General features: G+C 49.5%; 1 protein-coding gene across 4 annotated transcripts; it reads right to left on the bottom strand.

Moving 5' to 3' along the window:
* Nucleotides 1-19,392: 19,392 nt before the first annotated feature.
* Nucleotides 19,393-83,953, bottom strand: LOC119462282 (nuclear hormone receptor E75). 4 transcript variants are annotated; one of them, XM_037723635.2, is made up of 6 exons: nucleotides 83,881-83,953; nucleotides 24,079-24,167; nucleotides 22,746-22,890; nucleotides 21,490-21,728; nucleotides 20,772-21,171; nucleotides 19,393-20,678 (listed from the first exon to the last, which is right to left on the bottom strand). In XM_037723635.2, the coding sequence occupies exons 1-6, from the start codon at nucleotides 83,936-83,938 to the stop codon at nucleotides 19,768-19,770; spliced, it is 1,842 nt and encodes a 613-aa protein (XP_037579563.1). In that variant the 5' UTR covers nucleotides 83,939-83,953; the 3' UTR covers nucleotides 19,393-19,767. The 4 variants fall into 4 exon arrangements, with proteins under 4 accessions (XP_037579563.1, XP_037579555.1, XP_037579569.1 ...); XM_037723627.2 differs by lacking the exon at nucleotides 83,881-83,953 and adding an exon at nucleotides 24,748-25,016; XM_037723641.2 differs by lacking the exons at nucleotides 22,746-22,890; nucleotides 24,079-24,167; nucleotides 83,881-83,953 and adding an exon at nucleotides 22,189-22,368.
* Nucleotides 83,954-144,179: the final 60,226 nt, after the last annotated feature.

The following is a 144,179-nucleotide window of genomic DNA, read 5'->3' on the forward strand; positions in this document are numbered from 1 at the left end:
ACTATATTAAAGCGAAGCTTTCTATGTCTCACTGATTCGTCCGTGAGCGCCGAAAACGCACTGCAGGAAAGCCAACTTACACGATGGAACTATCTGTGCATCTGCGCACACAATAGAACAACGGCTGTGCATCTGGGCACGCAATATAACAACGGCGCACGACATAGGTATCGTAGAACACTACACTTTAAATTCGCAATTGTACTGATAGGAACAATGGGAACTGCAACGCCACGCTACCCAGACGAACTGCATATATCTGCATTGCATGACGCGCGTCACGCAATGCATTCCCGACCGTCACCATTGGTATTGGCCACGGGTGCAGCGCACGGAAAAATTAAGAGACTCCCGTACGTGAACGTAAGCGCGAGCGCGATCGTGCCCGTAAGGCCGATCCCGTGTATCGGCAACGACAGAGCCTCTGACCGTCTACCACATCTATCACAAGGCAATACCGTGCAAGTGTAGAGTCATCCGTGAAAGTGTGAGTGTGCGCGTGTAATCAAGGGCTACATGACTTAAAATAAAGGCTATGCAACTTAACGAAATGTGTCTTCATTCAACTCCAACGTTCAAGAAATACAGTCCTAAACAAGCAATCAAATCACATATGCATCGCATCAGGTCGCTCAGCATTTCCTGGGTTAGTTGCGTGGTCATTGGCTTTGGACTTTGATTCAGTTTGCATGGGCGAAAGCTTCGCGTTCAACCATCTTTCTTTGAGAAAGGAGGTTTGATTTTCTATACAAAAGCACACGAATACAAGAAATTGGGCGATAAAACGAAATCCGCAAATGAAACGGATTTACAAGTGAGGGTAAAGAACGTACAAGTGGGCGAACTGCCACATATTAAAAACACACACACACACACACACACACACACACACACACACACACACACACACACACACACACACACACACACACACACACACACACACACGCACGCACACACACACACACACACACACACACACACACACACACACACACACACACACACACACACACACACACACACACTACAGCATTGGCGTCCGAAATGCACTCATTAGCCACCGCTCTCGAAGTCTGTGTGGGGCTCAACACCTTGTAGGAATTACCAGGCACAAATTTATAGCAATAGAATAGTGTTTAGCACGTCCCTCTCCGAGAAAGAGGGAGAGATAAATGAGGTGTGAAAGGCAGGAATGTTCATCGAAAGAAGATATCCAGTTTGCTATGCCCTGCAGTGGGGAAGGGGTAACGATAGACAGAAAGTTCCGAAGTGCACATTGCAGCCGGGACATGAGTTCAGTGGCAGTGGTAGGCAAAACTTCGTTTGAAAAATCTAAGCGCTTGATCGGTTGCCCATCGCGCGTTTTGCTAGCTTGAGTTGAATATCGGTCGCTAATTTGTGCGTTGAATATTATGCGCAGATGTGGCATATATTTGGGAACTACGGTCGTCATGTCTAAACTGATTGTGAAATGCAGGCATTTTTTTAGTACTCTTCGAGTTGCTTCAACGGTTCTTATATGCGTCCATCGTTACGCACGCAATGAAACGGCATGCTGTGATCGTCGCACTTTACGCCGACAGCAGCAGTTCGGAGTGCAACGTTTCTAAATGTGGCGTGTGGCTTTGCAGCAGCCCTACAGATGTTCCCACTGCCATGTGCACCAAGTTTCCATCGTCTGTCATGGTCTTGGTGATGTCATGGTCTGGGCGACGACGACTTGACGATGGCGTCTACGTCGTCGGCGTAACGGACGAACACACCACATTCAGTTACCAGCTACTGCTTCTCGCAGTAAAAAAAGAAAGAAAAATGGCAGCACGAACATTTGAAAAGCTTCACTAAACCAGTGGAAAAGACACCACATCGCATGTGTGTGTGTGTGTGCGTGCGTGCGTGTGTGTGTGTGTGCGTGTGTGCGTGCGTGTGTGCGTGCGTGCGTGCGTGCGTGCGTGTGTGTGTGTGTGTGTGTGTGTGTGTGTGTGTGTGTGTGTGTGTGTGTGTGTGTGTGTGTGTGTGTGTGTGTGTGTGTGTGTGTGTGTGTGTGTGTGTGTGTGTGTGTGTGTGTGTGTGTGTGTGTGTGTGTGTGTGTGTGTGTGTGTGTGTGTGTGTGTGTGTGTGTGTGTGTGCGCTTCCTGTTTTCTCTGACCTTTTCTTGTATGTTACAATACCCTTGGCGCCGTAAATCTACACTCCGCATTTAGCGTTGTTCTTGTAAAGTTTTTTTGTTGTGCAATTTTTGTTGTGAAACTTTCATTATTATTTGTGCGTCCTCTGCTATATCCAGAAGGGGGAGAAGGCCACTCAAGCGCTTTATACAGCATCTTCCTCTCCTCCCCCATAAAGTTTAGTTCAGTTCAGAGTAGTGGGTCTTCCTAAGTGAACAACCGCTTCCCACTGTATGAGAATTCGGTCGCCACTGTCGGGATCGGCCCATCCGCAACTTCTGCACCCGATGCACATTACAAGGAGAGCTTGGGTGGGATCGTTCGCCGCCGATAAACCGGGGCCGTATTCACGAAGTATTCCTTACGCTTCAGCGCCTCGTTAAAGAAGAGATGACGGCCATTCGCGATAACGGACGTAATGTTACTTGCGACGGCCGGTCAATTTCTGATTGTTCTTGCAAACAAAAATATTGGCAAATTATTCACAAACCTTTTAGTTCGTAAGTGGCGTTTGCTATTGGCCGACCACTTTCGCTAATAATATGTCCGAAATCTCGATTCGCTGTCGTCAGCTCTTACGAATAGCCATTATCGTAAGCACGTTTCTTTTTATACGGGCCCCAATGTCGCTAGGAGCGCGGCGGAAACTGCTGCAGTCCTTCGCCGGATGCTCCACTGACGGCGTTACGACCTGTACGCTGCATTTCCCGCGCGCGCAGATACTGCACGCAAACACGGCGCAGCAAACAGCATGGCTGAGCTTTACACGCAAGCGCTGGAGCTCAAGCAACGTCTCGTTTTCGCAGCAGTACCGGTGTAATGTAACGATTCCTTTCGCTCGATTCTATGCCTTTCTTATCGTCCATCGTTATCGTCCATAACGTGGGCGGAGCGCCGCACGGACCACTGATGAACAAACAGCGACACGACAGTATTGGAATAAAATTGTCATATTATATATCCTGCCCAGATCGAATGTCCGAAATCTGCTAACGTATTAACCCAAGCCTGCGAGAAGCTTTCGACTGTAAATCTGGGGGCACACAAATTACCCGATGCGTCAGACAAAACGCTTGGAACCTGTTTGAAACGTGTTGTAAACTTGTTGGATCCGCTGTTGGAACAACTAGTCGTACGCCGGACGGGTGGTTTTTACCCGAATGTATTTCGTGCTTTACCCTGAAAACACCAATCGTGCGCCGACATCTCTACTCATGCTGGAGACGATGATGGGCAATAAGATACGAACGTTCATGACGCCGTGTCGTGCACCTACTACTCCGAGCACGAAGGGCGGTCAGCTTTATTCATTTCTGTTTTTCTGCCCTGCATTTCTTTCAGCGAAAACGGTTTCGAAGCGAGGAGACGCGTCCCCTCCTGACAATCGGCCGATTAGAAACAAATAAAAACGTTGTATGCGCTCTTATTGGGGCTCCTGGGCGCGTAAAGAGTAAGAACATATACTGAGGAAATCGATATTCATGCACGCAAGGTATAACCTGGTAGTGGTAATCCTCCGAAGGTGGGCCATATTTCAAGCCTCCTCCCCAATCGCAGAAAATTATTTCTGTCCGTATTCGCGGTGCCATTTCGACGGCCTTTCATTTTCTGAATATCCTTTATAGGCAAGTGTTAGGTGCTTTTTGTTCACCGCGTTTGCTGCCACCAAATTCGACTGGGATCACCGCGGGTCTCCTGCGATAAAGTAACCCTCTCCTTCTTTTCTTTTATCTCTCTCTCTGTCTTTCTCTCTCATGTGTGTGAGTGTGTGTGTGTGTGTGGGGGGGGGGGGGGGGGGGTGCGTTTCCGTTGGAGCGACACAGAAGAGGAATTCCGCGGTTTTGCTTTTCTGCTCCGCGCCCTTCCCTTGGGAAGATTGGAACTGGCCTTCCATCCTTCCTCAATGGGACCTCACTTCCCAGGCCACCCTCCTCCAGTCTCGGTCGCTGCTGCTCTTGCGGTCCCTCCAAGCACGGTTCGCACAGAGCCCATCGAGCCACTCGAAGCGGAGAGACCGCTTTGTGCGGCGGGCGGTAATTGGAAAGGCCACAGGGCGATCCCTATTCAGAGCGTCGCCCACTGCAGGGCCTGTCAGAAGCAGTGCACCAGAGATCTCCCTGATAACGCCCCGCCTGCGCAGATTGACCACCGCTCTTTCTTGATGGGCGTCGGGACTCACGCGATCCCGTGTGGCTCGCACAGCCTCGACGCCCGTCCTCTCGCTCTCCAGCGAAAGCGGAAACACAGCCATATTATACATCCGTACTTGAGCAGGTGACAAACGGTACGATTCGGCATCCGATCAGGGACTAGTCGTTGCAACAACCGCATCTAGAGAGTTTTCAATAATCGGCGCCGCCATTTTTCGGACGTAACGCTCGTCGTATCACCGAGCATGTCTTGCGCTAGAGCGGTTTATATAAGAACGGCCGCTGGTCAATCGTGAGTCACATTGGACATTTTATTAGCGAAGGCGGCCGGCCAGTGACAAATAGTGCGTATACGAGTGAAAAAGCCTTGTGAGTCCGGCGCTTGGTTTTCAGCCTAATGTATACGCACACTTATTAGAGCAAATAATCGCTTCCCTATTTTGATATCAAGCCTGATCAATTGTATCTTGCTGAGCACGGGACTGCATCATAACGTGAGATAGAGTAAGGTCGTAACTGCCGTGACGTCTATAAAGGATGGCATCAGCTCCCGTTGGGACAAATGAGAGCCAGTGGTCTGGCATTTATGAAAAAGCAAGTACGTGCACGAGTCTGGTAGCCCAGATGGCACGCGTGTGCGCTTGAAGAATCGAAGGAGAGAGAGAAGAAAAAAAGCATACATCGACACGCTCTTGCAATAATGACGAAATTGGCACTTACGCAAGCACCATCTAACGCAGGGCGGCGATAGTGAGCGCTCGGCAACAGCGATCGATGTCATGTCGCAAGTGTGCCTAAATACTGAAGGCAAAGAGGAAGGTGGAGCGAAGGAGGGCCGTGTTGGGGGGGGGGGGGGGGGGGGGGGGGGGGGGGGGGCAAGAACGCGTGGCAGCCTTTTCTTGAAATGATGCTGTTCCCTTGGCAGCACTGCTTGCACCATAAAGTGCTGTGTGGGTTGCTTTTGCCGATCGTTAGCGGCTAATTGGGTTGATCAAACATCTTCCGGCGTAACCCATAGCGTCAAATATGAAACTCAGCTTTTTGTACTTATATCCATAAAAAAGACGCAGACTGGCACATGCGCGAGTGCACCAGAAATGTTTAGTATGGAACATACATACATACATACATACATACATACATACATACATACATACATACATACATACATACATACATACATACATACATACATACATACATACATACATACATACATACATACATACATACATACATACATACATACATACATACATACATACATTTGACATGCTTTTATACCCATAGGCAACTAGCTGGGCATTTCATATGTTCCTGCCTGGGCGAATAAATGGAAGGTTTCATTCCTTGCCCGGATGGCAATTAAGGAAGGAGGACTTTGGATCCGCCAGTGCGCACGGCATGTCATGTCATAACCGGCATAATCGTCCTGGTTTAGAAGAAAAAAAACTGTCAGCCCTTCCACTGGGGTGGAGATGGAAGACCAGCGAAGCTGTACTATGGTGGGAATTATGTATTTACAATTATGACTATTAAGATGTGATGGTGTAATTGGTTATTTGAACTATTAAAGAATGAGAAATATATACGATCCGGTGGTTTTCATTTATTTAGTGACCACAGGGACCATGGCGTTATGGTCGCTATACGGTACACCGCCATAGGGTGTACAGCAAAGGCACGTCACCAACGCGGCGCGCGCGTTCGGTGCGAACGCGGACAGAACGCCTCCACTATCGACAACAGTTCTGCGCGTTTGTGTGACCGCACACAACAGCTGTCAAAACGCTGGCGTCTGCAAGCGCGCCAGCAGCAGCGGGCGAAGGTTCATGCGGTCTATCGCTTCAACGAAAACTGAGCTGCGAAAGCACAGCGCATACAAAGGGAGGAGCCATGTTGCAGATCGCTTTCAAGATACGGTGCACGCGACCGCCCGGCGCCGCGCAAAGTACAAGTTGCTCGCAGAGCGGAAGCCGCAACCCCTCCCTCCCGCGCTGCCTTCCCGCTGTCCTCGATTCGCGTGGGAGATTGAGTCGCAGTTCCCCGTCGCTCGTTGCGTTGTTCCTCCGAACGAACGGCAAGCGGCCGGGCCGCGTATACGGAAAACATATCCCACGCAGAAGGCGGGCGCAAAGCTGCACGCCCATTGGCTCTCGCCGCAGGCCACTTCCACCAGCATGGCGGCGCCCAGCGCAACGTTGGCTTCCGAGACTCGAGGTTTGTTTACGCGACGCTGGTCCGGCGACGCGCGCTGAGAGCGGCCGCTGTATCAGCTGTAGCAGACGATTAGTCGTCCGGCCGCCGACGATGCGAGCGTCCGCTCTTGCGCAGGCGGATACAAGCGGATACTGCTCTCGTTTGTGTCCCGGTGCCGCAATGGAAGCCGCGGTGCCGGGCGCCGACGCGTAGCGGCAGTCGTTGGGGTGTTGCGGCGCGCAGCGTAGCAACACCCCAAATAAATATATACTGCTCCAGTCAGGTAGAGCTGCTCCCTCCCTGATATTGAGATTAAATTTGGATCATCAAAACAGTGATGAGTTTATTTAGGAATAGCATCGATTCCTTAACAGCAGCCACAATTGTGCCTACAAGTCTGGCAGGTGACAGTGGTCTGCCTTTTCTCGTCCTTTTCGTGCCCTCCTCGCCCACCGCTCGCCTACCACTGGGAAGTCGCGTTTGCTCTCCGCCGTGCGTTCGCTCGCCGTGAAAGCGAGTGTCCCTCGCCCTCGCACGCTTTCACTCGCTCATACAGCATACGACCAATGAGAGTTTTTTTTTTTAATCTGGACGCGACCATCGAAGAGTGAGCTCTTAACAGCTTCGCTTTAAAAGAGCATGTCAGACATGACGACACATAATTGAAAGAACCACACAACGTAGCGCTGAGTAACAACCATGGCGTTTATGCGTTGTGTGCTTCCTTCACTCTGCGCCGTATGCGCGAGTGAAAGCGCGCGGGGGACGCGCGCTATCACGGAGAGCGCGCGCACGGCGGAAAGCAAAGGCGACTTCCGTCGCGCGAAAGTCCGTGGGGGTATGGGAGTGAGGGAATCGGGGCGACGCTGTGCTGCGGCACCAAATGCGCATCTTGCAACCGGGCGCAAGGGGAACTGGCCACTCAATCTCCCACGCAAAGGAGGAAAGCGGGAAGGCAGCGCGGGAGGGAGGGGGGCAGCTTTTACTCTGCCAACAACAGCGCTTGTACTTTGCCCGGCTGCGGCGGTCGCCTGCACCGTCTCTTAAAAGCGATCTCCACATGGCTCTGACATTTGTATGCGCTGTGCATTCGCCGCTCAGTTTCCGTTGAAGCGATAGACCGCACGAACCTTCGCTCGCTGCGGCGGCTGCGCTTGCTGCCAGCTTTTTGACAGTGGTTGTGTGCGGTCATTGAGTGTGATCTATTCATTTTTGCTTGTGCGTGCTCGCACCACGCTTGTTAATTCAGTTAGTAAGCCAATGTGTCCACGTTTATGCAGCCGATAAAACTACTATCCCTACTCCGAATAGCTCTCTACTAAGTTGCTATCGCAACTGATGCTTCGCCTTTCGGGTGAAACTGCGACATTCTTTTTCAAATGAAACGAAGCCACTATAGAGCATGACTTTTTCTTAGCCCAGACGGTGTCTTGTCGCGTCCTTGGAACTACGGGTGCTTGAAAGCTTTCGAGGATGAGAGCAAGAGCACGTCTACCTCTTCTGAGCTTCTTGGATGTGGGGATCCAAGGGGAGTCTGGCTATACATCCCTCGCACCATAAATAATGTATGTCACGAGCGGTGCTCGCAGCTGAAGCTACTATAGCAATTAACTATATACGGGAATCCTGTCGCGAAAATTGGAGAAAATATTGCGGGTGATCGCGTGTTTAGGTACGTCGGTACATCTTGTGTCTACAACGTACTCGGAGATTGTTAAAGGCCGTTTCCCATTATGCGATTTTCATCGCAGCAGAAGTACGATTTCCGTCGCATGCGACGAAAATCGTAGTCGCAGTGCCGACTCTGCGATTATTGGCCGCGACCAACCGGTTGATCGCAGCATCGCAACGTCGCAGCGATCGCTGCGATTTGCTGTCGAAATTGCGCCGAGAGCTATTTGGCGGTCTGTTTTGGAAAATGGCGTCGGTCGCTCAACACAACGTTTATAGATACTTTTTTGTCTATAAATGGTGGCTCAACAAGCCTCGAACAGTGCAAATAATTGAGTGGAGCCGTGGATTGCGCAATCGGTACGTACCATCAGCACCGACACGCGAACAGTGCAGATAAAAACTCGTAGGTCAGATTCGATTCTGTGATTTCTATGCGTTTGTTGACACGCTACTTTGCTAATCACGCGACGCTTTTTTTACGTTGGCGTCGGGTGCTGATACTACGTACTTTTGCGTGCTTTTCCGTGATTGACACGCGCTGCGAGTTGGTAAATACTACGAGGTGTCCCTCACGGGAAGACATGGCCTTCGGATGTAGTCCCAATTTTCTGGTTGTACAAGTACTACAAGCTACTCGCGATAAACGGAAAAACCACAGTTGTAGCGCGGTATGCTTTTACGGACGAAACAATTTAAACAATATGCAACTACGGACAAATGCTACGGTCAAATGGTCACGCTATACGCGCGACAATTTAGTTGCAGTCTGTTGGTTCGGGCTTTCATGCGCATTTTCCCCAATGAATTATCTCAATTCAAGGTTCTGTTACTTGCCCTGCGAGACGCGACTGCTTATCAAGCTTGCAAAGCGAACGTACAAACTATATATCGTAATGAATGTTCTACAATAGCATATTTAACGCTTTGACTGGTAATAAACAGCCTTGTCAATTTGTTTTCGAAGCACTATTTAAACAATATTTTCTCATTTTTCTGATGTATCATTTTTCTCCTGCACAGAAACCAATAAACTTTCAATGTGTTGCAGACTTTGTATCATTACCTGTATTAACCCTCAAATTTAAAGGTAATTGTATATTTAACTTACTACACTGCATCGAATTTCTTTTGTTTATGCTGGTCGTAACATATCCCAGTATTCTAAGAAACTTCTTCGCCATAAACATTCTTGCCTTTCCTTGCTTCCCTGTCTCTACTTCCTGTAAAACACATGCAACAATGCGAAAAGCAGGCAAACACCTTGTTTTTATAAGCAGTAGATAACACATTAAACAAAAGCAGATCAAAATTGTGCAGTCAAGTCAGCCGGCTGCATTCCTTCCGGTGAATGATAGCATCTTTTCAAGTGTGCGTGGTTCTTGCATGTCCACAGCTCATAAAGTGTGCAGACTCATCACGATTGCCCATCAAGATGGAGGCAATGTTGCTAATGAGTCTCCAATTACATGTATTACTGTATAAACTCGTATAACCATATCCCATCATTACTCAGTCGAGCTTGCTCCGAATCATATTCACCAAAATTCTACTCAGCTGAGCTTGCTCCGACTCATATTGATCAAACTTCTACTCAGGCGAGCTTGCACTGAGTCATTTTCACCAAAAATCTATTTAGCCGAGCTTGCTCCGACTCATATTCGCCAAAATTATACTCAGCTGAGCTTGCCTTGACTACCACGTGACAATATTCACCAAAAGTTTACTAAACCGAGCTTGCTCTTACTCGTATTCACTAAAATTGCACTCAGCCAGGCTCACACGAACTCAGACTCGTGGTTAGTTCGAAGTCTTAGTGAGCCGACGTTTGGGTGAGTTCACCGAGCTATGTATACATTATGTGACCTGTGCGGTGCATAAGCAAACATTGCATATGAGTACGTGTTGCATCGGATGAAATAAGGACAACTGCACACATTCCAGTTAGTTTTCGAGAGTTTAACTGACCGTAGCGTGAAAGCTTCGCCTCATGTCGATTCAAGCAAGTGCATTGGATCTGCATCATATCTTTTGCCAATCCTGCTGGCTATCTTGGCCGTTGCTGGATGGCCACATTTAAAAAAATTAAATTATGGGGTTTTACGTGCCAAAATCACGATCTCATTACGAGGCACGTCGTAGTGGGGGACTCCGGAAATTTGGACCACCTGGGGTTCTTTAACGTGCACCTAAATCCAAGTACACGGGTGTTTTCGCATTTCGCCCCCACTGAAATGCGACCGCCGTGGCCCGGATTCGATCCCGCGACCTCGTGCTCCGCAGCCGAACACCATAGCCACTGAGCAACCACGGCGAGTGGCCACATCTTGTACATTTCAATACAAAGTTGAATAAATGACTGTGGTTCAATATATTAAAAAAGATGCTTGCATCAGTGCAAGTACAACAATCAGAACATGATACAAACACATGTACATAAGATGTACACAAATGCCAAATACATAAACAGACGGAATCAGTTGGCCACCACCTATCGAAAAAAAAAAAAGAAAAGAAAAAGAACAGGCCAATGCTGCAATGGGACTACGTATAACGATTCCACTTGCCAGGTACTTACATGGGCGATAGGAGAAACACACGTGGAACCTAGCAGTTACCTCGAGGTAGCAGCTATGGACGCTTTTGCATTCACAGCTGGACACTCAACCACTCAAGTGTGTTCAGTGTGTACTTGTACTTAGGCACACTTTTTATTGTCTGTATCTTAAAATTTAATGTGGTCTCCTCAAAAATTTGAGAATGTTTGGATTCTGAGGCTTGCGAAGGTAAATATTTTTATTCCATTCGCGTTCAAGGTGAAAGCTCATACAAAAGCTTCGAGATATTGTCAGTGCCCCTCACTTTCCCTCAGAACATATGTAGTCTGTTATTGACATTCGAGCAGCTTCTCAACAGCAATAAAGGGAATCAGCTTTCCTTGTTTTCAGCATTAGGTTAACACAGGCAATTCAGGGAGGCATAAATTTAGTTTTGCTAATACAATCGGTTTGGGAATACCAGATTAGATTATACCTTGACGCTTTCCTTGCACTTTCTTATTTTGGTCAAATAATCTAGTTTGAAATTGCTCCAATTAGCATGCTCTAACATTGGTCTAATATAGATTAAGTACATGACTAGCTTAACAGACTGGGATGCTAGCTTTCAATTCCAGGAAAGGAACCATAGCACCCGCTCCAGTTGCATATGTTTTTGGTTATCTGGGGTTTTCATCCTCACATTTAGGATAATGTGCTGAAGCAGGTAGAAGCACACGCATGCTATTAGCGGATAGTTTCGATAGCTTCTTACTTTACACTTGCCACTATGAATACAAAATTTTAGCGTTCGATTTTGTTATTAAACAAAGAAACGTGCTCCGAACAAGGTATTTAATGTTAGCCGTGGGACTACGCGGCTGCGCTACGTACTGCAGCATATTAACTTAAGCTTCTTGATACAGATTCACAGCACACTAACAGCGCGAGAAACAGGACGAGAAAGTAGACGACACCCATGTCTGTCAGAATGATATGATACTACGTACACAAGTGACTGCAGCTCCTAAAAAAAATGTGGCGTCGGCTTTTACGCCTTTCGAAATATTCAGAGAGCACTTGTATGAATAATTACAGCACACGTTCCGCGACGGACGAACCAGGCTGGCGCTAAGATTAACATTCACAACACCAATTTCATTGCACGTTCAGTAATTACACACTGATCATTTGCGGCTTCCTTCAGGAGCAGGCGTGAGCTTTTGGGTTGGTGCTTGCTGCTAAGTTTGGTGCAAGAATATTGCCAGGAGCAGGAACCGCTTATGCGCAATCACGAGCAATATACACACATCCTTTTTTTTTCAGAAGCTGACGTTAAGCACGGGTAGCGCGAGGGTCTCTGCGTTGACATGACGACTTCGCTGCAGCCGAATTCCGAATACTGCATATGCGATGACAACAGCTATAGGGGCTTGTTGATAGGTCCTCTTGTAATTTGTTTAACCGCAGGAAGAACGACACAGGCCTAAAATACACACGAGACAGCACACAGCACACAACGACCAGCTCCGAACAGCTGTTGTTGATGATGATGATGATCCTTTATCATGACTCTCACCCACTGAGGGGGATAGGCCAAGAATCGGGCGGCAGTAGGTAGCTAAAAAAATTCTTTTTGACAATGAGATACACAAAATAAAAGAAGGCAAAAACAAAAAAAAATTTGTATAACTAGAGTAGTGTGCCAACGAGCAGTCAGACTAACTGAAGGGTGAAAAATGAGGCAGCTCATTGAAGGGTGAAAATGAAGGGCGAAAATGAAGGGTGAAAATCAGGTGAACAGCTGTTTACGTCCGCCATGTCTCCTCGTATTGAACTTCATAAACCGCTGTTGCGCACTCCATAACAAATTAAACTTTGAAGCGTTTTTAAAACACAAAACACGCGTATTATTTTCTACTATTAAAGACTTGTCAATAATTTTGTAACGCACAGGTGTTTCCATTACATTTGAAAAATTACTCGAGTTATGCCACAAAGTTTGACAGCAAGCAACCCTGGGGGTCGCATCAGTCGCATTGGTGAAATCGCGATCATGTGAATTGAGCCCTCAAAAATCGCATTGCGACGCATGCGATCGCACCGATTTTTTTCGCTCCAATCGCTGCATGTGCAACAGCCTTAACACGCAGCCATCTGCTCTCTCTGTGTATACAGTATCAGTCTAGCTACGCAGTATCCAGTGTAGTAATTGTTACAGGAAAATGTAGTTCATCACAAGCGCTATTATTCCGGCCACAAATATAACCGTGGAGGAAGGAAATAACTTGTAGTATTGGAGTAACTCCTAATGAGGTTACACACACGTTCGGCTGTGACTGAGAGAACGACGTCACTGACGGTATGCCCGCAGTCCGCCGCTGTCGCTTGCCTTCGATGTTTCCAGTTTGCTCGGCGCCGTGGTTAGCAGCATTCGCCCGCCATTGCCGCTTGCCATTCTTAGAAATTAAATTGCTACAAAATTAAATATGTCCGTTATGTAAGACAATGAATGGCTCATACCCCCGTAAACGCGGCCTCCCCATTACGACGACAGAAGTGAAATTCTAGGCTGGAATGATGAGCGACAGCGCAGCCAGCTGTGGAAGAAGACGACGACGACGACACGAGCGCTTGCCGAGCACGAGCACTAGCGCAACCCAAGGAGCGCCAGCGAGCCAGCTGCGGAAGAAGACACCGACACTTTTTCGTTTCGCCTAGCCATATAAAGCTTCGCTTTAAGATCTCTTCCCAGCAATTCGTACAACGAGAGCTCAGGCATACAGGGGTCTGTCTGAGCTGCATTTCTATAGCCATCTACTCTGCGATGGGGGAAAGGGAAAAGAAAGAAGAAGAAGATAGATGACGACAGAGGGAAGAGGCAAATCATATAGCTGGCAGGTCTACGCAAAGCCTAGAGTCCAGAGCCTTACGTAAAAAGAAAAAGAATGTCAAGTAAGGCCTGGCTGGCCTGAAAAACTGTATTTACAGCTACGCAATTATATGAATTGGTACATTTTACCTTGTCCTTCTGTTTGCAATTAACCTCATCAAAATCGGTTCAGTTAATGCCGAGCAGCACGAGTTTCTCCGTTCTCACTTGTTCAGACAGGAACTGCAACCCACCTACGCGAGCGCGTTAGTCTGTGGCAGACCTCAAGGCAAAGAAAGCTTCGCTTTAAAAACTAGAATAAAAAGAGAAAACTGCAATAAAGTATGCCGTACAGATAGCATACGTTTTGTTTATTTATTATCATTTCTTTAGCTGTTCACATATACTCGGGGGCATCAAGAATTGTGGGGTGCGGTAAAATTGTTATTAGCCAAATTTACAATTTACTTTTAATTACTTCAGGACATATGTCACAACCTTCGGAGAAGTCTGTCGGCTTCTGAATACATGCCCCGCAATACGTGTTCCGTGACCATACAACTATACTTTTTCTTTTATCCGGCCACAAACATTGCGGCGAAACGCGTTGGCATCCCTCTTATTATATGCCCAGAGAAGCCGGTTCTTACGCACTGCGGAACAAATGCATGGGGAACACCAATGTAATTCATGGTAAATTTTCGAGGTAGATATCTGGAAGCTTGTGCTAGTCTCGGGAAAACTATTACGTGAACTTGGGCTGTATACAGAAAGATTTTCGTTTGTATGTACATGCTCTTTGCCATTGTCTTTGCAATTGTCTTGGCTATTATTATGTCCACCATCAGTATTGGTTGAAGTGTGATCTTACGAACAATTCTAGTGTAAGAGCGTTTTGTGAATATCTGGCCCTTGTCTTTAGCAATGACTTGCTTTAGTTCCGAAGTTGCAATAGGCGTCTTCAGGTAAGTGATAAAACAGCTTCACTCAATTAAAAGGTTAATCAGTGAATATCGCGGAATTACAGTTGTCCTCGGCACGAGTAATGTTTTATCGAAAAAATAACTTCTTTACCTCCATTCCCTCTGTTTTGCGTAGTCCTTGCTGAAACACCTGTCTATACTGTTACACTGTAATTATGTAACTACTTTGGCTTTCGTATCTTGACCTTTCAACTTTGCCAATCTCTGTCTCGACACTTCGGCCACGAAAGAACGGTCCAGAGTCCGTATTTGCCCGAAAGGCGCTTATATATAGAACTGTTTGTAAGATCAGGTGCCATTCAGTCGTCACGTTTGACATATTAGCGAAGGTCGGCCAGTGGCAAGCGGCACTTGCGAATGAAAAGCTTTGTGAATTCATCCCGGGTTCTCCGCGACGCGAGACAGTTACTGTTCCCGGGGGCAATTTGCATTCCTACCTTCTCCTTGTTTTCAACAATTACTCCTCCTATACTACTACTAGAGTTGGTGTCAGACCTTCGAGTCAACAAAACACTTTCGTCTAGCTTCTCTGTACTCTCTCCACTCGCGTGCACTGTGCATATCATATGCACTGTGATATGCACTGTGCATATCATATCGTTTTTCATCATACCGATCTGGGGTAACATGCTAGGCATGCCGCCAGGCAAACCTCTCCAGTATTCATTAAATAGACATCTCTCTTTCTCTCTTCTCGTCATGTTGGACACATTACTAGCAAACACAGTCGGCCAATGGCAAGGAGCACTTATAGGAACGACAAGCATTCTGAATACGGGCCCTGATGGTAGTCTTTAGATGCAGCCTTGCTTTACGGGTGTCGTTTGCCTTGGGCGTCATTGCATACATTTCACGGCCCTGCCTTCTACGGTACTAACGAGGGAAGAAAGCTCGAGAATGTCGTGCAACGATCAAGCGAATAACTGCGCGCTGCGTATAGCGTCTGCATACTGCCCTTTATCTGTCGGGGTGAAAGTGACGGTCCTTCTGTTTGCACCCAGCCAAAAAATACGCATAACCGTTGAGGCAAGCTGGTAGCCGTTTTGAATTGGATTGGCTAACCTTTATTGACCAGGCCGCCAGCTCAGGGGCAGCGAACAACCATAATAGACATGCTCGCCTTCTCGCGAGCCTCAAACCAGAATCACGCGGCCAACGTCCTTCGGTTAAAGCGAGCTGCACGTTTTCTTCTGTCTCTTACAGTGGCCACCTAAATACGAAAAGAGCTCCTTGCATCATGCATCACGGAAAAGAGGCTGTCCACTTGGCCGCCGGCCTGCCCCAAGGATTGCCGGCTCTTGAACCATTCCTTCTCGAGGCCTTCGCGCCGTAAGGCGCTGACTATAGTCGCATGCGTCTGACGTTCGCGTCGTGAGGTGCGCACGGAGCCTCGCAAAAGGGCCGGGCACCAAAGGTCGGGGCGCGTACTGTCCGCCGAACTGCCGCACAGATTCGCAGTAACGCGATTCGGTTCCTTTCCGGGTATTGCGGCGTGCGAACTATTGGACGCTCAGAGTTCAGCGTTATTCATGCAACTTTCCTCTGAGTCCCTGCGTTCGCGTCATTCAGAATAGAGGGCAGATTATTGAACTCTTTGGGCAAGGCGAAGCCGCTTGATGAGTTAGCATTTCTGCATGTCAACCCCGTCGTTGGTGCGTTTTCGCTAGTGGTCATCTGAGATTATGTTTTCGTAGTTTGGACATTGGATTCATCGGTAGGTATGGATTACTAAATTATAGGAGCCGCGATACCCGAATTCGTTTCACAATACCACCGACTGTGCGGCCGGTTGTAGAATTACACGATTCTGGGCCCGTACTCGCAAAAAAGCTCTTACGCTACAGAATAGCTCGTAAAAACAAATTCCAGCCAATCCTGATGTTGGAAGTATTCGCGAAAGTTGGTTGGCCTATCACAAATATAGCACTTAAGTTAACAACGAAAAACTTTGCGAATTTAGTCCCTATAGTTATGATGCGTTTATTTACCCAATAACGTACAAAGCTCGGTTGTTGATCGCTATGCTTATCTTTATTAGACTGGACACGTCGTCCGACGCAACTAGTTGCTTCATTATCGCAGTTTCGTCGACGCTGCAGTCCTGAGGTCAACCAAACCTGCGTTAACATTATTCAGCTGTACTTGGGGAGGGTACAAAAATAATAATAATAATAAAAAAAAACACCCGGACCAATTGTCTGCGACCTTGACTTACCCAAGTAATCATGTCTTTTGGGCGATGCCGACCTTCTGTTGCTCCCTCGTCGACTTCTTTGTGCATGTTATGATAACCGTGCAGTTAAACCTTCTTAGATATTCGTTCGCAAATAGACCGAAGCAAGAAAGCTGAAAACTAGGAACGTGAACGAATGGAAGATGCCTTCTCCCGTATTGTAGTACACGATCCCCCCCCCCCCATCTATTGTCAGCATAAATTCAAATGCGCACAAGTATGAAACGACTGCAATAGGTTCGTATGTTTTTCCAGGCTCCCCTTAATCTGCAGTGGTTGTAAAACGCACGCTCCAAAACTTACATTCTTGGCTATACCATGCTTAGAAACTGGCTACAGAGTGGTTGCACGTCGATCTCCTTTATACGTATTAGGTGTCATCATAATTTTTTCCTTACATAAATTAGGCCCTGTTGTTCTAAGCGTACTGTAGAGCAAAATGTTTTCTCCGTTTAAGTCGCGTGAAACGAGCTTGATTGAACGTCTGCAAGAAGTGAGGTTACAGGAAAGTGCCGACACCTTCCAAGTTTTTCCTTGTCTTTTTTCTTTCTTTTTTGCGTTTTAAATATTGTACAGGAATATTTTATTGATTTTAAACTCATTTTAACGTAATAATTTGGGGTGTCACTTATATAACTCAATAGGCATTGCAGTGTTAACGTATTTTAGAACATAAAATGTTCGATGGACTCTTTCCTGGGCTGGTATTGCCATTCTATACCTACATCTACTGATCACAAATGTGTTCATCAATTCTTAGTGGTCGTGTGAGAAGCCCCGGCTAACGCCCTTTTCATCGTACGTGTGAAATAATGCAAGGAAGCATATACGTTCAGTTCACAACGCAACAGTCCCTGTCATCTCATGTTTGATGATACGTCGTTAACATGTCTGCTATTACCGCCGCGAGGGCTACATTATTCTGCTGAGTGCAAGATCGTGGCATCGTATTTCGCCCACGAAAGCAGCATTCACATGACGTCGAATTGCAATTATGTAAATACATTGAATCAGGTGCAGGTAAAGGAAACGCATGTGGTGGAGGACAATCTTGAGTGCTCGCAGCTCGAGAAAGCTTGCTCGACGATTATTCCATCTGCGTCGTTGACCATGCATCTTTACTTCCTAGGCTACAGGCAAGTGCACAGGTTCGTCGCTTAACTCAAGTCGCCCCTAAAAAAAAAAAAAAAAAAAAAAAAAAAAAAAAAAAAAAAACATTTTCCTCTGTGACATCGGAGTAAATTAACTCTGGGTCCCAGCACCTTACGGAGGCCTTTTCGCTCTATTTATTATAAGGTTAGATAACCGTCAGAATGTCGCCTGTAACTGAGCAAGTAACTTAGCACAATAAAAAACACAGACAGAAGAAAGGGAGTCTTGTGTCTGTTTTTTTATTGCGCTAAGTTACTTGCTCAGTTATGGAAGACAAACTAGCTCAACAATTAATTCTTCTAGTCTCCTGTAAAGACTGACAGACGGTCGAAAACTCGGCGGATGCGTATTGCCAACATTTATACGTTTAACCTCAGCGGCCACAACGCTCTTGCAATAATACCACAAGTTTCAAAGGCTAGACCGACTTACAACCATTTGAATGAATAACATTTTGTTCGATACCGCCAGCATCGAAGTTGCGGCAGGACCCCTGCTGCAAACACTCAGGCACTCTTTCTGAGGGAGGTTTGACGCATGAGTTCAACATTTCATGGTTGAACTGGCAGTTTAGGACCGCAAAATTTTGTCATACCGATGGTGATAAGCGTTGCGTTCACAATACGTACAGCCAAAACTTCAGCACCGCGCTTAGTCTTGTGTTATGATAAACATATCAAGTGTTTTTCCGAGCGTGAAAGAAGCCCGCGAATACACGCAAAGTGCCTCGAGCGGCCAGTCGCGCGGCAATTCTGCGAGTATTCGCGGGCTTCTTTCACACTCGGAAAAATACATCTATGTAGCACGTACTGAGCAACAGAAAGCTGTGTAGGGAGTTTTTCATGTTGGTCTACAATTTTCTCATTGACACTTTGACAATTAGGACAGTACTGCTCGAGTTAGATAATTAATTACAATTACCTAATTAAATCTCACTAACAAAGAAATTGCTGGCGGCTACTCCACTGTACTGGAAACAATACGGACTAAGTTTGCTTCGCGTAACGCCGTTCCTCTCTTTTTTAATTGTGCTGCGTGATAGCTGGGACACCCTGTATATATGGCCCACTTGCAGTCATCAACTACCTGGCACTAGCACAGCTGTGCTAGTGCCAAGTGTTCCAGAAGCTCTCTCAAGAACCCACCACTACAATGCACTGCAGCGATAACTTTTGACAGCATCATCCCACATGGTGTCGCCGTGCATAAAGCGAACAGGGAATAGCCAACGCAGGTCGCGGTGCGAGGCGATACGCACGGCGACGGGCGTCAGCTCTCCAGCCGCCAAAAACAAAAGCAATAATCTTAGTTGGAGCAGCAGGGGTTACGGTGGGCCGAGGTCAGAGGCCCACTGTTACCCAGAGCTTTAACTACGCATTTTCACAAGGCTCCAGAACTGACGAATAAGAGACAATGCAACAGCGTCAGGCTGTACCGTTCCTTTTTTTATTCTTGAAGAAATGGCTTGAAAGGAGCCTTTGTACAGAATGATGAAACGGGAGAGTACCGACAACACTCTAAAGACAGCATCACCGGACATGCACACACACATGCACGCGCACATACATACGTTCGATAATTTACAACACCTTGCTAAAGACGAGCTCCATAAATAATGAAAGCACACCAAGACAGACACACAACAGGGAACAAATGATTGCACATAATACTGGCTCCCGCAACAGCAGCAGCGCCATCGTGGATGATGTCCACCATAACTTATATTACCCTTCTGTACAGTCCTCGCGTGATAAGTTATGCGTCCGTGCGCCCTATGTACACTGGTGGGGGGATGGGGCCTACGTCTCTGTCTTGAGCGGCGGCGTGGGGGGCTTCTTGGATAGGTTGAGCGGCTGCGGCCCGTCCTGGGTCGGGACTAGGGGCGGGCTGGGCTGCGGGCTGTATGGACAACGTGGCGGCGAGCCCCAGCCCTGGAAGAAGCCCTGCGGACCCTCGTTGCGCATAATGATGTTGTGAATGAGGTCGGTGCGCTTTAGCTGTTGCTCGTTCAGGAAGCGCGGGGCCTGCTGCAGCCGTCCCACGAGTGTGCTGTGACTCGAGGCCAGGTCTGCCGAGCTCGAGGCGGCCTCCTTGCGCACAGCACGGAGCTTCTTGTGGTGCCTGTACGCCTCCTCCATGAGCTGGTGCGGGCTGACGAGCGGCGGCGCCTGCAACGCACGCTTCAGCACCGGCATGTCCTCGTCGGCACGGTCCGGCTCGTCGGCCGCCTTGTCGTCCAGCGAACGCGGGCTCGAGCACACAGATGCGCTGGGCGTGCAGCAGCCGGGCTCTTTGCCGCTGTCGATGCCGGAGTCCGTGGGCGAGTCGAGCCGGCGCACCTTGGCGAACGGCTTGGCTGGGCTGTCCGGCGAGTAGTCGGTGCTGCTTGAGAACGAGCCCGAGCGCACGGGACTCTTGGCACCATCTAGCGAGTTGGTCGACGAGGCCACTGAGTGTGGGCTGGCCGGGCTCCAGTCTTCGGACGTGCCCCACTGCTCCAGGTATGGGGGCGTCGCCGGCTCCATCTTGTAGGCCAGCAGCTTCTCCGAGTGCAGCGTGTTGAGCGTGCGCAGGTCGGGTACCTTCTTGAGCAGTTCGGCGCAAAGCTGCGGTCGGTCGGGGTGGCCCGCGGCAACGGCCTTTTGCAGCACCTCGCTCAGGCGCCGCTGCATCTTCTGCACCAGGTCAACGTTTCGGAGTCCGGGCCGATCTGTGCAACGACAAGAAGGGGAAGATCGTCACTTGAGGTCGCTCATAAAAGCGCGCTGACAAAGTGAGGTTCTGAGCGTGCGGCAATACTCACCGGGTGCAATGACCACGACGGAGCAGAAAAGCCCCAGCTCGGCGTCCGACAGGCCCAGGGAGTTGAGCCGGTCGGCGAAGTCGAACATGGAGTCAAGCAGGAACCGGGCGTTGCTGGCAGAATGGAGCGACTCGCGAAGTAGCACCTGGCCGTTGAGGCACACCATGGAGCTGCTACGGGTGTCAAACATGCAGGCCAACCGCACCAGGAGTACTTCGAACACGCCAGCCTTGAGCAGCGTCACTTGGTCATCTTGTGCCAGGAGACTGAAGCCAGGAATACGCTTCGCGAACTCCACCACACCGCGGATTGCAGGGGAGAAGCGTTCGGAGAAGTCTTCCATTAGCCGCGGGGCTCCATTGCCTTCGGCTGGTTGCGTAGTAGGGTTCAGCGGACATGCCTGCAGGCAAAGCGGCGAACAGAAATTTAATCTCCGATATCAATTTTATTGTTGTGTTGTGCACACACACAATTTTATAATATCGACAGGTGGCTCGCGCTTGATGAGAGCGCGTGTCACCTGGCGCCACTGCGATTCACTTCATCCATCACAACAACCCATGTGACGATGTCAGGCAGAAAAAAGCTTTCGGGCCTAAATTCCAATCGCGGCATACCATGAACTTGCAGCATGCCCACACTGACCAGACCTCTGTGTGAGCTAGCTAGCGCGTTCGTGGTACACTCACGAATGACCAGAAGAAGCAAATTTACTTACCAGCTGTGGAGGGCACAAGGTGTAGACGGGGTGGGCTCGGGCGCGCTGCAGAAGGGGGGCAACCTTGTCGCTGGTGAAATCGCAGGTCTCCTCGTGTGCACGCACCACAGTGTCAAATAGCCGCATTTCATCTTCCAACTCCACAGCCAACGCCTTTTCTTGCGAGCTGGCGTTCACCTTCTGCATAGCAGCGAGGATCTTCGCCTTCTCACGCTTCGGCACTCGTCCAAACCTCACGGCTGCGTGCGAAAGGAAAGAAAAATGGCTACAATTAGACACGCGCACTCGGAACCCCATCACATTTTCTTTTCTTCCGCTAATGAACTCTGCGGAACCTAAAAACTAGCGAGACAAGATAGACGCACGTCGGCGCGGCAAGCATGTTAATCACACAATACGCTCATACCGTCGCCCGATCGAACGGCGAACCGAAGCGACCACGTACCTCGCATGGCCATCCTATCGCAACGCGCGAGAAACATGCGGCACCGGCACTGTCCCGGCGGCGACTCCGGCGAACGCGCGCGCAACCGACACTTCCGAGGGCACGCACACGCGGAGCACGCCGAACAGCGTCCGCACTGCTCTCCGGCGGCGAACGCGAGACTCGAACGAGCGCGACACCGCGCGGCGCAGTCTCCCCGCTCCCCTACGCTTTTCCGATCAACAGATGGAACAGTCTCATGGACACAGGCTTACGTTTGCCGTCGACATAGTACAGGTAACCCGCGTTCCCCGGCCTAGGATCCGGAGCCATCATCATGGTCGCACCAGGCCCGCGGTCCGAGCTCTTGTGCCTACTGCGTATCGGCGCTACCCATCGATGCTGCCGCCACAAGGAAGAGCGCCAAGCGCCGGTGAAATAACGTCACTCCTTTTCCGCTTTCCCTCTCTAGCTCCTGCCCTTGAACTTGTTTAATAACGCCCGCGCGGCGACCTACTTCTGAGTCGACCTTGACGGCGCGCCATCTACCGCAGGAAACAGTCAGCTTCCGACGTAGCCGACCGCTCTGCCATCTATCGGGGTAGTAGGCAAATACTGTTGTCGATACGCAGCGCCCGCGAAGTTTGCGCTATGGCGGTCTGCCAGGTTGTGCCGCGGCGGATGAAAACAGCTGCCTTACAACACGCTATGGCTGACACAGTAACACTTTTAGGTCAAATGCACCGGTATTATGCGGAGAACATATGACACGAGGCCAACTACAAACACATAGTTTGCCGTTGTCTCGTGTGAACAATCAAAACGCACTTACCATCACGAGACATGCCGACTGCGATGCATTTCTTGAGCCTGCAGTACTGGCACCGGTTCCTGTTGATACGTAGGATTGAGCATTGTTGATTTTTGGTGCAGGGTCGGTACTGAATTTTCTGCTGGATGCTCCTCCGGAAAAAGCCCTGCAAATAAAAACAAACAACGCGTTTTTGTTTAGCTTTCGGAAGGGTGCGATAACTGGACTCGAAGCTTGCAAACGGCATACCCCCGAAACACACTAGTTACGGAGCGCAGTGTACTAAGTGGCATTGGAGCCGTGACAATAGCACTACGAAAGCGACACAAAAGGTCCGGCGTAGCCGTGCTCGCAGAGGCCAAGTGCGGCACCGCTTTCCGGGGCATGTGGAAAGCACCAAAACAAGGGCCGCGCACAGGAAGTGACCGGACGAGCAAAGCTTTCCGCGTCCCAATAGCTTCGTTTTGTTTTTCCGACGCTCCGAGGAGAGGAGGGTTGTTTTGACCGTGACCCCGGCGTCGAAAAAAAATGGCGCGGTTCGATGACCTGAAGGGCGTTCAACCCGGCCTGGCGAAGAGACGGCCAATAACTTTCCATCTCCGCTGACGGCAGCCAATAGGAGCGCGCGGCGGCCAGCCAATGGCGGCACCGGAATATGTGATTTTGGGTCTCGCGGGAGCATTCACCTCCTAGAGTTGAATGAACGCGTCAAGGACACACCTGCTCGTCGCTATGGGAACGGCGAGGGTGACGGGCCGCTCTTTTGGGGAACTGGAGCAGGGGACAAATTCTGGGGGAGCACGAAACTAGTTCACAAAAGGGACACAGAAGGCTTCGAGGCGAACAAAGCTGTTGCGAGCGCTTTGTTCGCTTCCTCGCCCATGGGTGCGCCCGGATGAGAGGAAATTCTTATAAAACTTATGGGTCAGGCCGGGTAGTGCACGGAAAGTGAAATACTGGGATGACGTCACTTGCACTCAAGCTTACTCTTATAGGAGGTACATGTGAGTGGCTTGTGAACAAAACGTCATCTCTCACAAAAATATTTTTACGTTTGTTTCAATGCTGTCACACATACACACAACAGGCATTGCGGAGCTTTTACTTGTCTTAACATAAGAACATATTCGCAGGACGACACTTAACACATGAGCTAGTGCGAGCAAGTGTGCGAAGCAGTTGTTTGCACATACACTTTTGTATATTCCGCTGTGGTCATTGCAGCGACACAAACAACTGCTTCGATGTAAGACATTTTGACGGCTGGCGCCTTTTATCTGCAAGTATCTGCAAAAAAGTGCCTTCCGTCGTAAGATTCTCAAAACGGCTGCCACATTTGCGAGAAAACGCTCACCTTGCATCCTTCGCAGGAGTGAACGCCATAGTGGAAGCCACTGGCCTTGTCCCCACATACTCGGCACAACACGGTGGTCCCGTCGAATTCTGAACAAGGAAGAAAGAAAAAAAAGACGAGCAGGGGTTCAGAGCGGAGCTCACTCGGCGATGTTTTGTGGACGCTCCCCAGCCTGCTCCCCATTCCCCACGCCGGCGTTGCCAAGAGCAACCAAGATGGCGCTCACGCGGCGCTAGCTCACTCGGTCAACGAACTCGCGGGGCGCGCGCTTTCTCCCTCTCCCGAGCCTGCACACTGGGTCAGTGAACTCCTCCGATAAACATTTTTTCGTCTCGTCGCCATGGAAACCCGCGGGTATTCGGGTCAACGACTCTCGGGGAACAAATGTCCCTAGGAGCACGCCGCTCGGAGCCGCACGGCGAAGCCGGGGCTTCGCCGGCGACTTCGGGCGGCACGGAGGCGAGCCGTCGCCGGAGTCCCGCTGCCAGCGGCTGGTCGAGCCGCGGCGGCAGCGTACAACTCCGGCGGCTGCTCGGTTCGCGCGACGACGCAGCAAAACCTTACTGTTTACGGGCGGCACGCAGGAACATCATCACGCCAAGCCACACACAGACGTCGGTGCGTAATCCTGTGCGCCAAAGACGACGACGAGGCCCACGGAACACACACCTATTTTGAGATCAGCGTCCTTTCGCTCGAGCTGCTGCTGCTGGAACGGCAACGTCGCCAGGAGCTGGAGATCCTTCTCGGTGAGAATCATGGCGAGCGAGCGGCGGTCTAGCACATCCGTTCACGAGAGCGCTCCGCCGGAGAACTGCCGCTTCCTTCCGCTCCTCCGAGTGACAGTGAAAGTAGACGGGCGGCAAACCGGTTTTGGCGCGGCCGACGACGCAGCCCGACTTGTCGGCGCGGAGAAAGCAGGCCAAATCGTACAGCTCAAGTTCACCGCTACTAGTTTTGTGCGCGGGGCTCCGCTCCTTCCCTCGCCATGTTGATTGACGTGAGCGCCGGCGAGGGCCAATAGGAGCGCGCCGCGCCGGAAGCTGATTGGCCCGGCGGAACTGCGCCCGCCCCCTTAGGAGTTCGATGACCCAGCCACTACGCCAGTGTGTCGCTAACCTCGCGTTTTATGGATCAATATTTGGTGTCAACGCTCCACGTGAAATACTTTTTTCAAGGGTGCAAACTTCCCGCTGCCACAAAAGCGGCTCGGTCACTGACATGGCAGCCATTGCTGTGGACGGACTTGTCTCCGCCCAGGGGCCTGGGCCCTGGGCTCCCTCGGAGTCGCCTGTGTGTGTGTGTTTTTCGTTTGTTTGTTTGCGGGGTTGTTATCCTCTCCACTCTCTCTCCCCCTCCCGCCTTCGTTTTCTCCGGTTGACGCGGCGCCTCAGGTCAGGCACCCGGAGCTCCGTGTTTTTCCTCGATGCGCGGCTGCATAGCAGAAAGAAGCGTTGCCTTTCCGAGTTGCCCTTTCTTGGTGCGCGGCGCGGCTGAACCCCGTGTGACGCGCCTTAGGCCTAGGGCGCGTTCCACGTCGCACCTGTTTCTCGCGGCGCTTTCGGCGGCCGCTCGGCGTGTTTCGCGCGACATTTGATTTCTCGTCTTCGGCGCGCGCCGCACTGAACCCTTTATTATTCAGCGCAACAGCGGTCGCTGTTATTACTCGTTGCCGTGGTGCATTCAAATGTTTTTATGCTGTTCGGTACATGCCGCCCTTAACGTAAAAGGAAATACGTTATTGATGAAGTGGATATGCAGCTGCCAGTTGACGATGAACATAACTGGTATTTGTATTCCTTTTGACTTCGTACTTGCCACATAATTTCGTTTTCTAGCTCATAAAATATTGGCCCTGCACTTCAACCACGCTTACTTCAACTCACAGCGCAAACTATTTACGCAACGTTTCATTACTATAACTGATATCTAGCAAAAATATTTCATGATTTCAGCACTTATGGAAGCATCGCTGCTATGTTATTGAAGCTTGTAATACCAGAAAACGCACGTTGTTCCGGAAACCGATGACCTGGTGTGTTTGTTCTCGTTGATGGCTTCAGCTAAAAGTCTGATTGCGTGCTCATGTGTTCATTCACCGGCGCTTGGCCGCAACGGGCCCCCTTATCGGTTACTAACGCAGCTTCCCGGCTGATAGCGAAGCGGCTTCGCGACGCTTGTCTTTCCTTTCTTGGACGCATATTTTCGCCCTCGCGTTATGTACCAGCTGAGAGCCTCCCGCGATTACCTGTTGTTTTCCGCAGTACCAGGGCGAGCGCGATCTTAGGTAACCAGCAGGAAAAAGCGCGCGTTGCGCAAGCGTGCGCGGCGTGCCGAGCAAGCTCAGAGTTACTCGAAAGCGCTGACTTGGAGCCGGTGTCCAGAGGTTGGGGGGTCCGACAAAGGCGCCTATTTCGAGGAAGGCGGCCGCATTTTTGCGGGTCCTTTTGTGTGCCGCCTCCGCGCTGGTTTTTGTGAGCGCACCGCCACACCCCTCCGGCTTCCCAGAACTCCGGCTATGGCCCAGTTCCCCTCCTCGTGGGGCTGACCCGCGGGAGAGCCCGTTCAAGGCCGTAGGTCGATGCACTGGCATCGGCTGACCTTGGACGCCGCTCGCCTGCCTCGCTCGGCTGGAAAGCCTTGAAACTCGGTCAGAGAGACCCTTGTTGTGTTTTCGCGCGCGCGCGTCCCCAGGTGCGAACGGAATGCGGCCCTGGCTTACTGGAAAACCCTGGCGCCTTTCGCCGGACAGTCCCGCCCGCGCATTTCTGACGCTCTCCATGCCACCAAGGTTCTATACTAGCGCGCGTCGCGGCACTTAAGTGGCCCGATGGATGCCTGCGATTCCTCCATATGCGTAGCCACTTGGCCAATGACATCGTCTCAAGCGAGCCACACGAAACTCTAAACAAACAGTATGAAGCGCCCATATTTGTTACGTTTGATCACATGATTGGTCAAGTCACCGCAAGAGTAGTGGTGCACTCTGAAAAAAAAATAATAATAAAGAAAGAAAGCTGCCGCTCAAGGAATGAGAACGGCTTCCAATCCAACAAAACTGTAGTTATATTTCTACGCAGCCACGTTCTTTCTTCGTCAATTAACTAGGAAAAAAAAAAGCGTATCGCACAATTCCATGCACTCTTTAGAGACAAAGAAAGGAAATGGATAACAAGGCTCTGACTGACAAAGAAAACCTGAAAGATTATTTTATTGGCAATATCACATGTACACCTCACGCATTTTTATGAATTTAAGAATTTCCATAACGATGCAGTCGCTCTAGTCTTGCACAGCGACAGCACGCTACAATTTTGTAGCGATTCATTTCCTGCCTGCGAATGAAACGGGGGCAGCCAGTGCGTTTCTGATCTCCGCAGCTCACTCAATCAACGCGCCCCTCCGCGAAGCGCGTTCTCGCTATGCCCCCGAGTCTCGGCAATGAAGGCCATCTTGTGCGGGGTTATCGGGGCCGTTCACAGGACGCCCAACTTTGCCTACACGGCGCAAATAGCCTTCGTCTTCGCACGGGGCCTGGGGGAACGGACCAACTGGGTCCTATCTGGTGCCGCCAGCGATACGGCCCTTGGTCTGTCCCAAAAAGTGTGGGAGCAGGGGCCACGGCGGCAGTGGCTGGAGCGCGTGCCGACGACCTTGCGGAAGCAAGCGCCCCGCGCGGTGACCGAGCAGCTCGGTTCGTCGTCCGGAGGAAAGTGAACCCGTCACTAGGACAACGCTCGCGCTTCCGGCCGTTGACCGGCCCCTCTCTCGCCACCACCCCCCTGCGGGCGCCTTTTGTCAGGGCCCGAAGATAATCGCAGGTCGAGGAACTCGATCCCGCCGGCCGCACGAGGAGAAAGTGCGAGAGCCGCGCTCTGAGCACCCCTCCTCGCCACGGGGTTCCGACCCGGGTCTCGACTAGCGGCCTGGCGCGAGCGAGGCCCGCAATTCGCGCAGCTCCGTTTCATGGAATGTTTCAGATGCATACGTACCGCTGCTAGAGAAAATAAGAGTTGACGCCGTCTGTGTTGTTAACTGGTTGCTGCAGCGTATGGGTACCCGTTGCGACCATTATTTGCAGCTTCAGGCTTCCAGCGTACTTGCGGGCGTCTTTTTTGGACTCTGCATATTCGCACCTCCTAGGGCACCAATGACATGTGCGTGCCTTTGCTGACTCCTTGCTGTGTCCGCCGCTCTCTATATTACACGCTCGTCTTCCCGTACAATTTCTCATCCCGCCCCAAGAATCCCAATATAATCCCACATGCGCCCAATAATACGTCTTGGGTGCGGCGAAATAAACGCTACAACAGTTGGCCTAGCAAAAAAACAAACAAGCACGATATCACACCGTCGCTTGCTGTCAAGTCATTGAAAGCATGCGCCCAGCACAAAATGTGTTCGATATCACAGCTACGATCACTATCTGAAGCCGTGAGCTTTCCTCACAGCCCCCCTCCCCATGACCGCGCAATTTTCCGCGGATGCAAGATTAACGCTCGGCGAAATGGGGAGTCAGCCAGAATACAGGGACAGGAAGTAAGAGGACGCGCGGTTCTCGCCCCGCTGTGCGCGGACAGGCTTGGCGGCGCTTGCCGCATTGTCTGCGAGTGCGCAAAGTGGGTGCGCCCCACTCCTCCCGTCCCTTCTTTGCAGGGTGCGAGCGTCTTCCTGGGCGCCTTGGTCGACGACTTCCTCTGACACACGGTCCGAGCCCGGCGGCGCTCGGACTTCCTCCGGCGGTGCCCACCCCGACATCTGCGCGCACCCAAGCTGCACATGCTTCAGCTGTTTCCAGAGCGTTGCACTGGCTGCAAACGGCAGTGAGCACATGTCCGTGTCGGGATGCTGCAGCACCTTCCTCCAGATCGTCAGTCCTTGTTTGATTGTTCTCAATCGCTCCCACCCCCGCTTTTTCTTTTCTCTCTCTCTCTCTCCTCCTGCGACGTTGGCCGCAACGCTATTCTCTCCCCTGGGTTGCTGCCGTTGTTTGGACGCGTCGAGTGGTTCAGTGACCTCAACGCGCCCGTCGTGCTATCGGCACTCGAGTGAGATAGGCGCCTGCCCTCCTTATTTAGACCTGAGGCCGACGGGCTGCTACGGAGTTAACGACTTTCACTGAAAGGGGTTCCTCTATGTGCACGGCATTGTAAAAATTAGGAGGAACAATTGGTAAACGAGAACATGACAGCGGCCGCGTGCAGGTGAGAGCCGGACGAGGTGCCAATACCGGTTCCCCACGTGTTCCATGGTATTTTAATGTAACCGTTGACCGGACAGAAGTGACTAATTAGAAACGACTCAGTCCCCCCCCCCCCTCTTTATTTTATTCAATTATCCCCGGCCTGGCTTAATCCACCAGCGAACGGCTTTCATTTTTACGGCCCAGACGTCATGGCTTTTTAAAGATTGCGTTTCGATGTTCCCCCTAACAGTCCACTAGATTTCTCGTTCGGAGTTGCCAAGCCAGGTGATACTCTCGACGTTATCAGTTACAGCACAGCTGGATTCCAAACGGAAAGCCAACAAGTTCGTTGCAGGAAAGCAAGTGCACGAGAACTAGATAGCGTGTTTCGACTCGAAGCATTCGCTGCTATAGCATCTGTGAAATATTCGTGCTATTTTTGCATAAGTGCACATCGGTATTTTCTTCGCGGGAAATGATCCCCGTATAGCGTTCTTGAGGCAGAAAAGTTATATTTCAATGAGCGCCCAGCCACACCGACCTTTCTGCGAAACTACAAAGCGAGCGGAAGAGCACGGCGAACTGCGCATTGTTCCACCGTTCAATCACGACATAAAAGCTATCGCGAACGAACTTTCCCCGGAGAATTCAACAGCTATCGAACTTTCGAAAAGGGCGATCCTCAAACGAGCGCCACGTTTAAGAAAGTTGCGCTTATGCTAAACTGTTCTTTGGATAGGCAGCGATCAATTGTGAGAGAGAACGAGATTATAGCGGAGCATGCGTTCAATTAAAAAAGCAGTTATTACGAACCAAAAGCTTTTCGACTCGGTAATAAACATGAAGAACGAGCAGATTGTGGAATGACTCGAGGAGCGGGCCCACGCAGGGAACAACACGCCATGACCTCCCCTCCTCCTTTACACACACAAAAGAAAGTATTTTTATTATCAAACTGACTTTCACTCAACACCTGTGCCAAAGAAGACAGCTAACCCCCCTCCTAGCCGTTACCAGTCGCCATTGACAGTAGGTAACTGCTCCGCTTTCGAGCGCGAAGACCTTGTGAGGACCTCCTGTTGCATGCACAAAGCAGTCATTTGCTACGTCAGAAAGACAACTAAGAAAATGTCATAACCCCCTGCCTGGTAAAGTGCATGAAAGTCGCCAATGTCACACCCAAGCGTTCCCCGTGCAGCTGTTGCTCACTGGACTTACGTCCATGTCATTCATGAGGAAAAAAAAAAAAAAGGAACAGGCTCGGAACAATCGGCACGGTCGACGACTCTGCTGCATCCCTTCGCCCTATCGACCCTATTGACTGAGCAACCAGTTGATTAGTCGCGAGAGATGGGATATAGTGCCGCGTGCCTGTATTCTCGCCGCTGTCTGCAGTGCTTTTTGCCGCTCCTGCTGCGGCCCGTGTTTGTTTTTGAACGGGAATAACGACCGCTATCACAGATATGGGCGACACCTGCTTCACGGGCACTCGAGATGCCGGCTTTGCACGCGGCTGAGAAAACAACGTGCCCAGCTACGCGTTCTAAAATAAAAAAGACAAAAAAAAAAAAAGAACCAACAACGATCGCGACTGGTACTTCAAGGGCACTCAATGTGCGCTTATGGACAAAGGGTGCAATGGCCCCCGCTGCCCGGTCACGTCGTCACCCCTGTAACCACTAAACGTGGCTGCGGCAGCCTCTGCTGTCGCCGGTAGGTGCGCTGTCTCGTACGTTTTAGATTATTACAACGCGGAGGAGAGCCGTTGCCTAACACGCTCAACTGTGAGCACGATGGAAGTAGCGCGACGAAACTGCACTCAAGAACGAATGGGGACACACACAGACTGACGGAAGAATTTCTACTCTCGCCGCCGAACTTCGCGCACGGTTATGTCAGGAGCGTCCACTGCACACGTAGACATCTTACGTAACTAAGAACGACTGAATGCATATCGACATAACGAAGCAGTTGGCTGTCGCTGCGTACGAGAAAGAGAAGTACCCGCTTCTGTTTTGACCACAGCGGACTGCAATACGTTTCGCCTGGCGCGATACCCGTTCAGTGTGGGAGTAGGTGCTCACTGTAATTGTGACCTGCCTTCTAGCCGCGGCGGTGACGGCACGCTAAGCCTTAGTTCTATTCTTTATTGTCTCGTCCCGAAGCAGCTAGCCGGAACAGTGAAAGAAAAAGCTACGGGCAGCAGCAGCAGCAAACGATGTCGCCTGCCAAGATAGGCCCCGGAAGCCCTGACCGGACAGCGCGTCTGGCGACACTGCGCCGTGCAGGAAGCGAGGCGGCCGGGTTGTGGCCGCTTCCGTCCACGGCTGCTGCTCCAATTAAGCGGCCACGGACCGCGGCGAGGACCGAGAGCGTTCGATCGATAAGCGGCGCCGCGCGGGTCGCTGACCGCGGCCGTGAAAGTTGCGCGCGCGCGAGTGGAGAAGAGCGCGAGCCCCGGGTTCCGTTGAACCCGGGGCGGCGCGCGGTCCTTAACCTTGCTCTTGGAAGCCTCCCCCCCCCCCCCCCCTTTCGCGGCGCGGGGGAGGGCAGCGGCGTGTTTTGGCAGCGGGCAATGCTCCCGCGCTGGGAGCGCGGTGGGCTCGGCCGGTCGATCGGCCTGTTTGGTCCGCGCGCGGGGGCAACGGTCTCCGGAAGCAGACCGCCGCTGTGAGCGCTTCGCTTCGGGGGCCTCTTCTGGCCTGCTGCTGTTGCGCGACAAATGGCTGCCGCTGCATCAGCTCGCGGTGACCCGACTTTCTCCCGAGATCTCCTTAAAGAGCACGCGCACTTGTGTGCCGAAGCTTCGCGACACGACAACAGTGTGTCAGCGGCGGCCGCTAGATCAACGTGTCGACATGTGTCACGGCGCGGTGTCGCAAAAGTCCAAGGCGGACGTGTGTCACACTGCGACAGCCTGGCCGTCCTTGCATCCTTCCAGACTCATACAGCACGAAGAGTCCTGGAAGAGCGCGACGTGCGGCAGAGCAAGCGAGGAACAATTGTTTGAATTTGAGCGCTGCAACCATTGCTTTGTTATAATGTCACGCCTTTTGTTCATACTGCCTTTTCGCGCCTTCGCATAACCAATGTATTCTCTTATTATGACTCGCTGTGCCCTTCGAACGCACTCGGAACTATCAGTGTTACGCTAAGACGGAGGAGCACGCGTGTTGCGTCACATGCGATATAATATTGGAGATGTCACCGCTCAGCTAGCTATACTACCGAATTCTTACAGTCGAGCATTGCTGAAATCGTAGTACTTCGCGTGGTAATAAAGCATTATTCGAGAGAGAGAGAGAAATGTGCGTCAGAACAAAGTATCCAGGAACAGCAGTTTCACATTCCACGACCCATGTAAACGTCTCAGCGCTGTCGTTCATCGATAGATCGCCGCCAGCGGCTTGTTTGTGTTGAAGCCACTCTTATGATGATTGTGTTCAGTGCAAAATATGATCAATTACGAACTTGTGCAATGTGTCGATCTTTTGTTCTTAGCTAGCGTGACTAATAGCTAAGCTAAGTATTTACCCTTCTTTATCAACCAAAAGCTTTTCGACAACCAAGTGTATAAATACTATTATGTGGGTGCGAGCAAAAATAACACCACTATCACATATGTGCTTTTATTTATTTTTTTTACTTCACAGTGCAGCACATTCGCAATTCGTTTGGAAGCTGAAAGCAAATTAACAGTTTACCATACAGCATTACTACACTTTATCACTATTACCATGCCTGCCAGCTCCCATGCCATCAGGGGTCGAGACAGGTGAAGTAAAACTATAGCAGCCTGCGACTAAGGCAGTCGCACGAAGCGTATTAGTCGTGGCTAGAAATATATGCTTACACCGCTAAGGGGCACCATTGCTGGCTGTGTAATGTAAAACGCCTAAAGGCGCACTGAAGCAAGGCCGTGCAGGGCAACAGGACATTCAGCGCGGCACTTTCGAGGGAAATGGCGCGTTATAATATTGCCGTTCATTACGATCGTCTCACTTTAACATTTCTCGTTCTTCTCGTCGTTTCCTAAAGGTTAGCTGTGACGTGTGCATTCCTCGGCGATTACAGAAAACACTTCGGATTAAAAAAAGAAGAAATGTCATGTCATGGACACTGTTCTGTAACAGTGCTTCTCACTCTGAAAATAAGTATTGCTCCGGGAGCTCTGATGACTCGGTAATGAAAGCAAAAAAAAAAAAAAAAGTCAACTAGATGCCTGAGCGACGCCGGTCACTATCCGCTTAGGCGCTGCTATCCCCATGATTCCGCACTGGGGAGCGTCGCAGATGTGGAAAAAAGACAAAAGAAAAAGTTTACTTCGTTTGAAACTGCAGGCGTCTAGTTTGCCTTAACAACAGACAGAGAGGAAGCACAGCTGTTTTATATCATTCGGGCACGCGGTACAAGTTGCGCACTGCAGTGTGGATACTGTCTGTTCTCTACTTTGTTTCTTTGTATGTATGTATGTATGTATGTATGTATGTATGTATGTATGTATGTATGTATGTATGTATGTATGTATGTACGTACGTACGTACGTACGTATGTATGTATGTATGTATGTATGTATGTATGTATGTATGTATGTATGTATGTACGTACGTACGTACGTACGTACGTACGTACGTACATACATACGTACGTACGTACATACATACATGTATGTATGTATGTATGTATGTATGTATAGATGTATGTATGTATGTATGTATAGATGTATGTATGTATGTATGTATGTATAGATGTGTGTTTGTGTGTGCGTGCGTGCGTGCGTGCCTGAAGCGACGTTTACTTTTCTCTAAACCTCGAGCACAGTAGGACGTGGCCGTCCTCTATCCGAGGCCGAGCGGTTTGCGCCGCGTCTCAGCGCCGGTGACGCGTTTCGCTGGCCATCTTTCTTTCCGGACGACGACGCGTCCCTTCTCGGTCGTCGACGGGAGGAAACCGCGTCTCCCGGGCATCAGCAGCGTGTTTCCACTCACAAGGAAGCAGGAAGAACGGAAGGGCGTCAGGGGCTGGCGGGGAAAACGCGCCGGAGACGAGCGCACTTTCGCAGCGTCAGTGGCGTCCGGCGCGCGCGCGCGTACACACACACGCCCTTAGCGGGTGAGCCGCCGCCATGACCTTGCCTGCCCGGTGTCATCGAACCGAGGAGCCTTTTCCGAAATAGCGCGCCCGTCGCGGGCCGGCCATTCGTTCCGTCACCGGGATTTCTCCGAACGAGGCTATGACAGCGCTAAAAAGGCCACGACCCGGCGGCTATTTTCGACGCCCCTCCGGCGCGCGCCGCGCGCTCCTCCCCTCGCGTTTTTCCATATTCTCGCCTCCGGGCGCGCACTCGGCGCGTGGCTCTCCAAGTAAACTGGCGGGTTCGAATCCACTTTCTACCAGCGGAGTTTACGGCTCCGCGCACGCAACCGGGAGGGGGGGATTCGAACCGTGGACCGGTTTTTAGCGATCGCGTGCAGACTCTTTAGGAAAGTTGGGCACAATCGGGAACGAAATCGGGGCATGATAAGATACGTTCCGCAACGTCCACACAATCGCTTCAAAGGGCGCGCTGTTAGTGTGTGTTGCCCTGGTCGAATCATTCAGACACCATTAACCTCACTTCTCAGCGTGCACGTAGTTATCTTCGCCATCATCAAAAATACAAAACTACAGCATTTGAACGATGCACCTAACAACCGATAGACTTTATCACCTAAGAAACATGTCTGGTTCCATTACTTGCGATCCAGCTAGCTACAGCAACGCACTATCAAAGCAGAGAATGTGTTTGGGTGGAAAGATGAGTGGATGGAGTTTATGAGCATCCCCTTAGGAACGAGGTTGTGGATGGTGCCACCAAGCTCGTCCCTATCGCAGCGTTTATTATCGGTTCGAGCACGAGGTCTGAGCACGAAGTCGCGGGATCGAATCCCGGCCGCGGCGGCCGCATTTCAATGGAGGCGAAATGCAAAAACGCCCGTGTGCTTGCGTTGTAGTGCACGTTAAAGAACCCCAGGCGGTCAAAATTAATCTGGAGCCCTCCATTACGGCGTGCCTCATAATCAGAACTGGTTTTGGCACGTAAAACCCCAGAAAGAAGAAGATTATCGGTTCGTGCTAGCAAACCTCAGAATCTTTACGTTATTTTAGTGCCTTGGAATAGTGACGATCGTTTCAATGTTTCCCGCGCCTTTACGCCACCAATTCCTTAACCATCTTATACGCAGTGTGCCTTGTGCACGTCAGTCGGGCAGTGAGACGTACTCTCCCGACGGCGTATCACGGTACTTGGCGCCATATTACGCCAAGGTGCAAGTGCTCTAGAGCAGTGCCGAGGTCAGCCACTCGCTCATGCATAACGCTTGTCATCGGCCGCCACTGATTTGTGCCGGTGCTGCATGTGTTCATTAGGATCTGCTTCACTGCATTTCTCTGAGTTCGTTTCTCGTCGAGCAGAAAACCAGTAGACTGCCCAAATTATAAACATTCACAAGCGGGAGTAACGACACTAAGACCGATGCCGCGAAAAGAGCTGCGGAACAAAGGACAGGCTCGGTTTATAACAGGTCGCGGCGTTCCGTCACCGCGCATGGACCAAGGGTAAGTACGTAAGAGACAACAAAGCCAAAAACTTTCGTTTGAGGCGCCCCGTGTGTGCCCCACCGCCCTGGTTACCGGAAACCGGCCCGGACCTCGTACAGTGACCCTGAGTGCACCCTGGCGCAAACCACCAGCTCGGCACTCCCGAGGCAGGTTGTTTCTCACGAGGCCAGTGGCTCTCGCCCCTCCATCGTGGACGCAGCGCGCGCAAAAGAGAAAAGAAAGGCCTTCTGCAAGGTTTCCAGGGCGTCGAACTGGGCTTCTGGGGAACCCAAAATCCTCCTTTTCTCCAAGTTTCTCCCGGCAAGACTGGGAACGCTGCAAAAAACATAGAAATGGGGCGGCGAAGGCGAAAGCGTTCCTTTTTCAGGGAAAAAAAGAGCTGGGTGGAGGGGGGAGCTTTTCTTCGGCGCCGGCGCACCCAGGACTCGGCAGAAGCGGTGTCTTGCATCCCAGACCCCCCTCCTCCCCAAAGCCCCCCCGCTGCTTCCGTTTTCTGCGTGCACGGGGGTCGAACAAGCAGCACGTCTCCGATCCCCACTCTTGTTTTCTTTCCCTCGGAGAAAGTGAAGGAGGCGGCGGGGTGAACGAACGCCGACCTTGGCCCCCAAGACGACAGTCTTGGCCGGCTGGCAGTGTGCCAGCGGCCCTGCCGTAGGGCCGCCGCCAATGGCCGGATGGGGCGCGCGCTCTTTCGCGCTGGTCCGAGGAACACGCGCACGCCTTGTGTGCGCGCGCGCCTGTGTTGACAGCGTCTTCCGCTTGCAAGACGGCACCTCCGTGCGTGCATCGGCCGCTGCACGCGTTGCAGAAATCCGCGGCGAACGTGACCAGGGGGCAGAAACAATGTCGCTGACACACCGACTTTTGTGCGCGAAAGCCAGCTACGACTGGAACTGGCCATGCTATATGCGCGCGGCGCTCCGATTTTCGCTCCCGTAGGTGGCTGAGAGGGCGAAATATTCATTTAGGAATGAATCGAGGTGAGTGAAGCAAGACTCAACAGACTTGAGCGATTTCTCCGGCTCTGAGCTAATCTGCCGCGACAACAGCAGTTTATTATAGAGGACACCGCGCCATCTTCTCAAGCACTTGCTCTCTGCGTCGAAGTAAAAGAAAGTGTTGCGCTCGCTGTTATCGCACACACAGGCTTACAGGTTGGAAAGAGCCCATCCTAAGATTTACATGTAAGTTTCTAATAAACTGGGCCATAGCAGTTCACGCGTATAGTACACTAACATAATACGCGCGCCTTTGCTACCGAACGTGCTAGGAATTGAATATCCCTTGCAAGCCCTCTCTCAAGCCAACAGAAGTGTGCATGAAGGTATGCGCATTCCTGATGGTGCAATAAGGACGTCTGAATAGCACAATAAACGGAGCGTACAAAACAAGATATTCGCACGACTATACCAAGACGGCCTTGAGCACCGACTGCGGTCCTTTAACTTGGCCAGTGCCTCTCGAAAGCGCACTTAAACGGCGACGGCCAAAGAATTGCGTCTTTTACACCACGCATGAAGCTGGTGGGAAGAAAACACATTTTTGCGCGCGTCCTTGGCGCCTTTCGTAATCCCCGACGGTCCACAATAATAAAGAGCTCACGGGTACAGAAAAACAACATCTACAGGATGAACGCTTCGAGAATTGACTGCGAGCAGCACTACGTGACACAAGTGGACTTAGATTTGCAGGGAACCCATTCACCAGCGCCTGGTAATTTACCCATGAGCTTATCTGTGTCCAATTTCTCGACAACGAGAAACTCTGCTAATTAACGCGAGACACCACTTGTAGCCCGCTTTGGTCGTTAATGCGCTGACCTCGCATAGCATACGCATGCATGCCTGATACAGCACGCGTTGCGAAGAAAACGTGCCTGTCTCAGCGCCGCAGGGAACAAAAATAATAATAAAAGAACGCGGGAACACACGACGGGCGCGTGCCGTCACACAGGGCCCGAGCGGCTGCCAGAAATCCTGCACCGTTCGCCGAAGCAGCGTCTCGAGGGAAGTAACGTTTTTGGGGGAAACGCCGCTGCTACTTCCTGGCCTGCAGCCATGCAACCGGACACCGGGTCCGCTGTCTGTGCGACAGCATGTGCATGACGGGCAGGAAGTGAAAGGGGAGACCGGGTCCCAAAGGGTTCGGATCGGAAGTGCTTCCCGGAACGCCGCAGCCATGTGCCCTTCGAGAGGACGACGGCCAGTGACCTGCGGAGCGATGGCCACGAGCGTGACCGAGGAAAGTGCGTCTGCTTTGGAACCGGTTCGTTGGCACCGCGTAAGCCTCTGACCCAAATCGGGTTCCGGTCAGCCGCGGGTCGGCGCCGCCCCGGGCAGGAGCCGGCTCCTTGCCGAAGAGCACTGTCGATTTCGCCAGGTTCAACAACCCAGGAGACCCCGCGCCGCGGGAACCAAATAACCTCCGGAGGAGAGGCGCGCACACCCGCCCAAGCGCGCGTCTTATGTAACGGGGGAGCGCCCTCCTTGATCGTCGTCCGCCCAAGTGCCATAGCGCTGGCGTTCTGCGCTCAAGAATTGCGAAAGCCAACGTCAGCCGACGCTGGCGTCTCCGCGAAGTTTATAACTATAGAGCAACCGACAGGCGAATATTCCTCTCGAGCGCCGTTTCTTGCTAATGAAGACTACCCTTCCTCGTCCGACGATAAGTGCACCAAACGCGTCGTTCGACGCCCCCCGAGAACAGCCACTTTCGCGGCACGTCACGCAACTCAGTCGCGTGGCATAACCGCCTTCCTCGTGGAGGGGTTGCGCAAGTGAGCTGGATTTCGAATCGGAAGGAGCATCGACCGGCGGCCAACCGGTTTGGCCTCACTGACCCCTTTCCGCTTCCTCAAACTTTCGCTCTGCCATAACGCCGGGTGACGTAATCAGCGGTTGACCGCTGCCAATTTGCAAGAGGCACTTTCTGATAACGTCTTCGTTTGCCGTGACCAGAACCTAGTGGCATATGGTGGCCTGTCTCCGTTAGCCTCACCACTAGTTTGTTTTTGCAATAAACCCCAGCATGCAGCTTGAACAGAGCTCTGAACGCGGCTCGGGAACGACCGGATAGACGTGAAATAGCAATATAACCCGTAAGTACTTTGTGTTATCTATGAGAAGTACAAACCAATTTATACAAATGACCAGTTAATCTGCAGCGGGTCATGGCAAGTTTGTCCTCGAGAAACTAACGCAAGGTCATATACTGCACTATGTCTGCGGTCAACAAAAGACGTTACGCATTAAAAGCGCGTTCACATGTTCGATTGACGTGTGCAGCGTAACACAAGAGCGACGAATGAACAGGATCGCGTTATTTATTTATTTATTTTTTTTCGCCAAGGCGTGCAAGGTAAAACCAGAGATCAGTGCCTGAGCAAGAGCGTCTGAATGATGCCGCGAGCGCGCAGTGTGAAGGGCGCGCCACCGGCTTCCTCGCGAAGGGGGGGATGCTGGTGCCGGCAAGTGGGTTTCTCATAGCGCAGCTCGACTGGTTGTGAGGGGGCCATTGGACTGCCGAGTCAGGAGCGAAAGTGCGAGCGCGCAGGGAGCGTCGTCCGGCCGGTGGTTGACCCGGCGGAAGGGGGCCCCTTCCGAGGCGACGCCGCCAAGCCTGACCCAGTTCGCCGGGGTCAATGCCTCGCGCGCGCTGACCGCCGCTCGACGACCTCGGACGCCCCCCCCCCCCCCCCCCCTCCCTCCGGAACCCGCCAAGCAGCCGCCGCGGACGCCACTCCCGCCTCGCCGCACACGACTGCCGCAGCTTGACGCGTATTGATAGATCTTGTACGAAATGTCACCCACTGAAGGGGGCCACCGTCAACAGGGACGGAATACACCGCCGATCTAGGGGCGCACAATCATTTGATTTGCATACCGCAAACCAAATGATTGTGCGCGTTTGTATAAGAGGTTAACCTCTTTGCCTTTCACCTCTTATTTTCTTTCCTTCCTTCCTGTACGTCAGACACTTGTGACTCCGCGCTCATTTACTAATACAAGCTCCGTCACGGTGTCCGTTGTCTTCTCTCGAAGGTTCGTCCCTTGATTAAGAAACTTATACAAGCATGCTGGGAGGATATTTCAGAGTGACGTATGTTACTATGACCGCAGAATTAACTCCTTCAACTCAGCGTCAACGCGACTTCTCTTGTAAATGACGGAGGAACTATGTCAGAAAGTGTGTGTGGGTGTGTGGGTGGAGGGGGGCCGGGGGGTTGTACCGCAGTAGTGACGTTGCATAGCTGAGTGTAACGTAACTAAAGCAAACGAGCAGCAGCCTCGGACATTCTTGTTCAGTCTTTCGTTTTGCGTCAAACAATCCCAGAAATGGTGTCCTGCTGACACGAGGTATGTACATAATGCTCCCTACTGAGATAGAGAGGCGCTGAACGTCATTCGCTAAGCGCTTTCGTATAAACAAGTCTCAGGGGTCAAGTATGCGAGCATAAAAACAGTAAGTTGCGCGTCACAACTCTGACGTCACACTCCTTGCAGGAGTGAGTGTCGACACAGCGCTCTGTGGTGATAGAATAGATTAACTCTGAGGTGCCGCTTAGAGGCGCCGCACAGGATTCGGCAATGACGCACTTATAGTTAGGGACCTCATTTGTCTTTCTCGTACCGCGCTTTAATCAAGGCGCCTTGCGAGGAAAAAGGGCATTCGGAAGCTGCTGGAATGCTCGGTGCCGACATTTGCACACACACTGAGAGTCAGCGGCCATGTATACCAAATGACAAAAATGCGTCCTTTTTTTCTTCGATCGACCCGAGCCCCCCCTCCCCGTCGGTGCGTCACTGCCCTGCCGCTGCCGGACCCGCTCCACATTAGAACGTACCATCAGCGCGTATAGAGAATGCGTGAATGCTGCATAATTAATGGCAAAAAAGAAGAAGCAGGGACAAAACACTAATAACAATAAAGAAAGAAAACGCCGACCGACTGCATACAGGCGATAATTGGAAAAGTGGGCGTCTGGCGCCCTTGGAACTGACAGCGGAGATGGACAATGGCGGAAAATTTTCTAACGGCTAGGAAAACCGAGTTGGGCGTATAGAGTGCCGGTCGGGTGACGTGCCGCTGTCTTCGGGACCCCGTGCGTCTTCGCTTTACTGGCCCAACGACGGCGCGAGTTTCCACGCGCCGAGACGTCCTGTCGACCTTCCACTGGGAACGCGAGACACTGGCGGTAAACAAGCGTTACCTTGCTCCTGCGCGTCCGCCCGAACCGCCGAGCCGGATAGTATTCGCTAAGCCCGCGTGATTCTTCGCGGTATATTCAGCGTCAGAGTTCCACTGAACAGGCGGTTCCGTTGAGAAAGCAGCGACCTTACCTTACGTGATCTACACGCACACTGCAATATAGTATGTCTAAAGCATCGGCTTATTCCGAATGTGTATTGCGTCATCGTATGTCGCGTGCAACGCATCGACCTCGGACGGCCCCCCTCGCAAGCAACGCAGCCAGCCGACAGATTTCAGGTGACTTTGATACAAGCCGTATGCCATTCTTTCTAGTTTTAGAGTTTGGTGCTGGGCGAAGCATGACGCCGGCGCCACGTCACAGCGCCATGGGCATGGTACCCGGAAGAGCCGGGTCAAAACAACGCCTCGCGCAAGAGCGGGCGTCTGCTGACCCAGCGGCCACCAAGAACAAATGGGGCGGGACCTTCCCACTGGTTTCCCGCTTCAAGCCCGGTACGGCGCTCCCCTGCCCGACCACCCCCTCGTCCAATGTGGCAGCATGTGACGTCTGGGCGCACGCCGACGCATTGTTTGCACCAGGGGTCGTTGGCCGAGCCACGCGTACGCCCAAGGTTTTCACTTTCGCGGTCGCGGGCGAGTCTTCCGGTCTGCGCGACCTTCCGCCAGATTCTTGGTGGCTTCCACAACGTACGACCCCCCCCCCCCCCCCCCCCCCCCCCCCCACCCGATAGCGATCAACCCGGAAGCGCGCTGCCACGACCGCCAGCTGGTCTTGTTTCGCGGGCGGCGGCAACTTTCACCGAGCCCCGGCGCGTGCACCGCGCGTGCGGAAGTGGCAGCCCCCCGAACACAGGGTTCCCCTCCCGCGTTCAAAGACCCGGGTGCACAAAACCGCGCAGGCTGCTGATTATTTCCGCCTTGGCCCTAACGGGAGCCGGCAGACCGACAGCCCAACGGCAGCTGGCGGCGGGGACCCCAGGAATGCCGTTACGGCTTCTCTGGCCGCTCGTCTCGATGATCGGAGCCGCTGCGCCTTTTGTTGGCCGCCACGCGCTTCAGCAGCAGCTGTTGTTTGGGTTCAAAGTGGTGGGGTTCTCGTGGCGCGAGCCCACCTCTTTTTTTTTTTTTTTTTTGGCGTGTGTGTGATTCGCTTGTCTGCGCCAGTCGGGGAGGGGGATGGGTGGTTAGGGCCGGCGCGTGGCTGGCCGCACGTGCGGTTTGTTTTCGGCATATGGTCAGTGCGGAGGACCGTCGACCGGAGGGCACAAAGAGTCCCTCGCAGACAGACGTCCTAGACTAGGAGGAAGCGAAAGGGACAACAACCACTTCCGCTGTCGCGGAACGCAACTCTATGAGTCAACAACAGCGACAGAATAAAGGGAAGCGAAAAAGAAAAAAGCCGGAGTGCCAGAACTTTCCTCGGTCGTTCGCGCTCGCTTTCCTCAACATCGCCAACAGCCGGTCATTGTGGCCGAGTGCTTTGCTGACACAGAGCTGGCAGCTGGCTGGTAGGCGCGCTTTCTGAGCCATCAGCCTTTTCCGATAGCAAAGGTCCGCACACCTTTACGCTGCAGTGAACACACTGCCAAAGCAGGGAGGTACAGTTAGTACGACTGAAACCTCCTCAACATCCGCTTTCTAACCGAACACAACGTTCCTTGAGTTTCCGCAGAATACGGAAGCTGTACGAGGAGGATAACTGACAAGCTCTGTTTTGTAGCTACTTCATCCCCTTTCTCTCCCCCTCAGTGGGGTTAAAGTGTCCAACATGAGTGAGACAGTTACTGCGTTTTCTCCTCTTCATAGGACTCTCTCTCTCAGACTCACTTCCTCACAGACGAATGTATAGCATTGACCGTCGAGCATTTGAGGTGGCGCGTTTCGAACAAGCCAGGCACCCATCTATACTCGGACTGTTCTGACCGCGAAAGTGGCAAGTTCCAAAGAGCACAGTTCCCCAGGAGCCTGCCAAACGATCGTTACGTGCGTTTGCACAAGAGATGACGCTAATTACGACGCTTGTTCATGGCCGTCCGCGAGTATCTGTAAATCACACTGTGTATATAGGCTAAGAAAACGACATCCGAACTACGTGGGAGATTGCTAACCTTAATAACTTCGGGGAATCTGTACACAATACATTACAGAAGCGAGTTTACACACGAGCAAGTAGTGCCGCATGCAAGTGTTTCGATCAGTGCACGAAAAAGTGTGCGACAAATAGGACATACATCTCGCCCGTGCAGCCTATATATATGCGTCATATAAGATACAGCGCAGCAGTAGAAATAAATGTGGTTGCATAAATTACCCATGCAAAAGGCATCTAAAGGGAAGCAAGCATGCCCGGGCGACGCTTGCTCGCTACGAACAGAAGCGATCGACGCGGTTTGAAATAACACGTCTGGATTATACAGCAGAACGCGGCTATACACTGCTGTCGCAAATGCCGTACTCCCTAAAGGGCAGCACATGAATCTATATCCCCTAAACGAGCTCAAGGGCGGAGGATGTAAATCAAAGAAAAACCAACTTATTCATCTCCGGTAGGAACGCGGTCATAACAATCGACAAGACATTTTACATGTTCTCAGGCGCCAAAGCCGTCGCGTTTCCTTCAATTCTTGCAGAAACATAGGTCCCTATATAATCTTTTTGCTGTCATGTCTTGTGCTGTCAGTGACGCAACTATAATAGCAATTTTTATATATAATTTAACATCTTAAATATGCACAGTGGCTGTTAAGGGACACCGCATGCATCGGAGGTCTCCTGATCAACCATTTATGGTTCTCGAGCGCGCACCCAAATCCCCGGCCACCAGCGTTTTCTTGCATTCAGTCGCCATCGGAAAGGCAACTGAATTCGCGACCTCACGCTCAGCGACAAAATGCCAGAGCCATTTTGCCGCCGTGGCCGGTAATGGCAGATACGTTAAAACAATAGCGTCGAAAATGGGACATAAGCTTTAGTTAATGCCGCAGGCATAAGCTGGTGTCGTCGCGGCCGCTTGGTATTGCGATAAGTTAACCTTCCATCAGAACGGCTTATCTTTAGGTTTCTTCCGTCTCCGCTGTGAAAGTGTGTATACCAATATGGCGTCCATGACGTCACGTGCAAGTTATCGTGCTCCGTCCCACGAACGCTGTGCAGCGCAGTGAAAGTTATACGGATAGCGCGACAGCCGACTGAGAACAAGAAATAGCCCGCACCTAATCATCCCGTGCCAACGACGGTTGGATGGAAATACCACATATGGATTAGCGACGCACAATGGACAGAGCCCCTGTTCCTTCCCTCACACACGCAGTGTTTGCCGATTGGCATGACGCGAAGCCGCTGCCTGACTGCACGCATTTGGTGACACGCAGTCCGGTCTATCTCGTTAACTGCACAGCGACTCTTAGGTAGGGCGGCGGGACAGCAGTCGCCTTGACCTAGCGAGGCCGTCTCGGGCATCTTGTGCATTAAGTAAACGCCCTCGCGGTGGGAACCCTTTGCGCACGGGCGGCTCCTGCAGGAGCGACAGCCGGAAAGCGGCGTCCACGGGGCTTTGGGGGGTGGGATATGGATGACTACGGGCGCATGGAAAGGAAAAGCCAGCAGCGGCCCTTTCCCCGTGCTGCGCCTCTGCTGGCCTTGGTGGGCCTCAAGGCCTCGGAGCAAGCCTTGTTTACAACAGCCCAGCGCGCGAGACACACTTTCGAAACCCAACCTCTCACTGTCTGCGCGCGCCTAGTCCCAGTCGGCGTAGAAAACAGCACATGCCGTTTGCGCAGTAGCGTCGGCGACAGGTCGGTAAATGACCGCTGCTCTGGCCGACACGTAAGCGGTCAGGGACGCGCCGGTGGAAAACAGCTGCCGCAGCAGCGCAGGCCGCTTACGGGGCACTGTTTTCGAGGACACGCCGCGGTGAGACACCTGGTGGCCGTGGGTCGGCTCCTGCACGCGAGGGGCTCTTGGGAGGAGAGGACTGTTCCCTCGGATGATGACGAACAAACGTTCATTAGGGGACAAACAAACGCACAGCAAGCGCCCAAGTTTCCAGTGACGCAAGGCTATACGAACTACGCAGTAACGAACGCGCAGCTTTTGTATGGCGGCGCGCTATCGCGCCACCGTACACCGGGAACGAAAATTCGGCTCGCCATTGCAGTGTATAAGGACACGTACGTCGAACAAAATGTGCATAAAAGTGAAAGCGGTGTGGTCACATATTTATCGCGCTCGTTTATTGTGTCGCCTGGAAGCCGCCATTAAAAGAAACGTTTCACAGTTACGCTCTTCGACGGACACTCGTTTCCATCTCTTCTTGCACAATGGCAGACAGCGCTCTCTGTCAGCCACATAACTATAATCTTGAATTCTGCATTTCCCTGACGCAAGATCATAACGCCCGAGTCCTAGAGATGTTTGCGCATCGAAAAAAAAAAAGAAAAAAGCCAACAAAGAGAAGTTCGAACATTTCACTCGGCAATTATTGAAAATATAAACAAGAGTTGAGTTTAAGATAAACGACCATATAAGTCTGAAATTTCACGGCTGTAGCACCGGGTACAAGCATATGACCTTGTCTTCGTTGTTCCAACCAAGGCGACATTTGCATTTGATTTAAAAGAAATAAAAAAGGGATAAAGAACTTCAAATATTTCACAGTAATGACGCAAAAGGAGGAATATATTACATATATTCATCATCTCGATATGCGAACTTAAGAGGAGCTGTTCTCGGTGACGCACTTCAGAGGAATGGCGCGTAGAATAATTTCGTTGTTCATTATGATTAAAAAAAAACTGTTTTCTTCATTCCGCGCCATGGAAATATACGTCAAAGGAAACCCAGTTCAAGTGTTCCTTCTTATACAAGTTCCACACTGTTCTCTCTTAAGACAAGCTCCGCGAAATCATTGTTATGGCCATTGTTCTGTCATGCTTCACTCTACGTATATTAACGAGCAGTCTTTTACGGTTAATTTCAATTCACTTCGCCAGGCCGCCCTGCCATAACATGACATTTAGTCAAAGCCAACTTCTTGAAGCGTGAAATTTTTTGCGTTGACGCATATGCACCGACAGACTGACTTGACCTTTGCAACGCATACGCCATCTTTCTTTCCTTTTTGAAGTTGCCCGGCGGTTACCTGGAAACAGCGTAACGACAGCAGACGCCAAGCCAGCGCCTAAACGCACCATTATGCGATATACTGCAGGCAGCACAACACACGGATAGCCGAAGGCACAACAGAACCGCGGCCTCGCACTAGAAGTCATGCGCCGTGTCTTTCTAAGTTCTGTCCATCGTTGTCACACATAAGTGTCACAATTTCTCGAAATTCTGAGCCCAGCACACAGCTATAGTTTCTGACACCCGCGGTGACATCCTCAGATAAAGCTCTACCACCGCTGCTGCTCTCGTCCCGTTTATCTTCATTTTATTTTTATTTTCTTGTTTTTACGCCATCTAGAAATCGTCATAACGCGTCAAATCAGTCGTAGCCGAGCACACTTCTCGTTCCAACGCTGGCTTTTGTGAAACTGGTGCGACGTTTATCACGTTCATGGTTTGCTATCGACACTCGTCGCAGTAAGCTGCGCGACAAGTTTATGCTTCTATTATATCTCGCAATTTCTTTGCTTCAATTTCAATCCACAGTCAATACAACGCTGGCAAACATCTGCACGTCTTACATAAAAAAAAAAAAAAAACGGAGAATCACTGGGACTGCCGCTTTTGCACAATGCCACGCTTCTCCCTGTAGAAACCTCTGTATCTCCTGGCGGAAGCTTTCTACCCATCTCTCCGTTTCCTCGTACTGACGCGCGTTGGTAGATGGGGACGGGGCCATGCGAAACACCATTTACAGGGAACCGGGCGTTCTCGCAAATGGCTAGAAAGTTTCTTATAAGTCATTTTGATATCCGAAACTGCTTCAAGACGCAATTTCCGCCTCGCAAATGATTTCCGGAATCTAAACGACAAGAAAAGCTTTCCAATGATTACACTGTTAGAGTTCGCCGACAGAGTGATACATTAAGCAAGGGAGACGCTTCATCGAGTGCTGCGACCCACTAGGTTTTGTTATTGTTATTAATTTTCTTGTGCTTTTCACTGTGATTAGACCTGCGCATTCGTGGGTGCAAATAAATCCTACGAATTTCGCCTCTCCCTTCGACTGCGTCTAGATGCTGCGCGCGGTCTGAAGCATTTTATTTGTCCCAGAGCATTTCCAAACGAATGACAACGCCCTCTGCAACCACTTTCCGCCGTAAGCCGGTAGTACCCTTCGAACGCACGGCTCCCGCGAAGAGCCCGCGTGGAGAGTGCGACCAGGGCCCCCAATGCGTGCTCTCCGAATACGAGCCGTACATTCCGCGGCCACCTTGCTTTGGCGGTCGGCTTAGTTGCTGCCTTTGCGGGAATCGATCCGAGAACGCAGTTGGAGGACAACGACCGCTTGACGCGAAGCGTGAGTGCAGGTGTTCGCCCTCCGAGACCTTTGGTCTGCTTCGGCTAATTTGTCCAACGGATGCGTCACAGTGATCTACGATGTAGCAGATGCAGGCTCGGAGAGAGGAAATTGTGCACGTTGGTAGGACTCTACACTGCTGTGTACCGAGAAACAACAAACTTGTGTGACTTTTTTCTTTTTTTTTTGCTTTTTAAACAGGTGGACCGGGATAAGAGGACGGCTCGGCGCCAGGGCTTCCTCCTGGACGAAGGGTGGCCTCCCACCATAGGACGACTAACAAAAGTTTATTCATCATCTTGCATTCTACTGAACCTCGTTACTCCTAGCCAATACATGTTGCGCGTACCGTTATGGCGCAGCCAATTAGGTACTAGAGTCAGCATTCCTATCGAGATAATCGGGAGAGTATAGGCTCGAAAGCTGTAAACGCGCGGTAATGCTGCCTCGATGTATGTTTGACGGTAAATGTACAAGCGATGCTAGCATTGTCGGAGATATAGTAAATCGAGACCGGAAGGTCAAAAGATACGGTTGGACGAAAGTGATCACGGGGCCATTATGTCCGAGAAGGCACTTTTCAAATGTGAACCGCAGGGTACCTGTAGTTGCGGCTTTCCTGCCCATCATATCTGGTCCCCTGCCAGTTTTTCCCCGAACGAGGCGTTACGCTTTGCGCCGTCACAGAAAGCAAGACAGCGCGCCGCAAGCTTTCCAGAAAAAACAATGCGCGCGAAGTGCCGGTCGCGAGCGCAGGAAACGTGGCAGCGCCGGTTCTGTGCCGCCGGGGGCGGTGTCCCCGCATTATATCTTTTCCTCCCTTCCCGGCTCACGGTTGCGTCACAGTGTTTATATAAATAACCGCGAGCAGCAGGCGGGCGCGCTTGGGCGAGCGCCGGCGAGCGTTGCATAAGCGCCCCCTTCCGAGCGGCCGAACGAGGAATGCAGCGGCGGGGTGAGCGACCCGTCCCGGCGGACGATGCTCCTGGCCCGCCGCCGGAGAAAGTGCTCCCGCCGCTGCCAAGAAATGGGTCATGTGGCCAGGATTCCCGGCGGCGCTCGAGGCTCCGCGCAGGAAGCCCCGGCGCCTAGGGACCGGCCGACACAAACAACGACGCGAACCACACGTACGTTGTAGCAGGCGGGTGTCAGTGCTTGGCCCCTCTTCGCTCGAAATCCTGCTGCTTTTTTTCCCTGGAATGTGCCGCTGCGGGTCTTCGCCCGAGCGTTCCCCGATACTGCCGCTGTTAGCGAGTTGCTGCAACCATAGGCACGTACGCATTTGTTCGCTCGCACGTGTATCTGAAATTGCGTCGGTGCTGAACTACGGGTCTCTGGATAATTGTGATCAGGCAGGTCCACTTGGACAGGTGCACGGAACATCACACAAGCTGTTAGAATGCAGTGCCCAGGAAGTCACAGACTATTACGCCACGTTTCACCCATTAATTCACAGAAGCTAAAAAGGGAACAAGAAAACCGATTCTCGAACTCCGGAGGTATTGCAGGAGCGAAACGCCAGCACGCCTGACGTTACTCTTTGTCTCCACAGCTCAGCCCGAACTCCATCCATAGCAAGGAGGCGGAGAGGATTAGTGGCGAGGAGCGTCAGCCCTCTGACAGGAATGCAGTGGGCTCCTCCGATTGTGTTTTGCCGGCTGGCGAGTAACCGAGGGGGACGGGTCCGCCGATGCCCTCGCTGCCGCAGTGCCCTGAGCCAATCAAGGTCACGGGCGGTTGTTGCACCCACAGCGTCATGGCGGCGAGCCGGACGAAGAGCGGTCGGAAGCCGGTTAGGGAGCCCTAGGGAAGATGAGTCCCTAGGCACGGCTTCGCCGTGGCGGCGTTGGCGGCGCTCTCCCTAGCTTGACCTTGAGACTTCTCCGGAGAACGTTGTGTAATGGTGCGACGTACGCGCTGGCGCCTTTGACCGTGTTTCTTTCCAGCTCATCCTCTCTAGCGCGATTCTCTTTACCCCTTGCGCTTCTCGAAGGCTATCGATGAAAACATTTCTTCTTTTCTTCATTAGTTCGACGGCGACAATTCGCGCGACTGAGTGCGTTTACGTGTCTTGAACCGCACGCGCAAATTCTTTCTTTTCATTATTTCTCAACTACGCGTTATGCCCGAGTCGTGACAGATCGAGCGGCGTAAACTGTGAGAAGTGTGCGTAGTTCGGTACTCCTATGCTTACGTTCGAAGTGCAGTCCTTGTCCGCGTTCGAGCTGTTTTTCTAAAATGACGTCAATCACGGTGCAACGCTTCGTACAATACTTTCTTTAAGACGTGCATTCTCGGCATGCCGCAAGAGCGTACGTCCGTACCTCCCGGCACCATTTGCCACCGGAAAGCTACGGTTGAGCCACCGGGCTTGCGCTGAAATGTATCACGTGTGGCGGCGTAAGCCTGCAACAGCAGTGACACAGCAGCGCCATGTTGTCAGCACCGCGAGGCAACAACACACTCCGGCATGGCCTTGACGCGCCGGGCGCGGATGCAGAGAGGAGGCGAGCGCGCGCGTGAGGGCGCGCGACTGCCGCCCGAGGTCGATACTCCGGCGACCGTCACTGGGGCAATGGGCGAGTGCGTCGCGCCGCCCCGTGGGCAGCTATGCGGCCCCCATGACGTCACGGCGTCTTACGGAGCGACCAGCTCTGTGCGAGTGGGGGCGCACGTGTACTTACTGGTGACCCTGACACCTTGCTGAGAGCCGCTCTTCTCGAAAGTGCGGGTGGGTGGGGGGGGGGGGGGGGGGGGGCTGTTGCCTCTGTCGAAATGGGTTTGTTTGCGCCTGCCCGATGACGCGGCTCGCTATTTTGCTCGCCCCCCATGTTGACGCGCTGGCGAATGGCGTCGGGCCAGACAGAATGTGGAAAAGCACGGGATGTAGCGACTACTGCGCTCTTGGAAGCTATTTCTTCAAGAAGCCCGCCAGTAGTAACACCCCCGTGCTCGAAGCTCTTGTGACGAAAAACATGTTCTTCTGGAGGCCAAGCTACGCCTTCGAAATGTTGCCGACGCAGCGAGCGAACCTTCGAACAACGCCCAGCACATAGCTCATCATTTACTTCCAGTGGCACGGACAACCTGTCACCTATGGACTCTTGGGCGCAGCGCTCCGTAGTTCCCTTCTCAAGTCTACAATGAATGAGCGCGGCGTGTGTCAGTCAGCACTGTCCTCACGGCAGTGGCATAACGCGCTTGCTGAGCCATCGTCATACGTTCGCCCCAGTCATCTACGACACCAAAACCGCCTTGCTTTCTCTCCCGCCGTAAACATTCCTGGAGCGTAAACGTCGCTGACTCTCGCGCCCTGACCGAGCACGCCTCGCATCCGCAAGGATATCCGAAGAGGAAACCTGTTCGCTATGGCGCGTCTGTCAGGACGGGTCGTTCGTTCACCCAGCGACGCCGATCGATACCTTTTTTTTTTTTTTTCCCTACTCTCTCTCTCCGCATATATCTTGCGGGAAGTGCAGCGGCGCCAATTACAGCCGCGCTCCGAGCGCAGTGGCGTTTGGGGTTTCAGCCCTATCGATCCGCTGGGGCCGCGCTCCCCGAGGTCAACGGCCGCGGCAGTCCACCTGGGCAACGCGGAGGCCGAGAGCGCCTTCCGCTGCCGCGGCTCGCCAAAACACGCCCGCTGTCTGCGAATGCAAACCGCCCTGCGGTATAGTTCCTTCAAAGGCCGATAATTTATCTCAATGACGAGTCAGAAAGGTAGCATCACATAAGCAAATTACATAAAGCCCTCGTCCTCAACCCCGTTTCATCACGACCTGACTTTTCGTAACCGCCACAAAGCCCGGAACGGACGTCGCGGCAGCCACTGATTGCCTGCGACACTTGTGGCCGAAACACAGTTTGTTTGTGTGTGTGTGCACGCGCACACTATGGTCCCATTCGGCGGTCAGCCCCTCAACAGAATTCACCACGCGCTTTCGATGTCAGGACTCTGCGTCAATGCTTGTGAGTAGCGTGTACTGTCATCGCATCGACAAAGAAGCCACCTGATTGACTATGAATAACAACTATAGCCACAATCCGTGCTATTAGTCTATGTTATCGCAGCCCGTGCCTGGCATAACACATTTGGTCGCATGACGAATACCATGAGCAGTGCTCATTATCACTTGGAATCATAACATCGCAACCTCCTATAACGGCTACGCTTGTTAGTTTGGCTAACACGTCAAAGCCTCCTAAACATGCTAGTTGTTCCCTCCCGCACTAAGCTGAAGCAAAGCCAGCGTGAAAGACAAAGGAATTCAGCGTTATATATAGCTGTTTCCAGAGGAAGCGCTGAGGCAGTCTAGATTTGATCATGCCATTAAACCGAGAGAGGAGAAATGCGATGACACGCTGATGCAGGGTGAAAAGCGAGAGAGCTGATTTGTGTCATTTAGACGTAAAGGCTAATCATCATTTCCGTTAGTATATTCACCTGTACCGCGCGCGTCCTGTACATTGGAACGTCATCGAAAGGGAGAGGTGCAGGAGAGAAAGAGAAGTGAGTAAAAGCAGGAAATCGCCGATGCGGGGCGGTAATATACATCATAGAAGCGGAATCCTCGCAATCTCATTTTGCCGGCATTACAACAAAGCCCCTTAGCTACAGACTGCGTCAACGCTCCAATTATTGCAAACCGACAACATCAAGCGTTCCGGCGTGCAACGTCGCGTGACACGTTAATCAACTTCCTGCTTTTTTCATCCAGCTGGCGGATTTATCTTCTTTCTCAGTATTAGGGCAAGGGGCCGGAAGACAGACCCGAGCTATAGGTACACGAGCAGCTACAGGAAGTCGACCTTGTGGCCCGCACACCGTCACAACATACCTTTTACATTTCAAGCGTTAGACACGGCAAACAACTTATGCCTCCACAGCTCACACGCGTCGCCTGACAACTGTCAAATATGCATTATAGACGTGCATTATAAATAATTAAGTACAGGTGAAATCTGTGGCCCTTGAATAAAATATCTTCATTCGTTTCGTATTTTTTTTTTTTATTCTCACGCATGCTTCTGCAAGGCATATTGAATAATAATGTTTAAGAGTGATGCCAGATTTCTAATTTAAAAAAAAATGTTACAACACAGCATATGCGCGGTTTCGGATATTCCATCATAGTAGAAACGTCGCGTAGAAATTTACTCGTATCAGCGCGCTGCGTACGTAGTGCTCAGACAATGCACTACGGTCACAACATGCCTGTCGCACGCTGCCAGCCGCGCTCTAAACATATAGCGAGAGAGGGAGAGATAGAACAAGGGTTTCCCACTCCCCTACTGGCCGCACGAATCATTCCCCGCGGGCCGGCGACAATGCCTGCTGCAAGCAGTGCGAGCATCATCATCCGCGGCGCACGTGCGGCGGGCCGGGTGGCGCAGCGGCGCCGGGGCCGACGAACTGCGCGTCGGAGGGCATCGGCCCCCTGCGCTAGAGCACAGCGGCGGCCGCCCTCGCGTTCCACCCGCAACAATAACCTCGCCAGCGGCGCCGGATGGGGCGCGCGTCTACGCCGCCCGGGCTTCGCCAAGGAAGGAGCGGCGCTTCCAATCCGTCCACCTGCGGATGAATGGCTGCCGCCGGCGGCAGAGGCAAACCGGGTTGCGAACCGGGCCCTGGGTGACGGTCTCAGTTGGCGCGCGCTTGTGTGTGATTTATAGAGGCGCAGCACGAGGGGGCAAAACAATTACCGTTCGGACTCCATCGCGCTGCGAGTGCACGCGTTTTTCCTTCTCGTCTGCCCCCAGCGCTCGAAGAAACGGCCTCGCAGGAATGTCGAGTACACGCACAGCCGATGCAGTTCGCACAACGAGACAATATGCGGCCTGCTGAGCGGCAAATATTTTTTGCTGTGTTGAGGCAAGCAGCTTGCTTTGAACGCCAGAAAAAGAACAGTGGAAATGTTCACGAGGCGCCGTTTATTTCAGCTACTTATTCACTGCCGCAGTTCAAACTGTATCAGCAAAATACCGTTCCATTCTGTAAGACTTCAGCGCGCCTGAAACGCATCTTAAGTAATCCTCAGTGAAAAAGCCTCGTGTAAAGAAGGAAACTCAGTTCAGGCCATCGCTTTGTTTTTCGTGGGACGCGGAGACCGCTGGGTTTACAGTGAGAGGCAACGTTGCGACAAAAGCGCCATTTTCAAGGGCGGCTCGTGCCAGCGTGGCGCACACAATGGAGGCACCCATCTGAGCGCCCACGGTGGACGCGGCGCTGCTGCGCGGGGAGCATCGCCCTTGGGGCGCGGCTCAACAAAGCGCCACACGCGCGCGCGCGGAAGACAGCGCTTCCTTCCTTCCTTCCTGCGCAGGAAGCGGAAAGTGAAAGGAAGTGCGGCTCTGGCTGCTTCCTGGTGGAAGCTTGGCTGGCGGCCGCTGCCCTTGGCAGAGGAAGAAAAAGCAGAAGCGGCGCGCGAGGGCAGCGAACGGCGGCGAGAGCGAGGGGGCGCCGACGCCCGAGGGAGGGCCCGACAGGACTTTCTTCTTTTGCCTCCACCGCTGACCCATTCCAGCGGCAGAAGCTAAGAGGAGGCCGTTGCTCCACTGGTCGAGTCAATGACACCGGGGGCCCCCCAAACATGGCCGTCACTCTGCCGCGGCGCCATTCGCGGACGCCAATTACAGCGCCGAGGGGCGCGCGCGCGCTCGCCTTTTCTTCCTCTCCCCATTGCGTCACCTGAAGAGGCCCAACTGACTCGGCATTCACGGGGCGGTGTTGTCGCACTTGGAACAACCTCCCCACTAACTGCACGAGTGCGTTTTCAAATGCTCGAAGCCGGCGAGATCGACGACTACACGCCCCGTGAAATGAAGCGAACCGCGCCCGAAATTATTCGCTCGAACTACACGCCACATTTCCGAGCCGACGCTGTAACACTTCCGTTTCACGCCGAATGGTCTCATAGGGCTGCTCCGTGCCACGCTACCATGCGATTGCCCGTATCGTCGACAGCCGTTCCCTTATTGGAAGCTTTCGCTACGAAAGAACATGGTGTACAGCTTCAGCCTTCGGTGTTAACCCGGAAATTTCACAGGCTTGTCAGTTCATCTTAGCTGATTAATGACCTAATTGTAATGAAATAGCTAATCTTCGCCGCTAATTGAGCGTAAATAGGTAGTAAAAGTCGCTGCTCTGAATGTGTTCTTGAAGAAAACTACGCAATTTCACTGTATTATTGTTTTGTTTTTTACTTGAAGTCGGCATTGTTCAATAATGTTGGAAAGCAGCTCTTAAGTAGTAATAGAACTATCTGTACGCGACAGATACCAAGATATCGCTTTGATGACTCCCCACTTTGTTGAGAGCCGGTGACGTACTGTCAAGTAGTGAAAAAAGCGCTAAATGCACGGATGAGCGAGGAGACGACCTGAGCGCTGAAAGGGTTGGGTCGGTTTTATTTATCGGCGAAGGTTTTATTTTGCACTCGGCAAAATATACGGTGGCACAGAAACTGAAATAATGGAAGGAGGTGTAACACTAGCAAACCACCAAAACTATAGCCTAAGCTAAACCTTCCGTGACTGACGCACATACAAGGAGAAAGTAAGATAACATGCGGTAATGCATTGCGGTACCTGAAGTTAACTGTCTTCCTTAATTATCGTACACACAACGAAACGCATACATACGAGGCGTCCAGTCATTACACGTCATTTTCTTTCGCGAGCCATACGCGTGCCAGCAAAGAGCGTATTCATGAGTACGTTTGCCTTGTGTAAACGGAACCGTGTTTTATTGGGCGCCCACTTCCGCCACATGGGGGGGGGGGGGGGGGGACGGCGCAGCACCCGGGGTCTTCCTGCCGGCGCAAGCCGTCCACACTCGACATGCCGAGCAACCCTGGGCGGCGGGCGCTACTGGCCGCCGGTCGTTGAACCGTACACCGCAGGCCGGCCAGGGAGGGGCCACATATGTCTGTGGCGGAGGCGCGCGAGGTCGACATTGTGCGACCCCGCCAACACCTGCCCTGGTTCCGCGCTGGGTCGACGTCCGCCCGAGCGGCGCCGAGCGAACGCGGAAATCACTTTCTTCGGCCGGTCGCGTGCACAATTACGGGACGGCGAGGAGAAGGGAAGCGAGGGGCTTCCTGCTACCGCCTATGCATAATGAGCAGCCCCAGCGGCCGCTGCCCTTGAAACGCGCGGGCTGCTTCCGACTCCCCTGTCAAGGCTCCCGCTCGGCCTTGGCAGCCTTTTCTTCCGCACCCCGGTCGCGCAGGAATGCCCTTCCCATCTGATCCGAAGGTGCACCTCTGCGCGTCAGCACTACGCGAGATTCCCGCAGATAGCTGTACTACGCAAAAAAAACGGAGACGCGTTCTTGAGTCACTTGCGAAGGTGAGCGAGCCCCCGTTAGATTCAACCCACCGCTCAAGTTCACTCTGTCCTCCGTCGCTAAGCTTGATTAGGCGAGAAAGCCTTCGTACTGTACCACCAAGGCATTGCCTGCACAAGGGATCTGCGTAGTCCGCGACTCTTGAAAGGTCGCTGGCGTCCACCGGTGCCGGCGACCAGCAGCGTTCCCGTCCGGACAGGGGTGGCGCAATCTCTGGGAGTAGTCGGGGGGCACCGGCGCGTAGTGCATGCATCGTGTGCTGGCGCCGCCGGAATGCGTGCCAACGACCCGGTGCGCGCGAGAGAGAGCTGAAGTCGTGCACGGGGGCTGCGCGGGGCAAGGACCGCCGCGAGGAGAAGGACCTCGTCACTGGAGAAGCAGCCCGGGGGCCCCGTCCGAAAGGGGCCCTCCCTGCGACCAGTGCGCGGCGCTTCTTCAGAGCTGGCTTTCCGAACGGGGCTCTGTCGGCTGAGGCCCACCGTTCGGCGCTGGGCGCTGAAACCCCAGTGGGTCTGGCGCCGAACCATTCGTCCATATTGGCAAAAGGTCAACAAACTGTGACGGCCAACGAAAAGCCGGGGAGGAACTGGCTGTCATTTAGTACGATACGCTTCCACTGAACGTTCGCGGACACGCCAAACATTGATAGCGGAAGGTAACGCGGCTGTGGGGTTAGAGAAGACCGTCGTACAGTGATATTTTCTTGATTATTTTACTGTTCCTCTTTATTTTCTGTCTGCGTGTTATGAATGCTTATATTTTAGCTGTGGCGTATGATTGCCAGCAGTGTTACGGCACAGCAGCGCCAGTAAAAGCGGGAAGCCGTGACTTTTGTGGAGCAGACAAAGAAACCACAGCCTATTTGACGAAGTGTAGAATGCCGCCACGTTGCACAGGCTAAACGAATAGCCAAGTGCAGCAGCCCCTCAACTACATAGTTCAAGAAATGCAGGCGAATCAGATGCCGAACTTATTAAAAGAGGTTGAGTGAAGAATACGAACAAGGAAAGGGTAAAACGTATATGGAGTATATAGTAAATGTCACCTCCACGAAGTTACTTCGAAGCTCCCGCAGACGGCTGCACGGGAGCACGATATAGCTGATACAGCTTGAATATCTTTGTTCTTTCTTTCTTGCATCAAATTCCATCGCAGCTGCTTTGAAATACGCCAAAGAGCAGCGCGATCAAGTTCACGGAACAGTGACACCGTACACGCTGCCATTTCGCGCGACGCGCAAATGCGCGCGCCTGCTCCAACAACGAAGAGTGGAGGCTGAGTCGAGCTCCTGCGCATTCTGCACTTTCCGACGGTGACTACTTGGGGAACAGCGGGTTCCAAGTGCGAAACAGGCACAGCGGGGTGGAAAAGTAAACACGACAGATTCGAAAACAAAAGGCTGCCGCCGCGAGAAAGTAAAAAGAAAAAACGTTTCCAGAAATGTCAGTCTCGCTTGCCGGGAGCGATATGAGTCAGCACAAAGCAGGCTATGCGAAAATAAAACGCAAAAATGTGTCCTATGACTAATGCCAAGCGACATTAGTGGCGCGATACAAGTGGAGAATGAGAGCGCAGGATTAGCTTTGCAAGCCGCATGAGCAAAAGTATATTTACATTATTTTGTACGCTCTAGCGCCTTCAGTATAAGCGGACGGAAGATGCGTGACAAGAGCGCATCCATTCTTCCGCATATCAATACCGAACTCCAGCGCAAGAATTCCGGTTATCATTCCCGCATGCTTAAGGGGGGGGGGGGGGGGGGGGGCATGCATGCGCGAACCCCACCAGCAAGTATAGTCAAGGAGGTGTCCATAGTTTAAAAGTACAACAATAAAAGAATCGTTGTTTAGCTTCTAGGAGCATTGTCGTCCGTGTTTATATTCGTGCAGTTCAACACTTCTGCTGTTCATATTTTAGCCATAATGTGTCTGCACTATTTTTTCGTCTGATTTGCTTCGGTATTTAGTACAAAGCGCGTAAAACGCAATATATCGTTCTTGGCAATAAAAAAGAAGAAATGTAGTTGAGCAAATCACTGTACCAATGCTGACAACGACACTGAAGTATAATGCCGGGTTTTCGCTATATTAAGAAAGCGTCTACATGGCGAGAACAGGGCCATAGAATAATGACATCTAAGGCTTGCGGCCGATAGACCGGCGCGTAACCTCTGCTAGTACAGCGTTTTGCGTTCACGTTGACTGTGCTCCCTAAAGCGCGGCAGGAAAGAGCGCATACAGGTGCGCAAGTTAAACTATTTCACCGTAAAACAAAGGCACGAGACCAGGAAGGCACATCAGTGCAGCCTAAGATCATTCTCGTCGTAGAGGCATGAATAACAACTTGACTGAAAACTCTGAAGTACCATATTTCCGATAACTGTTCATTGTTCCGGTTTGGCATATGACAGGTCCGGTTAGAAAAGAAATTTTAAATAACACTTTATGCTGCTCATTTACAGTGTTCTTTGCATTCTTCCTTATGTCACCTGGCATTCGCAGCTTCCATTATTTTTGCTCGTGTCATTTCTAGCAGTATGTAAAAATTAATAATCTTGCGGAAAGACATTGCGGTCCCGCGCACTCGCGTCAGCTCGAGCGGCGAAGTATTGCTTCACGTTTTTAAAGGCACGGGCGACCCCAGATCCCGCACTGTCGAGAAAGTCACGCGCTTCCAAGGTTACAGCCACAGTGCACAAAAAACTGCGAAGTACGGGGGAAAAAAAAAAAAAGTTGCCCGAAACGCAAACCTAAATGACAAAGAGCCGCGTCAACTTCAGGAAAGCAATAATCGCCGAACTGCAATTTCCGCCGAGCGCACACTTATGCGACCCTTTGCCTTTTGAGTCGTACATTCAAAGCAACGAAGCTGCTGAATAATGTTCGTGTGCATAGCAGCGTCAATGGGGAGGGTAAGAAATCAGAACGAAAGACCGTTCTCAAAAACTTTGTGGGTTCATCGTATTCATGGTTTTCTTGAAGGTTAAATGCATTCAGTAGGCGCCGGAGTATGAATGTGAACTGTAACGACGCACCTAACGGTAGACTTTACGCTAATGCTCGTACAAAACAACGCGGTCCGTTCAAGAGCGTACTGCTCAGCCAGCGTGCTTATAACACAACCCCTGTTACAAGTGTCAGGGGCCCAATTCACAAAGTTTTCCATTCGCAAGAACTATTCGTAATTGGTCTGATGCTTCCGCTAATGTTGTGCTCGCTATCACGATTGTCCAGCACCTGTTCATATTGACCGCTTTGTAAACACAGGGAAAGATTCTATAGAAGTTACTGCGCGATTCCCTGAGGCCGTTAAGTTTCTTCCCAGTTGGACGAGACCATGTAGACGACACAAAACGAACACGGTGCACGGCCCGTGATCCCACAGCGTGGCATAATGCATGTTTTCGTTTCTTGCGACATTGCGGGACAATGCTCTCCTACCGCTTCAGCGCATGCACGCGATTATGCTATGCGGATATACATGGCTAAAGAAGCCTCTTTCCTTATTTTTCTCTCCCTCTTTTTCGATGATACTTATTCCTGGACTCCTCTAGCACTTTAACAAACGTGACCTACTATTCGTGGTGCCCATTCGGAGTTCGAGGAAAGGTTGCCGCTCATAAGGCGAGCGTAAAAGCTGTGACGCAAGCGAACGGCTGCGCGAAGTATGCTGCCGGACAGAGAGGCTATACAGTTGGCGCGTAGCCCACTGCCAGGCGCCTCTGAGTGCTGCTATCGGATGGAGGTGTTGCAAGAGAGACCCCCAGTGACCGCTCGCGAAGTGTGGAGCTTTTTTCGCACGAATACGGCCTGTTTCGAAACAGTGCCGCGGAAACCAGTGGGTGGTCGCCGCCGTTCCGTCGGCCCCTTCCTCCCTTTCGTTCTTCGTGAAGTCGCGCACACTCGGAGACTCTCGGCGGTCACTGCAGCGTCTTGCACGAGGGCTGGTCGCCGGGGAAACCGCCGAAGCCGTCGACCCCATCTGCCAAGGCCGGCGGCCCCCGGTCGGCGCCTACTCTCGTTAGTGCCGCTTCGGTTGCCGGTGAAGACGGTACAAGGCACCCGAAACCGCACAGCAGGGCCAAGGAGCCAGCGGAGACGCGTGAAGCGCGCCGGGGCATCACGTGGCCGAAGGCAACGTGCGCAGTGATGCTCGTTCGCCTCGCAAAACCACCGGACGGGCCCAGCGACAGAACGCGGGAACGGGCGGGCCGAACGCTCGATCAAAGGCGCGAAATCGGGTGTATAGATCATCTCAGTTGCGATCGATGGTCGCAGCCATTTGAAAAACGCTCGCAGGTGTCCGCTCGAACTGCTGTCAATCACTTAAAGCGGATAGCTGTCTTTGGCCCTTCTGCCCGTTTTCGTTGTTGGAGGCTGGTGGTATAAAAGCGATACCATGTACCGTGTTTTTGAGTGAGCGTTAAAAAGGCAGATGTGGTCGGGATTAATCTGGAGCTGTCCACTACGGCACCTTCCAGGGCCCTTGCGTTGGCTTAAGGCGTTTATTAATAATCTATCAATTAGTTTGTTAGTAGTTAATAGACTTAATTAAGACCTATTGATATTTTGCCATTAGACTACTAATAGTCGTTAACTGGCTTGCACACGGTTTTCCGGGCAACGGCCACAGCGAGTATCATCCCTTGAGTGCAGTCAGGTTGAGTGGCATCTCGCAAGGGGCGCGAAGACGCAACGGGACAGGAACAACCGGGCTGGCGCCTGTGTGCAGCTTGGAATGCGCGCCTCGAAGACGACCAAAAGCGCACAATGGTCTGCACCGAGTCGACCCTGAAACCACCGCTGCCGCCCGACAGCAGGTTGTCCCCGCAAAAGTGGGCGCACGTATCAGACCGGAGAAAGAGAGGGGGGACACCACTGCCTTGTCCTTGAAAGCGAACGAAGGCGAATGTGCGATAAAGAGATATAGCTAAGACAAGAAAAAAGCTCAAAAATGCACGAGGAGGGCAGGGTTGTGTTCCGTACAACGGTGTTGTCCCCCCTCCCCCTGTTTCTCCAGCAGCCGTGGAAAAGAACAGCCGGTGAAAATATCACTCAGAAAATAACAGATTAGCAGGGCACCTCCCGTATGCCGTAAAAAGAAAGACAGAAAGAAACAGAGAGAGCGGGAAAAAAAAAAAAAAAACGTTCCTCCATCTCCGCTTCTCGCTTTCCCCAACTTATTCTTGTTTTATTTTTGCCAAACTACACTTTCGAATTCTCACAAACAATTGCCGCTGAGATACCGTCTGGATGGATAAGTGCGATACGTCTAGTCGCGCTTTGGAAGCGCACCGCTGGCACTGGCGTCACCTTCTCGCTCACTGTTTTGTTGTTGATGTCGTTTAAACTTTGTTAAAAATCAGCACTGCGGTCGGCCACGTACGCATCCCGGTTTGTTTTGCCGTTCAGACACCCGGCGAAGATAGACGACCTCACACAAGCCAAGCCGGGAGGGCGGCACCAAAATGAAACAAACATGAGCGTTGCGTCTCGAAGAATAATTTCTGAGAAGCTGCGCTGCTTTTCTTCGCCGTGCTTCACGAAGAAAAGAAAGTGTACACAGTCCCCACGGGGAATATTTATTAATCGTCGGCAATGACGCAGAAGGTCTCTTCGAGGCAAAAGACGTACACGCGTTCATTACTACATTCCAACACTCGAACTAAACGGTGGTCTGTAGCTGAATCCGACGCGTTCGACTTAGTCGCTTTTTATTTGCTGTTAATTTTTAGAGAAACCTAAACGATGCACTGACAGCTCTTCTCGACAGTGGAAACTTGCCCCACGAAAGACGCAAATAAGGTGGCAATGACGCACTTGAGTCATTTATTACAGCGGCTTAACGTTCAGCGTTTAAAGTGTAACCTTTTTGCTTCGCGGGTGGTCGAAAAACAAAACACCAAGATCAAAGAGAAAATGACCTCCGCGCGATGAGTGTCGCAAAGCGCGAAAGGTTATCATCAGCGCATCACAGTGCAAACTACGCGTTAATTAAACGCTACGAAATTCGTCTAACTAATTTCCTGACCAGCCAAATAGCCTACTGCTCGTTATTTTAAAGGAACGACTCGATTTGCTGCCTGCAGCCAATGGGTCACGAGTCGCGATATTCAACAATCTCGCTTCTGACGTCTTGTGAGCACATCCGTCGTCGACCGGCGTCTAACACCTATTTTGTCGCTCCGAATGTGTGCGAATAGAATCAGGCAAAACATGTCTGTTAAAATAGATCTAGGCACCTTATGCGCACGCATAAGAGGAGCCACCGCGTTGATACAGAACTTCGGAGCCCACTCTCGGCAGCCGATATTCGTCGCGCTGTTCAGTGGGTCGCAGGCATTAGCGGTTGCGCGGGGCGCAAAAAGCCCCGGTGCTTCATTGATGCCCTTATCGCCGTCGCCACCTCGTAAATTTTGTCCTTATTCATTTGCTTTTCGCGGCGCGAACGGTCGAAAAAAAGCGGCCGCCATCAGCTGAGAGGGAGGAAGGGGCCCATGAAATATCTCGCGAAAACACGTTCCTGGGTCCTGCGTGGCATCCACGGCTCAACGGGTACGACAGACAAAAAAAAAAAAAAAAAAAAAAAAAAGAAAAAAAAAAACAGTGACAGAGAATCAGCAGTGTGGGAGAGACGGGGAAAGGACGACCTTTTGCTGCTGACAGATTTCCCCAGAGCTAGGGTGCATCGGCCCCGCGTTGGACGCACGATAAGGTGGGGGGGGGGGGGGTGACTCCACCCCCCCCTCCTGCAAAGCTATACGCCGCGGCACCACACCAACGGACGCCCAGCGGCGGATCTTCGCGGTCACGGTGGTGTCGCTTGCGAACTGCCAGACGCTCTGTAAGGGAAAGCGCGAGTACGTCCTAACGGGGCCTCCGGCGTTGCGTCATCATCAGGCGCCACGCCGACATGACTTTCGAGCCGATACTCTCGCTTTCTTTCGGGCTCTCAAACGGAGTGTGCCACCACTTGCATCACTACATGTACAAGCAGCTCTATTTACAATTTCCCGTTGAGTCATGCCTTCATCACCAGTTGAGATTCCCCATTACTTCAACTTAGGAAAAGGGATCGGACTAAGCCTATACGAATGAAATCTTTTTTTTCTCTCTCTCTCCCCTCTTCCATAAGCTATTTTTTCTCTCCATTACCAGCACCAGGATGAGGTGGCTCTGCGGAACTAAGGAGGCGCCCCATCGTGAATTACAAGACGTCCGCTGACCGTAGTTCCACAGGTTTCTTACGAGGTACAATGCACACTCGCGACATCCCCTGTTACATTATTGCTTTTAAAACTCACCAGCAATATTTAGCATCTGGCATAGCGTAAATTATGATGATCCACGTCGTTACGCCCCAGATACACTGGTGTCGCGTACGATGTATATATCGCGCACCTGGCCTTCTAAATCGGTAACACCGCAGATCGTACGAACCTGCCGCACGAGGGGCTAGTGAAACCCGCGTATTGTTCAGTGCGGGCGTCCGACGTCCGTTCACCTGCGCGTGGACATGGGAGCTATCGCTGCTATGTAGAGCTGCGCGGTGCAACGCTTGCAAAACTCTCGCGGTTCGCGCACAAGCCTGGAAAAGAGGCGCAAAACAAAAAAGAAGAAAGGCGCAGAGGAGGCAAGCTGAAAGGAAGCTGGTCTAACAGCAAGCAAAAAACAAAGTCAGAAAAAGAGCCGAGGCCCACTCAGACGACGAAAACGCGGGTTGTTGCAGCGGGTCACGATAACGCGCGTTTCCCCCGATAATGCCGCCGCGCTGTCAGTGACTCCGTTTGACCCAGAGAAAAATAAGCGGTGCAAAAATAAATTGGGCTTGTTTACGACGCAGAGCTGCCCTCCGCGGCATCGTCCCCTCGTCGGGTTTTCTTTGTTTTCTTCCGAGGAGGGGAAGGAACGTGGGGGGTACGATAACAATGGGAACAAACATGCTCTGGCTTCACATATATATGTTAAGGGTATAGAAAGTGAACAGCAAAAAAGAAAAAAAAAATGGATGCCCACGGCTTTCAGGGCCTGCGATCGGATATGTACCCGGTGCTGGGCAGTTATATACATATAGGGACGGCAAAGGAAGCTGCGGAGGCGTGCTTCAAATGTCGTTCAATCGTTCACGGCGTTTTAGTGCCGCTGCAATGAAGCCATGCCGCAGCTGCTCATCGCCCGAACAGCGTCGCCGAATTCCTCTCGCGTTGAACTTAAGCAGAAAGATTGAGCAGAAGATGGATTGCACCTCAAACTGTGCGTTTGCCTCAAGGAGCGCCTTGGCGATCTGTTCTAACACGCTCTGACGGGGGCAGTGCTGCTGCGAGCGAAATTTCGCTCGGCGGGAGAATAGCACGCACAATTTGCACTGACTCCCCATCGGCTCGGCAATGCATCTTCAGCGTTTTATTATTCGTTTTATTAAAAAAACCGCCTGACTGATAACCTCCAAATGACGTAAATTGTGTGCGTGCGTTACCGCCACTCGCATGCGTCATCACTGAGATATTTGCGCGTTCTTAAAGTCAAAAAGCACTGGAAATAAATCAAGAGCTGAAGAATAAAAAAATAATCCTTAATCGACATAACAGCACATGTGTGCTTAAACCTCAGTGGATGTTTGTAACCGCTTCTTTACGGAAGACGTCAAACACCCGCATGGAATGGCCACACATATTCGACGATGTCATGCCGAGGCGTGTGCGCAAGAGAATGTATCACGCGCATGCACTTGAACCGCTTAAACAGTGTCCCACTCCGACGAAGTCGGGGGCCTAACATTTCTCACGACACACAACGAGCGCAAAAGAGCGAGGGAAAGTCCGCGACCGTTTTCGACATTCGTTCGAATGCGCAGCCCACGCGAGCTTGGCGAGCATCGTGCATAACGGTGACATTTTGTGGCCCCCCTCAGAAGGCGCGGCAGAAAGGTTGAGACCGAGGACGCCCACAAGTGCGAGCGGGCGCGGTGGTAGCAGAAGACGCATGTTCACAAGGCGCCCACGAGCCGCGCATCTCGGCGGCGGCGGCGCGCGCGCTCACACAATGGCATGCGACGACTAACGGCAAGGGGGTCGACAAGTGGCGGGGGAGGGGGTATTATTGCCATCTTCCTGCATAATCAGCGGCGGACATTCTTGGCCCGTCAGCCGGTTAGCGCGCCTTCTCGCTCCCTGAATATGCACGGAAAGCCTTGCCGCGTGCGCGGTCTGTAGGCAAGGGCATTCGCCCGCGCGCGCCCGAGGTCTTGAGAGAGCCTGGCGCGGGGGAAGCCACTTCGCCGATAAAGGTGAACTACTTTTCGGGGCCGTGCCGCCACTGAGGTCGTGCGCTCCGTCTGGATCCGCTGCCCAGCTGGGTGTGCGCGCGCGCGTGTGTTTAACCTTTCCCAGGAACGCGCGCACCTCCATGCATTTTCAATCCGCTGCCATGGTTAAGGCCGCGGCATTTCCGTTTGCGGCTCGGTGGAAAAGTCCCCGCGCTCCGGCGCACTAGCGCCGGCTGACGACGAGCAGACGCGGCCGGGACCGACGGTGCGACCGTCAACGTCGCGGCCGCAAGGCTGACACACTTGGTATAACACTTGGTTTCGCGCGGCACGCGCCCACGAACTTTTTTTTTTTTTATCCGGCACGCGCGCAGTTAACGGTTCTGTTACGCATCAGATACACGAGGCGGATACATAACAGGAAACTGGAGCCGCTATACTTGCTCTCGGTTCGAAACAGCGTGCACCGACCAAAAACGAGCCTTAGGAACGGCGATGTCAACCGGAATTTATCGTCATTGGTCACGACGTCGCGAGTCCATACGTTTAAGCCTAAATTAAAAGCTTGAACTCACTTTTTTTTTTTTTTTTTGTAGTATAGTCACCTGTAGCTATACAGCTGCAGACTACTATTCTGGCGTTCGCGCTGGCGACATTCCTCTGGGCGAAATTCAGCTCGCACCACGTGGGGGGTGCCCTCTACACCTTGACGAACAGTCTGGTGTCCTTCAGGACCCTTTTTGGAAATAAAGTTTCACCACCACCACCACCACCATTGCATTTGGAGTGTTGTCAGTTAACTTTCATCGTCACAAATCATTTTCATATTACAAATTTGGCGACGTTGAACCTATGCAGGGTGTAGTACCAACATAACTAATGAATTAAGTCATATTCTTAGCTCCACGATTTGACAGAACGTACAAACTCTAACCCATTCCTCTAATGCACTGTCACTGACCTCGGATTCCACACGCGCGCACTGGATTGTGTCAGCGTGGCTCCCTTGAAACTAAACTATACAGGCTAAAGAAATGCCTACAGCGTTTATCTAGCGCCCTCTTCACGCAAACTTGAAAGCCTCGTTAGATACTAAACTGTACAGCGCTGTGCCATCGTTAAGCTCTCTTCATAGTCGCAGAGAAACGAATAAACGACTTCACGAAGGAGTAACCATACAGAATATCATGCTGCGATAACTATAACTGCACACGTCTTCATGTACATTCAAAGGATCTCAAATACTTTTTCAAAGCAAAAAAGTCACAGTATTCTTTCTTTGATTCCCGCAGCAAAAGCCACAAGGCACTCACAATGGGCAAGAAGGCTCGCCAAAGGCCGGCGAAAAAAACAAAAACAAAAAAACCCTAATGAAAAGAGTTGCTTCGGCTAGTTAGTTTGTTAGGTATTTGCACGTTTTTCGTCGTATGCAACGCATTATGGCGCAAGAAGGCGCGTTGATTTAGGGCAGCCTGGAGACGTGTGCAGCTATTTTCCTTTGATTCGTTGTCGCCTGGTGCAGAGAAATTCCTCTGTAGCCAGGAATGGAAGCCAGCGGCTCTAAATCGCAGTCTGCTCCACCAATTGTTAAACAGCGATGCCGTGACCGTAATCGTAAGTTATTGCAAGATATTCTGTCGCAGAAATGGCGACGGCGCATCTATGCAAATGAAAATACTTGACGGCATTCAAGTGAACTTTATATAGAAAAAAAAAAGAACAGGAAGAAAGAAAAATCCGGGAACGCGCAGCGCTACCGTTCGCAGACTTTAGCGAAAACGTAAACGCCGTTTGCAGTGCGCCCCATATTTTTCGGCATGAGTGTCATGAGCGAACGCGATGCAAGCGATACATGATGGCTGCATGCAGTTACGTGTACAGGACAGTCTAGCAAATGTGAGGCATGTTGATTAGAAGAAAGCTCGATTGGCCGACCTCAGTATGTACAGTGTACTTGTCACGTCTTATAGCTCGATCAGTGTTTAAAAGAAAGAAAAAAAAAAAAAAACTTAGAACCGGTAACTTAAGCCTAGAAAACTTGTGGATGTTGAAAAACTATGCAGAAGCGAGAAAATCTTATATAAACAAAAAATGTCTTCTTAGGAGAAACACACACGTTTGCGTAAATCTGCAATTAATACAAAGAGAAGAAGGACGCGCATGGATGGACCAACAACCAAAAGCTACTTTCTTCGAATTCCATTGACTCTGCAATTGTAACTTGCAGGTCGGTATACTTTTCAAAACGGTAGTGTTGACTACCGATGTACTACGATTAATTGCCTGATGAGTTATATGCCCATTTGCTTCAAGTAATGCACATGGAAACCACTTTCTTTCCGTTTACGAAAAAGAAACAGGATAAAGGGTGAAAGGCAGGGAGGGGAACAAGAACGGAAAATCGGGTTTGCTACCCTACAAAAATGACATCATGTACCCAGCTAGCCCAACAGCAAACTCTCCTCATGTTCCTACGTTTTAACGATTCCTTGTACCCTACCATTCTCACACAATACTAGTATATAATGATTCTGTGAGGATTGTGAATAAATAAATAAATAAATAAATAAATAAATAAATAAATAAATAAATTCTAGTATTGGAACGGGCAGCGTGAACCTGGCCTTGCACGCTTTTATTCGCGCGATGAAGTGTATCGTTAATATGCTGCTCTTAATATCTTTCGTTAAGTTGTCCCTTACGACCCCGTCAATGTTAACTGTACGATGCATGGAATGTACAATCGTACCGATGCCGTACATTGAACGCTTACATTAACGCGGTTGTATTCTTTGCGGGCCGAAGAACAATGACTGACTGATCTGGCTTTTCTGTCGTAACCACTTCGTGCCGGAGACGTTCATGAAGCTGGCTTCTTCGTCTGCGATTCGCGCCAGACGCCCGCGTGTCTTGGAAAAAAAAACAGCCGTGGCTAGAAAACAAATAAAGGAACGCAAACGTAAAGAAGAAAGAAAGAAAGAAAGAAAGAAAGAAAGAAAGAAAGAAAGAAAGAAAGAAAGAAAACCGCTGCTGCAGCTGTATCGAAGCATCCTGAAGGTCGTCGTGTGAACCGGGTACCGCCGTCGCAGCTGAAACACGGGGACCTTTTTCCCCCCGCACCAAGCACTTGGGCCGCTTGCACCGGTTCGCGGTATCGCGCATCTTTTGACCCCAGCGCAGTGGATCACTGAGCCAGTGCTGGGAATACGGGGTGGCCTTGCGGACACGTCACGGGAAGGCGCGTGCATTGACAGCGGCCCCTCCGCCTCTTCGTTCACGGCGCCCATTAGTCACGTCCGCAATCGCTCGCTTTAAATAACGCCCGATGGACTCGTCGCACGTAGTCAGCGCGCGCACGAGTACACCGCCGCGCTGTTCGCAATCCTTCGGCGTAGCGTCAGTACCGAGAGCAAGAGAGAGAGAGAAAAAAAAGGGGGGGGGGGGGAAGGGGGTTAAAGCGTGAGACTGCGCGCCTTGCGCCTGGCGTGTCGCCCAATCTAGTACTTCGGCTCTGGAATATGGGGTAATCATTAGCGGGTGCATCCGGTCGTTGCTTACCAGCGCATTTTGAAAAGTGACGGCTTCGTAGGCCGAATTCACGAAATATTTTCGTTAGTAAGTTGCTGTTTGCCCTGGGCCGGCCGTCCTCGCTAATGATGTGTCTAACACCACCATTAGCCTGGTACCTACTCGTGCGAACACTTCTAGCGTCATACCGGTTTTGTGAATCCGTAGACGTCCCAGGCGCCAACTTTCGCATGCCACGCTTTTGCCTCCTTTAGTGAGGCTGATCTGCTTCGCCGACAGTGGCACGCAGGCCCGTCACGATTCATTTGTATGGCTTGCGAACACAAGGTATACAAACGTACTAAGATTCTCTTTATGTGGGTCCTTGCGGCGGGTGATGTGAGACCCGTATTGTGTAATCGACATGTATCAGCCACGATGGAATAACGAATTTCTCAACCAAGTGTGGCGGCTTAAACTTTCGTTTCGAGACACGCCAAAGATACGCCTTGCCCTTCACTTTCTGCGAAATGTCACGAGTTCACGGGCAAACAACCGGCTTCTTAACGCTGAAGCCAATAATCCTGCTCATTCTTCAGCATGAAACGAACATAGAGACGTCACTAAAATAATCACGTAAATGCTCAGACGCGACACATAGTTCGACGATGTTCCATGGCATTCATAACAGAAGAAGAAAAAAAAATGATTAATGCGTGTTTTTCCATTTAGTTGAATAGCATTACTGAAATGTCAGTACGGCAAGTTTTGTCCCTCTAGGCGACAATATGCCGGAGCGCCGACGCAGTCATTACGACGCCTCATTGAACAATGGCGTTTCAACGCGTATCATCGGCCTGGCAATATTGTCCGGATATGCCTTCGCGTACCCTCAGCTAACGTCCGGTCAAGCGTCGTCTTCAGGCTGTTTACGACGGCTCACGTGACGAGCTCGAGAAGAGGCGAAAGCGTTTCCGGCACGGCCGAACGACAGTGTCGCCAGCGTCACGCTCGCACCGCAGCAGTCTGGGGACACGCGAGGGACGTTCGAACCGCCACAATGAACGCGTGGCGCGGCTAAAAATACGGCCCTCTCGATGCAGACAAACAAGCAAGGAGAGCGCATCAAAGGAAACGCCGGTCACCGGGAGAGGGACAAAACAAAGCGAAGCCCCCATCCGGCGGCCGCTCGGATGACGACACGTCCCGTGGAGGAGGAGGAGGGGCTTGGCTTTCCCGGCGCCGCCGCCGCACGCGCGTTTATTGACCGCGGTCGCCATGGAGACGTAACCGGGTCAAGTTCAGCTCTACGACGCCGCTGCCGCCGCGAGCTCTAGTACGCGCCTCGGCCGCCAGGGCAGCGCTACTCTACAGTTCGCCAAAAGAGCCCCCGCGGTGCGACCTTCGCCACAGCGCACCACAACACCGAGGTGCAGCCTACGAACGTGTTGCATCGCGGCCCACGAGTAATGATTGATTCACATCTGCAGCCCCGACTTTGGGCAGTCGAAGCAGTTCGATAAGCGTCAATGTTTCTTTTCGCAGCGCTAGCGTGGAAAACACTCGCATACCTCTTTCTTGCAATGCTGAAAGAAATTTCTATTTCAATGCTGTTTCGAAACGGTTTCAACGACACGAAAACTAAATATTTACCCGTCATAGAGCAACGTTCCAAAATGTGATAAGGTCATGTAGAAATAAACCTGATAAACGGTATAGATGACGACAACAATGATAGTGCACGATAGCATGCGGTGATATATGACAGCAACAGAACAGCGGCAGCGCTTGTGCAAATAAATGAGGCAAAGTGGTATCAAATGTCGCACCGCTCTAATGTCATCACCCGGTCACCCAAGAAACAGCACACACTTGCGGTATCTGTGAACAGCTTTCATGTAGATTGGTTCACCTAAAGCAGCTTCCATTTTCAGCTGCGCACTTTTTTATTTTTTCCTTCTAGCTAAAGCAGAATACTGCACCATCCGGGCCAAAGTAAGCGATTGTACGTCTGACGATGCCACGCGCACAGAAACGCAGTTACCGCACCTCCATTGGGGCACAGCATGTACTTGAAGCGGCGTCACAGCCTTGCATAGCCGAGTAATTCGTCATGCAATACTCTGACTCGGCATTCACGGAATCTGGCCTCAGCATCGGCAAAATTTCCCGAGAGAAATTGCAAGAGAACACCTGCGCCATGTGCACGCTCCACAGATATTAGCGGTACGGGCCGAACTCAAGGCCGCATCCTACGCCGAAAGAGACTTCATGAAATTTTGAACGCGTTCTTGTCTGGACGAGGTGTTTGGCCCATGAGTAGCTACGTCTGCTGCCTTCAAATCCGATATGACGCGCGGCGTACGCACAGTCGCCTGCCATAACGTTTATTGTCTCGTTTTATTACACCCCGCCCGTACGGAATGAAGCAAATAAAATGAATTATGCGATAATAGACAGTTCAACATGATCGAAGCCTCCGATTACCTGCTACGGTGGCGAAAATATCCATGGGTGTTGTAAAAACATGTTTGTTTATCCTCACTTTTATACACCAGATTAAAATATTCAACAAAATAAACTCTATTAATCAGCTCAAGGAAGCAACGGGAGCTTCAAAACGCAGGGTAATGATATCATTTTGCATGTGGAACTGCTCAATAGATCATTACAGTAATCGCCAACCCTTTTATCTGGGTGGGGCTCGAAAAAAGAGCGCATGTGAGAAAGACAAATCTCAAGACGTCAGACATGGTGTTGCAGAACTTCATATTTAAAGTGAAGGTGACAGATTTGATATGAAAAAAAAAACGAAAAAAAACAAAAAAAAACACCTCAGCAACGGGAAAAGTACAACATAAAACACATACCAACATAGGAATTACTCGCATCCGTGCCTTCGTTTACGCGATCGCCGATATGAGGCATAAATAATCAGTTCGAAAAAGTAAACTGATAAGAATTTCTACGCCACAGAAATTGGCAATTTATTTATTTATTCATTATTATTATTTTTTTTTTCAGCGCCGAATTAGTTTTGCTGCTCCACGCGACCAGGCGCTGCAAGTTTATTTCGCCTCCACCAGATGGCGCCACCTCCCGCCGCAGCGCCAATGCTCCCGTCGGTCGGGTCGTTGACCGCGACGCCTCGCGCATGCGCGCTGCTCGCGCAACGGGGTCAAGAAGGTGGCGCGCTTTAGAGCAACCATTACGCAAGCCGTTTTGGTGCTTCCTCTTTCTTTTCGGCGCACAGTTCCGATTACACTTTTCTTCTTCCCGTTCTTTTCCCTTTACGCTGTGGCATAACCAGCATAACGTCGAAGAAAGCATACGTTGTACGCTTCCTTTTCAGCGCTGATACTTTATGACGGCGTCACCGAATCGTAAGCCGTTCATAAAAGATCGTTTCGCTGCAGGAATAAAGTTTCGTTTGGGTGCATGAACGGTTCTGCATCACATCACGTTACCCTCTTGTGCTTGTAAAAATGTGTCGCGTGTCGTGACAACCAATAACTTCAGTACAGCACGGCCGTTTACACATCTCGTCTCTGATTTAGCAGCGCTTATGCAAAGAACCATATCATTCACTGTAGTTCTCGTAGCCGAATCCCGCGCTCTCGAACATGATATCATCAGCTAAGATGAACGCAGAGATGTTCCGTATGTGTGTAAAGGTTAACGAAAGACCTCTCAAACGGAAAACATTTACCCCAGTGACGCACTAAAAAGACGGATGAAATAACGACATGTTTGTTTTCGCTCGCAGTGAGTCTGTTGGCAATTTTCTTGACGAAACTCACACGTTGCTGTCACTTTGTTAGAACGATTAGCTGCTCTCCATGCGGCTGCGGGATAAAGGTTGCAAGTTATGTTTTGACAAACTGTCGTAACGATCGATGGAACGACGATGTTGCCTATACTTAAATGTTATTAGACTAATATCTAATTCGTCGACATCTCCCTTGTCAAGAAGAAAAGTATTTCGCCGCAGCTGGAATCTAACAATGAAACGATATGTGCCCTGCAGCATTTGGCCCAGCGCCTGCAATGCTTTCAGAGGATACGTATGCGCATCAGGTTTGACTCACCAAATACATAACGCTAACTTCCAACGCATGTATTTGTAATGCGGCGCGCACGACGCAGCTTCAGTGAAATCGCGTAATTTGCAAAATTTGAATTCTAGCGCAATTATTGGGACTTCCCACTAATAGATGACTCTATATTAAGCTAATTTAAACGCATAATGCTTGCAACTCCTGTTTGATAGTCTTGAACCAAGATATTTGCTATTTTTGACTCCATCGCTCTCCTTCACTCCTTAACTTGCACACTGCCAACCGGAAGAAAGCGTTCTTCCTTTCCTTATTTCTTTGTTTAAGCTACTAAATCTACTATCAGTTTTCAAGCACTCAGCAAAGTATCGACGCAACGCTTCGCGCACTCTCATGCACAAGGGAAGAATATTTTTCCACAGCGTCTCATCGCAGTCGCCGAGGAGGATGCTCTTTCCTTACCCAGCGCAGTTGAAGCAACGCTGCTCCAAAGATGGCGCCAGCAGCGAGCTGGGCTGCCGACTCGCGGCACGCCGGCAGCGCCAATGTCCCTAGCGGCGCGCCGGCGAAACGCGGGGTCGTCGCCCCCGGCAGATCTGGGTCACCCGGTCCGAAAGTGGAGAGGGCAAGCGGCGGCGGACGCGCGAGGAGGGCGCCAAATCCGCAATTATGTCACAGCCGAAAAAAAGAAGGGCCCCCTTCCTACAACCGATCACGCACGGTTGCTTCGTTGCGCGCAGCTGGCGGTTCCCAGGAAGGGAATCGTACCGGTGCCTTCTCTACACTATTCCGGCCGCGCTCGTACAAGCCTTTCATTTCTCCACGGAACGCAACCGCCACCGCGGACCACGCCTCCGCTCGATTGTTATTATTGTCGAATCTCGGCAAGCGTCACAGTACGATGACTTGGTTTTGATGAGTTGCAGTTCCTGAGTTGTGTTTTAGAAGCTACGATAGAACTATGGATTCCGAATACATTTCTCCACAGCGGCTCCCTGAAGCTCAGCAGAGAACACTACACCACTTTCTACGTTTCCTCCATCCGTGGCGGCTGTCGAACCGCATCACTTGAGCAGCAAACCTCATCGAAGCTTGCGTGACCGCTATAATAGATAACGTTGAGCGAAGCGCTATTTAAAAAATGAAAAGCCAGTTGCGCGCGAATGGAATTTTACAGTTGTCAAATGTCTAGGCAAGAAGGTGACAACAGAAAGCACGGAAATTGTTAACTCTATAGTTGGTGAATCTGTAGCAGTAACGGCTTGAAATTGCATTGGAAGCACTGTGACATTTCATATCGGGGTCTCCTCCCACATGACGAGGTGCACAGTAGCGACACGGTTATTTTGTGTGTATGTGTGTGTTTTAATCAGTGGCGCTAATTCATCAACGTAATACAAATTTTTTACTTGAATGTTAAACGAAAGGGTCGAGGGCTGCTGTCATAAACACGGTATACTTTCTCAAAGTGATGTCATAATATACCGTTACAATGGGATTGTCCACTGTAGACCGAGAGCTTGGGTAAAAACGAACGATAACGTGATGAAAGAGCAATGATGACTGTTTTCTATTATAATCGTGATTATAATCACGCCCTGTGAAATTTAGGTCCTATTGGAATTAATGACAAGAATAAATTGCGACAGAACTTTAGTACTGCTTATGTAATAATGCTTTAATGAACGATTGACTATACATCACCCCGGAGCATTCTTTAGAGCTGAAATTTCACGTAATTTGCACTTCACAATTTTCCTGCGTTATAGTTCTCCAGTTTTATTTTAATGTTTTCTTTTCTTCTTTGTTTCCTAATGAAGTTGCCATAAATACCATTTCCCCCCAATACTTCCACCAAGTGTATGAGTTCGTGGAAAGAAATAACTTGTTTTTCCAAACAAATGCGGCATTATCCTTTATCCTAGAAAGCTTCCCTCGCAATTTCCCGGGGCGATCGAAGAAGGGGGACAGTGGTCGCATGGTAAACACCAGGTACATATAACTCTGCAAGGGTTTTACATTACTGGAGGAAGCCGATCAGCCGCCGGACGCGAAACTGAGTGCTAATTGGCACTATAGCGTGTGACACACACAAGCGCGACACGAAACACTGCCGGATCAAGTTAAGCGTCCAGGACGAACTGGAACACGATGCGCGTTTCATCAGAACGCGGCCCAGTCTCGGAGTCCTACTGGGCCGCGGCGTTGGTCCTAGTTTCTCGGCGGTGACGCGAAGCCCTGTCTGCGGTTACGCCTGCAGCCTCAACACGGTGCGCGAGCGAAAACACGAGCGGCGAGGAAATAGAGCCAAGTGGGAAACAGAACGGCCGAGAAAGAGCACGCGGCATCGGGGCTCTGGGCCGATGGGAGGCCGCCGTCGCCGCATCCGGAAATGCGAAACTTAATCTCAACCCATTTCTCGCTTTCGATTCCGGCGCGAGGGGCCCGCGCGTCCTCGGCGCTCGGCTGTCCCAGTTGCGGCTGCTCCCCCCCGCCACCAACGAGGACGGGTTCGTTGACTCCGCGCGCGTTGCCGGGGCGACGGGTGCCCTTCGCCGACTTTCGGCCCGTCCCTCTCTCGCCTCCGCTCCAGTCCCACTTTCCTTCGCCAAGGATATTCCGGGCCGAGCGAAAGTGGAAGGCCGCCGGGCGCTGCCGCCCGCTCGGCGAGCGAGCGCGAGCGCCCTTCCTCGGCCGCCGCTATACTACCGTCGTGGCGGCTGGCTGCTGCTCGATTGTGTGTGGTGATGGACGACGCGGCGGCGACAGTACTGCTCGCCAACGCTGCTCACGAGGCCAGCAACGATGCTTGCTGCTGCTGCTTGCTCCGCCCACTTCCGTACGGGCGGCACACGCAGGAATGTGAAAATATGTCTTAAGAAGCTAGACCGCTAGTGCGCGCAAATATCGAACAATTTATCAGGGGAAAGCGCCTCTTGCTTAGTGTTGCTAAAAATCGATCCCTGGAAGTCCATGCTGGTGGCAAAGTATTTCTTAAGATGCCGAAGGTTAAATACGACTGTGTACCGACTTTACTGCCCGCACCAAGCACGAGAAAAAGTTACAAGAGCAGGCAATGCGTACTATATATGCATGATGTGATAAACACGGATGCAATAAAGAGACGAACAAATGTAATGATTCTGAGAAAGTGCAGGCATTGAAAAAAGCATCGATTGCGTAATAACGATTGTAGTGTTTCTCCTTGTTATCCTTTGTTCTTTGCTTTAACATAGAAAAAATTTTGGCAAATAGTAATGTTTTTGTTTCATGAAACAGTTGATAAAGCAAGTTGGACGGTCCCTTTCGTAGGTTTTCGTTTGAACTTCCATATAAAAACTAGTAGTTACACGTCTGTGTGTTCGCACCCAGAAGAGGCTGTTCGCGCAGGCTTCATCCTAGCAGCGTCACGGTGATGGCACATCCTCACGGTGTTACAACTACAATATATACAGGGGCTGCTGAACACGTGACGTGTCACGCCGTTTTCAATCACTCGCGTGTAGACTTTGCCCATGTTATACCCACAGTGCGTCCGGCATATATATTAGGGGTATCTCTTTTTAGATTTAATGCGCCAGCCTGGTAGATCAACTGCCACTTTGAAAAAAGAAGTGCGTAAATAAATGCCAAGGTTAAAACGCGCGAGTCCACAACCACTGGCTATCGGCACGCCTGATCACGTTTCTCACATATAACTGCATCTTCCAGTTAAGGGAGCTGTCACTTTGTTCATTGTGCACTATGCCGCTGAATGATAGGCGCGCGCATTCTTTTTCTGCTCTTTTGCACGCAATTGAACGACCGCTCCGGCGCACGGCGCAGTTGGTGGAGGGCGCGCCGTAACACCACTGACCGCTCTGGCGCTGGTTTAGAGCATACAACATAATGGGCAGAGGACGCAGTCTTCTGAAAACCGCAGCAGTGGATCGGCGCCCAGCAAGGTTGTTCCTTGCATCCTATAGGGCATCAATATTAAAGTTGCCGAAGCTTTAAAAAAAAAAAAAAAGAAAGAAAGAAAGAAACAGTAGAGTAGTAACATGACTAAACACACAGTGGTGAAAATTGTGTACTATATCTTCTGACGAGAGTGTGGTGCTCGCCCCCATTTACATCTTGTTGCTATTACTCCAGTCGTACCTTCTTGCCGTTGTCTCAAGTCCGGCAGCTTATTCCGAAACACCATTCGCACACAGCGAAAGCGTTAGCGTTACTTTTTGCAGACGGAGCGCTACGCAGCTGCTTTACGCAGAAAACTACTGAGATGTGCCTGCTTAGTCAGAACATGCAGACTTATCCATATGTCGCTTTACCTTTCATCAAGTTTTACGCCTAAGGCGGATACGATGTTGCTGCACCCCCCCCCCCCCCCCCCCTCATATCTACACTCAGCTCGGAGTAGCTAATATGCCCGCTGCAGGGTATAAGTGGCCCTTCCGCAGATACATAACTAAGGCTTACTAAAACCATTACTATGCGTATAAATAGCGAGCACAAGACGTGCAGAGCTGATGCCATTCTTCTTCTTCTTCTTCTTCTTCTTCTTCTTCTTCTTCTTATTATTATTATTATTATTATTATTATTATTATTATTATTATTATTATTGTTGTTGTGTTATTGTCGTTGTTGTTGTTGTTGTTGTTGTTGTTGTTGTTGTTGTTGCCTTGGGTGGTTTTCTTATCGATGTACATATACGCGTGACTCCGCTTTGACAACAAGAGGTGGGGGTCATATCACAAGCTGAGCGACATGTCCCAAGCTGAGGCTTCCAGCGCGTATACACAGATAGGGATCGCCATTACAAACAGGAGCCAGTGACATGCCGACAAAGCCCGCGGGCGCGACCCCCAGCTTTCGGACGTGGGGCAAAAGGCGCGAGCGACGCGGTCCGCGAACGAGGCAAGGCGGGGGAAGGGATATATCGGCGCGGCCATGGCTGCGCGGGCGAGCAGGCGCCACGAGCGGCTTTTTTTCTAGCACACGGCCGTGACGGCGAGCGTTCACCTGCAGCAGCGCCGCACGCGCTTTTTCATTGGGGACAAGGCCTGACGTAACACACATCTCAGTTCCACGGCGGGGGCAAGGTCTCGCCGAAGCAGCACCATTCCTTCGGCACTGCAACAGGGCTGGCTGCACGCAAGGACTGGCCGAACCACGGCTATATGCTGCAGCACACGCGCTGCCGACGCGCGCGCCGCGACTTAATTTGAGGCGCTAACGGAGCGCGCGTTCCTGGTAGCTCGCCTCAGCTGCTATACCTCACATTTTGACGATGAGAATAGTTATACGTGGCGTTAGAAGAATGCGTATACTTCTGGCTGCGTATCCGCGTTCACAGCCCGACTTGCTTCGCCAATCGGCGAGCGAAGCTCTTTGTTAGCCTAGCACCGAACGTTGGTTCTAGCTAAGAGCGGATAATTAAAATGCGCTATATAGTGAGTCGGAGTTGGTCGCAGTTACCATGAAGGAAACTGTGGCGCAGGCTTCGGATGAACGACACTGCTACTGCGCATGCGCAGTGGAGCCGTATTCGCTCCTAACGCGCACCGCGACGGTATACTCCCGGCTTGCTAGACCACTCATTAGTTTAGACACGCCGTGAAAAGCTTTGCGAAAACTGTCCGACGTATTTCTGGCGAGCGTGTGAAACTCACGCGCCTCAGGTGTTGCGCTTAGCGTGCCCGCAGCAGAAGACGGTCGGAGGTCAGACATTTCTGCTGGGGCGCGCATGGGTCCAGCACTCCGCAAGTGTGGTACGTGAAGATGGGCACGCGTGTGACGAATGTCTTCGTAGCTAAGTGCTACACTAAACGTAAGTGTTAACATAAAAGACGACAGAGCAAATAAATATTAAAAAAGATTTAAAAAATACGGTGCAAGAACAATTATAAGACCTACGGTAGTTCTGTCGGCAGTTGTCTACAACCGAACACCGTAGGTCTTAAAATCGTATCTTGTACCATGCTTTTTTAAGCTTTTTTTTTTTTTTTTCGTTGAACAGCTTGGTTAACGTTAGCTGGGACGCCCTATAAATATGTCTTCCTCAGACTAATGTAAGAAAGAAAAAAATAGGAATTAACACGCAGAAAAAAGAATTCCTTACACTGCACTCTCTGTGTACTAGAGGGCCGCAGTCAGGTATAGATTTTTCCATTGCGTTAAACCATTTATTCAGCAACCCCGCAGTATTTCCACGAAACGGTTAATAACGCGTGCCTTCTGTTATACAACGGAAACCTATAACCCTCTTTTATATCCGTATCTCTGCTCCGAGTGGGGTTGATAATATCGGCGCCCACTTCTCGGTTGCGCTAAACGCGCACGCAAACGCTGAGGACGGCGCTAAGCGGCAACCTTTCCGCCGACAAAAGCGCGAGGTTGTAAAAAGAAACAAAGGAGGCGAGACTCTGGGAGCTGTGACGCACCGTTCAAGGCGAAAAAGAAAAGTGCGCGGAAAGGAGGCTCGGCAAAGAGAAGCAAAACCTGCCGGCCTTTACGCGCTGCCCAGAAACGCAGGTTTGCGAGGGCGAAGAAGGGCGCCCGGCACCACGCTGCTGCATTCGAACTCTCCTCTAAAGATAGAGCAGGCAGCGGGGGTGGGAAGGCGAGGGTGCGCCTACCAGCGCTTTCGCCTACGTCTGCCGCCGCGCGCATTGCACCCTTTCTCGTCTCCACCCTCTGCGCTCACGAGTTTGATTGGTCCGCTGCTGAGATGTAAACGGATGCTTTGTTAGGAACACCTGTTGCTTTTCGCAGCCAGTCGGCTCGCTGCACGCGCTAAAGACATGCACTAGCCTCTTGATTCTGGCTCCTCCTTTCTCGTTCCCGGCTTGCGAAAAAGAGAGCGAAAAAAAAAAAAAAAGCCTTCTTAAAGAACAAAAGAAGAAAATGAAGCTTCGCCGTGGTCACGTGACCAATCAAAGATTGCTATGGGGACAACGGAGACAGTGGCTGAGCGCCCTCTGTCCGTTTCGCACCCCGCGCACGACTTTGCAGGCACATACTCGCTTCATTCAGGAACCCAGCGTCTGCAGGCAGGTCGATGTTCACACTTCGCCAGTTCCATTCGATTCCACTCTCACAAAAGCGGCCGCATGAATCAAGGTGGCGTTACGCACGTCGTCTTCCACATCAATGAATAATTCTGCTATGACTGAGGCTTCGTCTTTTGCAATAAGGTTAGTCAAAAGGAAGGCTGCAGCAAGTTGAAGTTAGTACCCCGGGAAGAAGTAATACTTATTCATTGAAGACAAGAAGGTTTCTTTGACTCAGCATCGAGAACTGAGCCAAATTTATTAAACTATTTGTCACACTTAGTAATTCTGTAAGTTCATTCCATCTCATACAGCAGTAGTACGGAGTTCTGAAGGAACGCCCCCACATTGCGTCTTCACTACAATGTTTACACAGGTTGTAACAAAACCAACTTTGAAGTGTCTCAAGTATGTGTGTGATGAGGCCGCACGAGCGCAAGGCCCTTGGTACATGTAAAACCTCTTATCAATATCCCAACTGACACGCAGAACACGCATACAATAGTAAAAATTAATAAGAAAAGGAAACATGCGGGATCGACAGCAGCTGGTCATCGAAACGCGCACGTTTCTCAACCGTTACAGAGTCGGATTTCAGCTGCGCGCTGCTCAATTTGGCAGCATTGAGGCATCCCAACACGGCGGCCTCCGAACAGGAAGCTACGTGGGGCGCAGGCACGCAGCAGCAGCCGCCGGTTCAGCTGGCTCTAACCCGACGGGGCCCAGCTTTGGGCCGAATGCAGCACGGTGCGCAACACCCCAACGCTTCCGCTGAGCCGCGCGACGGTGACGCAAGGATCGGATGGTGGCGGGAGGGGGGGGGGGGGTCTCACTTTCGTTTCGGGGAGCGCGCGCGCGCGCGCACGCGGCGAAGAAAAGCGCGGTTCTCCCTCGGGATGTCGTCACCAGTGACCTAGAATGGGCCGCGCGGGTCGTTCACCCGCCAACCTAGTCACGCGCCGCTCAGCCCTCCTCCCGCGCGCTAAGGTTGTTCCTCCTCTCTGCCCTCGGCAGCGCGCGCCTCTCCCCACCGCCGTCGTTGATACGGGCATCGATTGGGTCCCAGCGCCGCGTCCGCTGCGCACTCTTTGCCCCGCTGCAACTGCTTTTTTCGGGACTTCCTCTCCCCCTTTTCTTTCTGGTCGTTTGCCGCTCTCTCATTGCAGCAACAGGAACACGGTGCCCTCCTCCTCCTTCCAGTACCCCGAACGCCCCCAATGACAAGCGCATAAGTTGCTACTACTGCCTGCACATCGATCGCTCGGACGTGAGTTATCGATCTGCCCATAGAACGGACTTGGTCGCCTGTGGGGCTGCCGCACCCGAACGTGTTAATGAGAATGATACACGCTTAGAAGAACTGGCTTCGATCTCACGTCACTTCGAAGGCCCGAGCAGAGAGAGACACGCAAGTTAACGGACTCAGCTGCACGCGTGAAGAATAAAGAAATGAACTTGCGTCGATAGTTCCAGTGCTGCCCAGTAATGCTCAAATACTCCTCGAGTGCGAATTGTTTAGTGAGCTGAATGCCTTCACTTGTATCAATGAGTGCTCTTCTTAAGTGTTTATGCTAATTAAACGTGTAGTAAAATATTGATCTGTGCTATTCTAAAGATACCACATTTTGTGTGGTTGTCCTGAATGCAGCGTAATTTACTAAATCGATTTACGAACATGTGACCGATATAAATATGTGCTTACAGACGCAAAATTCCGGTGAAATAGATGGGGTAATGAGATATGCGCAGACACTTTCCTGACTCCAGATTCTCAACATAAACTTTGAGAAAAAGTACATTTTCCCTAATTCATTGTATGGCGCCGAGCACCTCCACCATTTTCGCCCTTACGGTTGCCGTTATATCGATATACCGTTACCACACGGGAAAGACTGATGTGCGTCCGGTACTAAAGGCGCATGTCCACCTGCATGTCGCCTGGCTGGCGCGCAACCGTAAGGCACTCGAGGTCGGTCGAAACGCCCTTTCTCCATTTCCCCGCAACTTTTTTCGCGGAAGCCAACTGCGCGCTGGCGAAACTTCGCGCGCGGCGCCGAAAGAGAGCAGGGCGGCCCATCCACAGGAGACCGCGTCCTGCATGACCGTGTTGCGTTCCTGTTTCGTATGCGTCGCGGAAGTGGCCGATCAAAGTCTGCAAGGGTGCCTCGTAAAGGGCAGCGACAAAAAGGGCAGCGCGCGCGCAGCCAGGAACAAGTCCCTCGGTGTATCCGCGGCGGTGGCCCACTCCGCGCTCGCTTGAGCGGTCGCCGGAGAAGGGGGGCCTACCAAAATAGAGGCCAAGCGACCGCTCACAACCGGCGTTGCGTAAGTGTTAGGCGTAGAGCGAGGAGGCGATACACCTCCTTGCTCCAGACCACAAAGATGGCGCTCAGGCTCTTTTTTTTTTTTTCCCTTGCTTCTTTTCTTTTCCTGGTGAAAGTGAAGCCGCGCGCTCTTCCAGGCGGAACTTCCGCGCGAGGAACTGCTCCGTGCAGGCGGGTGCATTGCGCAACCGCCGTCACACCGCGCGTTGTAAAACAAAGCGAGCCGAGGCCCGAACCGCGGTTTGAAACTCCCAGAGTTTGACGCACGACGGCATGCCTCGACGAGGCTCGTAACACGGACAGAGAAGCGCCGCTTGCAAGACGGTCGTGCACATGCGGAAAACACAAAACTTCCGAGCTCGTCAGCCACGGGCCCCACTCACAGCACACTGGCAGAAATGCAACATGCGGCCGTGCAGCGTTACATGAAACAGTCAAGCAATAGTATCGCGTAAACGTTTCAAGGTGCCAAAAGAAACCATGATTCAAATATGTATACATGTGTTGGGTACACACTCTCACAGGGACCCTTTCCACGATGTTTAAATAGAGCACTCTATGTGGCGTTTCATTAGAGTTCAACACCCACACCACGCAATTCAAGTAGTGTTTCGCAAAAATGCTTAAGTCGTTGATATTCTTTGCATTCAACACATCAATGTATGGCGCATATGATGTTAGCATGCACATCTTTTTGTTTTCTTGCTTATTCGCGCAAGGATATATGCTCATGACTAATGAATGATTAGTTTTTCTCCCGCTCAGTTCTACCTAGAAATCTGCTACCTCAAACCTGTCCCACGCATGTACACTCATAAGCTGCACGTTCTTTTTTGTGATCCTATTGCGAGAAAGAACGAAACACGTATGTCACTGTTCTGCGAAAGCTTACCGTACATTGGCCACATGCGAAATTGCGTAACGCGTAGCTTAATAGTGACATTTCAAAAATTATACATCGCTAAGGTAAACCTAAACGAACCTCGCTTTCTAACCTCTACCGTCCAACAATTATGTGAAATGAGATGCACAGCAAGCCCGCCGAAGCGAATGAAGGAGATACCGAAGCATGCGATATATGTATATGATCAGGAAGGGACGTAACGCAAACGAGATCTTCATTCGAATGAAGCACAGCGACATGAACACAAAGCCCAGCATGCGTTCTATAAATCCATTCAAGTGATTGGGGCAGCACCTGCAAACTCGGCATTCATTCCGAAAAAAAGAAAAAAAAACGCGCTTTATTTATGCAGCATAACATCACGCCTTTTGACTTCGAGCAATCAATTGCGAAAGCAAATGGGTATAGATGCAAGCTAGTGTGGGCTTCTCGTCATTGTCAACACTATAACCGAGCTACCTTGCACACTACGCCTACGAAAGCGAAACTCAAACAAACAAGCAGAGCCATCCTCAGACAAAGTATCGAGCACCGACAAATCCATGCAAACGGCTTCACAACATTCAAGCCAACTGCGCCTTCGGCCGGAGAAGCAGCTCTCCCAAATAGTCAAGAGATGAACGCTGGCGAGCTTTCAGGCGTCAACGCACCCACACGGTCTCGAGTACCGGATACCGCCAGATGCGACGCACAAAACTCCCGCACTCATGTTTTCTTCAAGAAACTGAGAAACGCTTCTCCGGCGTAGGCGCAACGTGAACAACACAGGGCGCCGGGTTCCGAAACCCGGCGAGAGCGCACAGCGCGCACACCACCAGCGCGAGCTCCCGGTACTCGGAAGCGCGCGGCGCGCGGTTGTTGCGCGTGCAGTTACGCTGTCGGCGGAAGGGGTTGCGGGACTCACCAATCGCTCCTTCGTGGGGCGGCTCGGACGGCTTGGCTTGTACGAGTCCCTGCACCATGTTGACTGCAGATCACTTGCGTTGGACCCCGGGCCCGTCTCGGCGGCACATGTGCGCGGAGGGCAGGCAAGGCGATCCAGCGCGGCCGCTAAGAATCCGGTCGCGGAAGTCGGCAGCTGCTCGCGGCCGCTCGGAAGTTGGATTGCGGCGGCGCCTCGACCAACTTCGGCGGCGGCGGCCCACCTAGATTCGCGCAGGCAGCGCGCCGGAGCGAGGGAGAGGGCAGGCCGAGGGGAGGGGAGCCCAGGACGTTGACCCGCTGACGTCGGCCGCGGTGGCGCTGCCAGCCCCATTGACATAGTTTTCCCGGGCTCGAGGAAGCGCCCGCGTTCCGGAGGAGCCCCGGCGCGGGCGAGCAAAGCCGAGGAGGAGGGACGCTGGGCTCGGGTCTCCTCCGCGCGCTCCCCGGGCGCGCAATCGGCGCGCTTTCAGCGCTCGGACCTGAGCAAGTGCCCCACACCGTTCCTCCGATTGGCAGCGCTGCGCGGACCAAATGAGAGGGCTAACTCGGTCTGACAGCACGCTGTATAGGATGCGCGGCGCAGCTAGGTCACACGTGGGGCAGTGCAATGGCTTGATTTGTTTACAGTGGGGTGCAGTAGCCCCCGCGCATTCGCGGCAAGATTTTGCACACTCGTTTTCAAATTTTGATAGAGAAAATTCACTTGCGAGTGTGTGCGACTGGCAAAGTAACAGCCGCGCGCACAAGACCATACAAGTAACATACTTTCCCACCATCGTAAGTTTCACCTTTAAATCAAAAGAAGAAGGTGAACCGAGGGGCTCGATTTTGTTAATCATAACCACATAAAGCCAACAGACAATGATACCAAGGAAAACATCGGGGAAATTAAGTGTAGTTGGTTCGGCTCCCGCCGGCAACAAGTTATCTTTTCGTCCACTTTCATTTCCCTTTTCTTTATTATTTTCTACATTCCACTTTCAACTACACTGAATTTCCCCGATGTTTTCTTTGGTATCATTGTCTGTTGGCTTTATGTGGTTACCTTTAAATCAAGTAAAATATACAATCACAGTCATGATTTCACGGCATTAAAAACAGATAAATACAACTGAAAAAAAATGATAAACCTCAATTTCATCGATATATCTTAGCCTATAGAGTCTATCCAATGGTGCACTTTGGTGTTCGTGCATTCAAACACAGGCTGTTCGTCTATTTTAATGAGCACTCAAAGGGGGCGAGGAAACTCATTGTTTTCCATGACACTTTGTAATGTTTTGGCCTTGCTGGTGCCCCGGAAACCAGTGGCGAATGCTTCAGCGTTATTGAAGTATAGTACAGATCTTGAGGATGCGGATATATATAGGAGTCTTTATGATGGAAGAGAGAGCCTATACGTCTCGCCTATACATAGGACGATGATGATGGTGCGTAAGATATGGCTAGTCATTTTACGAAAACGCAGTCATAATTGTTAACACGATGGAACCAAGCTTTGAACGGTGTGAAATGCACAAAAAGACAGCCTAAATTTATTTAGTTGTGGCTGAGAATAAGAGTCCTCTGAATGGTTGAAAACAACACTCTCCAACGCATTCGAGCATATTACGGAGCACTCGGGGCATCTCTATAGGCTATGATGAATTTGTTTGCTTTCAAGTACCAATTCTACAATGAGCCAGATCTAGGCAGAGGTTGTTTATTCCAGCTGTTATTGCTAAACGGACTGGCTAGACTGCCGGGCTATACAGGCTTTTAAAAATAATCGGCGGCAGACAATTCAGTTCTTCCACTTCAGTTGGATTACATGAAGAGGCGCACAATGCTGGGACATCGAAATGAAATGTGCAATCACAACCATGGAAACTTGACTAAAACTTCGTAAATAATTGCTTACGTCACATGTTGCATTTCTGGAATGAAGCCAATAGATGAAGTACTCAAGACTTGTTTATTTACTAGGAACCCTGCTGTAATAGTGTCACTCTCGAGATATCCGTAACAAAAATTGCGGCTCGTAAACATGACCCATATTCACGGAAAAATTATTATACGTATATGCTAAAGCTGTTCGTCAAAGCAAACAGTAGCCAGTAATGATCTCAGACATATACCTATTATTATCGAAGGCAGCCTGTCAATGGCAAACATCACTTACGAATGAACAGCGTTGCTAGTTTTGCCCCTCAACAGGGAAAGCGTTCATTTTCTTAAGGTAAACGGCGGTCAGTTTTCATAAGGGCGGGTGGTTTTGTATCTTAGCTACGCTGCTCCACGCTGATCAGTGAAGTATTCTGTTAACGAGTAAAATTTGATCATCATTACCTGGTTAATTCTACAACGGCAGCCAATCATCACGTAGATAGTGTAAAGAGTAAAGCGCGGTGGCCTAACACCTGTTTTGTTCAGCAAAGGTTTCTTTGCAAGAGCCGATCCACGTCGCGGGTTTGCGCCAAGGAAGTGTTGTCGAGAGTACGCAGGCTGCCCCAAGTTCGGACTGCACTGACGTTGTCAGCTTTTTCTTGCAAAGAGAGCAAAATAAAAAAAGGCCCGTATTGACAAAAAAACTCTTACGCTAGAACTGTTCGTCAGAGCAAACTCCGGCCAATTAATCCCGATGCTGGACATATTATAGTGCATGCAGCCAGCCAATGAAAAGTATAGCACTTTCGAAAGAACAGCTTTGTGAGTTCGGCCCGAATAGCAGAGTCTCCACATAGAATTTGGCGTTGGTTGTTTAGCTGATTCTCGGCATACTGGTTTGATTGCGTTTACTGAACGATTACGCATTTTTATGTAACATTAAGTGCCTTCTGGCAACTGCGCCTAGCGATTGTGTTGCTTTTTGTGTTTAGATTGTGCTCCAGACTGAATGACACGTTTGGGAGTTTCTTGTATGGCATATTTACAGAACTCGCAGTAGCACATCTTTCTCGAGTATACCTCCTCATGAGGTTCTGTAAATGTAACTCTGAGCAGTGTGGTCGCGCTCTCATTGCAGATACCTATAAGTACTCGATGTGTGTCTGCTAGCACCGTGTTTTTATTTCTTCATTTTTCTTTCCTTCTTCTAACTTGTTTCTTAATTCGTGCAAACTGTCGCTATATTCCCGATCGGTCTTTGGGTAGCCTGTTCCGAAGTAACCTAGTTTATTAAGTTATGTAATCATCATTACACTATAATTATATATAATATAAACGTCAACCATATATTACAGCAAGCAACAATAATAACTACGTTGGACATATCCCCCGTGATATGATTTGTATAGTTTAGGTAACCGTGAATGACGCGATATGCAGGTGTGTTAAGCGCTTGCGATTCTTTTTTTATCTCTACAGATTGCGATGTAGACAAAGCAAGTCACCTACAAGAAATGTAAGCTCATGGACGCACCTACTGGAACATCCATCGCTACATCCACCGCAGCTGTCCACAGCACCACGAATATCGAGAAGAATATGCCAATTCGTATATTTATTTTTGAGGAGTGAAAACACACGTGTATTTGAAGGCACGAAAAGGAATGAATGAACAATACTTTGTATGTCTCGGTGTTTTCTTTTCACAGCGTGAAACATCACAGCCTTGTAGTAAGTTCACGCGGTCGGTGCAGTAACGGATAGTGGTAGATCCAGTCTACGATTCTGCTTTCTTTAGTTATAAGAAAGGCACCTCTTTTCGCTTCCATGTCCGCCTAAATAACCTGCCTGTATACCGAGCAGCCGCCAACACACTAGTTGTCCGAGTTTCGTAAGAATTGATAGCATAGATGGACTTCTTCTATAAACAAGTAATTTAAACGAAATGCAGGGCCAGTATAGGGAAATGCGTGAGCATATTGCCTGTAAGTGGGTCCCTACAGGTACGTTAGTCACGTCCGATGCCACAGTGTAGCTATTAATGATCTCGTGGTTCGGCGTGAGTGGGTTATCTGGAACACAGTGTTCGCGATCACTTTTGCGCACGGGTTATAGAAACAGGCAATATGCGATGCATAAATATGCTCCTGGACTGCATCCAGGAAATAGAGCTACATATTATTATTGAATTGATGCTGTAGGGCACACACTGGCGCCAATAAATAAATAAAAAATATCTATGTCAAAAGAAAAGAAACGTGTTGCGTCGGACTTTTTTTTTTTTTTTAAGAATGACTCAGCAGATGAATGACATCGTGTACTGGAAGAGAGGGAGATACGGAGAGAGCGAAAACGGTTTGCCACCCTGCTCGGGGGTTGGGGAAAATGTTCGAAGAGAGAAAGAGAAAGAACGAACAAACTCGAGGACTGTTATTGACATTAATTGCAATATCGAATCGGCACTGGATAACTATCCCGTATTGTACCTCCTATTGCACTGACGTAGGTGTGCTTACTGTAGTATTGCGCCAGTGACTGTGACGTGGGGCTTGTTCAAGGTGACAGATAACTATAAAAAAAATTAAATTATGGGGTTTTACGTGCCAAAACCAGTTCTGATTATGAGGCACGCCGTAGTGGGGGACTCCGGAAATTTGGACCACCTGGGGTTCTTTAACGTGCACCTAAATCTAAGTACACGGGTGTTTTCGCATTTCGCCCCCATCGAAATGCGGCCGCCGTGGCCGGGATTCGATCCCGCGACCTCGTGCTCAGCAGCCCAACACCATAGCCACTGAGCAACCACGGCGGGTAGATAACTATACTAAATGGTTGCAACACAGAGAGTTCAAAGAAAGAAAAGTACAAATTTTAGTTGGATATTGCTTAAGTATAACGTTATTCAACATATCGTGCTCTTATAGGCTATAATTCTGATTGCATACATGGGGTGGGGTTCTATTACCTAGCCCCCCCCTCCCCATTCCTCTTCCTTTCATTCGCGTCACGTGCCTGACAAAACAGCCGCGCGAATCAGATTACTGCAGGCGAAGCAAGCGCGCTGAAGCCTACGAGATATGTAGATACGCGCTTGCTGCTGCATGCGGCCTTCCCGCTCTGAGGCAGCGCTGAAAGCGTCGTCGCTCTGTCCTAGTAACAACAAATTTTAGATATACTGTCGGAAATTTGGTTGCTCCAGTGTGTTGGTTACTGCAACGCGTAAACAGTGTCCGTTCTCCTTTAACAACAGCTGGTGAAATCTGCAGTGAAGCAAAGGAAGTGGAAGGGCTTTTGACAACCTTAAGTGGAAAGTTCACACCCTATTATATGTCAGCTACATTTCTGCGAACGAACCCGCTGCGGTAGCCCAGTGGATATGACGTTGCGCTATTGAGCTCGAAGTCACGCATTCGAGCCCGGGCGCAGCGGCCGCATTTAGATGAAGACAAAAATAAATCGTGTACTCTGATTTAGGTGCACGTTAAAGAACCAGTCAACATTAATCAGTCAAAAATGCAGCCAAATCAATCCGGAGCACCGCACTACGGTCTGCCTCGTATATAGACTGCGGTTTTGGCACGTAAAACTCCAGAATTTAATTAGATTATTCGACCTGAGCAAACTGTCTTTGCTCTGAGGGTTCACAGTGTCCCTTGCACTGTTTTTGAATCATTTGGACAACGTTCACATGTGTGGCCGACAACTCCTCGCGCGAGTCATTTGCGAATGTCAGCAAATGGGATTTTTCAACCTCCCCGGCAAGTATAGTATTGGTGCATGACATTCGTTGCGAAAATGGTCGGCAATAAGAACGACGGCAGCTTTCTAGTGTCGTGAGTGAATAGAGAGCCAAGAGAGAGAGAGAACCAGACGCTCGTTCTGTTTGCTACCCTGTACGCAAAGGAAATGTTGTAAAGGAAGCAAGACAGAAATGATAGATAGATAGATAGATAGATAGATAGATAGATAGATAGATAGATAGATAGATAGATAGATAGATAGATAGATAGATAGATAGATAGATAGATAGATAGATAACAGTAACTTCATGCTCCTTATGAACTCTACGTAATGGTCGTAATTACTATATTGAAGGCATACTGGGCTATCTCGCTATGTTCAAGTCGGAAAGAACGGAAGAAAGAAAATCACAATAACAGCGTATATATTTTGCCTGTCAGTGCGAAGATCGGGGTTGCGACGTGGGTATTTGTTCATCATGTCAAGGCGAGTTATAGCGTGTAAACCACAGGGACACAAGAAGACACATTGGCACACGCCAGGACGTAGTGACGAACCCGATATAGTACAAGGTACCGCGACCTTCCTGCTGGTGGTGATGGTAGTGGTACTGCTGTTGCTACACGATGGTACTACTACTACTTTGTAATATAATGGTATTCGACAGGCACGTTTCCCGTGTCTCTGATTTCGGATACTATTCCGTTTAACGTCCCTACCTGTTTTTCTCCTATTGGCGTGATTGCGTGAAAGCGGGCAATACAACGGATTATTGCCCGCTTTCACGCAAGTAAGTACCCGACAAAGATACTTGAAGTACGCTGCCACAGGCACACGGATTGGCGAAAGACCTAACGTCGTCAGTGTGCTGTTCCGGCACGGGCTATACCCACTAAACTAATTCAGTCATCTAGTTCAGGAGCGCCTCACTGCGATGGCTCCAGTCATTTGCTAGACGCCGAAGCAAACTCGGGGCGCACTCACTAAACCTCTTGTTGTGTGGCAACAAACTCAGTTTTCAAACGAGTTGCTGTGAGACCAGCGGCAAGGGTGCGTGGGTGCTATATACAGCTAGTCAGGAGACGAAATGGCCAATGCACTTAAGTAAAAACTATTCATCCGTTACAGTAGTAAACATCTTGGCTATCGTATCATTTAATTTCATGATTGCGCTGTAAGAAAGCGCTGTGGGAAAGTAAGATTAAGTTCTGGTGGCGCCGTAGCCGAGGCTGAAGTTCACGGTAGGATAAACTTCTGCTGCCGTAAAACTAAGCTTCTATTTAGTTGCGCTCATGATATCACAAGATCGCATATATCTCCTAGGCGTGTTTAGGCAGCCGTTAAAGTTAAGCGGTAAGAAATGGGTGAAAAGTTAGAAATCACCCGCAATATCCAAACAATGAAGAACACGTGTTCATTAGGGCCAGACGGTAAAATTGAGGAGAGCGGCTCTATAGATGGTTTATGAAGTTGGTATAAACAGGCGCTAAAGAGAATGATCACACGTGATATCAGTGCACGCACTAATATCACGTGTGATCATTCTTTTTCTCTACTTTCGTTCTCTACTTCATTAATTTCTATTCTCGTTCCCGAGCGAACGAGGGCATACATTCTTAGATTTGTACCGGAGGCTGTTTACCTTTTAGACCCCAGCGCTTTAGTTCTGTTTTCCCCAGACACTATGGCTTTGAAGAGAAACCTATAAACTATCTCCCCCCCTCCCCCTATACGGAGGCTCTCTGGTATCACTTAAGAAAAAAAAATATTTTGCCCTGGCATTGCATATAGACAGCGAAAAAAACAACAAAAAGAATAGAAAGAGATGATACAGCAATAATTTATGGGGCTCTATTTTCCGATGTTGCCCTTAGGCCATAAAAGAAACCGTAGGAGGGGCCATCTGGGGTTCTTACCCTACTCTGAGTTCCAGTACACGGGCGTTTTTCCATTCCGACCGCATAGGAATTCAACCGGCGGAGCCGGAAATAGAACCTCCGAATGTATGCTTAACTGGAACGCCGTAGCTGCTGAGCCACTCGCGCAGCAGGCAGAGGTACTTCGTGCATCGCTAACGTGGGGCATCGTCAAACCTACAACCTAGTCCTCGTATAGGGTTGTCTGCTCCCGCGCGGCTTCGGCTACACCGCGTGGAAGGCAGGGATGCCTGACTCATCTGTTGAGCCGAGTTTTCCATAGTGAGGCACCATGATATACGTCCGCTTTCAGGTCCGCTTTCAGGCCCTGATCAGCGCTGAAGCTGAGTGTGTCTCTTCCACTGAGAGTCGCGCGTTGGCGAGTTGCCCGGCCCCGGACGACTAGCGAGTACAGCGAGATATGCGGTTACGCCCGATAGCAGAAACGACTCGGCTCGACAACCGAGGAGCTGCGCGTTAACCCATCGTCACTGCTTCGCGACGTACCGCAATTTCTGTTACCACCGTGAACCTTTGTCAGATATATCTTTCACACACAATTATCGCGCTGCGATTGGCGTCGCGCTAATCGAGTCGGCAGAGGATCCGCTCTCATCCACGAGCGAACTGGACTGCTGCCCATCCCGGGAAAGGCATCGCTGTTCGATACGTACACAAACACAACGGAGTGCGCGTGCTTTTAATCGTCTGCATCGATTGCAATTGTAGAAGTTGGACTTGCACCGCTTTGGGCGCTGCGTCCGTTAACCACCTAGGCGGGAGGGGGCGAAGACAAGGCAACGCGAAACGGCGGCCGCCGCCGCCGTTCCGTTGCTTTGCCGTCGTGGGAGGCGCCCAGCGTGAAAAGCGCGGAGGGCCGGGGGAGGAAGTTTCCTTCCTCGGCAAAAAGCTTACTTTCTGAAAAGCGTTCTTCCTCCTCCAGGCAGTGGGTGACCTTGAAGGGCGGCGGCGAGGGGGGAAGCGCTGCTCGCTTCCCTCGCGCACCTCCCTCCCGCCTCGGCGTTCCGCTTGGCCTTGCGGAGATACGCGGACCGGCTGTGAGGCAGCGGGGCAACGGCGATCGCTGCCGTGCGTGCTGCTGCTTCGCCGCTTTCACTGCCCCCCCCCCTCCCTTCTCCTTCGAAGCGCTCTTCGGTGGCTTTATTTACTTCAGTGTACTGTAAATACTGTCCCATGAATGGAGCCATGCCGAAGACCGCGTCAGGAATTCGACAATGATCACTTGAACGCTATTGACCGGTTCTATATGCGCTTGTATTGCTCCGTAGCTTTGTGTACGCGCATGTACATGAGGGAAGAAATCGAGAAATAATATTTGGAGCTGGCGCGAAAAATTTCACATGGCATCGAAACTGTAGGAAACTGGTCGGAAGATAGATAGAGAGAGAGTTTAATCCAAGAAGTGGGCCCACAGAAAACATGCTTCTGGTGAGCCGAAGAGAACGTAGACTACAGGACCGTATGACGAAGGTGGTGATGACTCATCTGTACGATGTCCCATTCCGCACCCCGTTGTACACGCGCAGACTCTTCACTGAACTCCGGTGGACGGCTGACCACCGGTCCATGCTACCGGTGCGTTCACAGCGATCTTAACTTGAACGGCTATTTTTGCCGCAGTCGCGTTGTAACCAGCTAGCAGCCGCTGCAAAGCATTAGTTATTTGCTTTAAGACGGCCTTTACTTGAGTGCCTGAAAGCGAATACTCGGTAAACTGTCGTTGTTAGGGCTGGGCTTACCAAGGGATACCAAGTCGTATAGTTCAGAAAGCCCGCACCAGATTTGACCTTACGCCAGACACTATTGCACATTGGCAGGAGCACAAGCGAAAGAAACCAATCCCGAAGACGCCACTAACAGTCCTGTTCCCGAGCCTTTGATTGACTGCCCATCTTGTGAAATATTACTGACAGCAGAGTGGGGGGACGGGGAGGGGGGGGGGGGGTGCTCTAGTACAGTGCGATTGCCCCGCATTCAAGAGTAGCTGCCAAAAGCACACAGTGACAACGCCGACCTTGGACGAGTGGATCACCCTGCAAGCTGACAGCCGAGATCGTCTCCTGGCCCTGTTCGAGGAGACTGGCATCGTACGAGTGATCCGAGATCAGTATTGCTGGCGCCCTCACATTTCCCTTCCCACCGTGTGAGCGAGCTTTTGAAGCGAACCTTTCTTTGCCTAAGTGTGGCGACGGCTCCTGCTGGCTGTTGCCGAGTCACAGCCGGAACCTCGGCGGGTATATTTGTGGATACATATATGAAGCCTTTATGTGCGCCGAATACAAGTACCAGCGAACGGGCTTATATATAACACCTGTACGGCTGACCAACAGAAGTATAGTGCCACTAAGCGCACCTCTGTTCTACGTAATAATAATAATAATAATAATAATAATAATAATAATAATAATAATAATAATAATAATAATAATAATAATAATAATAATAATAATAATAATAATAACAAAGATTGGCAGTTCCGCACGAAGGACGATGCATTAACAGCGATAGCAAGGTTCAGCGTTTCCCTTGAACTCCTCGGGTATACCTATACGCGGGTGCGACACGTTAACGCGACGCATCACACAAGGTAACCGCTGCTGGCCTGCAGCAGGAACAGCGCTCCACGCTGGCCTGATGAGGAGGGCGCCGCCAGTGGCGTTGCAAGCGTCGATGGTGCACGACGGGAAACCGTTAGTCAGCGCCGAGTGAAATGTGGGATAACGTTAGCTTGACACTTACCGCCCAGACCAGAGAGAACGCACAGCAGCTCAGCGGGATCGTTGGTGCGCTTATAATGGGCGTCAACAGCAATAGCATCGATGAACGTAATGATGCTTAAAATGTGCCGCATACGTCTTGAAACTGTTATGATTGGAATCGTGTTGCAAGATTGAATAACGGGCTCAAAATGTTTTATTAAAACGAGTGGGAAGGTAGACGGTTGTGTGTACTTTCTCGGTGCAAGCATGTCGTTGTATGTAGTGGGTGTACTCCTTTCATTGTTTTTCACAGTGTGTTGCATCGGGCATAATTTTCAAATGCCTGGATGGGTGCTTTTCAAGCCTGCTAGACATGAAATAGTTGATGTTCTCATATGTAATGTTCCTGTAGTGAGTTTTTGCATGGAGTCTATGTTCTGGAAACTTGACAAAACTCACTAAAGAATTGAAAAATCTTAATTTATTCTGCAGCTGTATGCTTTTCATGATTCTGAATATGCAAGAAATGCGGTGAAAGTTGTGCAGTCAACAGAATTTATTGGCGTCTGAAAGGGTTAAGCGTAGCTACGTTGACGGTGCGTCGCACTTCGCGTCGCACTTCGCTGTGATTGCAGCCAAGCGCACTCCACGTCTTCGAAAACCCTCAACCCCCCCCCCCCCCCCCCCCCCCCCCGAGCCCCCCCGAGCCCCCCCGCGCGCGCGATCGGCGCATGCGCCGTCGATAGCCGTCGATAGCCGCGGACAGCACGACTACGGCGGTGCCAACGGCTCGAGCGTCCGTATAGTTGCTATCGCAATGATAAATTCCTACATAAAACCTGACCATATAATGTCGGCTCACATGGTATAAAGCCTACCGACCTCTTAATGGAATAGCGCGTTATATTCAAAGGATTCCTTGATTTACTTAATTTTCTTTAATTTAGCTATTTGGTTTGTGCTACTGGGTGTGTGCCCATCTTTGGCCAATCCTCCAGAATGCGTCTTTGCCACTGTGACATAAGCGGTACAGAATGGTCGGATGTAGCTAGATCTATGTCGTACTTCTCTGTGCATACGCCTGTCCTCACCAGACTATAGCATTGCACATCGCCTTCGTCTTTGTGGCAACGCTGCGTAGACGTCTTACACTGTGCATCCGGCTGATTTGGTGTCTGTATTTCGGTATCGCTTGCGAGCGGTTGCAGTGCATAAACATAAAAATCCCCCCTTGAACATGAATATCGCGGATGACCGCTCGGCAGCGAAGGGATGTCGTCTTGCCCAGTGCAAACAGGTGCTTACGTGGCACGGCTTGGGATAAAGCAACGGCCGGTGCACATGTGAGGGTCTAAAGGGCGTTTCACATTACGCGCATTTACGCGCGCATGCATACACGGAAGACCCCGTGTATATGCATGCGAGTAGAAAGTAGAAACGTCACATCCACGTCGAGCGGACGGAGCAGCGTTGAAAGTCAACATTCCCTTCGGTCACCCGTGACCCACCGCTTCTTGGCCTTCACATCAGAGTGCTCCTTCACAATTATCGCTGCCCTGTAGGTAGCTGCGGCGATGTACCTTTACTTGTGTTTGGTTTTCACCAGGCGGCATAATTGAGAGCGGACACATTGCGCACTGGCCAGCGGCCGTTGCGTATACCATATACAATATTGCGTCTTCGTCGCGCGTCACTGGCCCCCGGAAAGGTAATTTTTTACTTACGTTCTGACGCACCTGCACACAACTTCGCACACATGAACAGCGGCACCGAAAAAAAGAAAAAAATGACGACCATTCCTCATACTTTAGCAGCGACACCGAAAGCGTGTCGATCCGAGTGTGCCCTCTCGGCTTCGAGCGGATTTATTGCCGCCCCATGGTAATGCGAATATATTACGCGCGTTCCTTTCTCTTACTGCCTGCGCGTCGACGTCCGCGGGGCGCGACCACTTGCCGCAGATATACGGTAACCTTTCGCGCAGAAGGAAGCCGGACGTATAGGTGAACGCTACGCAGCGGAGCGAGGGTGAGCCGCTATAGAATTCCGCTTCTTTCTGCTCTTACTCAGTGCAAAAGCCATATAGTCTACATGTAACGGCACCAACAAGTATGACTTGAAGCATATGTCTGACAAACCGAGGTGCAGCGAAAGGAACGGATTGTGGAAAGCGGTAACTCTGAAAAAGATCATAAGGCTCGCCGAATTTGTTATTTACGTGCTTGGGGGTCTCACAGAGGTCAGCAACTTCATGTTTTCTTGAACGACAAAAAACTCCACTGAGTTTGCTGTCACGAGAGAAGTGTCTACAAGTCAATCGAAAGTTTGTTTGGTTTATTTGTTTTAGTGTGTTTGTGTGAGTGTGTGTGTGTGTGTGTGTGTGTGTGTGTGTGTGCGTGTGTGTGTGTGTGTGTGTGTGTGTGTGTGTGTGTGTGTGTGTGTGTGTGTGTGTGTGTGTGTGTGTGTGTGTGTGGCACGCCTAACCAGCGACAACGCGTTCAGTAGCCGAACGCCATAGCTGTTGAGCAACGCGCGACAGCTCCGATCACTGTAAAATAAAATGCGCAAAACATGCCGGCCACGCACTCTGTAGGCGCTGTAGTAACGGTCGCGGAAGAAGTATGGCGCAAAAAAAGGATGACACCTGATACGACCTTTTCCATGTTTTCTCTTCCCTTTTAATATCGCAAGACCGTGAGCTTCCGGTACATTTACGTTCACTTTGTTGACCGACGCTCGAAAGAGCGAAGTCGCGGTGCTAGCTGAGCCGGAGATCCTAAGTGCCCGGATGCTTTTGGCTCCCCTCGCTCGAGGGCCCGTATCCCAGTGCCCTCCTGACGAGGCGTCCATCGCGACCGACAGCGCCCACTGACGCAGTCACCACCGGGTCCGGCGCGCTTTCGAGAGCCGTGGCCAGAGCCTCATAAAGCGTGAACAGGGACTGCAGCCGACAAGGGGCGGACCATCTCCGGCGCGTACTTGCCATCGACCCACGTCCCTTGGTGCAGCGCCATCTTTGCATGGTACCGTGGAGGATTTAACCTCACAGGCAAGAAACGCCCCGCTCTATTCATGTCATATATGCACGCTCGCAGAAAATATAAGCCGCTCCTGCGTCCTTTAACGCGCAAATAACGCTTTGCGTACCGACCCAAGCTTTTGTTAAGCCAAGCATGGAATTCTCCCCGTCTTTCTGATCGTGCTCGCTCTCCCTCAGTGGGCCTGGCCCTTCTCGGCGTTTAACAGCAATTTTTCAACTTTGCGCTCTGTTGCGTGAGCACTTCGCCTGCAGCACCTATGTATACGGCTTAGTACAGTGTCGACGTCCATGACTCGTACAAGGAAGATGGGGATTAAAACAATGGTGTTTCTGTAGCAGTGGTATGAACGATATACGCCGACGGACACGTGACTGTCCGGCCGAAACTACACGAGAAGATAAAAGAAGAAGAAGAAGACAGACAACGAAAAAAAAAAAAAAAGTAACGAACGAGCTCTTACTAAAGTTGTTTTCCAATGGCTTGCATGTATATGTGCTGCTTCAATCATCTTTTTTGTCCTTCAACGGTGTACACAAACACGCAAGACCCCGTTGCTTGTGAAATTGAATATTGTAATACTAGTAATGTAACATAAGGCGCTGCCGCGTCTGCCGCTGGCCAGCTATGGCGTACGTCTTGCGTGCGGGCGAGCGCCTTGGCAACAGCGAGCCGTCTTTCGCAACGCCGCGCCCAGTTCTCGTTGAGACTCAGCAGCCGCGCAGGCCGTGTTGCCTGATCATATGTATAGTCGTTTCCGACCCGAGGTTGTCCAAATCATTGCTCAGGCAACAACCTAGCCCTTCAAATGACGTGGCGCCGATGCCACCGACACATCCGACTGGAGTGAGAGCCGGCGGGCGGGGCGTCAACTGGACATTTTTGCGTAACCAGGAACCACGATGCGGGTAAAATCCGCGGCGCTGTTTCTAGGAGCTCTACAGTCCTCATCGGTACTGGGGCCTCCTTTCATTTCGCTCACCGCTGGTTATAGCCACGTGTTCAACCTTGACCTTCTGGCGTGGATCAATAGCGCGCCCTTGAAAAAAAAAAAAAAAAAAAAAGAAGCTGGACTGCCCAACTGCGATCGCGATCGATAGCTTGGCTTCTGCGCATTGTTCCTGCCTGCAGTTTTGTGCGTCCACATTCTTATTTTGTTCGGCGTGACAGGTGATTTATAGAAATACTGCAGTGCGGTATTTCTCTTCTCATCCCATTTGAATGAAATATGTGCTTACCTGTTGCTATGCGGAGCTTATATGCGTCAAATTAGATTTTACATATAGGTCGATTTTTGGACACGTCTGTGGAATGGCAAATACGATCGTTACACTTTCCTTAGGGGCGATTATATCAGGCTGGCTGGGTATATAGTAGCACTGCCGAACAACAAATCGAAAACATTTACTTTCAGCGGTCGAATCGAAAGGTGGCATTGAATAGTTTCGAAAATGTTTGGCAAATATTTATGATCGAATTCTTGGCCGCATACGCATGGATGATATAGGCGCTGGTTATAGTGTGCCTATCGGATGAACTAGCACTCATTTTTCGAAGTTGTTCAACACGCCACCCCCTACCTTTTCGCAAATTAAACACCCTCAAAATGCACTGCAGGGAGCGATAACTAAAGAAAATTACTTTGATCAGTAGTGCGCATGTCAAAGAATTGACACGTGACACAGTTTTGCCTACTTTTGAGTGTCACTACAAGTGGCAGTGAGAAAAAAAAAAAAAAGGAAAGAAAAACCAAGGATTCCGTTTTAAGAGGGAGAAACGTATCTAACGTCGGAAGATTGCTGTAAGAGTCAATGGATATACGGACCAAACTAAGCGGCTTAAGTGGGGGAAGGTATCACGCATAGCGTGAAAATGTTACGTAAGAGAAATGTTTACACCCCCATGTCAGAAATCTAGGTGGCCGTTATCTCCCCCCACAGACACACACGCGCACGCACGCACGCACGCGCGCGCGCGTACATACACACACACACACACACACATACACACACACACACACACACACACACACACACACACACACACACACACACACACACATACATACATACATACATACATACATACATACATACATACATACATACATACATACATACATACATACATACATACATACATGCGTACATACATGAACGAGAGGAAAGGGAACCGAGGGAGGGGGCTCGCCTTTTGTCAGTCGCAACCGTATGAAGCCAACTGGTATATATTATATATAAGTTGAAGGTAGAAGAAATAGATTAGGGTGCCACAAGCTCATGATTGAAAAGTTGATGCACTTCTTAAAAGCAACTGTATACGGCTGAAACACGGCCCCCAACTGCAATACTTGAAAGCACTTGAAATGAAGCTAAGAGCTATGCTTGCTGATTTAAGACGAAGAAACACCGCAATGTGGACATTGGATCGATCGCGGGAAACGCGAGCAGGCTACGTTCTAGTTGAGATTAAGAGGATGAAGCGGAGTTGGACAAGTCATCATAATGCGTGGAGCGGTGGTCGATTAAGTGTGACAGAAAGGGTGCCAAGGGAAGGGAAATCCTGTCGAGAGAATTACGTGGGGCGACACGACGAGGGAATGTGTGGGCATGAGATGGAGTAGGCTGACGTAGGAGGATTAGTGTAATCAGAGAACTCCTGGAGAGAGGAGTCTGTCCTGGGGACGAATCCTCGGACGGTCGCTTTCGGAGATATCACTTTTAGTGCGCGCCGATTGTCTGGTTGAGCAAAATCGCTCGAATCATACAACGCGCCGTCTATACTATGCCACGTGAAAGTGATAGTATACCGCTGAAAGTCATTACCCGAGAATACGTCCCCTACAAGGAACGGACTTAATTAGGCTATTGATAAAAGCAGTTTTTCTTCTTTTTTTATAGAAAAAGTAAAGAGATAGACAATGCTAATTTTTTAAAAGAACAACGCGGTTCCCGAGTGGTATTTGCCAAAACAATATAGAGTGACTTGGCACGTTTCATAGAAACACAAGGCAGAGAGTCCATCATCCGTTCGAACGTGGCGGGGGCATTGCATAGGCCGAACGGCATAACCTTGAATTGGTAGAGGACCATCTGGAGTGACGAAAGTGGTCTTTTCTTGGTCTTGCTCATACACGGAAATCTGCCAATAACCAGATCGAAGGTCTATGGACGAAAAGTATTTGACACAGTGAAGACAATCAAGAGCGTCGTCGTCGATTCGTGGTAAAGGGTAAACGTCCTTTTTAGTGATTCAGTTTAGGTGACGGCGACCGGTGACGCCCAAGGGTTTGACGAGGGCTCAACAATGCCTTTGGCGAGCATCTTGTTTACTTCCTGCTGAATAACTTGCCGCTCTGCCGTAGACTCGCGATACGGTAGGCGGTGAATGGGAACAGCCTCACCAGTGTTTATCCAATGCTTAACAGGGGTCTTCTGGCCTAGTGGTCGATTGTCAGTGCTGTTCAAACAGTGAAATTTCCGAATTAATCGAATACGAATATTTGAGGAAATCGGCCTTCGAATATAGAATCGAATACCGAATATTTTCCTATTAAGATTCTTGGCACAGTGACACAAAGTTTGCTTGTGGTCCGTTTGGTAAAAAGAGAAGCTTATCTACGTTATTTGATACATGCATGTAATACCGTTCACAATTGGACTTCCGGTCAACTGAGGAGCTTGTAAATGATAAACAACTTCTTTCAGTTATCTGGTACACCAGGACAATGAGCGTAATGGGGAAAAATGGGGGCAGCTCGCACTAGTGGTGCAAGGCTGGAGTAAACAAGCGGAGCTGGTGATCGACCTAGCTTCTTCCAGGTTTTTACTAGGCTTGGCTAAGTTTTGCTAGGAAATGCTAAGTGCTACTAGGCACGGTATTCCAAATCGGCTCGCCGCCGCGACGCGCAAATTCTCGCTTGGCCGCGCAACGCGCTTCAAGATGAGCGGCTTCTTCGGGTGTCCGGATCTTCTTTGGTCGTCCCATGTCAAGGCTACACGTACTCGCCACAGAGTCAACGAGAGTTCTGCCGCCGTCGGGGCGGCTCCGAGCTTTATTTCCCCGGTGACGTCACGGCCAAGCTGCGCCTCCACATTTGCCGGAAGGTGGCTGGTCGAAACCTGCCGAGCCGCCGCCAGAGGCGCCTGCTGCAGTCACGGACACCGCGCGCGTTCGGCGCGAACGCGGGGAAACGGAGAAACGCGGACGGCGTCGGCAGCAGCTCTGCGCGTTGGCTCGTTGGTGCTGCTACAATTTCTCTCTCTCTCTCTCTCTCTCATTTTCTCTTTCTCTCTTCCGAGCACAGCGCGCGCCGTGCGCATGCTCTCCTTCACCCTCCTTAACGTCCCATGTCAAGGCAACATATGCACGGCACGAAGAGGAGGCAAAGCACACGCCGCTCCGCGAGGTGGTTGCTAGGCAACGCGCGGTGACGTCATCGCCAGGAGCAGTTTTTGTTCGCACTACGCGGCGTAACCAAGAGCTTAAACAGCTCCGCTGTTAAAAATCACCAGCCCTTCCCCTGTAGAGAAAATGGGGGCAAGCGACCTGACCTACTACTTTTCCTTCCCTTTCCTACTATTTTCCTTCCCTTTCGTACTACTTGTCCTTCCCTTTCCTTCTACTTTTCCTTCCCTTTCGTGCAACTTTTCGTTCCGTTGCGTTGTACGATACTCTGCTCGTCGCTGTTATCGCTTGCGTTTGATGTCTGGAGTTTCCTCCGCGGCTTGATTAGCAACATTCGCCCGATATTGCCGCTTGCGATTCTTCGAAATTAAATTGCTTCAAAATTATATCTGTCGTAAAACAGATGAATAACGGAAGGCAATGAATGGCTCATACCCCCTTCAGCAATGGCTTGTACCCCCGTAAACGCAATCTCCCCATTACGACGACCGCGGAGAAGTGAAATTTTACGCTGGAATGATGAGCAGCAACGGAGCCAGCTGTAGAAGAAGACGACGACGACGAACGCGGAAGCAGTGGCACGAGCGCGTGCTGCGCACGAGCACGAGCGCAAACCGAGGGGCGCAAACCAGCCTCTTCCTCTTCACAACCACAATCTCGTTCTCTCAGCTGCGGAAGAAGACGGCGACACTCGAGCCAATGCTGATGATGATAGTTTTCCGCGTACACCGACCCCGACACAAGTGAGCCAATAAAGCTTCGCCTAATAAGAAACAGAACGTCACCAAATACACCATGAGTCTTGCATTCATAGCAGATAAGTGTAATAATACAACAGATTGTTTTAATGGGATGCGAACATGGTGAGATTGGTTTGCGGAATAATAAACTGGTTTGCCTAAATCGAGATTACTAACAAATTCGTAGGCTGTCAGAAAGCGACGCATTCTTATTGAATAATTGGGAAATTACTCTGCAGAAGTTATCTGCCTTGAGCGTTCGTTCACCAGCTTATTCACTGGGGGACATCCGAATTTGCACGATAAATTTCCAGTAAATGTATTAGTTAATAAAATTACACCAATTAACATTTTTAGTTGTGCCTCTTTGCAACCATCACAACTCTCCTCCAGCAGAATTGTTCGGAACAGTCTTAGCTTGCATCGATCTTTCTCCTTCGAGAAGAAGAACAAAACGTTATTATACGACAACTCTAGTCCGAGTCGTCTTTGTTTGTGGAGGGGGGCGCTCCTCGAGGCTCCAATAATCATCCGTTATAGTCGAAGATAAATAAATATCCGACAACTTCGAATAGGGAATTTTGGAATCTCATACGAATCGAACAGCAACAAGCATTTGGCTCGTCTTCGAAATTTCGAATATTCGCACACCCCTGACGGGCGAATAATGGGCGTGCCCTGCTCACAGGGCACGCCCGACGCTGTGATAACAATTTCGTGTTTCTGGTAACTTTAAAATATTAAATCTCCAGGACTAATTTAATTACTGTAGGCATAGACATGACTAATGCCTTCATGTACTCTGAAAAAAAAAAATTCTTTCGCCAAATGCATCTATCCCAGCTTTCTCAAAGGCATTGCTCAATCTTTTGTAAACTTGGATGTATAAGGGATCCAACAGCCCAGAACTTTCCTGTTTCAGTCGCATACTAGGACCTCGACTACTATGAAGGCACGTGTTAGTGTTTTTCAGATTTAGCAAGCTTCCAATAATCGTTTGTCGGTTGCTCACCACCTCATGATAACACAATCGCCGCGTTTACACATTGACACGATTTATCTTTTAATCAAATACTCATACCCAAGCTGGTTTATTCTCCCTATTCAAATGCATGTGACGCGGGGGGTAGGCTGTCCTTAAACTGTTGTACAACCTATTTGAATAAAATATCTCGCGTTCACAAAAAAAAAAAAAAATCTAGTGACTGTTGCGAGCACACCTTCATTTAGGCTTGCAATATTCGTGCAAAAATCAACGGAAGTCGCAAGGTTGACAGCAACAAAAAAGGTAAGCAAGATATTTACTAGTAATTCGCAACGAAAGGGGGGGGGGGGGGGGGATATCGTAGTTTCGTAAACCCAAGCTTATAGGGCGTCTAAAGCGGGTAAATTTGCTCTAATAGTTTAGAGTCTACGTAAAATACTTTCTTCAGTTAGATTAGTTTTGCAAATGTCTTATTCACAAATTAGTGACACCGCCTAAGGTGATGTGCAGTAGATCAACTTCGTACGTGTTGGCCACTCTTGCAGATATGCTGCTTTAAAAGCTGCAGTATTTGTTTTCGTAGAGAAGTCCCTGAGTTGCCAACTAGATACATCAAATTTGAGTGAAATATGCTAATCTTTATTGATCTTTGTAAAAAATTGTGGTTCCCTATACCCTGGTTCCAGGAGTCACTGGAATTTTACTTTTACTTGCAATGGCAGCATAATTTCATTTAAATGGCTTCAGCATCTGCCTATCAGGGGCGGATGTTTACAGCGCGTTCATGCAATGTTATCAGTTACTTAATTTCATATCATCGCCCCCCCCCCCTCGCCCAGCACACACAAAAAGAAAAGAGAGAGAGAGAGAGAAGAAAAGAAAAGCAAATTTAAGCAGCTCTTAGTCGCTTACATAAACTGCTGCAACAGCATCATTTGTTGACGTGCAATCAGAGCTCGCGGCATCGCAAAAGGAAGCGGGGGGGGGGGGGGGGGGGTGAAAAAGCCTGTCAACAGAACAACGCGCGTTCTTAGCAGGCAAGAAGAGTGCAAAATGAGCCGGGACGAGAGGCGGTTTTTCTTCGCACAAATGCAACATAAGGCATACAGGGTGTTTCAGCGAACACTGTCAAAATTTATTTAAGGTTTCCTGTGGCAGATAGCACAATTCTAGTTAATGAGCTGGTCTACTCGAAGAGGCGGACATTACTTGCACAAGAAATTGAAATGCATAACCGAATAATTAACAGAAATTCACTAATTAAGTTATTAACTAATTCCCTGATGGCCCATATCGCAATTTACAAATTGTAGCCGTGGAGTTCGCAAGGCGGATCCACTTGGAACGAATTCTCGGGATGTCACCAGTTTCGAGATATTAATTCCCGAAATTTGCGGAGAAATGCATTGGCGTTCCAGTTAATTTGGTGCTTCAATGCAAAAAGCGACTTTTTGTTAAGAACCTAACTGGAACGCCAATGCATTTCTCCGCGAAGTTCGGGAATTAATATCTCGAAACTGGTGTCATCCCGAGAATTCGTTCCAAGTGGATCCGCCTTGCGAACTCCACGGCTACAATTTGTAAATTGCAATACAGGCCATCAGGTAATTAGTTAAAAACTTAATTATTGCATTTTTGTTAATTATTCGATTATTTATTTCAATTTCTTGTGCGAATAATGTCCGCCTCTTCGAATAGACCAGCTCATGAACTAGAATTGTGCTATCTGCCACAGGCAACCTTTAAGAATTTTTGAAAGTGTTTGCTGAAACACCCTGTATATTAACGCGCTTGATTAGAACTTCGACGTGCGATGAAGCGCTTTTCAGAACAAAAGAAGAAAAAAGGAAAACGTCGTACTCATATGCAACGTATTTACAAAACTGCCCATGTTTCCGCAGTTCAACTGGATTCATTACGGATGCTGCATCGCGTAGCCATGGCTGTGTTGCACACGCGCCTCTGTGGCCTCCGATTCTCAGCCCATTACAGATGCCACAGCGTACGCATACTTATGCCTATAGCTTCTGTGCAGTCTGAACCTTACTTTCACGTCTTATGAAACATCGGAATACGTATTTGTCGCTTATTTATTTGCGCGTGCACGCAGCTCTGTGTCACATCATCATTTGTATAACGTTATTGAGTATACTTGGGAGATGCTATTTTATTATAGTAAGTACTCGACGCTGCGCAGCTGTCTGTTAGCAGAGATTAGACATTAAAACAACCAATTCTGGGGTTTTACGTGCCAAAACCACGGTCTGATTATGATGTACGCCGTAGTGGAGGACTCCGGATTAATTTTGACCACCTGGTGGTCTTTAACGTGCACCCAATGCATGGGTGCTTTTGCATCCTCCATCGAAATGCGGCCGCCGCGGCGGGATTTGACCCTGCGACGCAACGCGACAGCCGCTAAGCCAGCATGGCGGGTAGAAATGAGACTTGTGAAGCTGTAGTGTATTGGCGAGCATTTTCCTGGCCATGTATCCAGTGTGCAGTACATTTGGCTGCTAGCGGAATTCACGTGCCGGTCTTCTTAGCGATATGTTCATCGTCTCTGTATTAATAAACCTTTTTTTAAAAAAAATTCTTCTAAACAGTGCTATCGAAACTAGTCTGTTCTATTTGTGGCAATTACTTCTTTTCCTCTACTGGAAAACTAGTCGCAACATACTCCTCCATTCAGAGTATAGTATGCTCCGTCTTTAATTTAGTTCGCTTTCGCGGACAAACTACGCGCATTCTTGAAAGGTTTCGCCGAAAGTAACGTACTGTCACAAGTGGCATTTGCGCGCTCAAAGGAGGACAGCAGGTAATGTATTTCTGTGTGCAGAGGTAATCATAAGACCACGCGGTTTCGATCAGGCTAAGTCTCAAAGCACTACAAGCATTTCATCACAATAATTTGCCGCCTGCTGGGCAAAAAATATTTGACCGCTCAAGACCGACTTCATTCATTCATTCATTCATTCATTCATTCATTCATTCATTCATTCATTCATTCATTCATTCATTCATTTAAAAATATTATTAATTAATTCGTCCGTTGTTTAGTTAGTTTACTAACAGTCTTCTTATTGAAAAACGGTGATAACATATTAATCAACCTCATTCACATATTATGTCTACTGGAAAAATTCCTGCGTCCCCAAATTTTCAGTATGCGAGCAGTAAACTCAGTATAACTATACGCTGCAGCGATATATGCAACATATTTCACGGACATGTTACTTTACTTATTAGGGTAGAATAATTAGCTTAGTATTATCAGCTGAAAAATTGAAGAAGCAAACTGCTTGTCGAAGAGTACGCGTGTCGACAGGAGCGGTAGTTGCACTCGCTCATGATTGTTCATGAAAAAAAAAATGGCAGTCATGCTGCCAAATGCACACATTATTTGTGTGCACTGTGGATTACACGGATTTGCTACGGCAATGTAAAATTTATCATGGTCCTAGAAAATGAATGAGCTTGCACATTCTATCAATTAAAACTGTTGAGTTTACCAAACAATAATTAGGTGACCTTACTCTAGCATTCAAGAAATCACCAAAGCTCAGTTGCTATCTGAGTTTCCAAATCTACTGCACATGTTAACCACCCTGCAGATTGGCGTGTACAAAAACAAAACAAGAACAGACGACACTGAAAACCTGCGGACGCCATTCTAGAACTTCCTTTATTCATTTTTAATTTGATACGTCAAAAACTGTTCACTGGCACGCTAAAAAGCCTTAAGTAAACAAGTATATAAATCATTAAAATAACTCCGTTGATGGTGGCATATAAAGTTCTCACTTTAGCAAATTTATGGAAGGTATTGCACTATACGCGAATTGAAAACGAGGACAGCACATTGAATGAGAGTCGTTAATAACCTCGACAGCACGCGCAGTAGAGCCAAAAAGTAGGAGCAAGGGCGTCGTAAAAGTTTTCCTAGACAGGTACCGGTTACGCGAGGGGCACGCAGCTGTCCCGCCGCAGGTTTGCTGCTCGCAACAAGCAGTTCGCGTGCGCTTGGACAGCGAGTGCTTGCACAACTTGTTCAAATTCCAGCTGTAGCACTGCGCCCACTACAGCGTGCACGGTCCGGTCCAGAATACACGCCAGGTAGCCGTAACACAGTAGCACAGCGACCACCGTCTTCAACGGGGAGCGCGCTGTCACCGGTCGACGCCGAGGTCGTCGAATCGCCTAGGCCTAAGCACGAAATGACGGTGAACCGCACGCTTCAGGCGGTGAGTATCGTAATGACGTTCGCCTGTCGAATACAACGGTGTCTCAAGTGATGTCTAAAACATTGCAGCACACCAACATACCGCATACAAGGTGAAGTATTCAAGAACCAGCGACCGCACTCACCGTGCAGACGGCTTCGTTTCCCGAGGCAGCACCGAAGTTCCCCGGCGTTCCCCAGTCACGAGACTCGTTCTCTCCATTCCCCAGGTCCGATGGCCTTTCCTTCCCTGGTTGGGTACAGCGTGTACGGTATGTACGCGTCGGATTTGGGCGCTGCGCGACGGAGTATTACAATAAAGCTCTCGCACCGAGGTCTTATCTTTATTTTTTTTCATTTAAGATTTCACTTTTCCTCGTCAATAATTCTGGGAATTCAAAATAAATCCCTGCTAACTGGTAAAATGCTCGTTGACCTAGACAACCAATGATTAATTAAATGCTTCTTGCTAAATAACAACATATGTAGACATTTGCATATAAAAAGATAAAAAAGAAGACAGTTTTATAAAATATTCACGAAGTGGGGAATTGCGTGCTGTACTTTGACCAGGGGAGTATAGAAACAGCCGAGATTTGCTTTGTGTCGTTTAAACTGAAGACGTTTGGCGACTTCTATGCGACACCCGTTACACCACATTAAAGAAAATATCAAACCCTGTTGATGTGCCTCGTTTCTTGTTTCTTTATTTCGGGTAAAACATTTAGCAAAAAAAAAAAAAAAAAACAAAACAGCAGTCCTCAGGAATTTGTCAGGAACTCTGAACTCACAATGCCACAGTTGTTACTCCGACTTCACCCAATACTCCGAACTTTTTGCACAACTCCTGCAATCCGTTGGAAGTTCTCCCAACTGCTTGCAGCATCGATGACGACAACCGAACGACAGCGATGGTCGCAATCGACGACGGCGGCATGACTTACTACCATAACGATGGCGTCAGCGGCGAGACGACGACACGTCGCTGAGAAGGCGTGCACTTGCTCGGTACACCGCGGTATTCCGAACAGCCGTATTCAGAGATAACATTGCTCGAAAATTTTGCACCGGCGAGCAAGCCCTTCCTGTTTGTGGTTTGCATTACACGAAGAACAGCCTTGACACTGGGTTTTACCGTTCGTGATCCTTCAATATTTTCTTGCCCGGATAATTGCACTAATGAAATTCAGCTGCACTTTTATACGTTTGGGTATACTTATCTTTAGGGGTGTGCGAACACTGACATTTTGAATACGAATCGAACAGTCTTCTCTACTCGACATACGTATGCGATTCGAGAATTCGCTACCACAAGTTGTCAAATATCCGTTTCTTTTCGAATGTAAGGAATAAAAAATGTCGCAGTTTCACCCGAAAGGCGAAGCATCAATTGCGATAGCAACTTAGTAGAGAATACGGAGTAAGGATAGTAGTTTTATGAGCTGTATAAAATTTGGACATGCAGCAGCACCAGCAACGCGCAGAACTGGTGTCGACGCCATCGCCGTTTTGCCCGCGTTCGCACCGAACGCGCGCGGCGTTGGTGACTGTTGCCAGGGCCTCTGGGGGCAGCTCGGAGGTTTTCGACGAGATCAGAACGGGAAACTCGTCGAGCAGCGTCGGAAGTCTTTACCACCTTCTCGCCTCGTAACGTTTTTATGTAAATACGCATTTGGTGCCGCAGATAAATGTCACCTCCCCTCCCTCCCTCCCGTCCCCCCACGGCCTTTCGCACGACGGAAGAAGTCGCGTTTGCTCTATATATATGGTGATTGTAAAGGAGGAAAGAGACGCTTAATTCCGGAGTCCTTCAGGGAGCACGGCGCAGAACGCGCGTTTGTTCTCCGCCGTGCGTTCGCTCCCCGTGAAAGCGCGCGTCCCTCGCGTCCTTTCACTCGCACATACAGCGTCCGGCGCGCGGCGACGATTTCATCGCTGTTGACGTCATACAGAACCTCACGGCGACGGCGATGGCGGCGACGACGCCGACGGCAGAAATCCTCTTTGAGTGTCCATATAATTGCTATCGCCATAAAACACTCAGCGGAGTCTACAGGGAGAAACACAGATGCAAGTGGTGGCTGCTACGAATGATTCTGCTGCTGGGAAGCCACACATGCTGCACAGAGGCACCAGTTACTGTGGGAATGCGCGAAATAGCTAACTTCTGCTTTATAACTTCTAGTCATCCAATAAGAATGCCTGGCAATTAGGAAGCTTACGAATTTGTTGTCTCAAGTTAACCAAAGCAGTTTACTTATTGGACAATATCACCATGTTTGCATTCCTGTGACACGATGTGCGCTGCTGTATATAGTATTTACAAGTTGCACCTTCAACAAACAAGGAAATCTATACGTGCATCTGGTGACGTGCCGTTCCTGTGTGTCATTACTGTCGTTGTGATGGTGCGACAGTTACGACCAGCTTTCAGTTTCTCATTTACAAGCTGCTCAGTTGACCGAATGTCCGGTCCTGAACGGCACGGATTGCATCAAACGGTGTGAATCTACCTTCTTTTTCTTCCGTCCTTTTTACCAAGAGAGCTGCACACAACTTTTATATCTTACTTTGTTTAGGTATTTGATTCGACATTCGGATATCGTTTTTTCTCGAATATTCGCATTTGATTCGATTCAGAAATTTTGCTGTTCGAACATCGATCCCTACTTATTTTTTGTTCGTTAATGACTAAGGTTGGTGAGAGTAGCACAAAGTTCTCCATAAAATTCATGTCTATAAATAAGGGAGGTGGAAGAAGATAGGGTATAAGAACGGTGAAAGTGAAGTTGTGAGCGAAGAGAGAGAGAGAAAAAGCAAGGAGAGGAAAGGCAAGGTCAACCAGACAAGTGTCCGGTTTGGTGACAAAGACGTAGCTAGATTGACCAATCTTTGACAAAGATAGGTCCACCTATCGAAACGTAGGCCAGCCTTCACTGTTTATGCAACTTTATACCCCAGACTACTCTGCATGCGATAATACACTCGCATCGCTACTCCTGCCTCATGCTGCGGGACGTTCCTGGCTCGTGGATTACTGTGTGTTGTCTTGAGCGGGACGAAGGGCGTGTGGGCTGCGGTTACTTACAGCCTGAACGTGTGTTTGGGGATTAACAGCCCTCATGTCGACCAGCTCTATAGATTCAGGACTGTGTAACTGGGCCAATTCTTTGCGCACTCATTTTTTTTTAATTATCGGCATAAATACGCAAGGAGATGTTGGCCCGAAAGGATGGTTCCGGCGACTCCTTTTCACATGGGTGGCATGTAAATGTATAACACAATATTACAATGGCAAAAAAGACATTATAAAGTGACATAATAAAATGACTCAGTATAAGTGTCACAAGTGCACCACATGCAGTACAGATACACAAACTGTCTCTACAGAGAAAAGTGCACGATAAAAATGCCAAAATATAAATATTGCAAACACTTCAAGTGCAATACAGATACACAAAGTGTCACAAGAGAGAAGAGAGAGAGAGAAATTTATTTACAGAAAGGCAGCTGTAACTTGCTCTGGCCTGCTACTCTACACTGGGGAAAAGGGTTAATAGAATGATTATGATGATCATCACATGAGAGAAAAGTGCATACAATACACATGTACGTATACTTGTGCTTCCTTTCCTCTTGGTGATGGACATCTGGGCAGGTAGGTAAGGGGAACTTGGAAACCCGAAATTTCGCAAAGGCATCTCCCAGAGGTATTCTATAGAGAGAGTCGTCCAGGATTTTCTATCTGTGCGGTGGCTCCCATCTCGGCCGTGTCCATTGCCGGAAATCTTGCTTTACTCGTAGACCCTAACAGTGACGCTTATCGCATTTTTTGTCATTGCGCACGTGGCAATGAAAACAACGGTGTATAGCATGACGTCACTGCTTCGAAATTCGACCCCCGTGTTGTCTAGGGCGTCATGCCCGTACATATAAGAGACAGGAGGTAAAATATAGAGGAAAGAAATTTTTCCTGATTACAGTTATTAAAGCGAATCTTTCTTTTTTTGTTTTGTGAACCCTTCTCGACTTTCTTGACCATGGCTGCTGACTTGCGAGTATGTTTGTGGATATATATGCAAAGGTTAAATAAAGGTACCCATGGAGTGACTCATATAAGCCTTGCATGTTGGCCACGTACTTCCTGCTCTGTTCACCATAACCAAAAAGTAACTTCCTGTATAAGACCTCAACATATAATGTCGGTCACAGGCCGACATTAAAATCGGTGTGCTAAAGATCAACATTATAATCAGTGGGCTTAGATCGGTGTGCTTTAGCACACCGATATGCTAATAGCATGTTGAATTATATTTAACGGATCCTTTCATTTACGTTATTTTCTTTGATTTAGCCGCTCAGTGACACTGCATGGTTCTTGGTCAATCCTCCAGAAGGCGCATGTGCCACTCTGTACGATTCCTATATAAAACGGGAATATATAATTTTGGCTCTCATATATCTCTAAAGCACACCGATCTGTTAATAGAAAGGCTAATTATATTTCCCGAATTATTTTCGTTCCAGTTACTTTCTTAACAAAATGTCGTTTTATGCATTGACGCACAGAAGTAACTGGAACGCCAAAGCATTTCTCGGCAAAGTTCGTTAATTAATTTCTCGAATCTGGTATCATCCTGATAATTCGTTCCAAGTGGATCCTTGCGAATTCCACGGCGACAATTTGTAAATTTCAATAGTGGCCATAAGGTAATTAGTTACAAAATTAATTAATGATTTTTGTTCATTAGCTGATTATGCAACTCAATCTTTTGTGCAAGTAATGTCCACCACTTCGAGTAGACCAGCTCATGAACTAGAATTCAGCTATTTGGCACAGGCAACCATTAAACATTTTTGAAAGTGTTAGCTGAAACATCCGATATATATACAGGGTGTTTCAGCGAACACTTTCAAAAATTCTTAAAGGTACAATTCTAGTTCATGAGCTGGTCTACTCGAAGAGGCGGACATTACTTGCACAACAAATTGAAATCCATAATCCAATAATTAACAAAAATTGACTAATTAAGTTTTTAACTAATTACCTGATGGCCCATATTGCAATTTACAAATTGTAGTCGTGGAGTTCGCAAGGCGGATCCACTTGGAATTAATTCTCGGGATGACACCAGTTTCGAGATATTAATTCGTTGGCGTTATATTAAATGCGTTGGCGTTCCAGTTAGTTTCTTAACAAAACGTCACTTTATGCATTGAAGCACAAAATTAACTGGAACGCCAATGCATTTCTCCGAAGTTCAGGAATTAATATCTCGAAACTGGTGTCATCCCGAGAATTAATTCCAAGTGGATCCGCCTTGCGAACTCCACGACTACAATTTGTAAATTGCAATATGGGCCATCAGGTAATTAGTTAAAAACTTAATTAGTGATTTTTTGTTCATTAGTCGAATATGCATTTCAATTTGTTGTGCAAGTAATGTCCGCCTGTTCGAGTACCTAGCCAGCTCATTAACTAGAATTAGGCTATCTGCCACAGGCAACCTTAAATAAATTTTGAAAGTGTTCGCTGAAACACCCCATATATATAGGGTGTCCCAGCTGTCATGCAGCACGATTTAAAAAAAAAAGAGGAACGGCGCTACGCGAAGCAAACCTAGTGCGTATTGTTTCCAGTACAGTGGTGTAGCCGCCAGTAATTTTTTCGTTACTGAGATTTAATTAGCTAATTGTAATTAAATATCTAACTCGAGAAGCACTGTCATCGCACGGCAATTCCGCGTGTATTCGCAGGCTCCTTTCACACTCGGAAAACACTTTATGTAGCACGTACTGAGCAACAGAAAGCTGTACCGGGAGTTTTTCATGCTGCTCTACAATTTTCTCATTGACACTTTGACAATTAGGACAGTACTTCTCGACTTAGATAATTAATTACAATTAGCTAATTAAATCTCAGTAGCGAAAAAATTACTGGCGGCTACTCCACTGCACTGGAAACAATACGCACTAGGTTTGCTTCGCGTAATGCCGTTCATCTTTTTTTTAAAAATAGTGCTGCGTGATAGCTGGGACACCCTGTATATACGTGCCTGCTCTCCTAAGTTCGCGTTACGTGTCGCCATCGGGCTAAAAAGGGTGTTCCACATCCGTCCGCCATTGCTCTGAGTGGCGCTGGCTAATACTCCCAGGGCTAGATCTAGTACACCAAAATACCCAAGTTTGTGGACGGATTGGCTGCTGTCGTTGTAGCACAATTGGTAGCGCATCGCACACGTAATGCGAAGGTTGTGGATTTGGTCCCCCACCGGCGACAGCTTGTCTTTTCGTCCACTTTAATTTATTTATTCTTCATTATTTTCTACATTTCAATTTCAATCACAGCTAATTACCCTATGCTTTCATTTGCTCCATATATCATCTTTCTATTCCCTCTTTCCCGTGCCCCAGAGTAGGGTAGCCAACCAGACGCATTTCTGCCTTCTTTCTCTCCTCCTCTTCCTTGGTTGTGGGCTGCATATGGTTGTGATTCACAGAAATCGAGCCGCTCTGTTTCCCTTCATCTCGTTCATATATATATATATATATATATATATATATATATATATATATATATATAGACTACTAGAGCTCTACGCGTTTCTCTACCCATACGATTGTGTAGAATTGCGTATGGGCGTTGCATAAGTGCCCACGGTTGGTGCGTTTGCGGCCTCCATTGTTAAAGGATCTGCGCATTAGATTTGTTCAGGGGGAGAGCACCTTCCTCAGACGGTTGTTGGACCCCCTTGTCGCATTCAGTAGTAATGGCTTGCGGTGATGGTACGGGGCCCTCTTGCTGGTCGGACGCAAACAGATCGAAGAATGCGCGCCGCCTCAGGCTCTTTCTTCTGCATGGGTAATCTATCACGACGAACGTTTGCCCATGTGTATGTTAACTGTGCACCTGATCGGGACGCTACCAGGAATCGGGCAGCTCCGTTCCTTCTGAGAGTATCTAGATACACACTTCGTTCCCCATAATCAGCACGTCGAAGTTGACTGTTTAAAAACGTTTCCGTGTTCCGTGCACGAACGATGCAGCTTCGAGGGCACTGGATGTGTATTCACGCTTTTGTATTTTGTACGTTTTCTTTCTGGGTAAGTAAAGGCGTGCCACCATGTCCCGTACGCGCCTGCTTGAGACGTCACAGAACAACAAACATGTAGCACGAAGACGACAGTGCAAGCACGAAGACGACAGTGCAAGCTCCTTTGTGTCAGGATGTGCATCAGCCAGTGTTGAAATATTATGGGGTAACTCTTGAAGGTTAAACTGATATGCGTGTGCTTCAACCACAGTGTTTCTTATGTTTCTTATCAACGAGACTGCTTTGTTTACTGCTTGGGTAGTTCTAAGTGTCAGGCAAACTCGTTCCCATTCCTGATATTTCTTTCCAACTACACGCTGAGCGAAAAACGAGAGTCTTCTGGGACGTTACACTTTCGGCAAACTGTTTCGTGCATCTGAAGGAATTCTTGCCCACTTCCTCCCTTCGTAAAAATGCCAAATATATTTCGCGCACCTCACTTTGAGTTTGAAGTAATACTGACATTCAGGGCGCAGGTTTTTATATGTTCACTGTTCGCACATCCAGCGCACGTTTTCGGGGCTTTATCGAAAGGACTTTTTTTTATTTTCTTATTTCGTTCACTATTCGTGTGCGTTAAGGCTTGTCCTCTTATTTTTTGTCGTAACTTCAATATTTCGACCTGGGGTAACGTGCACCTCAGTCATTCGTTTGCGCTATAAATTCAACCTGTACACTTTATTCATTAATCCGTATCACCTGTACGTAAATACAAACTTCTTCCATCTCATGAAACTTCAACAGGGCGTGATTTTAGTATGTAATTACTGTTATTTATTTTTTCTCCCTTTTTTATTTAATGTACCGATCTGTGCCGAAATGCTGAATTTTACGGAAAAGAACTTAACAGAAACATATTTCGCGTGCTCTTCTTTTTTTTTTTTTTAGAAGTTTCTCGATTCATAGATACGACGCCGAACCCTAGATTTCGCGCAGCGTATCCACCGTATCCATTTGTTCCAATTTGGGCCTCAAAGTGGCAACATCGATCGTGCCTCTAATCTCCTGATAGAACAATACTCGCGAACTTGGAGACCGCAGCTCTGCTCTTTCAAGCGTGTTCTTGTCACTAAGCGCACCGGCCAACCCGACCAGATCTCGATGCGTGTCCAAAGCCAATCACTGACTGGGCCAACTGCGGCACGCAACAAGGGGTGGGGAAGGACGCGCAGAACTGCCGCGCTTGGCCAGAACGGGGCCCCAGCTTGAAGGCGAACCTAGCGCCTTTCCGGGAGCGGTGCCGGTGACGTAGCTCCTCGCTGCCTCCTTCAAACTGAGAGAGGGTAACGAGAGAGAGAGAGAGGATGCACTCGCGCTCCTCATCCCTCGCGCGGCGGAAGCTCGCCGCTGCCGGCGCGCCGGAAGTCAGCGGCGGCCGAGCGGCGAAAGTGAGCGCGGCCGGTCGTTGACTGCGTGACCCGGATCGGCGCCTGGGCGCTTTCTTGCGCTTTTTCAATCGGGCGCGCGAAAGCGGGTCAAAATCATAGCGGCACGCAGCGGGGCAAGGGAGGAGGGGGCTGCCCGGGCTCTCCCGGAAGTTTCGCGACTGCGGGTTGAACGAACCCCGAGTCCTGCGCGCGAGGGGGCGGCGGCAGGTGTGCGCCAAAAAGGGACGCCCGGGGCGGAAGCTGCGGGCCCGGATGGACGGACACCCGGCGCGCTAAATCGGGCCCGGGAGGTGCACCGCCGCCGCATCGTGGCTTGGATTGCGGCCGACCAAAATTAAGAGCGCGCCGTCGTCGGAAGCGGGCGCGAGCCCCCCTTTGTTTTGCTTCGTGGTATAGAAGTGGGGGAGGACGCTGTTTCGTGCGATGTGGTGAGCGTGCCCGCAAGTGTGGAGCACTTGCTGGGTCAACGTTCGTACCTGCAAAGCCCCTCCATCCGTTAGGACATGCTTGGAGGCCAGCTTCCGCTCAGTTTTGACAACGTATAGCGGGCGACTTGGCAACCATAAAAACAAAAACAAAACAACAGCAAAAAAAGAAAGGAATACAACATGCAGCTGATGTTTCTTTCACTAATAGCCAAAAACACACAACCCTGGGAGCTTGTTTGGCAGGCAAAAGTACGCCAACTCTTCACGCTCGTTAAAAGGCCCGTAACCAATAGCTGTGCAAAGAGAGGCCGCGAGCCCGCCTCCTTCGGTAAATACTATACCTTACGCAGCTTGGGTTGAGATGAACGTGACGCGTCGTAGAACGCCCTTTTTAGAGCAACAAACAAAATTTAAGTAGCATTTCTTTTTTCAAGTCTGACCTCACTTCATATTACTGGTACTCACATTTAACACAGCTAACGCGGGTTTCGTGGATTGGAAGCATGAGAACACGCTCCACTAAAGACTAAATTAAGAATCATACTAAATTAAAGAGAGAGAAAGAAACCGTGAGATAAAAAGGCGACCTTCAGCCCTCTACCCGACGCCTTATTGCTAATTTTATCTCTCTCTCTCTCTCTCTCTATATATATATATATATATATATATATATATATATATATATATATATATATATATATATATTCTTCAAAAAAAGGAGACAAAGTGAAATAAGCCCGTCGCAATTTGAGGTAATGCTTGTTCCCTACTGCCTCGAGTCTTCAGAGATACCTCTTACGTGTGCCTCGTGAGATGTCATATTAGGCATAACTTAACGAAAGACGCAAAGCTGACGGGCAAATTGAGAGGGTGATAGCCAGCACAATCAACTCAAAGTTGTATATGTACACGCATTAAAGACACGTGTGCACTAATCAAGTAAAAATTTCGCCGACATCCTAGTGAGGTGCACGGTGTGCCCACCTGTTTACACATAACTTGGCTCGGTCATTGAACTCGGCCCCGCGTTCCGTACAAGGTACCAATACTTAACTTCCCCGCCTGCAAGCAAGCAAGCAGCAAGCAAGCAAGCAAGCAAGCAAGCAAGCAAGCACGTAAGCGGGCGTTTTCTGCCTGGCTTGTTGAGAATATTACTATGGCTGTTTCGAGTCAGCCCGAATATCAGAGTGCCCCAAGCACACGCATTTCTCTTCGCGCTGGCGGCGAACACAGCAGTATCAGCGAAAACACCGCCCTCTCTCTCTCTCTCTCTCTCTCACCTCGACACCGGGTGCTCTCAGCCGGCGAGCGCGTGCGCACCCGTGCCGGCGTCGCGAGTCGCGTGTTTGGGCTGTCTATGTTTGCACGCATTAGTTCTTGGCGTGTTTTCGCACTGCCGTTTCCGGGGCTCCTATTAAGGCCAAACATAGCAGCCGAGAGAGAGAGGAAACAGAGGGAAGCAGGGGAAAAAAAAAGTAAAAATAAGGAGAGAGAAGTGCTCCCCGCCGGCACAGGGTGACGGGAGGTAGCGGCATGCTCGGCGAGGCTTCCAAAGCGCATGACGCGGGGGAGAGGTCAGGTAAGGGGCTCGCTAGAAAAAGGCGGCTGCAAAACCTTTACGCAACCGCACAATCGCTCCGCGATGCACTTAAGACCGTGGGCGCGCGCCCCGGGTGCGAGGAGAAGCCGAGTCTGGGGAGGGTCCGCGCGTGACGTCACTGAGTTGTACCCGTCGCTCGAACCAATGGTGGAGACGCTAGCCGAGTGCCTCCCCCCCCCCTCCCCACAAACACACACAGACACATTCCCTTTCCTTTCTTCGCTACAGCTCTCTCCATCTCCTCTTCTTGCAGCGACTGGAGCAGCCAACGTCGCTATCGACCTCGCGGGGTCAGCGACACCTGGCCGAAGCAAAATAGTGCGGCTCATCTCGCTACGCACGCACGGAAAAAAAAAAAAATAAATAAATAAAGGAGTGGGGCTCTACACGCGACGGCGGCCCGGGATCTGTGCAACGCCTGGTGCGTTCCCGCTCCCCCCTCGACCTGCCTTCCCTCGAATTCTTTCTGCCCGATCTTGTGTGCATTTCCGCTTCGAAGCAATACACAGCTATGGGGCGGAGAAATAAAAAATGCGGTAAACATGCCAGCGCCAGGGAGCGCTTGTGACTCCTCGATGAACAGGGGCGCGCAAATAGGTATAGCTACGGGGCTCACAATCACGCAGATTTGAATCGCGGGCAATGCAAGAACAAGAACTCGATGTCCCCCGACGCGAGGTGCATTGCATTGTGCCAACTACCACGAGAGCGAAACTTCTGCGCAGGCGGTGCTGGGGGCTCCCGTGTGCACGCACGCGTGTCAGCGGCCGAGCGGGAGAACTAATGAGCGAGCCAGAACACGCGCGCTTGCATGCGGATCGATGAGAATTATTCTTGTCGCGCGAAACTACCGTAGGCACATATACTCCTTGAGGTTGCCCTGCTCTAGCACGCCTCCGCTTGAGCGTGTGCGACCCGTAGAAGTTGCACTTTCGCGCCTTTATTAACGTGACCCCCGGAAATGGTTGCGCAAGTTCGACTATTCAAATCGGCGGAACGTGCTTGTGTGGGTGGTCGTTCATTCGCACCATCACTCACTGGCACAATCGTTCATTGGCACCATCGTTCATTCGCGAGAGTCGAAGCCATTTGCCGATTGCCATAAATGACTAGGCTGTGTCTTTAGACTCGAAGGGCGCGCGTAATGCCTCTGAAAACCGTGGCATCCATCTGTTAAAGCACAGCCTAACGCGATGCCCCGAAACATGTATCATATTTATTGTCGTTTTAATGCAATTAGCATTCATTGGGAACTACCGGTTCGGAGCTTGTTGCCCTCCGAGGTGCCGTTGATTATATTAACAACCAACCGGCTAATCGGCGGGCAATATTCTGTGACTCAAAGGCAGCCCTACAATGTTATTTGTCAGCTCTGCGTCGTGGGTCCTGTGAACAATTCGTGTTGGAGATACGGGAAATGAACAATCACATGATCGCAAAAGGACACGGCGTCGTGTTTCAGTGGCTACCGGGTCATTGCGCTATCTCCGGCAACGAAGCTGCTAGGAAAGCACACAAAGGAGCAAACTTAGTTTATGTGCCTTTATTGAGGACTGACGCAGCCCAACACCTAAGCAAGCTAGCACACTGTATGACATTGGAGAAATGGCACACACCTGAGTTCACCCAGCATCGGTTACATTCTCTCGACCCATCTATGCAACTGCGGCTGTTACCTGGACTTCCGCGAAGTGAGGAAACAATGCTGTGCCGCTTACGCTTGGGCGTTGCATTCAACAATGCATATACGTGTTTGATTACAATGGCTGAGAGCTCCGAGTACAATGCCTGCGGCGTCGAGGAGACCATAGAACACCCACTGCGCTACTGCCCATCATTTGAAAACGAAAGACATGACCTGTGCACATCTCTAAATCAGCTGGATAAAAAAAAAAAAAAAAAAAAAAAAAACAATTCACCTTGAACGAGATCTTGGGACCATGGCCTCGAATATCGCAGCTACAATAGGCCACAAAAGCGCCGGTGCGATTTTTGAATACTACTGGATGGAGTGACCGTCAGTGATAGAGCAAAAAACAGCTACCACGTCGGCGATGTCCACAGTGGACTTTCTCTTGTTCTCCTAATCTTTCCCTCCCATTTTCCCTTCCCCCAGTATAGGGTAGCCAACCGGCCGGGCTCTGTGCTGGTTAACTTCCCTGCCTTTCATTTATCATTTTCTCTCTCTCTCTCTCTCACCCAGTTTGCGGTTTGTATCTAGCCTAATTTAGATACCCAGTGTCCCAAGTTGCCTACTAGCTTGGGTCTCTAGCTATGTGCTGGCTATCCTCTTGCCGAGCAGACTACATGGGCCCCTGGGTATACGGGCCCGAATAGACAACTTGCTGCTGCTGGCCTATTCGACAACTTTGGTGGCCGGGTATGTGCCACTGTGGACACTAGGTGCGTGCCCGAAGAGAACACTTCGGCATTGCGTATGCGATATTGGTATGCGCCCATTCTTGGCCAATCCCCCAGAATGTATGTGCCAACGTGACACCAGTGGTAGGAAACCTTAATTAATAATTAGTATTAGCGATAGCGCTTCATCCGCAACAGACACTTTCGCGTCTAGCGCGGCCGCTTCATGGATAGCCATTGCAACAAAGTTTGCAGCCAGGATACCAGGGATAGGCAGGGTGGGCACGCAGTTTCAACTGGGATGCAGTGATTACAAGGAGATAACTCTTTTAACAATCAATCCCTAAACAGAGTACACCAATATAAATATTTCGGAGTTCTTTTTTCGCACGATATGTCTTGGTCCTCGCATATTGAATGAACATGCAAAAACGCCCTTCGCCGCCTTGGTTATTTGCAGCGCACGCTCCGCGTACCGCACAAAAACACACTAGACTGATAACCTATATAACCCTAATACGTCCGATATTGGAGTACGCCTCTATCACATGGAATCCCAATCATAAAAAAAGGACGTCAAGTTGTTAGAGTCAGTACAGAAAAAAAAAAAAAAAGCTGTTAGGTTTATCTGTCGTCGTTAGGATAGATATTTTTCACCCTCTTCCAACATTTCTAACCTGCATCTAATCACACTCCAGAAACGTTGCCACTTTGATTGTTTGAAGTTGTTGCACAATTATGTAAATTCACCACGGTTGTTCTTCTCAGGATTACATTTCCATTTTCAGCCCCCTCAAATACTCGACAATATCCTGCTCTAAATATTGTTCCGTATAGTTCTCGTTCAGACTTTTTTTTTTTTGTGCAGTTTTTTTTTCCCTCACCGATTGAGTGCTGGAATGTTTTGCCCGGGAATGTACGCGAATGCCCTTTAGATGAATTTCTTACTGCTACTCAACAGTTGTATATATGTGCAAAATTCATTGTTCTTTTTCTACTCCTGCTATAGCCAAATGTTTGGCTGCAGTATGTACAAATAAATAAATAAATAAATAAATAAATAAATAAATAAATAAATAAATAAATAAATAAATAAATAAATAAATAAATAAATAAATAAATAAATAAATAAATAAATAAATAAACTCTGTCGTGGTATCATGGGGCATTGTGGTCGCCAGCGGGATTGCCACTTCGTGTGTCTGCTGATGTGCCCACAACACTTCGTGATTTACGGATGGCATGAGAATATGGCACGGGGATACAATAATCATAATAATAATCACCATACTGTATAAAACATGTCATGACCAATTACACCCCCATCATAAGAAAGGTTACTAATCACATTAACACCGCCAATCATCATCTCCAAAGCATAGATGCGTCGTCAATATTTTTCTCCACGGGGAACATACCGCCTTTTACGCAGTGAGTAGTTACACAACGCTAATACTCAAGCCAAGGACTCCTGGCATTATGAGGATGAAAAAGCGAACAGTGTCACAAGCACGAGAAGGAAGAAGAAGCCGCAAGTTATCAATGCCCCGCAGTCTGATGACGATTTAACGAGTGAAAAATAACATAAAATAGAGTGTGTTGCGAAAAGGACAAAATGAAGATAATACATATAACAAATTTCCAGAAATAGAGAGAAAGACACCGGTAAAAATTCAGCAATTTTTGGAATAGGTTGTTTGCACCTGAAATTTGCGAGAAAGTGGCTGCAGTCGTATGCTATGTGCGGAATGCAGATGTATCGTTTGCACTTCCTCGATGTTATACTGTCCTATTTTATTATTTTGAATGTTGCGCAGGGCCCTTCAAAGAGAAGGGAAAGTTGTGTTGCCTCGTTGAAAAACAAAAAAACGAAAAAAAAAAAAAAAAACGTGGCGAACTTGAGTGTGTGTGATTCTTGAAGGCAAGATTTTCGGTGCTGCAGGCAACACAAATTTGACCGCCACGCATGACGAATGTTCCATACAATTGGAAAAAGAAGATTGGGAGGCCAAGGACACGTATCACGTACGTACAGACACTAACATTATGCAGAGGTGCAGACGGCCGCAGGATGTGGTATTTACTTCCACTTTATCGATTTATTTGTTATGACATTGAAAATGTTGGTGACAAATACAGTATGTCAGCTGATTTTCCACAACATTAATTAAATTGTGGTATGAATGAAGGATAATTATAGGTGTTATGAATCCTTACAGATGTTTAGCAGTTTGCTTCCCCACGCGAGGCAGTCATTTGTATTAAAAAAAAAAGATCAAAAGAAAATATAGCGCTTTCCGCATAATATGAGATATAAACCTCACAAAGCAGTTTTCTAGCATTCGCAGTCACTTCCCGGATAGTCAAATTAAACAATAAAAGAAAGAGAAAGAAGCTACAGTTTTGAACAGATTTGCAAGCCCTCGCGAAACACATCAGACATTATCAAGGGCAAATGCACACACATACACGGAAAGACACGCAAGCACAAGTGCGAAGAGCGTTGAGCTATATTGAAGTAAGTAAAGGAGGAAAAGTGAAGATATTTCCGGGCATTGTGCATGCGCGAAATACAGCAACAAGTCAACAAAGAAGCTTCGCTTATACCCGATTACCACATACGGGGGGGGGGGGGGGGCAGGGAGAAACCATGCCCCCCCCCCCCGCCCCCCAAAAAAGAAATAATACTAATTTAGGGCATAAAAGACTTAGTTTCCTTCAAACTGATCTCAATGAAGTCAATACACTCGTCGGATCTATTCTCACACTGTTCGAAGCAACTCTGGCGCTCCTGAAGGCTAAAGGCCGAGAACCAATTTTTGTGGTACCCATTTTTTTTCTTTCGTGCAAAGGAAAGCTTACCGGTCACAGTGTCTAGAACTGCAGTGGTAACAAGAAACGCGCCGCAGAAAGTTATTTATCAGAATTTTTCGATCTGCAGACGCGATGGGTGATCATAAAGTCGTAAGCTGTAAATATGCCGGAAACAGTGATAGGCGAGCCCGATAGCGATTGCACGCCGGCATCGGTGGAAAGCGGTATAGGGCATTCGCCAGTGGTGTTATTTATGGGGTGCCGGCATCCATTTACAGCACAATTAGTCGATGCCATTTTGTATCTAACAGCGGTGCTCGCTCGCAAACTCGCACGCCTACAAAAGCGCTCATGTGCGCCGCCTTGCAACGAGGGATGCCAAGGCTCTGCAGCCGTTCCATTCGTTGCCGCTAAGGCAGCGTTGCTCGTTAGTGCGGACATTTTGCAGCTCGTAATGCGCACAGGATAAAGCGCGAACGTCTATATGAAATAAAGACTGCTATTTTTTTCTCTTTCTTTTTAACGCTCGGGTGTACGTGCCAAAACCACTACCTGCTTGATTATGAATGCGAAAACACCCGTGTACTTAGATTTAGGTGCACGTTAAAGAACTCCAGGTGGTCTAAATTTACGGAGTCCCCCGCTACGGCGTGTCCATAATCAGAACGTGGTTTTGACACGTAAAACCCCGTAATTAATTTATTGCATGATTATGAGACACGCCGTAGTGCGGGACTCCGGAATAATTTCGACCACCTGGGGTTCTTTAACGTACAGCCCAATGCACGGTACACGTTTTCTTTCTTTCTTTCTTTTTTTTTTTGCGTTTTGTGCTCTCAAAATGCGGCCGCCACGGCCGGTATTTGATCCCGCGACTTCGTGCTTAGCAGCGCAAGGCCAAAGGCATTAAGCAACCACGGCGGCTAAATCTGCTATTTTAAAGAAGTATGGTGCACCATAATAACAGCTGACCTACGTACAGTAATCTGATTGCATACATGCCAATTTTTCATCGCCAGTTCGCGCCACGTGTCGTTTTTAACGGCGTTCGGTGCCAATTAAAAATTATAATGCCTACTTAAATCGCGAACGGCATTCTCGATTATGTCACTATAAATCACGGTCTTTTCATTCTCCCCTCATCTCATAACACGTTCTGAGCGCTAGTCGGTCCGTTTAATGCTGTAGAGTGGCCCCTGCGAAGCTGTCTTCACCTCGTGCACCGTGGTAGATCACCTTCCTTTACTGAATTTCCTTCTATTTAAATAAAGAAAGAAAATCACGGGGGGCTGAGTCTGATGAATAGGAAGCATGGGGAACGCCGGCTCATCCCTGATAGGCTAAACACCACGTCATAGCCTAAGCAGTGTGAGTTGCGATGCTGTCGTGATGGAGAAACTAATTACTAGCATCCCACAGTTTTGCACATTTCCCTCGCACATACATTTTAATCACCTTAATACCTCCAAGTAAAATTGACGATTGACAATCTGTCCAGGAGGAACAAACTCTCGCTGGGCAATGCCACAAACGCTAAAGAAGAAAAAAGAAGAAATGGTGACCAGTGCCTTGACACGTGCGTGCTTGTCACATCTTTTTTTTTTCTGTTTTGATGAAAAACGTGGCTTCAACTATTCGAAACTGGCTTGGTTTCGGGTTCATACACATAGTATCAGCTTCTATCATCCCCAGCAATTATCTTCGGCAGAAGGCCTGGGTCACTTTCGACGTGATTTTTTATATCCTGGCGCAGAATCAAACAAGTGTTCTTTTTTTTTTTTTTGTTCTCTGCGCGCTGGCTGGAAAAAAAACTTAGCGTCAACACCTCTCATGTCTAATTTCACAATCAAAATCCACTGACAGGAGCTCCAACTCATGCCAGCAACTTCTGAAATCTTGTAAATTGTGTAGCAGTTACTCGCGTTGGTTTTTTTGTTGAATCTTTTCGACTGTCTCTTAGGTACGACTGGTTGAAGGTCGGAAGAAATTAGGATGGCCCTTGACGCTCATTTCTTCCGTTGGAGCCATCCAAACCACTCAAAAAGTCGTGTACGGTTCAGTTCTATCTTCAATGTGACTGAGTACCTGTTGACGCAATTTTGAGCGTTTTCTTGTTTCTTTATGTACATCCACCCCTTATGTAATACCCACTCGTGGGTTCTTTACGGTAAATAAATGCAATGAAATAAACATCGTTTGAAGCCTTTCAAGTGTTTCTTCAGTCGTTTTTCCAAGAAGGAATAAAAATCTCAAGGGAGTTCGCTGTCCGTTACCAACAGACGTCATGATTTCGCAAGAGCAGCCCGACAACAGTTGGGACAACTGTCACTACAAACCCGAAAGACATTTTACGATGGCACCGGCTTGGCTACTGACTTCTGAAGTGTCCACCTACACCCACCTAGCGGAAGAATACAGCAATACAATTATGAAGTGCTCCATGAAGCCAGTCTAGTTTTTTCTGTAGGGGCCCCCTCGAGCGTAGGATCCACCGATTTGATAATTTTTTTTTTTCGAAAGCGCGTCATGTAGTGAAACCCAAGCAAGGCAGAGGTTCACAGGAAGGTGTAGAGTTGAAACGATCAACAGTGGCCGAACAAGGGAAACCTCAGTTGGGACAAACTTTTTGACAAGGGCAACATTTTAGTCAGGGCAACAATTGCTTTCCTATGGCAGCGTTTATACATAGCTCACTCTTCCCTCTACACAGCAGAGAGGAGACTAAGTGGGTGCGAAAGAGCTCGAGAACACTGGCGGTTAGCTTAATTAATTAATTAATTAATGTCAGAAGAGAGATTGTAACGCAATGCAACAAAAGGTGCGCAATACTTTCTCATTCCAAGCAAGAGCATGCCGCACTCTGGGACAGCGTACGCACGGCGTGTGTGCTACAGTCTATGCATTACTGCTTCGAAAGATCGGCTGACTGTAAGTGGAATATTAAATTGTACGTTCGAAATCGTACTTTTGATCACCGTTTTCAAATCACGTATTTCGAGAGTATTCGGGCGGACACTTGACGCAAACTGTTGCGGCATGAACTATTATTTCATACCTGCATATTTCTGTCATGCACTGTTCCTTTGTTTCTTACCATACATCTCGCGCCTGTGCTGGGTGGGATCTGTAGCACGAACCTCCACGCCCTCTAATCTCTGTAGGCTCAAGCTCTACGAATATGTCTTGGCCTGTCCAGGTGTGCATATATATGGCAGCATCAGTAGCCATCGCACATAATAATCATCCATTCACCTCGTACACTCTCCGCCAATAAGAAAGGTACCATCGGATTTGTGTTCGAAGGCGGTAATTTTCCCCTTGTGTGCTTGTAACGAGGCTAAGTTGCATGAGCGGGATTCTTCAACAGGAGAACATAACAAATCGCAGTCAGTAAGGTTCTGACCTGCACGTTTGCGAGACTAGCTGTTTGAACACAGAAGGAGTGCTTGTTCCCTTTCATATTGGCGGAGAGGGTCCATTCTTCTCGACACTTTAAGTATGCACATCAGGCACATTGCCCGGCTTACATGACACCATTTCGCCTTCAGCGTCAAGCGGCATTGTCGGTGCCGACCGTGCTATTTTACCATCAAAATTCATCAGCAAGACCACCTTTGTACCTGTGGCGTTTACACACACTCCAAGCCCTCCTAAGGTTCCTGGCGTCAAAAAACCAAAAAACAAAAAAAAAACAAAAAAAAAACAAACAAACGAAAAAAGGCTCAGATGTCACCTTCAAGCCCTTGAACAGGCCGTGCTACTCCTTCAGGAAAAGCACTTTGGACGTCTTCGCGTGTGCATGGATGGTTCCGTCATCTCGTGCACAAGCTGATTGGGTGCAGTGGTGATTCTCGCGAGATCATCATGATCATCATCATCAGCCTATTTTTATGTCCATTGCAGTACGAAGGCCTCTTCCTGCGATCTCCAATTCCTCGTGTCTTGCGCTAGCTGATTCCAACTTGCGCCTGCAGATTTCGTAACTTCATCACCCCAACTAGTTTTCTGCCCTCCTCGACTGCGCTTCCCTTCTCTTGGTACCCATTCTGTAACTCTAATGGTCCACCGGTTATCCATCCTACGCATTCCATGGCCTGCCCAGCTCCACTTTTTGTTTTTAATGTCAATTAGAATATCGGCTACCCCCGTCTACTCTCCGATCAACACCACTGTCTTCCTGTCTCTTTACGTTAGGCCTAACATTTTTCATTCCGTGGCTCTTTGTGCGCTCCTTAACTTGTTCTTGAGCTTCTTTGTTATCCTCCAAGTTTCTTCCCCATATGTTAGTACCGGTAGAATGCAATGATTGTACACTTCCTTTCTTTTCAACGACAGTGGTAAGCTCCCAGTCAGGATTTGGCAATGCCTGCGGCGTGTGCACTCCACCCCAATTTTATTCTTCTGTAAGTTTACTTCTCATGATCAGGGTCCCCTGTGAGCAATTGACTTAGATAAGCGTACTCCTTTACAGACTCTAGAGGCTGACTGGCGATATCGAATTCTTGTTCCCTTGCCAGGCTGTTGAACATTATCTTTGTCTTCTGCATATTAATCTTCAACCCCACTCTTACACTTTCTCGGTTAAGGTCCTCAATCCTTTGTTGTAATTCGTTCCCATTGTTTGCTGTCCCACAACGTCATCTGCAAACCGAAGGTTGCTGAGATATTCGCTGTTGATCCTCACTGTGAAGCCTTCCCAGTTCTCGAGATCTCGCGCGAGAGGCGCTCGCGCTTCTGCTACCTAGCTCGGTGGTTCCATCGGCTCCATTGATTTTCTTCTAAACGGTAGGTTTTTTCGATTCTTTGGTTCCAAATCGTACGTGGGGTTATTTTTGAACGTTTAGGGCTCCTATTCCACGCCTGGGTTGGTTGCAAAAAGGGGTATTTGCAACACCGGCCTTTGCGTCGGGCAGCCATTATGGCAGCTCCTCTCATAGCCTCATTGGTATGACTGAACTTCGGCCCTCTCATAGCGTTCTCCTTACCGTGGACGGGCCTCCCAGTTCGGGGGGCTCGCCCTTGGCGGAGGACGCCTGTTTTTTGCAGCGCGGCTTCGCCGTTTCGACTCGTTGCGGGCAATTTTCGGGGCGCTGTGGGGGCCGCCGGCGCTGGGATGCCGGCTTCCGGGCTTGCGTTCTCGGGACTTGGCGATCGCCTTCCGGCCTTCTGGGCTAACTTGGCTGGCCACCAACGGCGAATTGAGGAAACCCTCTTTGATGATGAGGCCGAAACTTCCAACCCAGTGCGCGCGCAGATCATCACCGAGGTAAATTCGTTGATGATGATTTGCGCCGAATTTAAGGCTGCCGCAGCTTGCAGGGACGGGACTGTCGGCGAGCTCCGTCTTTAGCTTTAAGAGGCCGAGGCCGCGGGCTTGCGGGTTCGCCAGGCTCTGGCTGCCGCCTCCGTACCTGTCCGGTCTTTTGCTGCGGTGGTGGGTGGACGTCGCGGCGACGACGTCGTGACGACGGCCTCCGGGGCGGTGCCCGGCATCCGCGTATTCCCGCGCGGCTTCGGCGGCGCTACCGATGGGGCGACCCCTGCGAGAGACGGGTCGAAGCTCAGTCATACCAATTGATTGATCTCGCGAGATAATCATAATGAAATTCAAGACATCTCATTTGACGTCATCGATGGCTGTAGAACTCGCAGCTCTCCGGACTGCTCTCAAGTTCATAACTCTGCAATCGCGTCTCCAGTGTCTTATGTCGCCGTTCCATCACGTACCCTATGAACAAAGGAGTAGATGACATCAGACTACTGTACCACGACGGAGTCGACAAGAGACACAGCATCGTGTATCAGAGGATACCGGGCCACACGGCATCTCTTGGAACGACCGTGCTGATGAAGCCGCCCGATATGTCCACCATGGTGTCCAATCTACAGCACTTGCTGATTGTCTTGTTAGAACACAGTGTCTACCCTTCTCTACTGTTGTTCTGCTTGCTGTTATGTCATGTAGACAGAAATGTATCCCCCCCCCCCCCCTTCTCTTTATGTAATACACATGGGGAGGGACCCTTAAGGTGGCATAAATAAAATACCACTGAGAATGGATGCAACTATAAAAATTTGCTCGCCAGCGCGTGAGGTTACACTTGCACCGTGTAACTTAGTGCATAGCATTTACACTGACACACGATCCTGGCAGGCAAGCGCACAACGAATTGAATATGCTTTGAATAAATTTGTTCCTTGTATGGTACACATGGTGTGGACGTGTGAAGCAATATATGATAGTTCAAATATGATAGAATCCTGGGAGGCCTTACTACGCAATCCGGACAGCAAGACTCAACGCAAAATCATCAGCCAAGTTTTAGCGGCCGCGGAGTCCTTCGGGATCCCGGCCGAAGGATAGAGGCGCTGCGGAGGAAGACCATCTTATGCCGCGTTAATTGACTGGTGGAAATAAATGTTATTTCTCTCTCTCTCTCTCTCTCTCTACATGTTTCCCGAACATTTTATGGTATGTCGAAATTTCCATTCCCCTATTGAACCCCGAATATGTTCATGACTGCAAGCTCACGACTTATCTCGGTATACGGGGCTTTTCGTGCTTGCGAGGGATGGTTATGGATGACGCCAGTGCACTGCTGAATCCCCAGACAAACACCCCACTCACCCGCAACACCCTGGTGAGTTAGTGCGGTATAACATGATGAAACAGTGCCAAAGACAAAAAAAAAAAAAACTACGCACTGCCTTGTTGTTTCTTTCCTATGTGTTCGTCTTCGGAGCTGTTCATCATGTTACCACAGCATACAAGCCTTAAGGGATCATTCATGCCTGGCTGTTCGCAAATAAAAATTTTATTCAAGCATTCCATATTGTTTTAGAGTTGGAGATGTTGCGTAGCAGTTAGCGCCCCTAAACGTGCGAGACTTATGACGGGAAATCATCTGCGCACCTCTGCTCGGCTGGGTGTAAAGCGCGCGCGCGCGCGCGCATGCACGCACGCACAACAGTTAGTGAAGGACGCCTTTAATTTCTGCGCACAATACACCCTGTGTTCGTATTTACAAAACTCCTCTTTATTCCTCAATGTCCTAGGTGCTTTGGAGAAAGACAGCGATCCTGGCTGTTGTGAACAGGTGCTAACGCTAGATGTCGCATGCGCAGTCCCGAGCACGCAGCTCCTGTATTCTAGACATGCCTCGTAGCTTCTGTACGTATGCACGCGTATGCGTTCGTGTACGCGTATTACTTGGTACATAGCTATTTGTCATTTATCATCAACCTCTTGCTCATTGTGTCTCTCTCCTTCACATCGAGAGCTCACGTTTACATTGAGCAGACGCTATTCTCCTTCGTCTGACCTATCCACTTTCCTTCATTAAACATACCTCTCTATGCTATGAGAGCTCCGGCATGTAATGTGATTAACTCTGGAAGCTTCTAGCGACAGGAATCTGAATGTATAGCATTTACGTTGACGGGGGCATAATCCTCCAAGGCACACGAACAACGAACTTCCCTTTATGTTTTCTTGTGAGTGGTGGTTATGGATGACGCCGTGAAGCCACTGCACTGCTCCATCCTCAGGCAAACAAACACCTCGCTGTCCCCCCTCCTCCCATTCGCCCGAAATAATTATAAAAGAAAGAAGAAAGAATGCAACATTGAGAGAATTTACATTTATCAATGTCAACGCACTTGACGCTAGTACTATACACCGACCATTCGAATTCTTTCACCGATGCAGATCTGAAAGTAATGTTCATGTTGAAAACTTGGAATTTCGTTCTTTCACCTCAAGTAATACGACTGTCACACGGCACATGTAATGTCATTCGCAGCGAATGAGATTACGTGTCAATGCCATTTTTGTTGCTTCTACACCGGCATAGTAAATGACATTCACAGCTAATGGGATTCGCCCGTTGAATGAGTTTCCCAAACTCATGCACGCGCGACTTGCGTATTCTCAACGACTACTGGCAAAAAATTACAAAATCGATAAGTTAAAACGACATGCAATATATTTTCAAATAACCTTCCAAATTTAACATAATATAGTGAAAATATGTAAACAAGAAGCACGATTTGTAAGGTTTCGTTATCATAGCAGCCTGCCGATAAACATCGCCATGAATTGCGAATGCAATTTTGTTTACCCGTGTATACTGGGAACGCAAGGCTGCAATGAGATTCGATATGAATGTCATTTACTGCAAATGACATTACATGTGCCGTGTGACAGGGGTATAATACGACTGTCTCACAGTCTCCGTGCTTTCTTGCTTCCTCATGTTTTTATTGGATCTGTTGAGCTGTTGATTTTAAGTGATGAAAACAAAGGGAAATAGGCTACTGAAAAGACGGACAACCAAACGTCACCATTAATAGACGCACACTGGTGAAAAAAAAATGAAAACAAGAAAAAAAAAAGTTGATACGTGCATATACACACCCGCCGTGGTTGCTCAGTGGCTATGGTGTTGCTGCTGAGCACGAGGTCGCGGGATCGAATCCCGGCCACGGCGGCCGCATTTCGGTGGGGGCGGCCGCCGTGGCCGGGACTCACGCACGCGCGCGCACACACACACACACACACACACACACACACACACACACACACACACACACACACACACACACACACACACACACACACACACACACACACACACACACACACACACACACACACACACACACACACACACACACACACACACACGCGCGCGCACGGGAATGCATTGCGTGACGCGCGTAATGCAATGCAGATACATATATACGTTCGTCTGGGTAGCGTGGCGTTGCAGTTCCCATTGTTCTTATCGGCACAAGTGCGAATGGAAACTGCAGTGTTCTACGATTGTGTGCGCAGATGCGCAGATAGTTCCATCGTGTAAGTTGGCTTTCCTGCAGTGCGTTTTCGGCGCTATATACTGATATACTGTGCAGGTACGAGGAAGAAGAAGAGGGCGGCTCTGCTTATCAATCTTAGATTTCACGTTTGTAGTGGCAGAAGACTGCGTGGCATTTTTACGCCAATCCTAACCCGAAATGAAGTAGTTACCATTACAAACCCAATCGATGGTAATCTGTTCTTTTGTATTTTTATTTACTTGAAAAACACAGTTATAATGGATAAATGTTGAACGTATTCCGGGAATCCCGTATGATGTTGATTTATATTCTCAACATCCACGGTTTTCGAGCTTATTGCCCTCCGAGGACACCTTTGATTATATTAACCAGTAATCATCTAATCGGCGGGTGATATTTTGTGACAGTGTCCTTTGTCAGCTATTTGCCGCTTGTCCTGTGAACAACTCGTGTCTGAGATACGAGAAACGCACCCATACGTGTTCGCGAAAGGACACAACATCGTGTTTCAGTGGCTGCCGGGTTATTGCGGTATCTCCGGCAACGATATTGCCCACGAAGCTGCTAGAAAAACACATAAAAGAATAAACCTTATTTCTATACCTTTATGGAGCACTGACGCAGCCCAGAGCCTAAGCAAGCTAGCGCATGATTTGACATGGCAGAAATGGCACACACCTGACTTCACTACCCATCGGTTGCATTCACCCGACCCATCTATGCAACGGCGCCTGTTACCTGGTCTTCCCCGAAGTGAGAAAATAGTGCTGTGTTGCTTGCAGCTGGGCGTTGCATTAACGAACGTATACTCATTCTTGATTGGAATGACCAATAACGCCGAATGCAATGCGTGTGGTGTCGAGGAGACGAGCTTCATCTGCGCTACTGTCCGTCCTTTAAAAAACTGAAAGGCTTGAAACCTGCACCACTCTAAACCAGATAGAAGAAAGACCTTTCTCATTGCACAAGATGTTGGGACGATGGCATCTCATATCACATCTGCAGAAGGCCACAAGAGCCCTGCTGCGATTTTTAAAGGCTACCAGACTGAACGATCGTCTGTGACACAGAACAGAGAACTGCCACTGCGTCAGCGACATCAACACTATAAACTTTCCCTCCTTCTCTTGACCTTTTCCTCATATTTTTTTTCCTTTCCCAGTGCAGGATAGCTATCCTGGCTCAGTTCTGTTTAAGCTCCCTGCTTTTCATATATGCTTATCTCTCTCTCTAATTTCTCAGGCACCAATGGGCCTGATCTTGTCATGTATAGCCGAGGCAGTTCCTGTTTTGTTAGCATCCGGCATAATAGTCCAATATTCGATGAAAACTCCCGCAAAATAAGTTGCTATCAACGTTACATTCCCGATCCTTACTTTGGTTTACTTAATAATAATGATTATTATTATTATTATTATTATTATTATTATTATTATTATTATTATTATTATTATTATTATTATTATTATTATTATTATTATTATTATTTGGTTTGAGTACATATAACACAAGGACACGAAGGAAATAGGGAGTAGAGCACTGCACGGGCCGATTTTTGCGGCCCGGGCCCGGCCCGGGCCCGTTTTCACATTGGGCGGCCCGCCCGAGCCCGATCAAAACTTTTATGGCGAGACCCGGGCCCGGCCCAGGCCCGGAAATAATCTACGTTACCCGCCCGGCCCGGCCCGCCACCCCTTTACCTTAAACCCGAGCCCGGCCCGAGCCCGACTCGAAACCGGCCCGAACCCGGCCCGGGACCGAAAAATACGTGTTTTTCAGAGTTGAGAAGCCCGAGAATAACTCGCAGAAAGCCCGAGCCCGGCCCGGGCCCGCGTCAAAAAAACCGAGCCCGGCCCGGGCCCGGGTCAAAAAGCACACGCCGTGCCCGAGCCCGGCCCGAGCCCGTGAAAAAACTCCTCTACCCGACCCGGCCCGGCCCACGGGCCGGGCCGGGCCCGGGCTTTCGGGTAAGCCCGAGCCCGTGCAGTGCTCTAATAGGGAGGGAGCAAGCTGACACCTGCCACTGAGAGAGGCACAAGGCCTGCCTACTCTTTCAAGGGGAGGGAATGGAGGAATTGAAAACATGAGGAAAGAAAAGAGGACATGAAGAAATGACGGAGACACAGACAGAACAAAACAAAATACAAATAATGTCTATAAACGGGAGGCCAAGTCAGTGTCTTTAAGAAAAGATAGCAGGGCTCGATGGGCCTGGTCACGTCGCGAAGCGCACCCTCTTGGAAAGAGGCAATCGTCAAGGGTCGCACATTGCAGTCCAATAAGTCCGTATTCCTTAATTAGCAATGCGCGCTGCTCAACGAATGCGGGACACTCTAAAAGGAGATGTTCAAGTGTCTCACAGGAGCCACAAAATGTACACGACGGGCTGTCCCCACGTCCTTGTCGGTATAGGCGTTCGCGCACCAAGAAAGATCCAACCCTTAACTTATATAACACTGCTCTAGCACGACGGGGCAAGCCTCGACCACGAACACGGAGAGGGAACGATCCGTCTGCAACGTACACGCCGGTCTGGAGGTGTAGGCGGTGTAGGCGTATCAGAAGACGAGCGTTTGCAAACTTACAAGAAATGTTAGGGCAGTCACATTCGTGGTGGGCACAACTTGAAGCAGCCTATTAATTTCTAGCGATACCCACGTGCGAGGGTATCCACTGGGCAATGATGGACACTCCACGTGAAGTAATTTTGCCGGCAGATTCTTGGATACTGCATAAAATTGGGCTATCGGCATCGTGTCTCAGTCTGCTGACGGCAGCACGAGAGTCTGTAAGAATGACGACCTTGAATGCATTTAATTCTTCGTGTACGTACTTCAGAGCAACATCAATCGCCGCTGCCAGTTCTGCAGTTGTTGATGAGGTTGGATGTAGTATTTTAAGCACCCGTCTGATGCCAGCCGAAGGGCAGAAGAAAGCTGCAGAAGCGCCTTGGGCGTCGCTGTGTACAGATGCGTTCGTGAATACTTTAATATAATCTCCAAATTTTTCAAATAGGTGGGACTGGGCCAATTGGAATAGTGCCGAAACAGGCTGGCTAGACTTTTTGTGTATTTCGGGGATTGACAGATAAATGGGGAAGGAGCATTTGTTGCACTTTTTCGGAGTTGTGAATGAAGTAGTGTCTCCTGAAGTGCGAGTAATGTCCACAAACAATGCCGCCATTTTCCCCAAGCGAGAGAACGGGCGCTGAATCAGCCTTAATCAGTGCTTGGCCGTCTGATGCTCGGTGCAAACGCTCGATATAGTGTAGCGATCTCTGGTCTGCTTGCAAGCTCAGGGGCAACTGGTGCGCTTCTGTGAGTAGTGAAACAGATTGTGCCTCACGAGGTAAGCCAAGCATGACTCGGAGGGCAACACGATGGTCCCGTTCCAATTGAGACATAACATTTGGCGGCAAGTTCAAGACTGACAAGGCATACATCACGCCAGAGAGGACAGATGATTGGTATACTTGAAGTGCTGTCGTCTGGTCGCAGCCAGCACCCCTAGCAGTCAAGGCGGCCACATACTTGAGCAGCGACCGGGATTTGCACCGCACAGAGGTAATGGCAGGGCGCCAAGAGAGGCGATAATCGATAATTACGCCCAGGTAGCGGTGGTGTTGGACCCATTGTACTGGTGTCTCTCCGAGGTACAGCCGGCTCATGCTTCGACGAGCGCGTTGCCTTGGATGATACGCGATTGCGGCTGACTTAGCTGGTGAAATCTGCAGACCAACTTCCTCCAAGTACTCGGAAGTCGCATTCAGAGCTTTCTGCAAGATTCCGCGAAGACGTGGACCATGGCGCGAAGGACCGCTGATCCACAGTGCAATGTCATCAGCATAGATTGCTATGTATATTGGAAAATCACGTTCCTGAGGCAACCGGCTTGGAAGTCCAGCAACTACGGTGTTGAAGAGAAGCTTAATTAAATCATATCATATCAGATATCATTCGCGAGCCCTGTAAAAACAGCTCTATCTACACGTCTGCACCTGGCAGCACGTTCCACGCTGTTTGAAAGCTGTGTAACAAGACATGTATCGATATCTCTAACACCTGCCATTCAAGTCAACGCGAGGCTCTTGCTTGAAAAAAGGCGAGAGTGTTAAACGCGATGTAATGGTGTTTGTCGAACAAACAGTTGATCCGATTGAGAAGCACGCTCCCGACAAGCCCAAGTCACGGAGCCGATTTCGCGCAACATCTTGAATGGCGTATGAATGCCCTGCTTTGCGAAACGCGTTCGTTTCCGCACCGCCCACCGAGCACCAAGCGTACAAGCAAAGGCGGGGTTGGAGGGTTGTATTAACGCGTCCATTGTGGGGGCTCCCACGATAAAGAAGGTGTTGGGGCACTCGTCTTTCTTGTGGGACTCGCCAAGGCAGCGGAATCGGGCGTCCCGCTCGCGCGGGCCTCGGCGAGCGTTCGGCACGCAGCCGCTCATCGCCGTCCCCCGGTGCCGCTTTTCGCATTCAGCTGTCAGCCGCGGAGAGCACGATCCCGCTTTCGACGAGCAACCGAGAGGAGCGCATTGTTTGCGTACGGACCGCGGAGTAAACAGCGCTCGCGGCAGCCCGCGCGCCGTTCGTCTGACTGAGGCGCGCGAAGCGAGAGAGGGTCTCCCGGCCGAACGAAGCGCACATCGGGCTAATTGGGCGAGTAATTTGTGAAAGGGACGCGGCTCGCGTGCGCCAGTCGGGCGCATGCATAATTGCGTCACTGGGCGGACAACCTTGACCGCGTTGTCTCGTCCGCCGGCTTCTCCGGCAGTTCGTTTTCCAGCGAGGCGCTGGCAGAACTCGGCTCGCGCGGCCGATCTGTCGCTGCGCCGCTGCCGCCGCCGTGGCGCGCTGTTTGCGCGTGGAAAAATAGAGGGACTGGGGGAGCGCGAGAGGGGAGGGGGGGGGGGGGGGGGACGGGTTGGCGTCTCCTTGCCTCTTCTCACACTCGACACCGAACTGTCATAAGCGGTGCGCTCAGCGAGAGCACGAAGCAGTGTTACGCGAGTGCAAGCCAAGCGCTATTGAGCCGATTATTCGCACGACGTCGGCAGCTTCCCTGCCGCGAGGAGTTATTACAGAACAATGCAGTACCCTGCAATATTGATGCGAAGCGTACCAATACATCGGCTGCAGTGCGTTTGATGCGGCGCTACGCTGTTCCCGAGTTGCTTGTCCACTCTGATGTATAGCATACTTGTATGGGATCACAAGTGCGTCTTGCAATTAATTACAGTGCGGGCAATTCGCTCACTTGGATGGCAAGAAAAAAAGAGCTCTTGTTGAGAAGAGGTGGCCCAAAATATTAGCTCCAAGCAGCTCAGGAAGCAGTGAAGGAAGCTCATCGAAAAGTGCAACCTCTCGTAAAAAGTGTGGCAGGGGATGATGATAATTTTTTGACGGAGGATTCTACAGGTTGCGCATGCTATTGTACTGACAGTATTATACATCTGGCAATGAAGCTAAACACGGCGTCACGATGTCTGACTGCACTTCATGCGCGTGTGTATTGCATACAGCAACAAAAAAGCTTTACAAAAAATACAAATGGTATACTTGTGCACATCTTTGGGCCTAAAATAGCCTATTCGGTTGAAAGCAAAGGGCGCACGAGAATGCACTCAGTCAGGAAGACAGAGAGAGAGGTTTTATTTAGGGGAACACTTATCTGTGATGGAGAGACAGGAATGAAACTGGTGTATAAATTGAAAGAACAACGATAGTATACGCTGGGCGTTCGACAGCAGAATATTCTTACTTCATTATATATATATATATATATATATATATATATATATATATATATATATATTGTTTTGGAAGCAGATACCTTTTCAAGAAGTTCAGGACTAGCCTTAACAAAATTGTGGTATTCGATAATCAACTTCCTGCATTCCATATGTTCCAGTCCTTGTATCGACAAAAATTTCCTGCGCGATTTTGTAGGAATTAACACTTCGGGCGACTGTAAGCATGGAGATGCTGCATCCCATAAAATGCATTTGTATATTCATATCGCTATAAGAACATAGGTGTCAAAAACAGGTAAAATCTTGTAATTTCAAAAAACAAACTGTCGTGTGTGTTCATGCCGACCGAACTGTTTTCACAAACCGATACGTTTGGTTTGGTTGCGTTGTTAGTTTGATGTGCTGTCCATTAGCACAGTTTAACTGGAAACAATTATAAAAATAGCTTTTGATGGACTCGAGTGCCCAATACGGCACACGCGTATACTGAGGAAGTTTAGTAAGACAGAATCGGCATGCTTGATGGAATCGAATCTTATACGTTCTTTCACCTTTTCAATAGTTTCTTCTATTGCATGCTTTACCTTTCGATATACGAATTGATACTTGGTACTAATTATGGGCTTTTAAAATTGAAAGTACAGAACTTCTTATTGATAACATTTTCTGCGATTATGGAAAAAAAAAGGGGGGGGGGGGAGGAGGGACAGGCAGTAGTGACATAGGACAATATTTACTAAATACACCAATATTCCTCAGCGGTAATGCTTGCTGTGGTCGTATTTCCAATCCGAGGCGCTTCCGTGGCCGATATGCCACGGAGTGAATGAGGGAAGCTCTCACGTCTACGCGCACAAGACTAATGGATTCAAACGTCTTTATCCGTTCCTTTCATTGAGAATCAACCGACTCAGTTGTATACCGTCATCTGCGGTAGGGCTAAAAAGTTCAATTCGATTAGGTTGGCCTGATTTAGGGCACTTGCTTGTCGGGCGGATAAGCAGGATTTGTGTGCTTGGTAACCATGGTGCTTCGATGTAGAGGCGTTCTTAATCCCGCGCTCGATCAGTTGTGTGAAGATAGTGCAGCCATGCAAGATGATAGATAACGGAACCAGCGAGCGTCGCTCGCAGTGATAAGGTCAGAGTAGTTCATGATCGTACACCCATCAGATTTACAATTTGCGCGCTTAGCTTTCGGCGCCACAAGTGATTTGTCTGTAATAGCAGAGAAATATGGCCGCGCGTAATCTATTGTAAGAGACAGGCCGGTGGTGAGGCGACCACTTTAATGTTGAGAAAAAGCTGTTTGCATCGCACTGACAATTTTCGTGGGAATATTGGTCGAGAGAGAGAGAGAGATAACGTTTGTTCAATATATGAGAATATCGGCCCGAGGCTTCTACTTGTTCTTGTTACTGCAGGGCGACGTCAGTGGGAGGAATCCGCAGTACAGGTTCCCTGTTCGACTTAGCCAGGAATGCTGGACTGAGGATTCCTCCCACTGACGTCGCCATTATAGCCTACGGGCGAACAGCCCCAGATCCCAATGAACGGTACTTCCGAATAGCCCGGCTTGAGCCTGCACACTCGAGCGTACCGGTTAGCCAACTTGTATTTACGTGTTCGGTGAAGTGCTCCACACAAGAAAGCAGCTTTAATAAAAAGACAATAGCCATCATAGACGGCTTTTTTGGTTGTTGTTGTTCTTTAAGTATGTCGCGGTAGCTATACCAAGTTCTTCAGCTAGCCGCTGTTTTGAATATTTCGATGAGAAGGTATACGCTGCTGAATACCGTTCGTTGTCTTGAACACTTCTTTGAACATAAGCATCCATCTTGAATAACATGGTAAGTACAGCTGAACTAACGTCCTTCTCCATGGAAAAATGAATGAATAAAAACAGGGATAAATTGAAAAGACGACCACTTGTACAAACATGTACATTGTGTAGAAACATTAAAAAGAGATGCTGAGAACCACAGTTATGCGCGCGCGCTCGACGTCGTGAACGGCGACAACTGGTGCGCTAAGTTCGTCGTGTACGCGCGTGCGCATGTGTTTTCTTAATTTATTTGTTTCTTTGCGTGCGCGCACACATTTCTCAAGTTCGCGTTTCTCAGCAGTCAATCAACAATTATTATTTTTAATTATTCCCAGCGCGTCATCAAGATAACAACTGGAGAGCTAAAGTTCAAGCGAAGTTCCATGTTGCCTAGAACTCAAGATATTTTTTACAGTGCTGTGCAGTTTTCCACACACACTTATAGATAACTCGCATAGCAGATTCGTTCGCGCTGCTGTCGAAGTTTCAGTTTCCTCGTGGAATTGTCGTATGCATCAATTCTAACTATATTTGGCTTCGACCCAAACGTCCTTACTTACAAAGCTGGAGCTGGGGCTATAGCCAAATCACCAACACGTGCAAGCAGTCGCGGAGCGGTGGGCCTTTTGAGATTTCTTGTTAGCTTTTGGGGTAGAGAGGGTTAGAGGTATACGCAAGAGAGGTGTGGGGTAAAGGACTGTGAAGTTTCTCCTGATGGAAAACAAATAGCAACTGAATCGAAAATTTTGTAGGTACAATAAGGTGATTTTATTATTTTAAGTTAACTATTTTTAATTAATTGAATTTTTATGCGTTTTTATTCTGTAAGCATGTGAAAGTGGAAATGACGTTTACCAGCAGCCACGAACCAAATGCGATGATTTCTTGCATAATTTACGAAGCACAAGAAACTGGGGCTTCAATAATATAGTACAAGAAGTCCGTACTTTCAAGAAAAGTCTTTGGCGCGGCGTAGGGTAGGAAATCGGACGCGTGTCTGGTTGATCTCCCGACATTTGCTATCTTAATTGGCTTTCTTTCTCTCTGACGCGGCGCCGACAATAACAAAATTCAATTTATGTTAAAAACTACTGGGGAAGCGAAAACTTATAGCAGTCATGTTTCGGTATGATTCCTTCTTGTACGTATCGCAGGCACTGGGATACCGGAGTGTGAAATTAATTTTAAAGCCCTCACGCGACTTGGGCAAAGAAGTGACCAAGAGTGTTCGAACAAGGAGTGTCGCTGGAGCGACGTTTATTGTTCGACCGCTGTTAATCATTTCAAGCCTCCATCGCCTTTGAGGTTTTGTCTTCTTTGAACTTACCAGGAATAAAGTCAGTACGTCACTTCCTTGCCACTGCAAATAGCTCTCGGACATGGGTCGCGTAAACAGGAATGTTTCGATGACGGCTGTTTTAAGGGTAATGCCGACCACTCATTAGAACATGAATGTCGCTGCGTTATCTTTTTATCTTCCTTGTTTTTCGTGATTGCGCAAAAGTAAGAAAAAATTGTTTCAGAAGACAAGCGAAGGACACGACCTTTATTTTCTGTTTATTTATTTATTTATTTATTTATTTATTTATTTATTTATTTATTTATTTATTTATTTATTTATTTATTTATGAAAAGGGAGGCGGGGGGGGGGGGGACGGGGGACGGGTTCTGCCCACTTCCATACGAACCACTTTACCAAGAACACCACTGCCAGCACACCACATAAGCCTCGCATGAGCAAACGCTTTTCGGGTGTCGCTGTCTTTTGCGATTTCCCCTGCGAAGCAGGCCAATATAGGCAACGCCAGGACCTTCAAGTATTATTATTATTTAATCTTCTTTCATCGTGTCACTATACACTTCCATAACATGTTGGTCAAACCCTCCGAAGTCTGTCAGTGCTTACGTTTATTCCCAGTATCGGTTGCACTCACGGCGTCACTCGCATAATTCCTTTACTCTCCTTCGTCTCCATATGAGTAAAACCGAGAAGAAGGCATACTGCCGTTTTCACGAGCTCAATAAGGACATATTCAACAAGATTCCGGAATCCCGTCTTACGTGTTCCGGTTAAGTGTGGTGGTGGTGGTGGCCACGAGCCCTCAGCCCTCGCGTGTGCACAAAAAGAGCCTCCCACTAACTGTGTGTGGCATAGCGAGGAGACCGCGCGGTGGGTGGCCCCCTTGACAACGGCGGCGTCGTCAGAGCGAGGACGTCGTCGGCGTGGGTTCGGCGGCCCCCTCCCCCCACCCATTCGGGCCGCGGCCCGGAGCCCGGGACGTAAGCGCGTTGCGCCAGCAGCCAGCGCCGCGTATCTGGGCCGTGCGACCTTGGCGGGAGTCGGTGGCCGCTTTCTGGGTCTCCGGGTTGCCGCAGCCTTGGCCACGCTGCGGCGAGCGCTCCACTTCGCCCGCGGGCGCCCCGCTGCAGCAGCATGGGGCACGCCTGCGCCGGCCGCCTATTTCGGCAGCCCGGGTCCCGCGCCGCAGCCACCCGAAGGGGATGAGAGGGAGAGACCCCTTCTCGTGGCAGTTCACTTGTTACGCGCAAAGTCCACTCTCACTAAGGCAAAGATGTAATTATTTCTCCGTGCTGACATAACTCGGGACCCGGACATTTGGTTGCTAAATACAGTGCCTTATGAATAAAAGTAAAAGGGATTGTAGAGGTCCGCATCAGAGATTGCCTTAAACACCAGCTTAAACAGCGGTGGCTGCCGAGGCGGCAATACTGATGATGATGATGACCGATGATGGTATGACAACATAAATTTTTATAGGACGGCACGACGGCTTACACATCGTGGAGATGGGATCGAATTTTACGTGGCGACAGAGTTTTCTTTTGCGATGACTTCCTCCTCCAAATGATCAACGGTGGCCAAACAAGCGAAGCCTCTGCTTGGAGCCAACGTTTCGACGAGTCCCTTTGTCCAAACGTCGTCTCCAGGCTGAGAAAGCCTTCCTTGTTTGGCCACCGTTGATTACTGAGTTTCAATCTTTCTGTGGACTTCTGTTTTAGTTGGATTGTTTCCGACAAGGATGTTGGTGAGATATATGACATGATGATGATGATGATGATGGCTTTAATGATACCTTGGACAGACCTTACGAAAGCTGTCTCAAGTACCCTTGACAGTTATCACCATTGAAGAAGAAGTTTCAAGTTCGAAGTTTATTGATTCCCATGAAAATATGGAAATACAGGGAAAGGGACCTCAGAACGAAAGTCACGAAAGGTGGCTTAAAATTACTGTCTTGAAAGTGAAAAGACGAACAGCAATATTGCGCTGAGAGACTGAGGCGGCTGTTATTCTGTGTTTCATAAACATGCGGCTATTGCACAAAAATATCATCGCCGTGCTTATAGTCAAGGAATTGGGAAAAGAAAAAGAAGACGCTTTGGAAAGGAAGCTTTAGTAAACTGCTAAAACTCTTTCACTTTCTAGTTCCTGAATGAATGTGTTCATTTCATTTGGGTACCTGGTCATAAAGGTTTGTTTTTTAATGAAACTGCCGATTCACTGGCAAAGACATCACTTTCCAGCCCAGATCTTTCGATTCTACCAGTGACAGCACACATCACGGCAGCTAGATTTCCGATGCGATCAATTAGAAAAGCCTTATCAAAACCAGTTCTGACTGCTTCTCCAGATTATAAGCACCTGGCATTTCCCTGGCGCAGCGAATCCTGCAAGGGAATATGCTTGAGGTCTCTCTCACCAAATTACGTTGCCAGCATTCATTCCCTGAATTTCTACTTACGCAGGTCGGGTTTTCTTCCCTCCCCCCTCTGCTCGTTTTGTACCGAGGAAGAGACGATACATCACTTTCTTCTATCTCGTCGCCGCTTTACTGCGGCAAGAAAAAGATTATTGGAAATACCTTTTCGAAGACTTGGCCTGGATTTACCAGAACCTGCTACTCTTTCCTTCGGGGCCTCACTTTGGGATTCAGCCACAGGGATGCTTGCTCCGCTGTTCAAACAATTCTTACAGAATCCAAACGAATTCCCTGCTAAATTCTATCTTTTTGTGCTTTTAAAATTAGTTATTACTCATTCGACATGACTTTCCTGAGTTTATTTTAACAGATAATTCTACGCTATTCAACGCTAATTCCATAGATATTCGGAAATTTATGCTCCATATTAATTTGGAATAATCCACCCATTTCTTGGCCAATCCCCCATCGTGGGTAGGAGCCGCAGACGTGATAGGCTGCTGCTGCTGCTGCTGCTGCTGCTGCTGCTGCTGCTGCTGCTGCTGCTGCTGCTGCTGCTGCTGCTGCTGCTGCTGCTGCTGCAGCAACAACAACAACAACAACAACAACAACAACAACAACAACAACAACAACAACAACAACAACAACAACAACAACAACAACAACAACAACAACAACAACAACAACAACAACAACAACAACAACAACAACAACAACAACAACAACAACAACAACAACAACAACAAACTGTGGTGCCACCGCATCTCCTCATATTCGTATATGAAGCCGTCACATGGTTCGTCCATAGACCCATCCCAGAC

The sequence above is a fragment of the Dermacentor silvarum genome, chromosome 1 (genome assembly GCF_013339745.2).
Source record: "Dermacentor silvarum isolate Dsil-2018 chromosome 1, BIME_Dsil_1.4, whole genome shotgun sequence".
Taxonomy (NCBI): Eukaryota; Metazoa; Arthropoda; class Arachnida; order Ixodida; family Ixodidae; genus Dermacentor; species Dermacentor silvarum.

What these genes read in the sequence shown, in the direction of transcription:
- LOC119462282 (XM_037723627.2), bottom strand. Translation starts at nt 24,838, where the DNA reads ATGATTCTCACCGAGAAGGATCTCCAGCTCCTGGCGACGTTGCCGTTC. An exon ending in ACTCCTGCGAAGGATGCAAG is followed by an intron (nt 22,891 to 24,078) that starts GTGAGCGTTTTC and finishes TTTTATTTGCAG; the next exon opens with GGCTTTTTCCGGAGGAGCAT. An exon ending in AGTCGGCATGTCTCGTGATG is followed by an intron (nt 21,729 to 22,745) that starts GTAAGTGCGTTT and finishes TTTCGCACGCAG; the next exon opens with CCGTGAGGTTTGGACGAGTG.